The sequence below is a fragment of the Schistocerca gregaria genome, chromosome 1 (assembly GCF_023897955.1).
Source record: "Schistocerca gregaria isolate iqSchGreg1 chromosome 1, iqSchGreg1.2, whole genome shotgun sequence".
Lineage (NCBI taxonomy): Eukaryota > Metazoa > Arthropoda > Insecta > Orthoptera > Acrididae > Schistocerca > Schistocerca gregaria.
In genome coordinates, this window is record NC_064920.1 from 548,634,985 (window position 1) to 548,779,163 (window position 144,179).

The window sequence follows — 144,179 nt, forward strand, 5'->3', positions numbered from 1 at the left end:
GAAATCAGCGAAAGGAATCATGCGTGAGTTCCAAAGTCCTACCAGCTGCCCAGTAAGTGAAGTGACTGTGAACAGGGAGTTAAAAAGAATGGGGTGCAATGGTCGAGCGACTCCCCAAAATGCACACCTTTCTGTCTAGCGACGCTTCATGGGGTAGAGAGCGGTGCCATTGGACCGCTGGTGACTGGAAACGAGTGATTTAGAGTCATGGATAACGCTATACAGTGTGGTAATTCAGTGGAAGGGTTTGGGTTTCACAAACGCCTGGAAGATGTTAACTGCCGGCATTACTAGAGCCACCAGCTAAGTACAGAGGAGGTGGGGTTCGGTATGAAGATGTTGTCTGTGGGCACGGTATGGTTCCCATATTGCGCTTAAGAAAACGCTAAATGTGGAAAAATAGGAACACATTTTAAAGCATTGTGCACTGCATACAATAGATGAACAGTTAGGAGACAGTGGCTGTTTGTATCAGCATGATAATTCAACCTGTTGTGAAGCAGCATCTGTGAACAATAATATTCTTGAAATGAACTGGCCGGTCCAGAGTCCCAGTCTGAATCCAGTGGAATACCTTTAGGATGAGTCAGAACGCCGACATCGCTCCAGACCCAGCCTCCAACATCACCATCTTCTCCGGTTTCGGCTCGTGAGGAAGAACGAAAGTGTTCCCTGCAGAGATCAAGCTATAATAAAGACGGAGTGTGGTCACATCTCATATTAATGCCCGCATTAAGCGTGTGAATAGTTTTGACGAGATAGTGTAAACTACACTATGTGATAAAAGTATCCGGACACTCCAAAAAACATACGTTTTTCATATTAGGTGCATTGTGCTGCCACCTACTGCCAGGTACACCATATCAGCGACCTTAGTAATCATTAGTCATCGTGAGAGAGCTGAATGGGGCGCTCCGCGGAACTCACGAAGTTCGAACATGGTCAGTTGATTGGGTGTCTCTTGTGTCATACGTCTGTACGCGAGATTTCGACACTCCTAAACACCCCAGGGTCCACTGTTTCCGATGTGGTAGTGAAGTGGAAACGGAAAGGGGCACGTACAGCAAAAAACGTACAGGCCGACTTCGTCTGTTGACTGACAGAGACCGCCGACAATTGAAGATGGTCGTAATGCGTAATAGGCAGACATCTATCCAGACCAGCACACAGGAATTCCAAACTGCATCAGGATCCACTGCAAGAACTATGAAAGTTAGGCGGGAGGTGAGAAAACTTGGATTTCATGCTAGCGGCTGCTCATAAGCCACACATCACGCCAGTAAATACCAAACGACACCTCGCTTGGTTTAATGAGCGTAAACATTGGACAATCGAACAGTGGAAAACCTTGTGTGGAGTGATGAATACGTTACACAATGTGGCGATCCGATGACAGGGTGTGGGCATGGCGAAAGCCCAGTGACTCCGCCGCTGTATAGCTGCCGAAGAGAACTTCCTTGAAGGGGATGATAATATATTTTAAACAAAGTAAAAACTTTGGTAGATAAAAAATCAGTGTCATTACTTTTCTCATACACTTCGTATACTATTCTTCATGGTGTCGCAGTTTTAATGACGATCATTATAAACTGTCCAGCGTCTGTATTGCCAACAGTAAAATTCGGAGACGTTTGTGTAATGGTGTGGTCGTGTTTTTCATGGAGGGTTCTTGCATCACTTGTTGTTTTGCGTGGCACTATAACAGCACAAGCGTTCATTGATCTTTTAAGCACCATCTTGCTTCCCACTATTGAAGAGCAATTCGGGGATGGCGATTGCATCTTTCACTACGATCGAGCACCTGTTCATAATGCACGGCCTGTGGCGGAGTGGTTGCACGACAATAACATCCCTGTAATGGACTGGCTTCACAGAGACCTGGCCTGAATCCTACAGAACACCTTTGGGATGTTTTGGAACGCCGACTTCGTGCCAGGCCTCACCGACCGACATCGATACCTCTCCTCAGTGAAGCACCCCATGAAGAATGGGCTGCCATTCCTCAAGAAACCCTGCAGCACCTGATTGAACGTATGTCTGCCATAGTGGAAGCTGTCATCAAGGCTAAGGCTGGGCCAACGCCATACTGAATTCCTTCATTATCGATGGAGGGCGCCACGAACTTGTAAGTCATTTTCAGCCAGGGGTCCCGCTACTTTTGATCACATAGTGTATTTCAAAACTAGTGCGAAAAGAACGGTGTCAGTTCTGCTGTATAGTTTAAAATCTTCGGACTGATCTGTACGTTGACAGGCAAATCATAAAATTGTTTGTGCTTTATTCCACCTAAGGTTTACTCATAAAGCTCTATTGTCGTACGAACGACGCCGTGAGGTGCAGTAAGGATCGCTAAATTAGGTGCTATAGCATTCAAACCTTTAGTTACGTGTAGTTTTTAAAAGCAAGTGTCGAAAACTGACTGACATATTTTGCTCAGGCAAGCTACTGGTAATGAAAACAGTTACGAATTAACGAAGCGTGTACTTATGAAATATAAACTGATATCAAAATGTGGAATTGTGCTTACATCTCAGTCTACAACGAAATGCATTTTTACACAGTTGACAGAGATTTATGTTATTTTGCCGGCTCTCTGCTTTGTTATTGCTCGCGTAACAACTAATATATGACATAAAATATGTTGCTATGGAAATAGCCCTGAAATACTTTTTAGGGATGCTGTGCTGTGACTTTCTTTGGATCATTAATTTTCAACAAAACAAAATATATTATGTTCTTATTATTCTGGATCTGGCTTTCTATTACAGAAACATTGTTTCTTTTACTGTAACTAGTTCAACATATCTTCCTTACTTTACAGTTACTGAAAAGGTTACTGAACATTATTTCGTTATCAATACAGTACGCAATGTTTGTTCAACATCAAAATTTTGCAGTGGATTTTTGTTAACAGTAAAACACCATAAGTACCACGACTAACACGAAAACATGAGACTATTATCAGAGAAAAATATGTTTTTACTGTAACGTTTGCCAGACCAGAACTACGCACAGCAAGATTTCTTTTCTGTTATGAAGGTAAATTATCTTTTTTCACTGGTAATAATATATCATCCGCAGCCCGCGTCCACCTGTAAAACACATCATAAAATCTGCTGCTCTACCCTGCAATTCCGAAAGCTGAAAGAAATAATTTTAGTTCACTATTACCTGTCCGCTTCTTTGCTGTGTGATTGGTTTTGGCACAGCTCTGCACCACGAATAATATTTAAATAGCTGAAAATGTCTTAGAAGGATGGGTTAATATACCCGGCAAGCTTATTACAAATCATAATGCAAGTTTTCACTAAGTAACTCTATTCAAAACATTTAAACAGATTAAATTATTACACACCTTTGCAAATCAGTACCTAATGGCGTCCTTCTCTCAATCTTGACAAAAGAATGCTACACAAGCATACAATATAGCGTCACAGGCTCTTCCTACTCACGTAACTCCAAGAAGACGACAGAGAAATTAATGCTCGGTCACTACTATTTATACTCGTTGTGACTATTTATACTCTTTGTTTGATATTTAGTAAGTATCGTCTGTGGCGGTTTCAGTACTCGCCGGCACAGATATTATCTTTAAAAAAATCGGTACATAAGTATATACAAGTATAAAACATGGCACATAATGGTTTCTTTTTATTACATGAAGTTCACACAATCGTTGTCTACGCAATTACAATAATCCAGTTCAATTATTCTTTTCTCCTTTTTTTTACCACATATAATGTGTTTTGCTAGGAGGCGTTGCAGTTGCCATTCACTGTTATAGACACGTGTACTGCAAATGTGACGGTATATTTTTCCCAGCATGTAACTGAATATTACGTTTCCCGCACTTCTGAATATTACATGTCGTCCGTTTTGACATCTGAGATACATGTCTAAGATGACAGTCAGAGGATTTCGAGAAGAACGTTGCAATTTCTTGCTAATTTTCTGCAGGACACATACAGTAAAGATACAAACTACACGAAGTATTTTGTAACATTAAATTTTCTGTCACCATTTACAGGAACAAAAGAAAAAGAAAGATTGTAAAATAATTAATTTACGTGATGGAAAGAGTCAACACTGTAGCCAGGACCTAGATAATCTGGCCGCCTTCTAATAAAGTTTTGCTGTGTTGCACAGATGTGATAGTACTCTGGTTGAGACACCGATACAGAAAATGATGCAAGCTTCATAACCAGAAATAAGTAAGTAATTTTCAATCATGACGATGGTAGCTCTGCCTAGCTACAATACGTTGGCCTAAGTAGACGACAGGAAGGTGCAGGCGCGCCGAAGTTGTATGCTGAGCGACCGGAAGTGTACATCCAACTAGACAGGTAGTACAGAGACCATTGGTTTGGCCATGACAGCTTTACTCCAGCACTGTAAAGTATACCTTGGGAGCCGGCACAGCGGTTTGCACTCTGGAACCGCACCCCGGAGGAGGCGGGGAGGGGAGGGGGGGGGGGGGGAGTGGAGACCTTCTTATTCTCATTCAGCTACTCTGATTTAAATTTTTCCACAGTTTCATAAACAGATTACTATGAAATCTGGGACTGTCTCTTTAAAAATGGCACGGCCGATTTCCTTCCCAAAACCTGAGATTACATTTCGCCTGCAGTGACGTCGTAATCGACGGGACTTTAAAATCTGCCCTGCTGTACTTTCCAACAACTACATGCTTCAAAGTCTTGACATCTAGTTAAAACGATTACAAAAGAATCTGTGTTTTCAGGTTCCATGCACGTTTTCCCAAAAACTGATGTCGCCATTAACAATCTCTGCAGCATAAGATTACGTTAATGGTTCCTTGATGACCTCGCCGTGGTAGGGACGCAGAATCCCAGTGCTGAGCTGGAATATCAGTGTCGAACTGAATCAGAAAGAGAGTCAAGTGCAGTAAAACTTCTTATAAGTTTGTTGACTGATTCTACCTATGTATGTGTACAACTGAAAGGAAGATGTGTGATTACACATTCTTAGTTTATAATTTCGTGGAACGCTAATTAATTAAATTTAAGTGGCATCAACTTTTATGTGCAGAACCAAATTGTCTCACAAACAAAACAACGTAATTAACTTGCAACCGCATCACAATGACTGACTGCCCCAGATTCGTATCCTGGGCTGCAAATATGAACAAATTACTGATGGACAAGGTACGCGGCAACTAACGCGACGGAAGTGGTCTGACGTAATAGCTCTTGCTGGGATATAGCAGAATACGGTACAAATACGGAAAATATAATTTTTCCCTTATAAAAATTGGAGAAGTTCATTAATTAACTAGCCAATAAAGTAGTGTTTTCTAAAAACTGAGCCTTAAGCGCTAAAGTACCACAGTAAGACATCCACCCCCGCAGCGGAGGTCGCTAACCTCCACCTATCCGAAGGCGCCAGACTCGGAAGTAGTCTGTTCGAATCCTTGCTGTGGAAGAAATTTGCATCACCAGTATCTGACTGGCACGAGAAGATGAGTTGGTGATAGGCTTAAAGTTCTTGATCATCAAGCTGGTCTGGATTAAATTGCAAACCTTCATTAGATACTATATTAAGTTCAAAATCTCTCTGAAATGTCTTATGATGTGAGGGCCAGTGTCACTGTTGATTGTGATCCTTCGGTAGGATGGTGGTATCAAACTATAAAACTTGGTGATGTTCCAGAAAAGCAGGCTAGGATCGCATAGACAGTAGTTTGGACAGCTGGCGATACATTTCTGAAGTGTTAAGGCCGATGATTGTGCGTCATTCTCGATGTCTCCCTGACGTTATGTTTCGACACGATAACGCAGAACCACATGATGCTAGTGCTGTCCTAGCCTAAATCGTCACAAATGTTGATTGACTGTTGCTCTGGCCAACACGTACTTTTTAAGTCTCTGACCCACTGGAGACATCTGTTTACTGGTTGGCTGACACGCCACCACTCGCCAGCCGCTACGACTAATGAACTTTCGCACAGAGTTGACAGAGCTGAGTATGGGATGGTGCACTCTTTTCCAAAACCATTTCTGACCTCTAACGTAGCTGTAAGAATTTTTTGATACGGATGAACTTCATTGCATCATCTACTACATTAGCGGCCAGTCTCTGCCTCTGCCCATTTTCAAATGGCCTCAATATTTAATACCAGCAGTCACTGCATTTTACTATCTACCACTTCTGTTACATTACTTACCGTTGCGTCGGTGAAATGCGTGTCGTTACATATACAAGGTGGTCCATTGATATTGACCGGCCAAATGCCTCACGAAATAAGCATCAAACGTAAAAATTACAAAGAACGAAACTCGTCTAGCTTGAAGGGGGAAACCAGATAGCTCTATGGTTGGCCCGCTACATAGTGCTGCCGTAGGTCAAATAGATATCAATTGCGTTTTTTTTTTAATAGGAATCCTCATTTTTATTACATATTCGTGTAGTACGTAAAGAAATATGAATGTTTTAGTTGGACTACTTTTTTCGCTTTTTCATAGATGGCGCTGTAATAGTCACAAACGTATAAGTACGTGGTATCACGTAACATTCCGCCAGTGCGGACGCTGTTTGCTTCGTGATACATTACCCGTGTTAAACTGGACCGTTTACCAATTGCGGAAAAGACCAATATCGTGCTGATGTATGGCTATTGTGATCAAAATGCCCAACGGGAGTGTGCTGTGTTTGCTGCTCGGTGTCCTGGACGACATCGTCCAAGTGTCCGGACCGTTCGCCTGATAGTTACGTTATTTAAGGAAACAGGAAGTGCCGGCCGCGGTGGCCGTGCGGTTCTAGGCGCTGCAGTCCGGAACCGCGGGACTGCTACGGTTTGCAGGTTCGAATCCTGCCTCGGGCATGGACGTGTGTGATGTCCTTAGGTTAGTTAGGTTTAGGTAGTTCTAAGTTCCAGGGGAGTGATGACAAATCGTTCAAATGGCTCTGAGCACTATGCGACTTAACTTCTAAGGTCATCAGTCGCCTAGAACTTAGAACTAATTAAACCTTGCGACCGGAGCGGTCGCTCAGTTCCAGACTGTAGCGCATAGAACCACACGGTCACTCCGGCCGGCTGGACTGATGACCTAAGATGTTAAGTCCCATAGTACTCAGAGCCATCTGAACCATTTTGAAACAGGAAGTGTTCAGCCACATGTGAAACGTCAACCACGACCTGCAACAAATGATGGGGTAATGAAATTTCGGGAGTACATTTGTCTAGGTAACATATTTAAGTGATTAACATTGGGAGATCACAGGTTAATATAAGCGCGAGTTAAACAATTGCAAATGTGACGTACTGTTACTTTAGTAGCCGGTGTAACCGCGAGAATGTTGAATGGAAACATGTAAACGTGTATGCATTGTGTTGTACACAAACCGGAGCGCCGTTCACGGAATGGAGTCACATGCCTACATGGACGCTTAATCCTGTTGGTGATTGACGTTGGAGTTATCGTCCAATGATATTCCATAAGCGCTCAATTGAAGATAGTTGTGGTGATAGAGCAGGCCAAGGCAACATATCGGCACTCTGTAGAGCAAGTTGGGTTACAACAACTGTGTGTGGGCGAGCGTTATCCTGGTGAAAAGCACCTCACTTGCTGTTAATGAATGGAAGCTCAACAGATCGAATACCAGACGGACGTATAATTATGCCGTCAGGGTGCGTGGAATAACCACGAGAGAGTTCCTGCTGTCGTACGAAATCGCACCCTGGTCATAACTCTAGGTGTAGGTCCAGTGTGTCTAGCGTGCAGAACTGGTTGGTTGCAGGCCCTCAACTGGCCTTCTTCTAACCAACACACGGCCATCACTGGTACTGAGGCAGAACCAGTTTTCATCAGAAAACACAACAGACCACCTCCCTGATCTCCAATAAGTTCTCGCTTGACACCACTGAAATTGCAAATGGCGGTGGTTTGGGGTCAGTGGAATGCAAGCCACAGACTGTCTGACTCAGAGCTGTCGTGAGTTAACCGGTTTGTAACAGTTCGCTGTGTCACTGTGGTGCCAACTATTGCTCACAATACTGCTACAGATGCAGTGCGATGCGCCACAGCCAGATGCTCTGGAAGTGCACATGAAGAAACCAAAGTCACCCTCGTCTACCAGGTTCGACTCGATGTCCAGCCAGGTTAGGGTCACTGTTGATGCCAGAAGTGGCGGCTGTGCGTATTAAAATTCACACCCTGCATACCCTCAAACACCGATAGATATGACCATATAGTCTCCCTGCTATACTATAATCGCACGATTAGAAAAATGTTGTTATTTGCTATCCTTCCTGGCGTTGCAATTTCATTGGCCAGCAATGTGTTTGTGCTGCACGTCATAACCGCTGCCGTGGGGCCCCCTTGGTGTCTCTTGGACTAATACAACAAGTTTAGGCGTTTGTCAGGAAAATGTGAATGTCGTTACCAGGAAGACCTACTCAATTATGGCGCTGACCTTCAGTATCAAAACTGTGTTAGCCTGGTTATGATATCAACATCGCGGTTGCAACCTAATGTACATGAGAAATATGAATGTTGTAATCGGACTGTTCCATAGAGCCCTCCGACGTCATGTTCTCGACGATCTACAAAGCGTAGCTGACCCATTTTCTTGACAATCTTCTATTTCCTTTATAAAAAAGGTCTCCAACGCGGCGTTCAGTCTACAATGTCAAGGCCATTATAGTGGGCATTAATAAGGTTTGTGTCACCCCTTCGTCTTTGTGAAGACTCTAACTCTCCTTGGAACACTTCTAGTGAGGTTTCTGAATGAGGTTTCTGAACGTCTGTGGAGAAATAGCACCCCATTCTTCCTCAAGAGAATACTTCTGGAACTCAAATAGGAATCCCTGGACGAAATGCGACGTTCTTTTCGACAAACGCTATTGAGAAGATGTAGAGAATCGGCATTTGAAGGTGACTACCGTACGATTCTATTGCCGCCGACATATACTGCGAATAACAACCAGGAAGATAAAATTCGAGAAGTTAGGGCTCATACTGAGGCATATAGGCAGTCGTTTTTCACTCGCTCCGTTTGCGAGTGGAAAAGAAAAGGAAATAATGGCTTTACCGTACAGGGGACCCAACGACACGCACTGTACAGTGGATGGTGGAGTATCAGTGTAGACGTAGAAGAGCCGAAACCAGAGAAGGTAGTGATAGAAGGTGAGATCTGGATGAAGTCGACGTTCCAACTCATCCCAAAGGTGTTCGACTAGGTGCAGGTCCGTTCTCTGGGCTGCAGAGACCATTCACGAATCCTGTAGCCCATAAACAATTGCCTCAGAAATGCGCCTTTATGGCAGGGTGCATTGTCATGCTAATACAGACAATCATCGTCTCCGATAGTATCTACACTGTAGGCAGTAAATAATGCTGTAAAATGGGTTCATTTCCTTCCACATTTAACGTCTTCTTGGTCGCGATAAGAGAACCACACTTTAACCACGAAAAACACCTCCATGCTGCAACACCATCTCCCATTCCGTACTTTACTATTGGCAATGAACATGATGTCAAGTAACGTTCTCCAGGCATGCGCCAAATTCAGAGCTTTCGCTGGATTGCCACAGGTTATAGCGTGATTCATCAGTCCACATCTCTCGCTTCCTCTCATCCGCTGTCCAGTGGCGTCGCATTTTACGTCACGCCATGCCTCGCTTGCTATTGACTACACAAATGTGTGGTTTATGAGTAGCTGCTGGACAATTGTACCACACACTTTTTAACTTCCTGCACGCGGTCATTGTGGTAGCTTTGGAACTGCAAGCGATTCCTTCTGCTGACTGCATGTGATTTTTGAGGGCCATCCTCCGTAGTGCTGGACGGTCCCTGTCCTCCAGTACATTAAGCCTGCTTAGTCTTGGTTTAGCTGCTAGTGTTCATCCGCCTTTCCACGTCACAGTCACGCCACCAAAATTCGACTTGGGCTGCATTACAAAAGTAGTAACGTCCCTGATGGCATTGTTTATTTAGGTGTCACGTCATGACCCACGTCTGAAGTGACTGAGCTCTCCCGTCGGCCCCATTCTCCTGTTATCCTTCTCTGCTGACGACACAATACCCGCCGCCTCCTTTTTATGACGGCGAGTCCGCCTCACGTGACATTTAGTGGTCAGTTGCGCATTACATTTGGTTGTCAGGTTACTTTTGACCAGATAGTATAAATACGTATGAGCTAGAAAGTACACGGAACGCCTAAGTGCTTAACGAAAGTGATTGGCCACTGCCTTAAGGGGGTAGGACGTCAAACGGGCCGACTTGTTACAGGAGATGCACCACAGGATATTTTAATTTCCACTGTGTATACTTTTACAAACACATTCATAAAACTTTGTCAGGATGAGCAAGAAGGATTCAGGATCTATTAAAAACTGTGGTAAAAATTGAGATAATTAACTGTAAAATTTGAGATTTTTCTAAATATGAAGTTCAAAATGTAACAGCTCATTCATTTTTTCATAAATTAAATAGATTCTAGAGTTTCATACACCTGTAAGTATGGTTTGTATCCTGTGCAAAATTCATAGAAGAATCTCTCTTACTTATGAAGAAAAGTGTACCTACAGCAACAAATGCAGCCAATAGTAAGTGAAAAAAATGATGAAATTTCACATGTAAAAAAAATTATTTTGTTATGTTTTTGAACTTCCACTGTCATGAGTGTGAATCCTGAATCCTTCCTGGTCATGTTGACAAAGTTTTATGAATTTATTTGTATAGACAATGGAAATTAAAATGCCCTATGGAGCCTCTCCTGCTCCCAGTCAGCCCGTTTGACGTCCTACCCCTCTCAAAACACCCCGGTCTATAAACTGCAGGATGTTTCAAAAAGATTCACCTGACTTCGCAAGACTGTCTTTTGCTCGAATGAAGACGGAAACTTGTGAACATTTTGACTTGCGCATATGATACGAAGTTTCCGTTTTCAAAATAACTGCCCGATTTCTCAAGTATCTACCTTTCAAATACACGCACATACAACCTTAGGGTACTTTCTATAATTACGCCTAGGATCAAAAACTTTAATTACCTTTGCGACTATTTCTGGAGTTGCTGCATAGCATCGCAGTTCGCTCATAGTTGTTCGAAGAGAACGCAAGTAGATACAGTCTTTCACAAAATCACGTACAATGAGGTCAGGCGACCGCAGAAGTCAATGGCGGGATGCGGGATCCGTACGCCCCCATTGGGCCCCCCACTCACAGGTCTTGAAAACGCACGTGGACGAGGAACAGGTGACGTCACAGCGTGGAAATCTACTTTCCACTAAACTGTGATGCGTCAAATAAAGATTCTGGCATGTCAGATTTTTGCCTCTTTTAGAGGAACGTCACCAACAAAGACTCGGGCATGTCAGATTTTTACTTCTTCGGGAGGAACGTAGCCAATAAGATCGACATCGTTTTTACATTACAAGTATACTGAAGAAACGCCATATTGTGTTCAGTAAAGATTCGTATTTGGTGGGTTTCTTTAGCTCAGAGAACGCCGTATGAAGATAAGTAGTTTGAAAGCATCAACAAAATTTTACTTACGATTTGGTATAATAAAAGACAGGAAACTACATATCGATAATTAAAGGCTTTCTGTATTTTCTGTTTTTAATGTGTTGTGTGAAACGAAAGTACATCGTTTTAACACTCGTTGAAACGCGAGCACACAACACACACTGGAAGTTTTTACTATTATGAAACTTTGTGTAAAATACCTATCTCTTGATCTGACTGACTGCTTCAAGTGTCTTACCGGCAAATATCTTTTCCAATTATGGTCAGCTTCGAAATGTCTCCTCTTCCATTCAGATGAAATTATTAAATGAGTCTCGATCTTGAAATCTATGTGATGCAGTACGTTATATCAGAGTGGTGATAGTTAATGCAACATCAAGAATATGGATATTAAGCATTAGACTCTATACTGACATTAGACTCTATACTTTAACTATATTCAATTTAAAATCGAAAGTGGGATGAACATTCAATTGAGTTAATAAATAACTTCTGCTAGTATGTATCTCAGATCGTTGTTCAGCATCGCGAAGTGTTCCTTTGCCAGCAATCCGCTGTTAAAGCCAACGACAAGCGCAAAATCTTCGCGATTTTCTCCGCCCTTCTTCGGTTGTCGCTGATTAAATTAACGGAGCTGTTGTATGTGCTTGAATTCTCATAAAGAAACTGTATGGTTTACGCGTGAAATGCAGCCGGAAATTGCCGCTGGAGAACGCTGAGGTCGCAAATGAAGATGAGGAGCACGGAGCACGTTCATAGGGTGCAGCAACTACGATGGACACCAGCATGGCGTGCTTCGCGGTGACAAACACGTCCCATGTGAGGACGGCTTTACGTCCAATCCATCCTTGTGGCGGCTCGGTAGTTTCGGGGTCAGCGTAACTGGATGCCGGGTTCAATTCCCGGCTGGGTCGGGGATTTTGTCCGTTCGGGGACTGGGTGTTAGGTTGCCTTCGTCAGCGACATGCCAGTCGCCTAAATGGCGTCAAGTAAAACACATGCACACGGCGGAGTAGCCACCACACGAGAGAGGGAAATATTGCTCAGAAATGCTTTTTTCTCTCATGCCGAGGCCAGTACGATTGTGCTCTGTCCTTTTTATAACGAAAATTTCGGTATGTTCTCGCAATTGTGAAGAAGCGGGGTACAACAGGCAATAAACGAACGAGCAAGTCAGCTGCTCCAGGGAACACCCACAGTTCCTACGACCTGCCGACTTCCAACTGTCACGTGGCAAACTTTTAATTCAGATGCCTAAGTTAAAAATTACCTCAGGCTGCTATCTTCATTCACATAGAAGATATAATTTTGTGAAATCAGATTACTCTTTCTAGAACACCCTGTACTTGAAACTTTCTGGCAGATTAAAACTATGTGCAAGACTGGCACTCGGACCTGGGACCTTTGCCTTGTACTTGCCAGAAATGTGTCACATGGATGCGTGCAAGAGAGTGTAAACAGCAGTGCTTTTGGTTGTGTAAATGAGGCAGATCGAAGAAGAACAGAACGGCGAAGGGTAAAATGGTTCAAATGGCTCTGAGCACCATGGGACTTCACTTCTGAAGTCATCAGTCCCCTAGAACTTAGAACTACTTAAACCTAACTAACCTAAGGACATCACACACATCCGTGCCCGAGGCAGGATTCGAACCTGCGACCGTAGTGTTCTCATGGTTCCAGACTGTAGCGCCTGGAACCGCTCGGCCGCCCTGGCCGGCGGCGAAGAGTTAAACCCCGAGGCTTACGAATAACGTTGACAAAACATTTTTCACCACTGCTGAATTTTGCTACAGAAATAAACAGTTAGCTACAAACTTTAAATTGCCTGTATGTAATCAGATAAATATAGTATATTTATTCAAGAAGCTTTCGATTTTGTTCAGTTGACACTTTACTCATAATGCGATATGATGTAGAGAACACGTTATAAATAAAAACATTCCTCTCGCAAATTTACTGAGGTAAAATACAAGTTAAGTATCTTCATCGAACGGACTTACCACGGTTAGCAATTGGAATTTGGGTTAGGGCATTTCTTTATTTAGTTAGTTAGTTATCCATTCATCTTTTGGTGGCTGTTTAGATCAGTGCTGGATACATAAGTACACATTTACAATTACAACAACAAAAAATCTAGCACGTATATTATTTTAATGAAAACACAGGAAAAACAAAAGAGTTTACTTTTCGTTGACACACTACGAGTATATAGGGCTCATTTCCCAGGATACTGCTTCAGTAATGCAAATTCTTTCTCTTTCTTTTGGATAAGTCTCAAAATGTTCCTTTACTCTGTACAAATTGTTGTTAAGTACTTTCTTAGTTTTGTTTTGAAAAACGGTAGTGCTTTTATATTTTCTAAACCGTTTGTTTTCCCCTTTACTCATCTTGTAGATAAGAATGGCTATTGCTCGCCACACTGGACTTTTATTTTTATCTGCTCGAGAGCTGCACTGGAAAAACGATCGCAAATAAAACAATAAGATTACCGTACTGAAACGATTAAATGTTAGCGTACGTTTCACAGAAGGAAACATTTAATACTTATCCGGAACATCGGTCTATGCCAAATTATTTGTATATAGACTATCTTGAATTACATTTTTTCTATAGACGGCGTTACTGTCTTTATGATTCATGATACATTATGGCAGTTTAAAACATCATGTGTTAAGGCTACTTTCCCTTTAAAAATATGTCGCATTATTTACAGTATTTAGCGATTACATTTCTGAAAGCACGGGACGAACTAAGATACTTTTACAGCGTAAAATAAATGAGAAAGTGTAACATGTGACTATTTTCGACTATTTCATTATGCAGGAACCTAACAGTATAGCTTACATTATTACGAGTGAAACCAACATTGATCGTTCTGATTGTCTCTGCTTGCTATAGTTGCTTCACTGTTTTCCGAAAACGTATGACGATTTCCCCGTTTGTGGTTAGGCAGCAACTTAATACGCCAACTTAAATTACTGCTAATTAAACGAACAACAACCGTATTTGTCTGAATAACCACTTAACAGTCGTCGATGCAACTACCTGTCACGAGTATATTGCTGAAAGCGCAGACATAACACAGATTTGTTTATAGCGGGAATCTGGCCATCTTCATTTCCAATGATTCATTGTGACGGTTATCAACATGTACACGTTTCGCAAACAACTACCGACACTATAACTGCACTTTAACCGTGATTTTATTGTTTAAAAAAAAGGAGCGCAGAACTAAACAAAATACAATACGGCTGCGCTGACTCTGTGTCAGAGCAATGCTTTCAACGCAGAAACTCTCTGCTCTCCGAAGCAGGGTAGATATCTCTCTATATTTGGCACCACTTCATAGCGTAAAAACTTATATCGCAAAGAATCCAGATTCCGGGCTGTCTCCCTCAATTTTGCAGGTACCTGGGATGCAGGAAGTTCGTCAGATCAACTACCGTTTCTCTCTCCAAACAAACATTAATCACATAGATTTTGGAGAAGGTTATGCCTCATGCAAACATAATTTTCTTCTTTTTCATCGTTACGTGATGAGAGTATTGAAAGCAAACAAGAACGAAAAGTGAGCTATAACCTCAAAGTGACTTAACCGTTTATTCAAGACAACCGTGCAATTGCATTGGTCAGATGATGGTAAATTATTCACCGATGCGCCGAAAATAATTGATCGACCATATGAGGTTAACACCTTATTTTGTCCTGATTCGTAAGTAGACAGTCATACTCCCTCTCCCAAAACATCGCAGAAGCCGTGACCATCATGCGAGCTATGAGGCCGAGCGAGATGGCACTGTGGTTAGCACACTAGACTCGCATTCGAGAGGGCGACGATTCAAATCCGCGTTCGGTCATCTTGATTTAGGTTTCCCGTGATTTCCCTAAATCACTCCAGATAAATGCTGGGATGGTTCCTTTGAAAGGGCACGGCTGACTTTCTTCCCCATCCCTCGCTAACTCTATGGGACCGATGACCTTGCTGTTTGGTCCCCTCCCCCAAATCACCCAACCAACCAAGCTTTGAGTCAATCTGAGTGGACTGAGCAAGAGATTGATCATATCTTAGGCTTTACGTACGGTGACAGCATTCAACATCCCATCAGTACTGTGCTGTAAACATTCTATGGATTTCATCGCATCAGTATCTCCAATAAAAATGTGAATTCACGCAAACGAAGTTGACACTCGGCTCGGTTGCTGATGGGAGCGACCGTAAAGGCATTTCTCATTTACAGTCGCTCCCATCAGCCACCGCGCCTAGTGTCAACTTTGTATGCGCGTTTAATACGTAGTCTACCTGGCAAAGGACGTAACAAACAACTGGCACTTGTTTATTCCTGATTTCAACGCATACGAGCACATCCCCGAACTTAAAGCGAGTGCATGTAGCACACGGTAAGAAAGGGGGAAAGAGACAAAATGGCAGAGCGAAAATCAAGATTGAGCTTTCACATCAGCTGCCATGAATTCTATCAAAGAAAGTCTCTCTAATAGTAAAGCTAGATCAAACACAGAAAGCTATCCAGACGTCACTGTGTGTAAGAATTTAAACTGCATTTCACTACTACAGCGTCTCAGATATGATTTAATGTAACAGACTGTTTTCAAACTGAGCTGATTGGCGAGAAACACAGATATCAACTTATTTCTTCTCCTGTATCTGGCAAAGATTTCTGTAAAGTGAAAAAAATTCACTTGAATTGCCGAGAAAATATCGAAATCGTCCGCCATTCTGTACTTGCGAGTAGTATCGACTATCGATGTTACTCTGCTCGACGCTTCTATCGATTGCGTGATAAACTTCAGAGCCGGAGTCCAGACATTGGCTGCGTCAGTAAGATTCGGCAGCGGTCGGAGATGTGTGGCAGATGACAGTGTGTTTGCAAAGTTGTGTGTGTGGTATTTTGTGCAACATCGTATGATATCTTACTGACCTGTGCTGCTTCACTTGTTCACAATGGCTCCGACGATGAGTAAATTCGTATCGAAGAATGCCGCAGTAGGAATTGCTTCTGCCTCAGTCATCATTTGGTTAATCCGAACAAGGAATAAAAATCTAAGAGCGCAAAGGTAATATTGTTGTATCCCAGCAGCATCACATGTCATAAAATATTGATATTACAATTTCTATCACTGCAGCTGTTACTACATGCTTTACTGCTTTTATTTCACAATAGTACATCGTCTCAGACAAGACAATGTTATACATTGCGGTGATGTCTCGGGCGAACTATTTAGAGAGCGCATTACGGCATCTCGTGTTGCATCTGTAGCGCCGTGATATTTATTACGTATCGCAGTGGACAAGCGTAGAGGACGCGAAATGCTTAGTTTCTGAAGTACGTCAGCGGCTCAGCAATGACAGCCGCGAAACACAAAAAGTAGCAGTGTAGAGAGTTTTTCCAGGATGCGCCAGTTTACATTTTACACATATCGTTCATTATTTACTGAGTAGTTCAGTTGAAATTTATTACTGTTTTGCCATTTCTGCTTAGTGCGCGAGTACATGGGTACCACTGTTATGTGAAGACACGCCAAGTACTAGTTCCGAAGACGCCTTTCTCATTTTCCGACAGTATTTTTTTTTTTTATAATTGCTCATTACATTATTCTAGATTACTATGTCACAACGTAAATCGGTAAATTAGTAAGGTCATTCAATTGAAAGATTTGTAAAGAATCTCTAAGGTGACTTATTCTTGTGCATGTAGGCCAGATTGGGGGGAAACCTTTTTTCCCTTTGCATTGTACTGACACATTATCATCGTTCATAGTGTCTTTTAGATTGGCTGATTTTGGTATGACACGCTTCACTATTGTCAGGAAGGTTAGGTGACATGTTTTCTTTGTCCATGGAAAAAAATGGCATTTATTTATGCCGCTGTTAATCAGTGATCGACCGTACACTGCAAGATAATTAATGCAATTTTCAAAAGCTCAGGTGCCTTGCTATGCATCACTTGGCTGTCAGGAAATTTATGTGAATAGTATGTAATGTGTCACTGTTTTTTTTTTTTTTCCATATTGCAATTTCAACTATTCACCATGCACGACTGGAAAGACTGACTGAGGATTATTATATAAACAAGAACAATGATACAATAAAGACGAGGATACCGTAATAGCTTCAATAAGACATTATGCTGCTATTGTGTATTGACACTGAATCATGTCTCAGGTAGATTCGAATTTTCAATCAATGACAAATATCTTCTTTTAGCCAACAGTGGTAATGGGAAGTTCCCAGGAACATGAAAATGGCATGTTTTTTATGGAAAAATGTAAACTGTAGTTATTTTGTATACACAAGCATACATGAGACATTTTTTGTTTGTCATGACTGAAGAGTTGCAGCCAATGACTTGTGGACTCCAATAAAAATCTTTCCATGCTGCTTTTTCATTTCTTTCTGCATTTTGTATTTATTTTTTGTTTGATCCAATAAAAATTTTGTCAGTATATTGTGTCTACATGCAATATACTACAAATTGGGGGTAACACAATTAATTTATAATTACAGGAGTCCATCGTGGTATCTTCCTTTAAACTAATTTCATATTTAGACACGCAACTTCGACATGACCTCACATTAACAAATATTATGGTGTTCTTAATACTGTGATGTGGGCCTTGAATTTCGACTGTGTAGTGCTTTTATGATTAGTGTCCTGCAATTGCCATCTCTTTCCCCCTTATTTTCTGCAATATCTATTTCCTAGTTGTTTTTTTTTTTTTCTGTTGTCACCAGTTAGTCTCCCTTCACTGTGCAAGAGATACCTAAGTTCACTAGCAAAGAATATAACTGTTCAAATCTTCATTGATCGCACACAGAGGTTCTAGACAAACAATGACATCATGTGCATCAGTAGTTATTTGCAGTGTATATTCCTGCTTCCCCCCCTCTCTCTTTAGACCAACTAAGGACCATCTTTTTCATTCATTCTTCTCCAAAACTCTATTATTTTCTCAGAATGAGATCATTTTGCCTCAATTGACCATATCACTCAGTTGTTCTCCTGTTTGTTTTATCTTCCTAAAAACTCTGTCTGGACCTCTGGACTGTTTATTTCCTTTCAGCTTCCCTGGATGAGGTATTTGTGAATAATATACAAATACAAGTCTCACTCCCAAACAATGTACTGTCCACCCTATATAGCTCATAAAAATAAAACTGCAACAGCAAGAAGGTTAAGTATACACAACACAGAGCTGAATCTTTCTATATAATCCAACAGAAATGTGAAAGAGGTAGTGCGAATTGATGGCTTCAACAGACAGTTTGAGAATTTCTTTAGCATCTTCAGTGATTACTTTAAAACTGCTTTTCTTCTCAAAGCACAAGTAATAAGAAGCACAACTCCAAAATCTAACAGATACCTAACTATTATCAAAATCTCAAGTGCAAGGAAATATATTGCTCAAATACAGAGAAACAATAATATATCCTCTCCCCTGAACAGTTACATTCAGATTTACAGAAGGGTGATATGCCAGACCAAAAAAAGGGTTCTATGGTAATTTCCTGAGAGTCGTCAAATAAAAGCCAAGCAGTATCGGAAGTAATGAAGGAAGCAAATAAAGTATCCCCTATAATGGAAAATATGACACTCAATAATGAGAACAAGACTGTTATTGGGCCTCAACATAATGAAAATCTGTTCAGTTGTTACTATGCAGATATCACAAACAATATTCAAACAATGGTAAATCTAGGATGGAATGTAACAATACCAGAGAAGGAAAATTGCTACTCCCATACAGCGGAGATGCTGAGTCACGATAGGCACAACAGAAAGATCACACAATTGTAACTTTTGGCCATTGAGGCCTTTGTCAGCAGTACACACACACACACACACACACACACACACACACACACACACACACAAATTCAACTTGCACACATATGCCTGCAGTCCCAGAGAACTGAAACCACAAGTGTGCAAGTTGCATTTGCGTGAGTGTTTGTGTATGTGTGTCTACTGCTGACAAAGGCCTTAATGGCAGATAGCTACAATTGTGCGAATCTTTTTGTTGTGCCTATCACGACTCAGCATCTCTGCTATCTTTTTTTCCTCTTCAATCTGTATCTGCAGAACAATTTGGGATGAAATCATCCATGTTGAATCAACATTTTAAGAAAATGTCATCAGAAATTGGTGGTACTCAGATAACATCATTTACTCACCAAGTGACAGCAGGGGAAAACACACAAGCACACAAAAGGATTTAATTTTTATAGGCTTTTGGAGCCTTTGACTCATTCTTCTGGGAGAAGAGTTGAGGGAGATGGAAGAGGAGTAAATAAAAAGGACTGGAGAAATTTAGGGAAAGGGATGCAGTTCAGAAAAGTCCCTCAGAACCCCAGGTCCGGGAGACTTATTGGATGGGATGAGAAGGAAAGACTCATGTTTGTGTGTGTTCCCCTTCTGCCACTTAGTGCACAAATTTTTCTGTCTATCTCATTATATCAATAATTGATGATTTGCATTGTTGTAGATAACATCATTTGTAAGGCAGAGTGTTACAAACATTCCAATGCCACTTCCAGATATAGTCAATTCATCTTTTCTGACACGCTTTTCTGAACTGTCTGAAAAATCTGTAAAATGGACCCTGTTCATGAGAAAGGAGACAAATCAAGGAGAGAGAACTACATACCAAATGCTTCATTGTCAGAATTTTGAAAATCATAGAAAAAGTAATGTTTAATGGGTTAATGAAATTTTTAGACAAAACTAAATTCTCAGTGATACTTAGCATGCATTCAGGAGAGATAAGTCAACATCTAGTGCCACATATGGTTTTATGCTGAATACCCTAGAAATAGCAGACAAAACAAAATACCACTGTAATTTTTTAAAACTCAAGTAACGCCATTGACATTCTGAAGTGCAACACAATTGAAGCTCCAAGTATATGGCATTACAGGCAGTACTAAAATGGTTCACATCATACTTCACAAAATGGAAACACAAAAAAAAAATGTAAACTAAAGGAAAATACTAAGACAACGTTTCTCGGATGCAGAAATTATATATATGAGAGAGAGAGAGAGAGAGAGAGACAAGGGGGGGGGGGGGGGGTGTTATGTTCAAGAGTCCATTCTTAAACCAATCCTCATATATAACGTAGGCAGACAGTAAAAGCATTCTTACTATACTAAATGGGTGGTTGGAGGAGGATAAGCTACTAAAATTCATCAAGAAAATATCATTCCTAAATTTGTGTTTAGAAGTTGATGTATGCAACACTAATGTGACATTAAATGCCAACAAAATGTCATCTCTGAAAACAAAGTTTCAGTGTGTATGGTTTCAAAATGACAACAAATGTTATGTGCGTGTAAGCAAAGAAGCTGAATAAAATATGTTATAGTCTATATTTACTATCTGTTAAAGCAAATTTTGCATCTGTACCAACTGTCTACTGTGCCCAATTCCGCAGCATCATACTGTACAGTATTATTTTCTGGGCTAATATTCCATGCAGTTTCCTTTCCTTAATTCAGAACAGAAGTGTAAAAGCAATGCACCATGCTTGACAAACAGATTCTTGCATACCCATTTTTCAGAAGTATTCAATCTTCCTATTTTACTGTATGTATAGGTTAAAAGTTAGTAAATATGTTAGAAAGAATTAAAAAGACCAAAATAAAAACTTCAGTATCCATGAGGGTGATACAAGGTACAAGGGAGAGTTTCATGTCAGTCAGTGAGGACATCAGCTTTCAAAACTTCCAGTAAATATAGTGTTATACAAATTTACAAGAGCATCAATATAAATTAAAATTCATATAATAATTCTCACTTTGTTGTAAAACTTTAAGAGCATTTTTACTGGAGCATTAGTTCTGTTCGGTAGCAGACTTCATAGGACATGTGACATAGTCTTGATACAAGGCATCCAGCAGCCTTTTTTAAGACAAGTTACCTCCATTGGTCATTTAGTCTGTCTACAAATGATGTTTGTAGATCAGACTTCTCAGTTGTTTTCTTCAGAAGTTCGTCTTTTTTCTTTTAAAAAAAAGGGGGGGGAGAGAGAACATTATCAGCAAAAGTCAAAGAATTAATTGCTTCTTTCAGTCTACCCAGATTTATACAGTTATTAAAAATTTGTTTTTCTTTCTCTAGTGACCAGCTGAATGACAAAGGGGCAGACTGTCTCCTTGCCTGACTCCCAATATAATTTGGAAGGGACTAGAAGTTGTTCCAAGAAATTTAAGTTTAGATATTGTGTTTCTAAGAATTTGTGTAGTTATTTCAGTAGTTTTCCTCTACTGCAATTTCCTTCAGTGTTGTGAGGAGGGAGTTTGTCCATTGAATCATATGCCTTTCTGAAAAACAACAATTATAAGTGCATATATCTAATTATTTGTTAAAGGTTCAGAACTTGCTCTGGACAGGATCTGTTACTCCTGAATCCATTTAGTATTTTAATATATAGACATCACTGTGTTGCTTAACGTGCATGCTGTTTTAATGTTGGAGCAGTTATTTTGATGAGAACATTTCATTCATGGCTAAAAAAGTTCTTGTAGAATGTAAATACTGTAGGATTAAAGGATACCACTCGCCAAAAAGCAGAAGTATTGAGTTGTGAAAAGGCACACACAAGAAAAGGAAAGCTTGCTAGCTTTCAGACTTTTCCTGTGTCTGCCAGTGTCTTGATGCTTGTAATTATCAGTGAGTGGTCTCCTTTAATCTTAAAGTACTTGCATTCATGAGTAAAGATTTTTGAGTGTTCAAGGACTTTGAGAGATATTTATCATGTGTATAGATCAGTGTGTGCTGTAAAAATGAATGAAAAGAGAACCAAACAATAAATATCATTAGAATAAAATATTCAAAATATTGAAAATCATGTAAGTCAAAACCAGTTTAATGACTCAAATATTTTGTGCTAGTCTTTGACTGCAATTAAAACTTTTAGGTAAAAGAAATACAGTTGGTGCCGTTCCCCACAAGTAACTTGACAGATACGAATAAGCACTTGGTACTTTATGTGTAAATGATGCGGGGTTGTTTTTAGCCTACCATCTGTGCTAGTGTGGTTTTCAGGATTCTGGCAATTTATTTACTTATTGCTTATTTAGCCTAAAAAAAGGTATATTATGTGTCATTTGCATGTTATGAATTGTGCCTGAATATTTTGCCTTACACACATGTGAAGGAGATTGTATTTATCTTCGCTTATTTGTCACGCACGCTTTCTTGCAATCTTACACCTGTTCTGCTTTTTAAAATTAATCATGATCAAGACAGGAGAATTTTAGTTTAGTTGGAATAATGTTTGTTTACTGCTGTTTGATTGTGACCACAGTTACTCTTTAATGCATCTTACACTTTACTTGCAATCCTGAATAAGTATTTGATCAGCTCTTCAATTTTCAGAACTAGCATTATTTTCCTACAAATGCCAGACTACAAATCCAGATATGTGGGTTTCAGTATTCAGCTGGTCACAGGTTATGTCACTTGCCACCTTGGGCAATTATTTTTGTACATGAAAAATGTGAAGTTGAATTTTTTGAGTCCTTAGTAAACTGCTTGGGGATAACCCCATCAGAGGTTGAGGGTAGGCAAGGGCATACCACTCTCAGTAGGACCATGCCTTGTAAAGCAGTTGACATGTACAGACCAACCATTGGGTCGTGGACAGCTTCTGCTTTCCTTCAGTAACTGAAAACGAAGATCAAGGTGTTGATCAGTAGTTTGCCGTTTTATTAGGCCACTACTCCAATAAGTAGCTTACCAGACTGACTATATTCTTTTTTCAAAAGATAAAAATTTATTGACCACATGATGTATTTGACATTAGGACTCATTTTTGAATTTACGTAATACTCTCTCTTGAAATAGTATAGGTCTACTGCAGTGTTATCTTGTCATGCTGTTTTGTGATGAACTTTCATAATTTTATGTGAAACTACTCTTTTGTGTTTCACAAGTTGAAGACTTCACAAACTATTTAGAAAATTTACTTCAGCAAAGTTATAGTTACGTGGTCTTGTCCCTCCTCCGCTTCAATATTCTATTTTTAATTTTCAACACATGTGCTCAATCTTAACATTGCATTTCTCAAACCAAAACAAACTTTTTTTAAAGTAGTATTGTTCAGTTTTAGTGACGAATTAGATTATACAAATTTGAACTTGCTCTGAAAATTGGGTTCACGTGTAGCATGGTGTTATCTCCCTTCAGGAAACATGGTACTGCAAAGAGCTGTAAATAGAAATAATAATATTGTACCCTTTAGGATGATGGAGATTCCAGATACCTCACTTTAAAGAACTGTACTGTGTTTAGTGTACCATTAAGCAAAGCCTTGCCTTCTTTTTGTTTCAGAAACACGCAGCAAGCTCAAATTCAATACTTTGTCGGAGAGGTGAGTAAAAGCTTTGTGAGTTTACATGTTTTTTGATGATAATATTATTGTCATTTTTGTGATAGTGATTTAAAGGAAGAAACTAATCTTGGTGTTGGAGATAACCAAAACAATATCCCCTCTAAGGACACAACAACTGATCATCAAGAAGTCTTGTTTGACAAGGCAAACCTACAATAAATGGTTGTATAATGTTGTTTGTTCTCTTGTCACTTGCCCCCTCTGGAACTTCTAAATCAGTTTGTTATTACTGAAAGACACTCAAGTCTGTTACATCCACCATTCAGATTAAATAAAATGGGACTACACTACACATGGCCTTCACCTGAATAGGGTGGGGAAAAATAAGTTAGCTTCTCTATTAACAGAAACTGTAAGGGGGTCCACAGTAACACAAGGGGTGATCCCTGTAGTTAATGCATCCAGGCAGACAGGTTTTTTAGGTTAAAGTCAGTCCAGACAGATGACAATCAAGATAAATGGAATAAAAGAAATTTCATGTACTGTAAATAGGGGTAAAGATAAGGACAGTATCAACTTACTTCATCACAATATCAGGAGAATAAAAAATGAAGTAGATGAGCTATTATTGTGTTTAGATGATCTTAAAAATAAGAGTGAGATTGATATATTCTATCTGTCTGAACACCATGTAACTGTGGGCATGGATAGTGTCAGTATGTGGGTATAATTTATTATCTTACAGTTGTAGATCTAGGATGGATAAAAGAGGAGTTTCCATTTCATAAAACAAGGGTATAAATGCAAAACTGTAGAAGGAAGCAAATTTTGTGTTGATCAGCACTTTGAGGTTTGTGCGTGTGAACTTCAGATAGATAATGTAGTATGGATAGTAGCAACAGTGTACAGGTCCCTATTAGGAAACTGGGAGCTGTTCATAAAAAGTTTGACTCCCCATTATGCTATCTGTCAGACAAAAAGAAGTTATCTGTGATGATTTCAATGTAAACTTTCTAAGTAATTCTGATAGGAAAAGTGAACTAGAAATTTTATTAAAAACATATAACTTAGAGCCAGTGATCAGTTTTCCTACACATATAGCTCAAGACAATAGCGCACTAATAGATAATGTATTTGTACAGAAAGAGGATGTAAAACAAACACTTGCTTTCCCTGTGGTAAATGGATTGTCGGACCATGATGAACAACTGATTAACTTACAAAACCTAACAGTGTACAGTTTGGAAACCATTAAATAGAAGTGTGAGGTCGCTCAACTCGGTACCTATAGAGCACTTCAGAGGAAGCTTAAGAAATGTTAATTTGGGAGACGTATACAATGAGCCAAATGCTAATGGTAAATGCAACATATTACTTTAAAAATTTATATCCCTTTTTGAACATTGTTTCCCAAAGAAAATTACTAAATGTAACACCACACACTTTTCAAAGAAACGTTGGATTACTACAGGTATTAAAGTGTCTTCAGAAATCAATAAATATAGTATATGCATTTTGTGCCATTTAAGGGAGTGGGTAAATAATAGAAATATTTATCTTTAACTCTGTATTTTTTATGCACTTGACACGTTCCACATTGAAACTGCTACCGTATCATGCAATAGATCAATGGAACACGCAACCATCTATCTATCTCTGTCTGTCACACTAATACTTTCTTCAACCATTCCATGACCCCTCTTCCTATTAATAGTGACAGACACAGATGAAGTGTTTCTTGTAACAATCTTATGATTGTCTTTCCATTAATTAGCAACTGATGTCATCATTAGGTTGAAGTATGATAGCTTGTTCTTTGTAAACTTGCAACTGTGGAGTCTGTGAGTTGACAACTGTGTGACTGTAATTTCTTAATGACCAATAGGTTTAGCTATTGTGGCTAGTACTTGGTAGTCATGACTGTCATTTTGATGACACTGTGATTCACTACAAAAACTGAACCAGAAACGTTTCTGTTTGAAAAGGAAAGTTGCCTTTGTTTCTTATGCTTAGTTATCTGTGTGTTTGGTCATAGTAGTTAGTTTGCAGTATTTAGTGTGATTATTTATAAAACATATAATAAAATAAGATTTCAAACAATGGAAAATCCAGGATGGTACATAACAATATTATGAGAAGGAAAGTAGCTTCTCACCATATAGTTGAGATGCTGAGTCGCAGATAGGCACAACAAAAAGACTCGTAATTAAAGCTTTCAGCCTAGCATTCCGCTAGGTGAGTAGCTACTTTTCTTCTCATAATATTGAGAAATTAAGATTTGTGTTATATTCCCAAGAATTTGTAGAAAGTAGTTCATAAAGTAATTAAAAGGAGTTAAATGACATGGTTGATAATGAACGTAGTTTTCCCCCAAATATCTTCATTTTCATAATGTCTTAAATTTGTCATTTAAAATTGATGTTTTATCCCAGGTAATTCGGCTGTTTCTTGTTGTGATGAAATAATAAAACCACATTAGTTATTGGCAGTTTCCAAATTAATCTGTAATTCCAAGCTGAGTAGAAGATAATTTTTCCTATATTATTATTCTAACAATATGGTTCAGAGCAGCACAAAGATAGGGAGCTCTCAGTCTTCCATTGTGCAGGTACATGCTTTCCAATAAAGTTAGGAGGTTGGGCCTGATCAGATGTAAAACATTGGTCATAAACAGAACATTCCTGCTGTACAGTTCATGTTCATTGAGAACAAATTAGAGAAGGAAATATCTGATAAAATAATTTTATGTGCATCATTTGACTTTGTTACAGAAAAATCCTTCAGAAGCCTCCAGAATAGTGCTCTTTTTTTGTTATGTGTAAACAGAATGTTCTAAATGTTAAGAAGTAGATTATTTGAGAGTCAATTCCAAAATGTTAGGATTTATATTTGTGTACACACCATGCCAAAGGTGTCTTGCTAAAACATTGTACGCAATTATGATACTAAACGATTGGAAGGAGCCAATATCATTGGTCTGTTAACCAAAGGTGCAAAATTTTTGACAACATTCAATCAAATATCCAGGCATCTAAAGCACTGCAATCCAGTACTTGCCATCATTATTGAGGGACTTCAGGAAGAAAAGTACTGCATCCTATATCCTTCTGATTGGTATTCAACTAGATTTCAAGAAATTAAAGTGCCCAACATTAATCCAGTCTAGTTCCATTTTATTTATTTAACATCATATGTGAGATTTTTCATCTACTGGCTTTGGCAAATTGTGGTCACTGCTACAGGAAAGGTGTTCTATAATTTTATTATGGAATCTCTGTTAATACTTCAGTTCAGATTAATCATTTCATCTACTGTTCTGTTCTTGTGACATACTTACTATATCATGTCTTGTTTATTTTTTATGTTTATTTAATGTCCTCTGTGTCTCACATTGCTTTATCCTACTGACAGATGCAATTCCAATATGTGCAGTGACACTTTTTGGTGTAGTATCTGCAAGACATCATACAGTACTCTGTCCCTGATTATGCCATGTATGATTCAACGTTCTTGCTCTGTCAATTAACCATGCATTACACATCCCATGATAATATGCTTTGGCTATTCAAGATGTCCACAGTCACATACATCACGATTTTGCTTCTTAATCTCTCTTTGATACACTACATATTGTTCATGACCAGGTACAAAATGGGCAGTCCCCAAAATGCATGGATATCCCCTACCTCCAACCCCCCCCCCCTTGCCTTGCCAGCATTTCCACATTGTTAGGAAATATTTCATTAATACGTGCATCTGTGTCGCATGCCTTTCACACTTCATTCCACTGTCTGGTTATCTTACTTCTAATTTTCTATTGACTTAAATCACACCCACAGTACTAGTCAGTCTCTCTCTCTCTCTCTCTCTCTCTCTCTCTCTCTCTCATATATATATATTACTTCCCACCAACACCAACCTATCCAAACTCCAGAGATGGGAACTTGCGCATCAGTATATCCTCTCTTCTCGATATCCGCCAGGCCTCAATCTACGCTAATTTCGAGTTGCCGCCACTCATACCTCACCTGTCTTTCAACAACTTCTTTGCCTCTGTACTTCTGCCTCGACTGACATCTCTGCCCAAACTCTTTGCCTTTACAAATGTCTGCTTGTGTGTGTGTGTGTGTGTGTGTGTGTGTGTGTGTGTGTGTGTGTGTGTGTGTGTGTGTGTACACCTGCCCTTTTTTCCCCCTAAGGTAAGTCTTTCCGCTCCCGGGATTGGAATGACTCCTTACCCTCTCTCTTAAAACCCACATCCTTTCATCTTTCCCTCTCCTTCCCTCTTTCCTGACGAAGCGACCGCCGGTTGCGAAAGCTCAAATTTTGTGTGTATGTTTGTGTGTCTATCGACCTGCCAGCACTTTTGTTTGATAAGTCAAATCATCTTTGTTTTTAGATATATTTTTCCCACGTGGAATGTTTCCATATATATATATATATATGAGACAGATTTTTGCTCCCTGTGCAAGTCCCCCCTGTGGGTCCGGGGGTTAGAATAGGCCAGAGGTATTCCTGCATGTTGTGTGAGGTGACTAAAAGGAGTTTCACGTGTTTTGGCCTTTATGTGATGGACCCCTGTAGGGTTTGACCTCACTTCTTCAACATTTTCTTTAAGAGCGAGCAAGATGGGGAAGGGTGCCTTACAAGGTGCATCGTGTCCATCGTGCATTGAGATCTTTAGCCCACTTTCTTGTCGTCACATTGCAACCCTGCCCATTCTCCATCTCTTGGGGAAGGATACTTTCGTGGGTGCATTTTCCACCATGCACTATGCAGTGTTGATTTCTGCGTCGACGATGACCACGGACTTCTTTGCACCTGATATCCAGCACGGTAGCCAGTCCGTTGTGGTGGGGCTGCCATGTACCCTGTTGGTTGTAGCCCCCTGACCACACAGGGATCGCTCTACTGTTGCCTGCGCTGTTAACTCCCCACTTATGCCAAGGGGTAGATGCCCATCCCCTTGGGGCATCGGGACTCCCGACAATGCCCATCCTGCCAGGTGGCCTTTGCTGCAGATGGGTGGCACCCATACGGAGGGCCCCTGCTCGGAGTGGGTGGCATCACGACGGATGACACGTGATGAAGCGTAGGCCATCATCTCTTGCTGGTGATGAAACACCAGCAGTCTCTAAGCGATCACAAGCTCAATTCAACGCACAGAAGTATTACCCCAAATCTTTTCCCTCCCGGGCCACACCACAGGAGAAACGTCAGTCTAAGGATAGCAGTGGATCTTATTTGCCTTGGCACCTTGTATGTTTAAGAGCTGATGGGGAATCTTTCATGACGATGAAGCCTCGGTTTTTTGTTGAGCATTTAGAGGACAAGTTCGGGGAGGTGGAGGGCTTGTCCAAAATGAGATCTGGGGCAGTCTTGATCAAAACAGCAACCTCTGGCCGGTCACTGGAGTTACTCACTTGTGACAAGCTGGGGGATGTTTCTGTAACCATCACACCCCAGCGTATCATATTTCACAGAGACCTTCTTTTACAGTCCTACGATGAGCTGCACACCAATTAGAGTGGCGAGGTGTAAATTTCGTCCAGCATGTCCACCGGGGTCCAAAGGATAATCGGGTTGCCACTGGTGCCTTCATCTTGGCCTTTGAGGATGATACATTGCCCAAGAAGGTCAAGTTGATGGTCTACCATTGTAATGTAAAGCCCTATATCCCTGTCCCGATGCAGTGCTTTTAGTGCTGATAGTTCAGCCAGATGTCTTCACGGTGTTCCTCCAGTGTCGCAAGCCTAGATTGCGGATGCCCATCACATCCCAATTCTCCTTGTAGCCCGCCTCCCATCTGCGTCAACTGCGGAGAGCACCATTTGCCTTGCTCGCCTGACTCTAGGATTCTCCAGAAAGAAAGGAAAATCATGGAGTACAAGACTCTGGACAGACTGGCCTTCACTGAGGCTAAGAGAAAATTTGAACGCCTGCAACCTGTGCGTACAACATCGTCTTACACTGCCGCTATGACAGTTCTGGCATCATCAGCTCCACCAAGCCAGGTCACCTCTCAGAGCTGGAAGTCTACACCTGCCCCCTTGATGATGGGGGGTATTTTCCTCCCTGTTGCTGCTGCACCACCTGCTTTGGGAGAAAACACCCCCCACCCAAACATCAGGGACGTCTCTCCCCCACTTCTAAGCTGGATAAGTGTAAGTCTTCTTTGGCTTCTCTCACTAGGAAGGGGTCCCTTGGGTCACTCCCTTCCCAGGTTTCTTCTAGTGGGAAAGACGAAACCCGCCAGTGGCTGAAGAGCCCAAAAGCAGCTGGTTGTAGGGCCTCACACTCACCGTCAGTCCCAGAGACCGAACAAGTGAAGTCCTCCCAGCCAGGGAAACTGAAGGAGCAGCGAGAGAAATACAAAAAGGAAACCCCTACGACCAAGGAAATTGCGGTGGGACCCACACCACCGCCACCTACAAGCTCTGCGGCTGAGGATAGGGTGGAGATTTTGGCATCCGCTGAGGACCTAGATCTCACCAGACCCTCAAACACAATGGATATAGACTGCTCAGGTGAACGGTGGCAGCAGGTGACTCTGAGGTGTAAACTGCCTCATTGAATGTTCCATGCCTTCCCAGCATCACAATGTCATCCTCCATTGGAATTGCGGCGTTTTCTTACCACTGCGTAGCTGAGCTACGGAAACTGTAAAGTTTTACACCTGCAATCTGCATTGTCCTCCAGGAAAACTGGTTCCCAGCTATGCAGACCCCTGCCCTCCGCGACTATAAGGGATATTACAGGAACCGTAGCGACTATAATCAAGAGTCAGGTGGAGTTTGCGTTTATGTCCTAAACTCGGTCTGTAGTGAAGCTGTGCCCCTTCAAACCCCTCTTGAAGCTGTTTCTGTCAGAATAAGGATGACGCAGGAAATAACTGTCTGCAATGTATATTTTCCTGCAAATGGTGCAGTACCCCTGAATGTATTAGCTGCACTGATTGATCAACTCTCTAAATATTTCTTACTCCTGGGTGATTTTAATGCCCATAACCCCTTGTGGGGTAGTACCATGCTTACTGGCTGAGGCAGAGATGTCGAAACTTTACTTTCACAATTTGACCTCTGCCTCTTAAATACTGGAGCCACCATACATTTCAGTGTGGCTCGTGGTAGTTACTCAGCCATTTATTTATCAATTCACAGCCCAGGACTTCTCCCATCTATCCACTGGAGAGCACATGACAACCTGTGCGGTAGTGACTACTTCCCCATCTTCCTGTCACTGACCCAGCATCAGGTGCACTGACACCTGCCCTGAAGGGCTTTGAACAAGGTGGACAGGGGAACTTTCACCTCTGCTGTTAGTGCTGAATCTCCCCCACACGGTAACATTGATGTGATGGTTGAAACAGGTGACTAGCACAACTGTTTATGTGGCAGAAAATGCGATTCCTTGCTCTTTAGGGTGCCCAAGGTGTAAGGCAGTCCCTTGGTGGTCGCCGGAAGTTTCTGAAGCAATTAAGGAGTGTCGGTGAGCTCTACAGCAGCATAAGCGGCACCCTTCCCTTGAGCTTCTCATAGCCTTTAAATGACTCCATGCTCATGTTCGCTACCTTACCAAACAACAGAAGGAGGAGTGTCGGGAGAGATACGTCTCCACCATGGCTTCCCAAGTCTGGGCAAAGATCAAACGTCTTTTTGGGTACCAGGCCCCAACAGCTGTCCCCGGTGTTACCATAAGTGACGAGTTATGTACCAACGCAAACGCGATTGCTGATCACTTTGTTTGAGCCTCTGCATCGGAGAATTACCCCCCAGCCTTTCGCCCACTCAAATGGCAGCTGGAAGGGAATGTCCTCCCATTCACCACATGCTGCAGTAAATCCTATAACACCCCATTTGCAGAGTGGGAGCTCCCCAGTGTCCTTCCACATTGCCTCAACACAGCTCCTGGGCCTGATTGCATCCACAACCAGATGATAAACATCTCTCATCTGACTACAAGTGACATCATCTCATTATCTTCAACTGGATCTGGTGCAATGGCGTCTTTCCATTGCAGTGGCGGGAGAGCATCATCATTCCGGTGCTCGAACCCGGTAAAAACCCACTTGATGTGGATAGCTATCGACCCATCAGCCTCACCAACGTTCTTTGTAAGCTGCTGGAACGTATGGTATGTCGGCGATTGGGTTGGGTCCTGAAGTCACGTGGCTTGCTGGCTCCATGTCAGGGTGGCTTCCGCCAGGGTCGCACTGATAATCTTGTGTCCATCGAGTCTGACATCTGAACAACTTTTTCCAGACGCAACACCTGATTGCCCTCTTTTTTGTCCAAGTTGGTGACTCCCATAGTTCCATCCATATCCAGGAGAATGGAGTCCCGCAGGGCTCTGTAGTGAGTGTGAGTCTATTTTTAGTGCCCATTAACGGTCTAGCAGCAGCTGTCGTCGTCTGTCTCACCTTCTCTGTATGCAGACGACTTCTGCCTTTTGTACTGCTGCTCCAGTACTGTTGTTGCTGAGCGGCACCTGCAGGGAGCTGTCCACAAGGTGCAGTCATGGGCTCCAGTTTTCAGCTGGAAAGTAGTGTGTCGTGCACTTCTGCATCGTACGTTCACCCGGAACTCACACTTTACCTTAATGATGATCCACTCACTGCAGTGGAGACATATCAATTCCTAGGAATGGTTTTCGACACTCGATTGACTTGACTCCCTCATCTTCTTCAGCTTAAGCAAAAGTGCTGGCAGCACCTCAGTGCCCTCTGTTGCCTGAGCAACACCAATTGGGGTGCAGATTACTCTACGCTGATGTAGCTCTTCAGAGCCCTTGTCCAATCCTGAATTGACTATGGGAGTGTGGTTTATGGTTCGGCAGTGCCTTCAGCATTGCTGTTACTTGACCCTGTGCACCACTGTGGGGTTAGATTAGCGACAGGAGCTTTTAGGACGAGTGCGGTGACCAAGCTGGTGTCCCTCCACTGCAGATCAGATGTGCACAACTGCTCGCCAGTTACTCAGCACACATTCATAGTTCCCCTGAGCATCTGAATTACCGTCTTCTTTTCCCATCCGCGGCAGTCCATCTCCTGCCCAGATCGGGGCTGACTATTGCGATTCGCATGCGCTCCGTTCCCTCCGAAGTGGAGTCCTTCCCTTTACCTCCTCTACTTGCGGCCTGTTCACGTTTGCCTCCATGGTGTACACCTTGCCCACAGCTTCGTCTGGACCTTTTGCATGGCCCTAAGGACTCCATTAACCCCGCCACTCTCCGCTGTCACTTCCCCTCGATACTTGACATGTTCCAGGGCTCTGAAGTGGTTTACACCGACGGCTCAATGGCTGATGGTCACATAGGCTTCGCATATGTTCATGGAGGATATATTGAACAGCACTCTTTGCCAGTTGGCTCCAGTGTTTTCACTGCAGAGCTGGCGGCCCTATCTCGTGCTCTTGAGTACATCTGCTTATGCCCTGGCAAGTCATTTCTCCTATGTACTGACTCATTGAGCAGCCTACAAGCTATCGACCAGTGCTATCCTCGCCACCCTCTGGTAGCGTCCATTCAGGAGTCCATCTCTGCCCTGGAACAGTCCCGCCATTCCGTGGTGTTTGTGTGGACTCCAGCACACGTTGGAATCCCTGGCAACGAACTTACCAACAGGCTGGCCAAACAGGTGACGCGGAAACCACTTCTGGAGATAGGCATCTCCGAAGCTGACCTGCGTTCTGTCTTACACCGCAGGGCTTTCCAGCTTTGGGAGATGGAATGGCATAACAGCATGCACAACAAACTGTGTGTCATTAAGGAGACTGAGTGTGTGGAAGTCTTCCATGCGGGCCTCTCGCAGGGAATCGGTTGTCCTCTGCCAGCTCCGCATTGGCCATACGTGGCTAACGCATGGTTACCTACTCTGTCGTGAGGACCCACTTCAGTGTTGCTGTGGCTCCCAAATGACAGTTGTCCACCTCTTGCTGGACTACCCACTTTTAGCCGCTCTGCGGCAGGCTTTTAACTTTCCCAGCATGCTACCTTCGGTGTTGCGTGACAATGCCTCCACAGCAGATTTAGTTTTACGTTTTATCCGTGAGAGTGGGTTTTATACTTCTATCTAGGTTTTAGCGCATATCCTTTGTCTCTCTGTCTCTTCCACCCTAGTGCTTTTAGGGTGGAGGTTTTAATGTATTGCAGAGTGGCTGGCTTCCCCTTTTTATTCTCGTGGTTGGCCAGCCACTGTAATCTGCTTTCATGTTTTACTCTCATCTGTTTCTAGTGCCTCTGTTATTTTCTTTTCCTCATTTGTTTGTTTTAGTGTTCGTTGCCTTCCCTTCATTGTTGTGGCTTTTCCTTTCTTTCTGTTTTGTGTTAAATGTTTTGTCCGTTTTATTCTCACACTTGTGGAATTGTTTTATTAGGAACAAGCGACCGATGACCTCATAGTTTGATCCCTTCTCCCGCCTTTAAACCAACCAACCCTGTGCAAGTTATTATGTGTGGGGTTATATTCAAGGGGAGTAGGCAGTCGAAGACTTGAAAGAATAAGCCACACACAAGTTTTTTTAATCCTTTCCTTGACATCTTGGCCAGAAGTTGGTAGACATCAGCCTCGCCAACATTCTTTGTAAGCTGGTGGAACGTATGGTAGCTCGGTGGTTGGGTTGGGTCGGGTCCTGGAGTCACGTGCCTTGCTGGACTGCCCACTTTTAGTCAGCAGATATTGCACTCTGTTCCATTTGGTGGATTTCTGGCTCCAGTAGTAAGGTATTCATCAAGTGGGCACAGTGTGCTCTTGGATTATTATCATAAAAGACATAGCCAATGGCAAAATTGTTAACTGTAGGCCTGGACAATCACAATACTATACTGTCCTCACATGAACCTTGTTAGTTGCTTGAACCTTGGTCTGCGTGCCTTAGATGAATCCGGGACCTCTTCCACACCCTTGTACAATGGATGTTGAATTTCAGATAGATCCTGCACTTGTTTGTGAAGAGAAATGGACACCATAGAATCAAATTCTGTTCCAGCTTTTTCCTAGGCCATCTTCTTCATATATTGTGGTACGCTGAAAGGATTGTACCATTGTTTGTAGTGGACAGTTGGATTGAAATTCATTGTGTGACTGCTGTTGTGCCTAAAGTTATAGTGTCAACTGAACCTACCAATGTCAGATTTCAGCTTCTTTCTGTAATATAATGATGATGTGACATGTTGCACCTTGTGTGTTCAAACAGAAAGATAGTGCCACACTGACAATATTTCTTTTGCAGCTACATTGGTTTTCGGAATGTAGGTTGTGGTCACTAACTGATCAGTAGTGTAGCACAAGGTCTAGGGTAGACCGGAAAGTGGAAGTTCAGTTATGAGTAAGCAAAACCAATCAGTATGAATACAAAACCTTAGATTGGGTGACATACTCATTTGTAGTGTTGGCAGATGTCTACGTTAGGTGGAAAGGTTGTGAGTTTACGAAGTGGTATTGAACTTTTCAGTTAATCCATGTCTTCTACCCAACCCGATCTCAGGTCTTTTAACTTGGAATAGCACATTGCACACAATCATTGCTACCTTCTCAATGTTGTTTTAAAGCTGATTTTGAGTTATAAAACTAAATAAGATTCAAAAGTTTCTTTGTTTGGGGCTTCTCTACTTTTTAACATCTCAATTGCTACTCTCACAACCTTCTCAATACTTCAACTTAGTCCTCCACATTGTTTTAATCCAAATTATACTGGGTGATCAAAAAGTCAGTATAAATTTGGAAACTTAATAAACCACGGAATAATGTGGATAGAGTGTCTCGCATCCGTTGGCCGTCGTAATTTAATATATTACTATTATTATGTTGATTGTTGCCAACTTACTTGGAGGGCCTTAATAAAAATGATATTTCATTTTATTTTGATTTACAATTAAATGCTTTTGTGAAGTTCTCCCCCTTTTTTTTAACCATATTAACCTTCAGTATAAATTATTTTTTACATTAATGAATGTTAGACTCACTGAATCTTAAAGCATGAACATTTAAGTTGAACAGTGGAATAATATATTAAAAACAAAGATTCCAAGACTTACCAAGCAGGAAAGCGCCGGTAGACAGGCACAATAAAATAACCACACAAACACACACACAAAATTTCAAGCTTTCGCATCCAATGGTTGCTTCTTCAGGAAAGAGGGAAGGAGAGGGAAAGACGAAAGGATGTGGGTTTTGAGGGAGAGGGTAAGGCGTCATTCCAATCCTGGGAGCGGAAAGACTCATCTTAAGGGGAAAAAAGGACAGGTATACACTCGCTCGCGCCCCCCCCCCCCCCCCACGCGCAAACACACACACACACACACACACACACACACACACACACACACACACACACACACACACACACACATCCGCTTTGTGCGCGTGTGCGTGCGACTGTATACCTGTCTTTTTTTCCCCTTAAGGTGAGTCTTTCCGCTCCCAGGATTGGAATGACGCCTTACCCTCTCCCTCTCCCTTAAAACCCACATCCTTTCGTCTTTCCTTCTCCTTCCCTCTTTCCTGAAGAAGCAACCATTGGATTTAAAAGCTTGAAATTTTGTGTGTGTGTTTGTGTGTTATTTTATTGTGCCTGTCTACTGGCACTTTCCCGCTTGGTAAGTCTTGGATTCTTTGTTTTTAATATATTTTTCCCATGTGGAAGTTTCTTTCTATTTTATTTACATCATTAATTTGAACCGAACAATGGAATAAACTTTTCATATTAATTTCCTCGTCTAGTCAGTTCACTTTAAAGCAAAAACTCTGTAGTTATTAATTACAATTGTGACCCACACAAGCACGAGAGTATTACTTCTTACCTCCGTTAACCATTGCATTGTAGTCGGAGTCCTGGCTCTGGCTATCAGCTGTTGTACTGAAAATAAGAATCTTAAAGCTACGTATTTTCTGCAGCATCGGACAGCTGTGGAGAAAAATCTATATTATGTTAATAGCGGGTGAGTTTTTCGCTTCCACCAATTTTTTATAATTTAATATAGCCACGTAATGCCGTCGTTGGCTGCATCGGCTGCTGCGATTGTTGAACTGTAAATTACTCGAATGCAGGTTAATTCAAAGGAAGGTGGACATGAAATCGGGATCACCTCTTACAAATTAAAAGTGAAAAATAATATTAAATGAATATATTATTTGCTTAATTAGTACAAATATGCTTACATTTGCCAGCACTCACAAGATGTCCGTCTGCACACAACCAAGACAAAAGAAGAAGTGAAGACAACTAAAAAATTAACAAAAGAGCGTATCTTGTCACCTCTTTAGATCATTTTGTTATATTTCTTTGCCCTCGTAACTTGCACAGAGAAATTATTGTAATACGGGTACATGAGAAAAAGTATGTTATTCATTTTTTAATTTCTCTTCTTTATAAATACTGTTTTTTAAGTCTTTTCATATTATTTCACTGGGGACGCTATAAGAGGTAAAATTTGACACACATGCTTGGAATGACCTGGGCTTTTATTAGGGGAAAAAAAAAACAAAGTTAACAAAATGTCCAAAGATGGTGCTGGACAGCAAAACTGCTACTGCTACTGTGACGGGTGAGAGGTACACCAATATGTTACAGAATTGCATCATCCCCAGCCTGGCTAATAAACATCTGCTGGAACGTACGATGTTTATACAGGATGGCGCTCCACCCCATATTTCTAGACGTGTGAAACATCTCTTGCTCGTGTCGTTTGGTGATGATTGTGTGCTCAGTCGCCACTTTTGTCATGCTTGGCCTCCCAGGTCCCCAGACCTCAGTCCGTGCGATTATTGACTTTGGGGTTACCTGAAGGCGCAAGTGTATCGTGATCGACTGACATCTCTAGGAATGCTGAAAGACAACATCCGACGCCAATGCCTCACCATAACTCCGGACATGCTTTACAGTGCTGTTCACAACATTATTCCTTTACTACAGCTATTGTTGCGGAATGATGGTGGACATATTGAGCATTTCATGTAAAGAACGTCAGCTTTGCTTTGTCTTACTTTGTTATGCTAATTATTGCTATTCTGATCAAATGCAGCGCCATCTGTCGGACATTTTTTGAACTTTTATATTTTTTTGGTTCTAATAAAATCCCATGTCATTCCAAACATTTGTGTCAATTTGTACTTCTCTATCTACATTATTCCGTAATTTATTCTGTTTTCAAATTGATACTGACTTTTTGATCACCCGGTATATGCATCGACCGAAAAGTAAATGTTGAATGGCCAAAAAAAGAAGAAAAATAATCTGGAAAATGAACAAAACACTTGAATTACATATTGATAAGAGTACAAAGAATTGCAATGAATTTAATGTGGAATGCTCGAAACATGGACTACATATTTACAACTTGGTGCATGAACATTATCTACTACACTGTAAAGAGAAGAAAAACAACATTCCAAGTATAGTGAGTCTCACATATCATCTTATTCCTATAAACACTCCAAAATGAAACAAGCCCTTCAACTATATTGCTGCTAATTAATTTTATGATGTTTAACAAATCCTTATTTATAAATTTGATCTGAAGAAAAATACTAACATAATGCTTTTATTTGCAGAAGTCCAAAAACACTGTCAAAGCCCACGTCAATGCCGCTTTTTTTCGCCAGCTTCGTGAGATTTTAGGAATAGTTGTACCAGGTGTATTTAGCACAGAATTTGGTTTCCTACTGCTTGTAGCTGCCTCATTAATTGCAAGAACATATTGTGACTTATGGATGATACAGAATGGAACCTTCATTGAAAGGTATGTTTAACTTAACATAATGACTGTAGATTTTGTTGTTAACTGTTTTATAAAAGTCACATAAAGGTTACCTGGTAACAACACATTGTTGATGGTAATGATTGAAGTATTCACCATAAATATACAGTAAGAAATACATTGTTTTAATGTATCATTTCCCCTTCCTCTTCTGAATATTACGTTCAGAGTGCATTCGCGCTTGTGCGTTATATCATTGGGTAAGACTCACCAAGCGGGAAAGCGCTGGTAGATAGGCACAATGAATAAAACACACACACACACACACACACACACACACACACACACACAATTTCGAGCTCTCCCAACCGGCGGCCGCTTCGTCAAGAAAGAGGGAAGGAAAAGGAAATATGAAAGGATGTGGGCTTCAAGGGAGAGGGCAAGGAGCCACTCCAATCCTGGGAGCGGAAAGACCCACCTTAGGGGGGAAAAAAGGATAGGCATATACTCGCGTGCGCGCACACACACACACACACACACACACACACACACACACACACACACACACACACACACATATCCATCCATACATACACAGACACAAGCAGACCAGATGTTTCACACGTCTAGAAATATATTTTTCCCATGTGGAAGTTTCTTTCTATTTTATTTATATCATTGAGTGAGTTCCACAAGAAAAACATTGCATCCATCAGTTGTTTTTTGTAATATTATCAGAAATAAGTATTTCTCATGTGACACTTTTTTTTCTCATTTTCCAGCGCTATTATTAACATGGATAAGAAGAAATTCATTCAGAGGCTCTTAAAATATGTTGCAGCCATACCTCTGGTAAGTAGCATTAGAGCTGCTGCTGTTTATTTTTGGTACAGAGTGCATGTATTATTGTGAGGGACTGGAAAGGGGGGGGGGGGGCGCAAGAGAGAGCGAGACAAAGAATTATTTAGAAGATCCTTAGTTTCAGTTGTCAATCTAGTGAAAATTTCAAATGAAACTGTCAGGCATTTAAGCAGAGAACTTGTTGCCTAGTAAAAGCATAAAATTACAGCATGTAATTAGATTAAATGGGAAATTAGGTAAGAATTACATGCAGACCAGGAACTTGTTTTTTAACAAAATAGCAAAAATTCACAGGACAAATAGTAGGGATGAATACTTCTCACTGTTGCTGTTGGATGGAGAGTGCTGCTAGTCATGCTGACTTTGAGTATTTCATAATATGCCAATACAAGAAATTTCGAGAACCTTGTAGAAATGGTATTTATTGAATAATAAATATTAATTGGTGACCCACGGCACATTAGACAATGGCTGCTATTCCCAATTGCATTGCTCTGTCCCCTGGAAAACAGCGGGCCTCTGTTTCAGAAGTCTCATTTGATTGACTGCAGCATCATAGATCTACATTCACAGGAGAATAAAAAGCAACACCAAGGACAGGGCAGCATAAACGAAAGTTGTTAGTTGTTTCTATATCTGAAAGATGATATCTATTTAAAATTCATGCCAGCTGCAGACGATTGCTGCTAGTAGAGCTCATTGGAGGGCAGGGTGGAGGTCTGTTTTGTTTCCTAGTGATAGCTGGTTCAGCCTCAGTGCCGGTGATGGTTGTGTGTTGTTAGGAGGGCACCAGTTGAGACCCTGCAACCACTCGGTCTGCATACTAGACACGTTGTTGTACCTACACTTGCAATTGTGGTCTGGTATGCGATTTTGTTTGACAACAGAAGAACTCTCCTGATTATCCCATGTCAGTCTGATGATTCAACCATTTGTGCTGCTATCCATAATCATTATTCCACGTGGTGTTTTCCAACTGGATAACGCTAACCCAGATACAGCTGTTGTGACGCAGCATGCTCTACAGTGTGTCGACATGTTGCCTTGGCCTGCTGAGTCATAATATCTGTCTCCAATCTAGCACATATGGGACAATGGAAACTACAGCTGTAATTTTTCCTGAGGGCATGCAGCTTTACTGTATGGTTAAATGATGATGGCATCCTCTTGGATAAAATATTCCGGAGGTAAAATAGTCCCCCATTCGGATCTCCGGGTGGGGACTACTCAGGGGGACGTCTTCATCAGGAGAAAGAAAACTGGCGTTCTACGGCTCGGAGCTTGGAATGTCAGATCCCTTAATCGGGCAGGTAGGTTAGAAATTTTAAAAAGGGAAATGGATAGGTTAAAGATGGATATAGTGGGAATTAGTGAAATTTGGTGGCAGGAGGAACAAGACTTTTGGTCAGGTGAATACAGGGTTATAAATACAAGATCAAATAGGGTTAATGCAGGAGTAGGTTTAATAATGAATAAAGCAATAGGAATGCGGGTAAGCTACTACAAACAGCGCAATGATCGCATTGTTGTGGCCAGGATAGACACAAAGCCCATGCTTACTACAGTAGTACAAGTTTATATGCCAACTAGCTCTGCAGATAATGAAGAAATTGATGAAATGTGTGATGAGATAAAAGAAGTTATTCAGGTAGTCAAGGGAGACAAAAATTTAAGTCATGGGTGACTGGAATTTGAGAGTAGGAAAAGGGAGAGAAGGAATCATAGTGGGTGAATATGGATTGGGGGAGAGAAATGAAAGAGGAAGCCGTCTGGTAGAAGTTTGCACAACGCATAACTTAATTATAGCTAACACTAGGTTAAAGAATCATAAAAGAAGGTTGTATATATGGAAGAATCCTGGAGATACTAGAAGGTATCAGATAGATTATATAATGGTAAGGCAGAGATTTAGGAACCAGGTTTTAAATTGTAAGACATTTCCATGACTCTGACCACAATCTATTGGTTATGAACTGTAGATTAAAACTTAAGAAACCGCAAAAAGGTGGGAATTTAAGGAGATGGGACCGGTATAAACTAACTAAACCAGAGGTTGAAGAGAGTTTCAGGGAGAGCATAAGGGAACAATTGACAGGAATGGGGGAAAGAAGTACAGTAGAAGAAGAATGGGTAGCTCTGAGGGATGAAGTAGTGACGGTAGCAGAGGATCAAGTAGGTAAAAAGACGAGGGCTAGTAGAAATCCTTGGGTAACAGAAGAAATATTGAATTTAATTGACGAAAGGAGAAAATATAAAAACGCAGTAAATGAAGCAGGCAAAAGGGAATACATACGTCTCAAAAATGAGATCGAGAGGAAGTGCAAAATGGCTGAGCAGGCATGGCTAGAGGACAAATGTAAGGATGTAGAGGCTTATCTCACTAGGGGTAAGATAGATACTGCCTACAGGAAAATTAAAGAGACTTTTGGAGAAAAGAGAATATCAAGAGCTCAGATGGAAACCCAATTCTAAGCAAAGAAGGGAAAGCAGAAATTTGAAGGAATATATAGAGGGTCTATACAAGGGCGATGTACTTGAGGACAATATTATGGAAATGGAAGAGGATGTAGATGAAGATGAAATGGGAGATACGATACTGCGTGAAGAGTTTGACAGCGCACTGAAAGACCTGAGTCGAAACAAGGCCCCGGGAGTAGATAACATTCCATTGTAACTACTGACAGCCTTGGGAGAACCAGTCCTGACAAAACTCTACCATCTGGTGAGCAAGATGTATGAGACAGGCGAAATACCCTAAGACTTCAAGAAGAATATAATAATTCCAATCCCAAAAAAAGCAGGTGGTGACAGATGTGAAAATTACCGAACTATCAGTTCAATAAGTCACAGCGGCAAAATACTAATGCATATTCTTCACAGACGAATGGAAAAACTGGTAGAAGCCGACCTCAGCGAAGATCAGTTCGGATTCCGCAGAAATGTTGGAACACGTGAGGCAATACTGACCTTACGACTTATCTTAGAAAACCTACATTTCTAGCATTTGTAGACTTAGAGAAAGCTTTTGACAATGTTGACTGGAATACTCTCTTTCAAATTCTGAAGGTGGCAGGGGTAAAATATAGGGAGCGAAAGGCTATTTACAACTTGTACAGAAAGCAGATGGCAGTTAGAAGAGTCGAGGGAGCATGAAAGGGAAGCAGCGGTTGGGAAGGGAGTGAGACAGGGTTGTAGGCTCTCCCCGATGTTATTCAATCTGTGTATTGAGCAAGCATTAAAGGAAACAAAAGAAAAATTCGGAGTCCATGGAGAGGAAATAAAAACTTTGAGGTTCGCCGATGACATTGTAATTCTGTCAGAGACAGCAAAGGACTTGGAAGAGCATTTGAACGGAATGCACAGTGTCTTGAAAGGAGGATATAAGATGAACATCAACAAAAGCAAAATGAGGATAATGGAATGTAATCTGATTAAGTTGGGTATGCTGAGGGAATTAGATTAGGAAATGAGACGCTTAAAGTAGTAAAGGACTTTTGCTGTTTGGGAAGCAAAATAACTGATGATGGTCGAAGTAGAAAGGACATGGCAAGGAAAGCGTTTCTGAAGAAGAGAAATTTGTTAACATAAAGTATAGATATAAGTGTCAGGAACTCATTTCTCAAAGTATTTGTATGGCGTGTAGCCATGTATGGAAGTGAAACATGGACGATAAATAGTTTGGACAAGAAGAGACTAGAAGCTTTTGAAATGTGGTGCTACAGAAGAATGCTGAAGATTAGATGGGTAGATCACATAACTAATGAGGAGGTATTGAATAGAAATGGGGAGAAGAGGAGTTTTTGGCACAACTTGACAAGAAGAAGGGACGGGTTGGTAGGGCATGTTCTGAGGCATCAAGGGATCACAAATTTAGCATTGGAGGGCAGCGTGGAGGGTAAAAATCGTAAAGGGAGACAAAGAGATAAATACACTAAGCAGATTCTCCACAGCCAGCATTAACTGTTCCTGTATTGACATATGAGGTGCAACAGGCATGAAACTCCATCCCACAAACTGACATCTTGCATCTGTAGAACACATAGCATGCACATCTGCATCTTGCATTCAACATTCCGGTAGTTACACTGGGTTATTAACATACCAGCATTTCACATTTGCAATGGCTTCTCACACTTAAATTAACCTGTGTTCCTGCAGTGTTACATTTAAATATGTTACCTAGACAAATGTATTGCCAAAATTTCATTACTGTGCACTAATTATTTTTTGGTGTTGTTGGTGGTGCCTATAATCCTCGACTTTGTGTATGACATCTGACAAGCAATAAAGGGTAAGATAGGGCCCAAAATAGTGCTTTAGTAACTTTTCCAGTTAACCACACTTATTACCTCACAGTTGTAAAAGTCCATACCAAGTCTTCATTGGCCAGAGCTTAGTGTTGCAATACTCTGTCCTTCTCTTGGACGTCTAAGGACTGCATGCGAGCCTGCTGTTGTCTCTCATCTTTGTTCCTCGAGATGAGCTGTTTTACATAATTATCCTGAGTGTCATCCAGTTAAAATGGGAATAGTGTATAAATTGTAGTTTCATCCCCACAATTTTGTAGTAGAAAAAAATTGTGAAACCTGTAGTCTCTTGCTTTGTATTGCAGTTGCATTATGCAACATGAGCATATCTACAAATATCTTATTAAAGCATCCTATGAGGCTATTTGTGTGCAGAGCTCATATGGAAGTTATCATCCTGTGGGTGACATTGCAGTGTGTATTACCTCTACTTCTAATTTTGAGTGGAAAACTTTACCATAGTCACAGATCATCAGTGGGTTGGTCTGTGCTTCAAAACTATGTCTTCTGCAAAGGACCTTGCAAGTTCTGGAGCTTCAGCTGTCACCACAGCTTCGGTGCCAACATAGCAGGTGAGGTAGTCAGTGCAGACTGTTATCCACTGATTACCAGTTGTAGACTTTGGAAACCTCCTCAAGAGCTAGACACCAGTCTGGTTCAATGGTGCTGCTCCAGGAGGAATTCGTGTTTGGTGCTTTGGAGTTAATTGGGTCACTTTCTTCAGTCACTAAAATTCCTGACAATGGATCACACAGTGTCTATGGTCTGACAGGAAACTAGTCTGCTTCCAAGGCTGCAGTCCTCATACCTCAGCCTGCTAGTTTTACATTCCCTCTGATGATCTCTGTGTAGCTGTTTGTCAGCAGGTGGGTGTCACTTTGGCATCACCACTAGCCCTCCCTTCATGAGAACAAACGAGAGTTATTGAGCCTCTCTCAGCTGTTTGGATGACCTCCTCTCAGCCCTGTCGCCGTGAGGAGAATATTTTAGCCAGGTTGCGTATGAGGAGAATATTTTAGCTAGGTTGCGTATCGGGCACTGTTTTTTAGCCATTGCCATTTAAGTGCTGCTCACCCACCACTTTGTGCTCATTGCGCTTCAAAAATGGAATGAAGTGCAGCACTGCATTAGATATGTTGAAAGTGGCTTTTCTTGAATCCACTACAAGTAAAAGAGTTTACGAGTGGTACAAACATTTCAAAGAGGGTTGAGAAGACGTTTAAGGCGACCACTGCCCTGGATACCATAGCATATTAATTACTGATGACAATGTGGAAGTAGTAAAGAAAATGGTGCTGGAAAATCACCAAATCACTAAAAAAGAGGTTGTTGATGATATCAGTATATCTTTTGCCTCATACCAAGCAATATTTTTGGATGTTTTGGGCATGATACATGTAGCACCAAAGGATGTCACTTAGACATGTCTCAGGAATTGCTGAGTAAAGTCGACAATGATCCAGAAATAACAGGTGTTGAAATGTTGGTCTACAGGTATGACATCAAAACCAAGGCCCAGCTGTCCAAATGGAAACTGCCTGTATAGCCAAACCCAAAGAAAATTTGACATGTTTGATCACATACAAAGATTTTTCTCGCTGTTTTCTTAGATTAGAATGGGATAGTGCATCATGAGTTCCTGCCGTTTGGTCGTAAGGTCAATAAAGAGTAGTACTGGGAAGTTCTGTGCTATTTGTGTGATGCAGTTAATTGTAATTTCTGTAAAGTAAACTTAGAACAGTGCGTAGTTTCAGTACCTATTATTGTGAGGATATATAAGGGCCCAGTTTCTGGACACAAGACAGTCAGTCCACGGCAGTGTTTCAGATGAGGAACCTCTGTAGGTTATAACGACGATAACACATCAACTTAACAGTGAAATAGGTGTGACACCAATCTGTGCATCCGTGAGCTACATCATTTATAGTAGTCCGTGTTTGACTTCCACACCCCATTTTTAAGCCAGTACGTCGACACCAAGGACAATCGACACAGAAATAAAAGAAGGCAAATGCCGTCACACCCTTAGTACCAATAGTCGTTTCAATTGCTGTTTCACTCACAAATAGAGTGAGGGTGTAGTTACTTCCTATACAACTCCAAAGAAGCTCTAATTTCTCTTATCTTGTCTATGCAGTCCACAAACAACTTGTATGTTGGTGGTGGTAGAATAGTTTTGCAGCCATCTGCAAATGCCAGTTCTGTAAATTTTCTCAGTAGAATTTCACAAAAAGAATGTCGTTTCCCTCCAGGGATTTCTGTTTGTATTCATGACACTTCTTCGGAACACTTGCCTTTGATCAGATCTATCAGTAAAAAAATTAAGCAGCACACCTCTGAATTAGTTCGATGTCTTTCACCTGCCGGGGATCCCAAGCACTCGAGCAGTGCTCAAGAATGGGCCGCACTGGCATTCTGTACACTGTCTCCTTTACAGGAAGTATTTCGCAGAAGTGTAACTCGCCTTTAAACAGAAGTTCCCCAGTAAAAAGATTAGTCATCCCTGCACAGCACAGTACCAATCACTGCATCAGGAAAGGGATTCCCTTTGGTTTTCTTACATAGGCAAGAACCATCAAGGCAATGTAGTCAGACTTCAAAAAAGAGTTGATGAGCTGATTCATAAATTAAAAAAGCAATTGTGGCCTGCACAAAATCGGGGAGGTTCACAAAAGTGCTATATGAAGAATTTCCCATATGTGATATAAGGAAAATTTCTTTACATTTTACATATGCGAGGAGGACAGACTAATCAGAGACTTTAAGATAAAATATTTGTAGATGAAACAAAAGCATGCACCTTCAGGTCTAAAAATTCTCTCACCCAAATGTGTTCCACTTTGCCTTCCCTGTGATGATTATTTTTACAGGTAGTTAAAATTTTGATGAAAAAAGAAAATAAAAATTCCTAGAGACTAATAAAGAAATAACTTTGATGGCAGATTCCATGAAAAACATTCTTTAATTCTGATTCAATTTTTGCACCTGTTTTCACAGGAATGATCAAATACCCATAGTGCGTATCAAACTTGATCAAATAAACAGCAGTCTTTTAGGATTTAAAAAAAAAACTGTTTTCCGGTACCACTTCTGAAAAACCTGTGTGTTGCAAGGCACTAGATTTCATTAAATGTGCATAATGCTCTACGAATTTGTGTTTCAGTTACTTCTACAACAAATACATCCGGAATTCTGTTCTAGCATGGCAATTGATGTTAATGATACAAAACAAGATGTTTCTTCAATTTGAAGAAAGTGGACTGTAATGATTGATTTATCTTTGAATGAGTTTGCATGGCATACACTATTTAGTGATATTCTATGTGATAAAATTTAAAAAAATAAAAGTACACAGGCTGGATTGGAACTTGTCCTGTCGGAATACTGGTGTCAACCTTACCCACTGCACTACACTCGCTTGGTTAAGATATTATTAACATTATGGGTATATGAGATATGAATAAAACTTTCTCGGAAACAGGGTGCTACACATGAAACTCTGCTAGCCAGGCACACAGGGCAGGTCCCTCTACAACAGTGGTTCCCAACCTTTCTTAGACACTGCTGTCTGTTGGACCCTTCCCCCCACCCCCAACACAAACACAACACACACACACACACACACACACACACACACACACACACACACACACACACTCTGTCACCAATCTTAGCAACTAAATAAATTGCAGAATGAAGGACTTTTCTTGGAACAGTTTTATTTTTAAAGCGATAAAAGATGAATCCCCCCACATGAACCGTGGACCTTGCCATTAGGGGGGAGGCTTGCGTACCTCAGCGATACAGAGAGCCGTATTTTAGGTGCAACCACAGCAGAAGAGTATCTTTTGACAGGCCAGACAAACATGTGTGTTCCTGAAGAGGGACAGCAGCCTTTACAGTAGTTGCAGGGGCAATAGTCTGGGTGATTGACTGATCTGGTATTGCAACATCAACCAAAAAGTCCTTGCTGTGCTGGTACTGCAAATGGCCAAAAGCAAGGTGAAATTACAGCTGTAATTTTTCCCAAGGGAGTGCAGCTCTACTGTATGTTGATGATATTCTCTTAGGTAAAATATTCTGGTGATAAAATAATCCCCCATTTGGATCTCCGTGCAGGGCCTACTCAGGAGGATGTCATTACAAGGAGAACCAAAACTGGCATTCTACAAATTGGAGCATGGAAAGTCAGATCCCTTAATCAGGCATGTATGTTAGAAAATTTAAAAAGTTAGATGTAGTGGGAATTAGTGGAGTTCGGTTTCAGGAGGAACTGGACTTCTGGTCAAGTGAATACAGGTTTATAAACAAATAGAGGTAATGCAGGAGTAGGGTTAATAATGAATAAAAAAAATAGGAATGGGGATAAGCTAATTTGGACAACATAGTGAATGCATTATTCTAGCCAAGGTAGACATGAGGCCCACACCCACCACAGTAGTAAAACTTTATATGCCAATTAGCTCCCTAGCTCTGCAGATGAGGTGGATATTGGGAAAATGTATAATGAGATAAAAGAAATTATTTGGGTAGTTAAGGGAGACAAATATTTAAGTCATGGGGACTGGAATACAACAGTAGAAAAATGTAGGGAAGGAAAAGTAGTAGGTTAATATGGATTTAGGGAAAGGAATGAAAGAGAAAGCCACCTGGTAGAATTTTGCACAGAGCATAACTTAATCATAGCTAACACTTGGTTTAAGAATCGCGAAAGAAGGTTGTATATGTGGAAGAAACCTGGACACAGCGGAAGGTTTCAGGTTGATTGTATGTTGGTAAGACATAGATTTTGGAACCAGGTTTTGAATTGTAAGACATTTCCAGGGGCAGATGTGGACTCTGACCACAATTAATTGGTTATGAATTGCAGATTCAAACTGAATACACTGCAAAAAGGCAGTTTCTTAAGGAGAAGTGTGACCTGGATGAACTAAAAGAACCAGAGGTTGTAGAGAGGTTCAGAGGGAGCATTAGGGAACAATAGACCTTTGGGGAAAAGAGAACCACCTGCATGAATATCAAGAGCTCAGATAGAAAACCAGTTCTAAGCAAAGAAGGGAAAGCAGAAAGGTGGAAGGAGTATATGAGGGGGTCTATGCAAGGGCAGGGTAATTGAGGGCAATACAGTATTGTGGAAATGGAAGAGGACGTAGATGAAGATGAAATGGGAGATATGGTGCTGTGTGAAGCATTTGACAGAGCACTGAAAGATCTAAGTTGAAATAAGGCCCAGGAAGTAGACAACATTCCACTGGAACTACTGATAGCCTTGGGAGAGCCATCACTGACAAAACTCTGCCATCTGGTGAGCGAGATGTATGAGACAGGCGAAATACCCTCAGACTTCAAGAAGAATATAACAACGCCAATGCCAAAGAAAGCATGTGTCGATATGTGTGAAAATTACCGAACTAGCAGTTTAATAAGTCACAGCTGCAAAATATTGACACACATTCTTTACAGACGAATGGAAAAACTGATAGAAGCCAGCCTCAGGGAAGATCAGTTTGGATTCCGTGGAAATGTTCAAACATGTGAGGCAATACTGACCCTACAACTTATCTTAGAAGAAAGATTAAGGAAAAGCAAACCTACATTCCTAGCATTTGTAGACTTAGAGAAAGCTTTTGACAATGTTGACTGGAATACTCTCTTTCAAATTCTGAAGGTGGCAGGGGCCAAATATAGGGAGCGAAAGGCTATTTACAATTTGTACAGAAACCAGATGGCAATGAGGAGTTGAGAGGCATGAAAGGGAAGCAGTGGTTGGGAAGGGAGTGAGACAGGGTTGTAACCTATCCCTGATGTTATTCAATCTATATATTGAGCAAGCAGTAAAGGAAACAAAAGAAAAATTTGGAGTAGGAATTAAAGCCCAGCGAGAAGAAATAAAATCTTTGTTTGTCAATGATACTGTAATTCTGTTAGAGACAGAGCAGTTGATTGGAATGGACAGTGTCTGGAAAAGAGGACATAAGATGAACATAAAGAGCAAAATGAGGCTAATGGAGTGTAGTCGATCTAAGTCAGGTGGTGCTGAGGGAATTGTATTGGAAATGAGGTATTTAAAGTAGTAGAAGAGTTTTGCTATTGGGGCAGCGAAATAACTGTAGATGGTCAAAGTAGAGTATGTAAAATGTAGATTGGCAATGGGAAGAAAAGCATTTCTGAAGAAGAGAAATCTATTAACATCGGGTATAGATTTAAGTCTTCTGAAAGTATTTGTGTGGAGTGTTGCCATATATGTAAGTGAAACATGGATAATAAACAGTTTAGACTAAAACAGACTAGAAACTTTTGAAATGTGGTGCTACAGAAGAATGCTGAAGATTAGATGGGTAGATCATGTGACTAATGAAGAGGTAGTGAATAGCATTGGGGAGAACAGAAATTTGTGGTATAACCTACTCGAAGAAGTGGTCAGTCAGTTGGACATATTCTGAGCCAATTTAGTACTGGAGGGAAGCGTGGAAGATAAAAATCGTAAAGGGAAATGAAGAGATGAATACAGTAAGCATATTCAGAAGGATGTAGGATGCAGTAGTTACTAAGAAGAAGAAGAAGAAGAAGAAGAAGAAGAAGAAGAGTGGTATTTAGTGTGTGTGTGTGTGTGTTGTGTACTTTTATCATTATTAATTATGGGACAAAGCGCAACGTGTGTGTGTGTGTGTGTGTGTGTGTGTGTGTGTGTGTGTGTTGTGGGAGGACTTCCACCGTATTAATGCTACTAACTGAAAAAAAGTAATTCTTGATAACTTATATAATCAGTATTAGAATCTTACAAAATTGTGATAATAGTAATGATCGTTTGAAAATATTTTAGTTTTGAGACTGAAACAGAATCAAATTGTTTAAGGTTTTACCAATCAGAAAATTTCATTTTACCCCTCAGAAGCTAATTACCCTCAGGTTAGGCACCACTGCTCTACAATATAACTGTCTCTTCTAAACTCATACTGATTTGTGGACAGAACGAAGAAAAATATGTTATATTCGAACTTAGACTTTGCTCAAGAATTCTACAGAAAAATAGTGTTCAGAGTATTTGTATGTAACTTTTCAGATCTATTCTTTTACCTGTCTTATATAGAGGAGTGAAGAACACTTTTTTCCAGTCAATTAGCACTTTGTGCTAGGCAAGTGCTTCATGAAAAATATTAGCTAAGTAAGGCACCAATGCCTGTTAAACCAAAGTTGGAGCCCACCCAAACCTGGTGACTTGTTTTCAACTCATTCAGTTGCTTCTGCACCACAGGGATGCCTATTACTATGTTCTCCATACAGGAATCTGTGCAATAATCAAACGATTACATGTTGTACGATCCTCCTTCATCCATGATTTCCTGAACACAACATTTAAAACTTCGATTTTCCTTTTGCTTCCTTCTGTTGCCAGACCAGACTGACCGATGAGTGACTAGATAGAAGCCATTGATCCTCTTAATGATTTTACATAGAATGAGAATTCTCTAAGGTTCTCAGGAAGATCATTTGCTAAGGTAACAGTAACTTCAGAAACTTAGTTATGAAAGCTTCTGCATTTTGCTGTTAAAATCTGTCAGTTAAAGTGGCTTAGCTTTGCACTAGATATAATATCACTCCCACTGTGTTTCAACTGGTGAGCATTTATAAAAGTACCTAAAATTATCACCTGGCCTAAAAAACCTCCAGATGCACTCCAAAGGTAGTCTGCTATGAGAATAGCTGCTTGCTGTGTGTAGTGCACCTCTAATTAAGAGGAGTCGTACAATTCTCCAGGCTATAACATAGTGAATATCACCAAAGAAACGACAGACTTTCTGGTTGAGACCCTCAACTTGATTCCAAACAAAACAACCATAATCAATTCTGGGTACAATGCTGCAAATTGTGAGCTCTGCTCTGCCAGCTGCCTTCACAACTTCCACCAGCCAGCCATATGAACTGGCAGCAACCGTGTCAACTGCTAATGTGACTGTGAAGTGGAAATACAAAGGAGCAACCACAGGTCAACCAACACCAGGTAGGCTTCATGGATAGGGTCTACACTCCGCACAGCATGGAGAGGGGTTGTAGAAAAGCACATGAAATAAACAGAAGGAATCATTCTTGACTTCCAAAGTACTACCAGCAGTCTAGCTAGCATGACATCTGGGCATAGGGAGTTCAAAGAATGGGATAAAATGGTCAAGCAGTTCTTTGTTTCTGTAGTTGGTGGCAAGCAACACTTGGTGTGGTGCAGAGGGACCACCACTGGACAGTGGATGACTGGGAATGAGTGAATTGGAGTGACCAATTACATTATTCCCTGTATCAGTCAGGTGGAAGGGTTTGGGTTTGGTGAATGCCTGGAGAGTATTACCTGCCATCGTTTGTAGTGCCAACATTGAGGAAGGGAGGATGTGGTGTTATGGTATGAGGATGCTTTTCTTGGTTAGGATGTGCTTTCCTTATTGTGCATAAGAGAAAGGTAAATGCAAAAGGATATAAACACATGTTACTACATTATGTACTGTGCACCATAGAGGAATAGTTCAGAGATGATTGAGTGTATCGGCATCTTGCCACAGATCAGCATCTGTGAGGCACGGGTTTATTTACAATAATATTCTTGAAATTTAATGGCCTGCTTGGAGTCTCAACTCAATGGAATACCTTTGGAACTAATTAGAATGTCGATTTCTCTCCAGACCCTGGCATCTGACCACCTCTGATTTTGACTCTTGAGAAAGAACGGGAATTCAGCAGAGTTTAAGCCATCATAAATGTAAGGAATGAACACACCCCTTACTGAAGTCCACAAATAGGTGTTTGGATACTTTTGATGAGATTGTGAAATATATATATTGAAGTGAAGAACAATATATATATTGAAGTGAAGAACAATATATATATTGAAGTGAAGAACAACTCCAGAATTTCCTCTCCAACCTCAACTCCTTTGGTTCCATCAGATTCACCTGGTCCTACTCCAAATCCCATGCCACTTTCCTTGACATTGACCTCCATCTGTCCAATGGCCAGCTTCACACATCCGCCCACATCAAACCCACCAACAAGCAACGGTGCCTCCATTATGACAGTTGCCACCCATTCCATATCAAACTGTCCCTTCCCTACAGCCTAGGCCTTCATGGCAAACGAATCTGCTCCAGTCCTGAATCCCTGAACCATTACACCAACAACCTGAAAACACCTTTCGCATCCTGCAACTACCCTCCCGACCTGGTACAGAAGCAAATAACCAGAGCCACTTCCTCATCCCCTCAAACCCATAACCTCTCACAGAAGAACCCCAAAAGTGCCCCACTTGTGACAGGATACTTCCCGGGACTGGATCAGACTCTGAATGTGGCTCTCCAGCAGGGATACGACTTCCTAAAATCCTGCCCTGAAATGAGATCCATCCTTCATGAAATCCTCCCCACTCCACCAATTTCCGCCATCCACCTAACCTTCGTAACCTCTTGGTTCATCCCTATGAAATCCCCAAACCACCTTCCATACCCTCTGGCTCCTACCCTTGTAACTGCCCCCGGTGTAAAACCTGTCCTGTGCACCCTCCCACCACCACATACTCCAGTCCTGTAACTCAGAAAGTGTACACGATCAAAGGCAGAGCCACGTGTGAAAGTACCCACGTGATTTACCAACTGACCTGCCTACACTGTGACGCTTTCTATGTGGGAATGACCAGCAACAAACTGTCCATTCGCATGAATGGACACAGGCAGACAGTGTTTGTTGGTAATGAGGATCACCCTGTGGCTAAACATGCCTTGGTGCACGGCCAGCACATCTTGGCACAGTGTTACACCGTCTGGGTTATCTGGATACTTCCCACCAACACCAACCTATCCGAACTCCGGAGATGGGAACTTGCCCTTCAATATATCCTCTCTTCTTGTTATCCACCAGGCCTCAATCTCAACTAATTTCAAGTTGCCCCACTCACACCTCACCTGTCATTCAACATCATCTTTGCCTCTACACTTCCACCTCGACTGACATCTCTGCCCAAACTCTTTGCCTTTAAATATGTCTGCTTGTGTCTGTATATGTATGGATGGATATGTGTGTGCGTGTGTGCGCGCATGCGCGAGTATATACCTATCCTTTTTTCCCCCTAAGGTAAGTCTTTCCGCTCTCGGGATTGGAATGACTCCTTACCCTCTCCCTTAAAACCCACATCCTTTCATCTTTCCTTTTCCTTCCCTCTTTGCTGACGAAGCAACCGCTGGTTGCGAAAGCTCGTAATTTTTTGTGTGTGTTATTTTAGTGTGCCTGTCTACCGGTGCTTTCCCACTTGGTAAGTCTTGGAATCCTTGTTATATATATATATATATATATATATATATATATATATATATATATATATATATATATATATATATATATATATATATATATAATTTTAATAACATAGTTTCATATCATTGTGTACTTGTCTCATGAAAAACTGCCTTTCTTTATTTTATTTATTTTTAGTTGTTTATTTCATGTTCCAATGGTCCATGCTGTAAATATCTCACAGGAGATGGAATGTGTCAGTCTCAGAAGTTTGTGGAGAATACATTATATAGTGTTTTGTAAGAATTACTTAACTGTTTCATATTAAGGTGTCTATAACTTCAGTTCTATTATAAAAAACTAAAATATTTACCTATGTTTACAATAATAAATAAATGTATGGTCTGTTTTCATTTTTGTATATGCAGTAAACAGCTACGTAAAATATGAGGACTTAATCTTTTGCAGTGTAAATAATTTAGGAGTAAAGGAAACCATTCATTGAATAGCTGAAGTATTGAGAAAAGAAACTTGCTAGCTTTTGGAATCAGTCCTTTCACGAGGTAGTACACACATGCTCATGTGCGTGCACTTGCACGTGCTCGCACCCACGTTTATCTGTTCCTCTACATGGTGTCTTCTGGCAGAGAGTCTGTTGGTTAATGAAGACTGAGACCAGGTGGATTACGGGAGCAAAGGATGTGTTGCAAGGATGACTCACATCTCCATAGTTCAGAAAAGCTGGTGGGGGAGGGAAGGATCCATATGGTCCAGATTGTGAAACAACCTTTGAACTCAAGCATGTTGTGATAAGCTGCATGATGTGCCTGCCACAGTTTGACAGTCGCCAATTAGTCTGGTGGACAGTAGGTTGCTAGTCATAGGAATAGAAAAAGCTTTGCAGTGGGATTGTTATATGACATGGCTGCTTTCAGAAGTTGCCCTGTCTCTGATGGGGCAGGATAAGCCTGTGACTGGATTTGGGTAGGAAGTGCTGGGTGGTTGCATCAGGCAGGTCTTCCACAGGGATGAGTCAGGGGTTGTGAGTGGCATAGGGGTGGAGTAGGATGTTTTATAGGGTGAGCGAGTACACGATGCAATAGCACTTTAGGAGAGAAATATCTTGGGCAGAATGTCCCTCATTTCAAGGCTTGATGATAAATAGTCAAAGCCCTGATGAAGGATGTGGTTCACTTATGAGAGGGGCACTCCTTGGAAGCCGATTCCGGGGAGTGCTGTGGGGGATTAAGGGTGTCGTTCTGCAGCTAGGTTGGAAGGGGGGGGGGGGGGGGGGGATGGGGTTAGTGCCTGTCTGTGAAGGCCCTTGTGAGACCTTTGGAATACTAGGCATTAGAGATCCTGTCTCTGCACATATGCATTCCACAGGTGGCCAGGCCATATGGGAGGATTTTTTTGTGTGGAAGGGATGACAACTGTTGAAACAGAGGTATTGTTGATGATTAGTGGGTTTCACATGGACAGAGGTGTGGATGAAGATGTCAGGGAGGTAGAGGTCAATGTCCAGGAAGGCAGCACATCGGGTTGAGGAGCACAAAGTGAAGCAGATGGGAGAGAAGGTGTTGAAGTTGTGGAGGACAGGACTGTCTCTCAGTCCCGAGTGCAGATCATGATATCATTTATGAACATGAACCAGGTAAGGGGTAAGGGGTTAGGAGTTTTGGGTTCTACGAAGGGGCACAGGCCTGTTTTTTCTGTGTGTTCTTAGCCTGAGAAAAGATTAATTCCAGAAGATAGCAAGATTTTTTTCTCTTTTGTGTTTGCTTGTCAGCTTCTCAGCACTTCTGCTGTTTGGTGAGTGGTCTCCATTACTCCTAAATTATTTACATGCTATCAGAAGCTCCCTATTAGTATTAATCTTTCAGGTGTATTTGTTGTTCCAATTCACTTTGTGTATTCCTTCTTCAAAGTGTGTGTGTGTGTGTGTGTGTGTGTGTGTGTGTGTGTGTGTGTGTGTTCTTTAGTTCCCATCCAACCTGTATTCTTTTGTCAAGTTAAATGTTACATGTTTATATTTTCAATCACATCTTAAAGGGCCAGAACATTTAAGCAAGTTCTAATAAATGTTTCTTTTTCAGATATCTGTTGTCAACAACATTCTTAAGGTATGTGTACTGGCTTCAGTGCCTATGAAATTTTTTATATGAAATAGGATACAAAAAGTTCTGTAATAAGTTTTAATTACTGCAATACATGCAGCCACTCATCCTCAGGTGAACTGAAACAATAACTGTTTATTAACCATTTGTGAAAAACTTGAAGATTCTTTAACAGTGAGGTTTTCATTCAATTTTTTTTTGTAATTGACTGTTCGATAATGTGCTGATATACTTTGTAAATGTAAAATCTTTCTTGATTAAAATGTATTCCATTGCAGTATGGAATTGGAGAGCTGAAGCTGCGTTTAAGAACACAGCTAACACATCACCTGTATGATCAGTACCTCAGGTATGTTTGTTATCTCTATACTGTTAGACAATTTCAGTGTCATATTCTATTCAGTATTACATCAGTATGTGGTGCAGACAGAAAAGTCGCCATTTTTATGTAGAGTATTCACAACTAAGGTCATGTATTTGTAGATATCTGCCAGTGTTAATTGACTTTTTTTTTCTGCACCACCATTTGTGAAAAGGGCACACTCAGAAAGAATGTCCTGGATTGCTTGAAACTTGGCGACTTTGTGGATAAGCAGTAAGTGACTCAGATCATAGAGTGATGGCATGCACGTAACACTGGCAACACCTTAACTTGTTTGACTATAAAGATCAGTGTTATGTCAAGTTCAACTAGTGAAAAGCCAAGATATCCATTAAAATGTAAGAACATGTGCCAGTATTCCTCTTCAGTGAGTAATGGTGCTCTGTCAGTGTATGAGTGAGTTCAAACCAAACAGAATGATTGGTTGGAAGAAGTAAGTTTTCATACTATGAGATTTCTGCTCATACAGGGCATGTAAGTGCGTTTGCTGCAACAGTGGATCACAACAGAGGCGCAACAATGATAATCAGATTCTGGACTGCACATTGTAATCAACAGATGACTTCTACTTCAACTTTCTGTTTTGTCTGCATTGCTTTGATCAACACTACAGACTCAACAATGTTTTGATAGCTATAGGACTGCAATGGGTGTGATCCAGTCTATTTAGCAAGGTTTACTGATGGCCTGCATGTTGTTATATCAGAGATAGAAATGAGCATATTAATGCCGCTCTTGACTGCTGAATGACAGAATGGAATGTTTTTGTGTCTCTTCAATTTCAAACTGACATAGTGTGATGTCCATGTATTGTCCTATTTTTAATTCTACATCAGTTGATATATTATTCAGTTAAGGTTTTTGTGAATATGCAAGCCAAGTAATTACTTCTTAGTGTCAGATAACTTTAATTAGTTTTTTTATGCATCTATTCCCACCATCCTATTTTCTCATTCTGACTCAACATGTATCATTCATACCACATGGAATAATTTAGTCGTGGTTGGCGCTCCCAAGGGAGTCAATAATTCCACTCCAGGGGCACTGCGTCAACTTAGATGTTTCAGAGCACTGTCAAATTCTTCTCACTGTGCAATGTGTCTCAGTTCATCTTTGTTTACTTCCTCTTTATCCTACTATGATATTATGTTAAAGTTCATTTCTCTTGTGTAGCCTTCCTGTATATTCCTTCCACCTTACAGACTTTGCTTAGCGCTGGCTCCCTATTGGAGCATTTGATATTCATACAGTTGCTTATCTTCTCTCCAGAGGTCTCTTAAATTTTATTTAGGCATTTATCTCTCCTCTAGCTATCCATGCTTCTACAGCCTTTCATTCATCTTTGACATTCCTGCTTGGTCATTTTGCACTTTCTGTCACTCATTTTTTAAACACATATATTATCTTTTCCCTGCTTCATTTGTTGCATTTTTTATATTTTCTCTTTTCATAAACTAAATTCCATAATTTCTGTGCCACCTAAGGATTTCTACTACACATTGTATTTTTACCTATTTGGACCTCTGTTGGCTTCATTATTTTATCTAACAAAGCTACCCATTCCTCTTTTATTGTATTTTATCCCTGTTTCAGTTTATTAGTGCTTAACGCTACCTCTGAAACTCAGAAGAACCTCTGAATTTCTATCTCCTTACTAATTCCTGCATTACCCTTATTTTTATATTAAATCCCTGTACTTTCCTGACCTGAAGTTGTGTTCTTCCTGTAATTGCACTTCACTATTCCCCAAAATATTTCACTTCAACCTAGCCATTTACCTTTTTAAATTTTCTAACCTACCTACTCTATTAAAGAATCTAACATTCCACACTCAGATCCCTAGGATGCATGCAGTTTTCATGGGTGACAACATCCCCCCACATAGCCACTGTCCAGAGATCTGAAATTTGGACTATTTTATCTCAACAATATATTACCAGAGAGTATCCTTTTATCATTAAACCATACAGTAAAGCTACATACCCTCAGCAATATAATAGTTGTAGTCTTGCTTTGCTTTGAGTCCACAGTACCAGATAATAAGGCGTTGTTGACTAATGGTGCAAGGCCAGATCAGTTGATCATCAGACAGTTGCCCCTGCAACTACTGAAAAGGCTACTGCCCTTTTTTAGAAACCATGGGTTAGTCTGACCTCACTGACCAATCTGTTGTAGTTACGCATACAGTACAACTGTCTGTATTGTTGAGACACAAAAGCCATGCCACCTCAGTGGGGTCCATAGTTTGTGGGGAAAGGGGAGGGGGGGGGGGGCTCTGTTGAAAAAACACAAGGATACAGTAATTCTTGTAAAGCAGAATTTGAACCACCAACTGCAACATTGCTTGTTTACATTTTAGCCTGTTGAGTAACCCACTGCTACATGAAGACATTATACTGATCTCACTAACATCAAGGTATTTCTTGCTGGTGTTCCATTTTTGCGACCAGTTCACCACATAAAGTAGCTTAGAACTGAGTGCCAGGAAGTGAACTTTTTTCAGTAACAAAATTTTGAGTGTTCTTTACTCTTTTAGGCAGTCTTTTGCAATCTGTAATGCAATTGGCTTCTATGTAACATTACAAGCAGCTTGAATTTCAATTCCTGCCCTATTTTCAGCTATCATGCACACCTAATTTCTGATGTAAAGTTAATTTTAGTCTGTGTTGCAATTTTCATAAACATGGAAGTGTGATTATTGCTGTGATAACCTACTTTTTATGTGGGTGATTGTCATAATACATTTCTTTTCTTTACCTTAAGTCCTATCTACATTGGTCTATTGTAATTACTATTGCAAGCATAGCTCTGCTTAAAATCTTCAAAGTATAGCTACTGCAGTACATTTTTTTACCTCAGTTTTAATCGTTTTGCCAATTGCTCTTGTTCCACATTTTTCTTTCTTTGTCCCTTTTTTCCCATACTCTTCCTGCAACCCCTCCTTCCCCCCCCCCCCCCCCCCTCCATCTATCCAGAAAAAAAGAAAAGAAATTACTTAGCATGTATATTTGATGTTGATGATGCCTCACATATATTAACAACACTGGTGAGAATTTGCTGCAAACACCTACCTGTTTCTATTATGTTACGGTCATAACGACGAGGAACTTCATTGAAATGGAAACATTAATTGTTAACCTGTACTTTGCATGTGACTTGAGGGAAAGAGGGTAAACGTAGCTTCGGATTTGGAGTTACTGGTTTGTTCCTCGAGTGGCAGTTGTTCTATCAGCGTAATTTGAAACATTATTTGGTAGAAAAGGAAGGAAGAAAGAAAATTACTAATGATCCAGAGTTTGTAGAGAATATAGGTCATCAGCCTCTTGAAGTGTAAAAGATACCCAAAAGGAAAATAGATTAAGTTCTCTACTCAACCTGACAGTGAACTAAAAAACAGAACTGAAAAACACACTTTTAGCTCTAAATTTCCTCTTATCTGCATTTATATAACATTTTGGTTGTGTGTCATGTAATTATTCAAACAGTTTCTTTATTTTTGTTTTCTTCATACAGGGGCTTTACATATTACAAAATGAGTAATCTGGATAATCGTATTGCAAATGCAGATCAGCTCCTAACAACAGATGTGGATAAGTTCTGTGATACATTTACAGACTTGTATTCAAATACATGCAAACCCATGCTGGACATATTTATATATGTATATCGTCTGACAGTGTCATTGGGGCCACAGGTATGTGACATTCACATTTTTGAATCTCTCTCTCTCTCTCTCTCTCTCTCTCTCTCTCTCTCTCTCTCTCTCTCTCTCTCTCTCTCTCCCTCCCCTCCCCTCCCCTCCCCACCCTACTATCCTCACACCCCCATCTGGTCCCTAGATAATTATTAAGTAGCTAAAAACTCTTTGTCACTCAGTGCCATTCCAGCCTTCACCAGCTCTTTCATATCCTCTTCATTTTGTCAGTATGAGAAATATTTTGAAGATTCTCCAGTTCACAAAGAGCACTATTCCAATGCCCAACCAAATTGTATAATGCCTTTTGCCCTTACTGTGTCCCTGGTCACAATTACCTGTCACTTAGTTTCTTAGTCACATGCACCTACTATCCGCATATGCGCTACCTTCTACCCCTTTACTGTAACATACACCTCTTACTTCACTTCTTTTTTGTTCAAAGTTTTTTTATGAATAAAATTTGCTAGAGTGATGTGCTTCTTTCAGAAATTTTGACAGTTTTCTCCCTTCCCTCCTGAGTGTTGATAAAATTATAATTAGAGCACATACATGTATTGTTGTACAACTTGATAATCAATATTGGTCTAACATTAGGGTTTAAAGTAGTCATAAAAAAATCATTTAGATTTAAAGTTAAGATGTCACCTTAATTCATCTACATCTAAATACACATTCTACAAGCCACCATATAATCAATATCCAAATACATATTCTGCAAGCCACCATATAGTGCTTAGTAGAGGTTACACTGTACCAATACTAATCGTTTACTTTCCTGTATCACTTGCAAATACAGCAAGGGAAAAAGAACTGTCTATATGCCACCAAATAGGCCCTAATTTCTTTTATCTTCATGGTCCATCGTTCTGCGGTCGGCTTCAAACGCCCATTTTCCACATTCTCTCAATAGCATTCCTTAGAAAAGACATCACCTTACACCAAAGATTTCCATTTAAACTCCTGAAGCATGTCTGCAATACATGAATATTTTTCAAACCTACTGGTAACAAATAGGGCAGCCTGCCTCTGAATTGCTTTGATGTCTTCCTTTAATCAGACCTGGTGGGGGGATACCAGGCACTCAAGCAGTACTCAAGAATGGGTCACATTAGTATATTGTATGCGGTCTCCTTTAAGGTAAACTAGACTTTTATAAAATTCTTCCAATAAACTGAAGTCGATCATTCGCCTTCCCTACTGCAACCCTTACATGCTTGTTCCATTTCATATCATTACGTAGTGTTACGTCTAGATACTTAATCTTTGTGACTGTGCCAATCACGCTACCAATGTCGATTTGAACATTATAGGTTTGTTTTTCCTAATCATATGCATCTGTCTGCATTTAGAGCTAGCTACCATTCATCACACCAACTAGAAATTTTGTCTAAGTCATCATGTATCCTCCTTCAGTCAGTCACTGATTACACCTTCCTGTACACCATGTGACCGTACAAGCTGTGAGGTTGAGATTAGAGCGGCAATTTCCCGCCGCAGAGCACGTGGCTGGCAGTTGCTAGGGGGCTGTGGCGAGCAGCTAGCATTTACGCGACCTTGGAAAAACACAAGTACTTGTCAGAGGCGCATATGGCCAAGTCAGCATGCTTGGCGCTATTTGTACACCAGAGAAAAGTTGATTAAAAAAAACTAAGTGACACAGAGGTGCGAGTTGGCACACGTGGACAGAAAAAATATGTACATCTAAATTATCTAGACGTGCCACAAAAATATATAATAGTGGACAGTGTCTTGAAAGGAGGATATAAGATGAACATTAACAAAAGCAAAACGAGGATAATGGAATGTAGTCCAATTAAATCGGGTGATGCTGAGGGAATTAGATTAGGAAATGAGACACTTAAAGTAGTAAAGGAGTTTTGCTATTTGGGGAGCAAAATAACTGATGATGGTCGAAGTAGAGAGGATATAAAATGTAGACTGGCAATGGCAAGGAAAGCGTTTCTGAAGAAGAGAAATTTGTTAACATCGAATATAGATTTAAGTGTCAGGAAGTTATTTCTGAAAATATTTGTTTGGAGTGTAGCCATGTATGGAAGTGAAACATGGACGATAACTAGTTTGGACAAGAAGAGAATAGAAGCTTTCGAAATGTGGTGCTACAGAAGAATACTGAAGATAAGGTGGATAGATCACGTAACTAATGAGGAGGTATTGAATAGGATTGGGGAGAAGAGAAGTTTGTGGCACAACTTGACTAGAAGAAGGGATCGGTTGGTAGGACATGTTTTGAGGCATCAAGGGATCACAAATTTAGCATTGGAGGGCAGTGTGGAGGGTAAAAATCGTAGAGGGAGACCGAGAGATGAGTACACTAAGCAGATTCAGAAGGATGTAGGTTGCAGTAGGTACTGGGAGATGAAGAAGCTTGCACAGGATAGAGTAGCATGGAGAGCTGCATCAAACCAGTCTCAGGACTGAAGACCACAACAACAACAACAACAACAACAGTTTGAAAGTTATTGTTGTCTTAAAAATTGTAAATTTATGAAAGTTCAAAAGCTAATATCTCGACAATACTTTGGCCAATAAATATAAACAATGTGTCTACGGATGCAGCTATAAGAGCTGCATCGAGCAATCGTTGCCGATTTAGCATAATCTGTACCATTTTTTAATGAGAGGGCAGAATATGGGATTCGACTTAGAGAAACCCTGTTTTTGGTAATAAATAAATTTAAAGAGACGAAACTAGCAGCAGCATTATAAAGTTTAAAGAGGTAGCTAAGTTATTATGTATTTTTATTTATGTTAAGTATAAAAAATCCAAGGAAAAGCAATAACACGTCACAAAAATATTATTTGTGAAAAAAAAGTGGCATATACAGAAAATTGGACCTTAAATTGTTATTGCGTGGAAATTTTCCATATTTTTCAGAGTATCATGTTTGCTTTTGTGTTTAGTTTTAGAATATTTGTAATTCTTTTTGTCAAACATTGTTTTGAGTTAGACAGTCAATTTAAGTGTGAATACGGGGGGCCATCCTTGATGACAGGGGAGTTGGTTCCGAGTGACGCTAAGAGCCGGATGTCCCGTTCATCTGGGGGTAGCAGTGTGTTGGTAGCCACGTTCGGGGACAAGTATGTATGTAGCGATGTTCGAAAGCAATAAAGTGGAGTGCAATATAGTGGATTAGGTCAGCAGATAAGTGTATTTTGTGAACTGTGAACAGACTGTTGAGTGTCGTGATCGCGACAAATGAATTTTATAGTGAACTGTTGTAGCACCAGTTATTAACATCCGCCCTTACGTAAAAATCCCTCAGACTACCTTTTAAGTTTTTACTTAATATATTGAAGAAAAATAAACTACCTTTTCAAATTATAAATCAACATGGGTGACTCAATATTTTAAATTTCACCGGAATACCTGCCTGCATTGTGTTATATTTTATTTCAGCTTTAAAACTGAGTTTGACAGGTGTGAGCTGGCCCCATGTGACAAAAAACGTTGACAAACATTGAGACCAGCCACATCTCTGGCCACTCAATTAAGCTGAGTGTAACAAAATATGTATTTTCATGCCATAGCATGTGGGGGCTCGAGCCAAACTATTCAAACTTCAATGTGTAGTGCCCAGTAACCACAGCATCATCAGCAAACAGCTACAGTTTTTGCTCCACATTCTGCCAGATGTATAAAAAAAATAGCAACAGTCCTATCAAACTTCCCTAGGGCACTCTTGGCAATACTCTTATTTCCAATTAACACTTGCCATCGAGGACAGAGTGCTGGGTTCCATAATTTAAGAAGTTTCTGAGCCTGGGAATGTATTCCGTATGTTTGTACCTTCATTAAGTTTTTAGTGGGGCACCATGTCAAATGCTTTTCAGACATCAAGTAATATGGATTCTTCCTGTTGCCTTTATCAATGGTTCACAGGATATCCTGTGAGAAACAGGCATCAGAGTTTTGCATCAGTGATACTTTTTAGAACAATGCTTATTTGTGGACAGGAACTTTTACATCTCAAGGAAATGTGTTATATTCGAACTGAGAATATGTTCAAGAATTCTATAGCAAGCCGATATTAAGGATATTGGTGTGTAAGTATCTGGGTCCATTCTTTTACCCTTCTCATGTACGGAAATCATGAGCACTTTTTTGTAAGCTCTTGGGACTTCGCGTCAATGCCATAGACTACTCTTTCTTAAACCCAATTGGGATTCCATGTTAGCCTGCCAATTCAATCGTTTTCCACTCTCAGTTGCTTCTCTATTCCATGGGTGCATATTACAATGTCATCCATACTGGAGTCTGTGACTGTATGTTAATATGATTTTTCCACATGAAAAATTTCTTAAATGTGAAATTTAAACCTTTGGCTTACCTTTTTCTATCTTCTGCTGCCACACCAAACTGGTCAAAGACTGACTGGATAGAAGCCTTAGACCTGCTTAGTCAATTTATGTAGGACCAGAATTTCCTCGGCTTCTCACCAAGATCTTTCGTTAAGGTATGATGGTGGTAGATGCTGTATGTTTCAGGCATTGATCTTTTTACAGACGGACGTATGTCTACTAACTTCAGCTCATCGTCATTTGCAAGTTCTGTTTTGACAGTCTTTGCCTCCTTAGCATTTTTCAGATTTCATTGTTAAGCTATGATGGATCTTTTCCATCTTTAATCCACATACCTGGCACTTAATTCTCCAGAGCACAATGTACAATCCATGTAAACTTTGACCATAATTCCTCACTGACCATCATACTGGAACTAAATGATGCTCATCCATTGTCTAAATGGGATTCTGGCAACTGCTTATCTGCTCTTTCTGGCAAATATAATCTCCTAGCCTTCTTGACTGATTAATTAAGTTTAGTAACAATACTCGCTATGGTATCATTGTCACTAATCCCAGTCTGTATCCTACATCTACATCTTTTCGCTGGCTCTCTATTTGCTTTGTTTTTTATTACTCGCGTAACAACTAATATATGAGATAAAATATGTTGCTACGAAAAGAGCCCCGAAATACCTTTTAGTGATGCTGTACTGTGACTTTCTTTGGATTATTAATTTTCAACAAAACAAATTATATTATGTTCTTATTATTCTCGATCTGGCTTTCTATTAAAGGATCATTTTTTCGTTACTGTTACTTGCCATAAAGTTCAACATATCTTCCTTACTTTACAGTTATTGAAAAGGTTAATGAAAATTATTTTGTTATCAATACTGATGTTTCAGTACGCAATGATCGTTCAACATCAAAATTTTACAGTGGATTTTTGTTAACAGTAAGACACCAATAAGTACCATGACTAACACGAGAACATCAGACTATTATCATAGAAAAAGATGTTTTTACTATAACGTTTGCCAGACCAGAACTACATACAGCAAGATTTCTTTTATGTTACGAAGGTAAATTATCTTTTTGCATTGTTAATAATATGTTATCAGCAGCCCACATCAACCTGTAAAACACATCGAAATCTGCTGCCCTGCTCTGCAATTCCGAAAGCTGAAAGAAATAATTGTAGTTCACTATTACCTGTCCGCTTCTTTGCTGTGTGATTGGTTTCATTTAATGCAGTTTGAATGCACCGCGGCAGCGGCTCATTCGTTCGTAGCACAGTTCTGCACCATGAATAATATTTAAATAGCTCAAAATGTCTTAAAGTGATGGGATAAAATACCAGGCAAGCTTATTACAAATCATAATGCAAGTTTTCACTCAGTAACTCTATTCAAAACATTTAAACAGATTAAATTATTACACACCTTTTAACATTTCAGCTCCTCAACACCAAATTAAAACGTTGCATTAGGAGGTGTCTGCTTCGTGCAAAAGGTCTTGAGTTCGTATTGACGACAAGTAATTCTTCATTACAGACGTTTATTTACAAACAGAACTGACAGACTTCAGACTCCACAACTGACTCCACAACCGCACTGCACATCCGAACTGGCCACTGACAACTCCTAGGTGTATTAATATCTTTCTAAACAATAAGAGTCTTTGACAATGTTTTGTTTACAATACGATAGCAATTCACAACTTAAAACTAAATTAGACATTACAGAATTTTAGTACAGATTAAAGTAAGTAAAAGGATCAGTACATATAAATTCTTACAAGCATAATTTCCAAATAGATTTTATAACATTTTTCTACCAGCTTCTGGATAACCTTCACCAGATTTGTACCGATGTTTCCAGAAATATCTTGACATTTCATTCTGGATATTTCTTGAGTGATTTAGAACAACTATTTATATGTAAAATGATTTAAATCGTGTTTCAAAACATAAACAAATCTTTTTAGCAATATTTATTGATACAAATCATCTTTCGAAATTAGGTTATGAAACAGTTTTCACAAGTTTTCGTATTTTTGCGATCATAATATAGAATTTCTCCATAGAAAGTTCCAGAAGTGTGCATTAAACATTCATTTACAGACTTTCTCTTTAGCTGGTGAGTTTTTAAAAGTATCTTGTCCATATTATACGAAATAATTTAGCTCAAAACTGATAATTTATACAATTAATCAGAGCTACAGCAAACAGTGAGTCTTTCTTTTACAAAATGAAATATAATTACAAAATTGAATGAAAATAGGTTACTAACACTAATATATATTTACATTAATTCTATTTTTGTTCTTTCTGTGCAAAATGTCCTAATATTGACACAGTACAATATTTAAACATCACCAAAGTTTCCCTTTACATTTTGCATATCTGTATCGACATCCCCTAAAAGTCTACAGTATCGAATACTTCAATATGTCCCAATAGGTCCTGTAATGTTACAACCTTTACAAATCAATGTCTAATGGCGTCCTTCTCTCAATCTTGACAAAAGAATGCTACGCAAGAGTACAATATAACGTCACAGGCTCTTCCTACTCATGTAACTCCAAGAAGATGACAGAGAAATTAATGTTCGGTCATTACTATTTATACTAGTCACATATTCTCATCTTTGTTTGATATTTAGTAAGTATCGTCTGTGGCGGTCTCAGTACTCGCCGACACAGATATTAAAAAAAAAAATCAGTACATAATTCTATACAAAAACAAAACATGACACACAATGCTTTCTCTTTATTACATAAGGTTCGCAGAATCATTGTCACACAATTACAGTCATTCAGTTCAATTATTCTTTTCTCCTTTTCTTTTTTACCACATATAATATGTCTTTTGCTAAGAGACGTTACAGTCCACATTTATACTCTGCAAGCCACCCAATGGTGTGTGGCAGAGGGCACTTTACGTGCCACTGTCATTACCTCCCTTTGCTGTTCCAGTCGCGTATGGTTCGCGGGAAGAATGATTGCCGGAAAGCTTCCATGCGCGCTCGAATCTCTCTAATTTTACATTCGTGATCTCCTCGGGAGATACAAGTAGGGGGAAGCAATATATTCGATATCTCATCCAGAAATGCACCCTCTCGAAACCTGGACAGCAAGCTACACCGCGATGCAGAGCGCCTCTGTTGCAGAGTCTGCCACTTGAGTTTGCTAAACATCTCCGTAATGCTATTATGCTTGTCAAATAACCCTGTGATGAAACATGCCTCTCTTCTTTGGATCTTCTCTATCTCCTCCGTTAACCCGACCTGGTACGGATCCCACACTGATGAGCAATACTCAAGTATAGGTCGAACGAGTGTTTTGTACGCCACCTTCTTTGTTGATGGACTACATTTTCTAAGGACTCTCCCAATTAATCTCAACCTGGTATCCGCCTTACCAACAATTAATTTTATATGATCATTCCACTTCAAATCGTTCCGTACGCATACTCCCAGATATTTTACAGAAGTAACTGTTACCAGTGTTTGTTCCACTATCATATAATCATACAATAAAGGATCCTTCTTTTTATGTATTCGCAATACATTACATTTGTCTACGTTAAGGGTCAGTTGCCACTCCCTACACCAAGTGCCTATCCGCTGCAGATCTTCCTACATTTTGCTACAATTTTCTAATGCTGCAACTTCTCTGTATACTACAGCATCATCCGCGAAAAGCCGCATGGAACTTCTGACACTATCTACTATCCTGATGCCATAGATAAGGTCAAGCCTATTTACAGCTATAGGATCTAAAATATTTCCATTGTATGTGGGATGTCAAACCAGCTCCTGAAGACAGTCTGCAGGAAATGTGTTCAAAAGTACTTCACAACACTGTCTGCCTGTAACCCCTGCAATGAATCCTTAGACATCACAATCAATACCCTGTAGGTTAAAGTTGCCTCCAACTAGTATTGCATGATCTAAATATTTCCACGCTACTGACTGTTGACTTTCTTTGGATGACTCTAGAACTGTGATAATGGAATGGGGTGGCCAGTAAAACATGTAACAGTTTAACTTTGTTTTACCTACAGGAGACCTGTTATAAGTGACCAGATAACCTCATTATCGCGCTCTAATTCGGCCTCAGTACAAAATATTTTTGTCAACTGCAATGAACAGGTCCCCTCTCGTGGAGTTTAATCTCTCATATGTTCTATTAATTGCTAAATATCTTAGAGCTTTCTACTTCGGCTTTAAGGCAACTAAAATTTTCATGGTGAATGTGGTCTGATTTCACTACCTGCCTGTCATCTGGTGACTGTTCATGCTGCCTAGCCTAAAAAATGCCAATGTGCATTACAGTCCCATTAAAGAAAGTACTAGATACTGCACTAATGATACTTCAGTAATTTTCACAGTACAGTTAACACTGAAAGAAACAATACATAAGACTAAAACATTTTAGTGACATTTCACTTGCTTATGGGTGAAGCTGTACTAGATATTGTGCTCCACTGTCACTGATACTTCACTGTTTTTTGCCATATGAAAGATAATAAAATAAATATTGAATTATTGTGGCATTATATTAATAGTTTTATGTTACATGTACATATGTTGTTAATCCAGATTTTAGTAAGAGCCACATCCCCCACTCTCTCTGCCTGTGCCTATATAATGGGTTAGCATTGAGTGGTTTTAAATGTATGTAGTCTCAAGAATTATTTACTCTGGGCACAGTATATGTTCCAGTGAATGTATGTGTTAAGCTAAAACAGTGTGCTATACCAGCCTTCTAATCAGGATCACTGGCTTTCATCAGCAATGTGCTACAAATTTAATTATCCCAGTAAGACTCAAATAGCAAATCAAAATATTGACTTGTCACAGGTTATGTTAGGTTGTACACTCCTTTTCTTTCAGGCATTGAATTCATTATCAACAATCCTGAGACTGTTAAGTCAAATTCTATTCTTTTGTGAGGCTTTTTCATATTGAATGAATCATAATGTACAGTTCATGAAAGGCAGGGGTGTGAAGTTATGTCCTAGTCCATCATACAGTTTCAACTCTCACATACACATATGCTGTATAATTTAATCACTGATTCTGTCTGACAAAATCCTACCCTTCATCAACCCGCATATGGTAGGAATGGAAGGTATTTCCAATTTTTAATGAAAAACTGCTCCACTTGCTGTTGAAAACAGAGTTTACTACCAGTTCAGACCTTTAGGTCAATTTCAAGTGGTTCTGAATACTTCTAGAAACGTGATATGTAATAGAAAGAAACTTCCACATGGGAAAAATATATTAAAAACAAAGATTCCAAGACTCACCAAGCGGGAAAGCGCCGGTAGACAGGCACAATAAAATCTCACACACACACACACACACACACACACACACACACACACACACACACACACACAGCTAGAAATTTTGTGTGTGATTTTATTGTGCCTGTCTACCGGTGCTTTCCCGCTTGGTAAGTCTTGGAATCTTTGTTTTTAATATATTTTCCCCATGTGGAAGTTTCTTTCTTATATAAAGGCCAAACCTGGTAGGGAACCCAGTAAAATTCACAACAGCAACTGAACTTGATTTTAGGTTTCCCTTTGGTGAAAGTGGGACCCTTTGTAGAAGTTAGAAACTATATTTAATTGGGGGTGGGGGAAGATGAAGTGGATAAACAATTAATAGGAAAAGGCTGTCAAGTTGTTACAAGAAGCTGTTGTCACTAATCAGTGGAATCTGAGAAGACAAAGATGACAAGAAATTGATTTGTTGAAAAGTTCAACATTAGGAGTAGTTTAACACCAGAACACTTGGACAGAATTGTGTAGCACACTTTACGTATACTAGTTTTAGCACCTACAAATGTGAAAGAAAAGCAGATACACAATACCTACCAGCTGAGGTACGATTATTCTTGAGTGTGTCATGGAAGGTTTGTGATGTTGCATTGTTGTGAAATGTTCAATCTCAGGTCATATATATATAACAACGAAAATAATCATTATTGATAATATAATGTAAATAGACTGATAAAACAATCTACTCACCAAGTGGCGCCAAGGGAACACACACACACACACACACACACACACACACACACACACACACACACACAAAACAAAAAGGATTTAGCTTCTTCAAGCTTTCGGAGCCCCAGTGGCTCCTTCTTCTGGCAGAAGAGTTGAAGGAGAAGGACTGGAGAGGTTTAGAGAAAGGGGTACCATTTAGAAAAGTCACTCAGGACTCCGGGTCAGGGAAGACATACCAGAGATGGGATGAGAAGGAAAAACTGACTGATGGGGACTGCACCAGATGAGATTTGAAAACCTGAGAGCTTAAAGGTGGAAGATAGGGTAATATGCAAGACAGAGATTACTACTAAAGCATCGCACATGAGTTAATAAGAGTGAAATGCCAAGTGCATTGTATGTAACAGAGGTGGGAGGGGAGTTGGCGAAAAATAGATGAGTCAGAAAATGAAAGGTGTAGAAAACTGAAATTAAGTGAACAAAGGAGTAGTTGCTGTTAATATATGCTGAGACAGAAGGAATTAATGTAAATTAAGGTCAGGTGGATGGTGAGAACCAAGGATATGTTGTATTGCTATTTCCCACCTGCGGAGTTCTGAGAAACTGGTGTCTGGGAGGAAATGACACACGTCATATACCAGCTGTTACAAAAGCACCGCTCAGCCTTTTACATTGGCATGACTGCCACCCAGTTGTCAGTCGTCAGTCAGGGCGAATGGGCATAGGCAGAGGGTGTATACAGGTAACACACAATATCCTGTTGCAGAGCATGCTATACAACATGATCATCATGAACTTGGTGCTGTTTCACCACATATGCCATCTGGATTCTTTCTCCATGATGAATTTCTCATTTACATGTCTAGATTATTTAGCAGTAGAAATTATATCTTTAAAAAGACATTTCATGTTGACCTCTAAAGAATGCAAAAATTACAAAGTAATAACAGTGAGGGGGATTGAAAGTATGTTCGAATGAATAAAATGTTTGTAAATGAGCATTAGATTGGTTAACTTCAGTAACAACTTACACATCAGTCCCCTAAAATGATTCAGCAGCCTTAAGACTACAGCATTTGTGAAAAATCCTTTGATGCTCCTACATTTATTATTTAACTATTGTTTCATGTGCAATAAATGCTCTGTTTGCTCTTAGGAGCCTTGCAATGACACTTTGTCAGTGTACTATTCAATATGTTAAATAATATTGCAAATAATAGCAAGAGCATTGGAGACAATGTTTCAGAATATCATAAGCATATTGTAATTGTACGTATGTCTCTGCTTTTCCAGACTCCAGTGATGCTAATTGCTTACCTAGTTGTATCGGGCTTCATTCTCACGCACCTTAGGCGACCAATGGGCCGCATGACAGTTACGGAACAGAAGCTTGAAGGTGAATTCAGATATATCAACTCAAGACTAATTACAAATTCTGAAGAAGTAGCTTTCTATCAAGGCAATAGTCGTGAGAAGCTTACTTTATTGGCATCATTCCAAAAATTGGTAAGTTAATGTGTCAGTAATTGACTCTTTATTTTGTCTTTTGATTCTAATTACAATGGAAGTCTACATTTTTGAGTGCTGTAGCTTCACTTCATGATATCAGTGGTTGTTGTTTTCCTTGACTATATACTGCACAACTTTTTTATGTTGATTGCAAATAAAGTGAACAAATTGGAAGAAACAAACCAAGTTGGATTGATTTTTTGTTAAAATTTGATGAAATGGTTTTTAATATGTTAACAGCAAAATGGATGATTGTTCATTTCAGGTTAATCATATGAGGAAGTTCTTGGAGTTCAGAGTGCTGATGGGAACCATTGACAATCTTGTCGCAAAATGTACGTGATTCTTTTTATAGTTTATGTTTTAAACCTTTGTAACATAAGCTTACAATCATAGCTGAAACAATTTCACTTTTATGATTGGCTTAAAAAAGTACTGATACAATTTCTGAGTGAAAGTGGCTGTAGTGTAGCTAAACAAAGTTCAGCGTTAACGAAGAATGTGGCAGGGAGGTAAGAGAACAAGTGAAGGATCAGGTAACATATGAGTGGGAAGAGAGACCCAAAAATGTGTGTATTACAGTAATCTTAGGAAAATGAGAGTAAAGTCAATATTATGCTGTCAGTGTTTGGGTCAGTTCGAAAGTAGTAAAGAGAAGTATTTAAGCTACCAATAGTCAGGTGACAGTACGTTGAAAAGTAAAATCAACAGATAAAATGTTATGGAAGTAGGGCACAATTGAAGACATGAGTAAATTGTGTCTTAAGAAGTGTGATCATTAACAGAAAATATGATACCCTGTTGACGGTTAGACTGTATATGTTCATTTTGGGAGCTTTGTCTATGTCACAAGCAACTGTAAAATATAATTCTTGTTACACCAGCTATGAGTACAACCATTAATGTAGTAATATCTTTAATCTTTTTTTTTCTTAACTGTAGTATTTTGTACCCTTACAAAATAGTAGTAGTGCTGGACACCATTTAACTCAAGGTAATTTCACACTTTGAATTCTGCTTTCACTGTCATCTAGTTGCTGACATTTGGAGTGAAAAAAAATATTCTTAATGTTGTATTGGTATAATTTTTGTGTGAGAATGGGTATTTTCCTTTTAGTATCCAATATTTTAGGTTTTTTCAGAAGTTTGGATTTTTCAGCAATTCAGTGTATAGCTCTAAGAGTTGAGCAGTCTTAGACACTTCTTGTCAGTCTTCTTAAATACATTGGATGTCCTCTTTCTTGAAGCTTCTCATCCAAGTACTATGAACAAAATGCACTTCAGATATATTTCTATGTATTATTATTGAAGAAACAAAACCACGTAACTGACTTTCCATTATTTTTTCAGTTGACATTGAGTGCACCCACTGCTGCCATGAAAATAATGGATTGTCAATTCTTTCCAATTAAAATCGAGCAGATAGAATACTGCGTAATTCTAACAAGATTAAAAAGTGTAAACTCTGCATAATTACAGAAGAATAAAATGTCACATAACTAATGTTAGAAGCACCATGGATGATGCTATTGTCTATAGGGAGGCTGCAATGCCAGAAGCCTGTAGAAAAATGCAGGAAGACTTGCAGAGGATCAGTATTGGTGTAGTTGTTGAAACTTGGCCATCAGTGTTTGAAACAAATCTCCACTTTTGTATGCTGCTTCAGTAAAGATTTATTTCTCGGTGAAAATATCATCTTAATTTTCATCATCTAAAGCTTTGGCTCAAGAACTGTTTATCAACAAGAAGAGAGACATAAGTAGCAAAAAACAGTGTGCTATGGCTGCATTCATTTTCGCATTTACATTCCAAATAGACGCAGTCAGTTATGTGATAATCCTCTTTTGGCAACATTAATTTCCTTTTATGGTGCAAAGTCTGTCAGCTGCTTTCTCCATGTTCATTATGTACTTATTTTTATTTTAATTAATGCATGTTGTTACATTGTTACACGTTTGAATGACGTAAATTATTTCTGTTGTAATTCACAAGGTCTATAATCAAATATTCATATTTTTAAAACATATAGTGCATGGATTTGCATTTTTTTATGTTTGCAGCCTGCTGTCAGCACCTGTAAATTATTCAAACTGGATATTTACCATAATTTACAAATCTTTTGTAGATTTACACTATTGTTCTATACATCCCAATATTTATTATTTGTCCAGTTATCATAAAGTTGTAATAGGATAATGTACTTATGAAAAGAGTAATTCGGGGAACAGTATGGCTCTCATGTTTCTGAAAACTGGTAAACACTGTGAAGATTTCTTATCAATTGAATAAAAGGTAATGATAAGGGTGTTTCACATGTCAGTCTTGTAACACCAGCGGCGTGACAAATGAAGTACCCTTTAAATTATTTTGTATTTTGTATTCAAGTCCTTCTATGGACACCTAGATGGCTCATTCAACATGGATGCAGCCAATTTTTTAACCCCACTGAGCTAGTGCTTACTCTCCCAGGAGATTGGTATCAACGGAATATCTAACATTAACTTTCAATCTGACATGTTCTGTTGGATTTTGTAATATTGTTTATTGATTTATGTCATGAATATACTTGTCTAAAATCTTTTCGTCAAGAACAGATGGTACTGTCTTTACTGTTTTTATTTGATACTACTTTATGATTTTTGTGTTAAAATGGTTATTGAGGTGGATAGCCTTTTGTCTGTATCATCTTAAGCAATTTCTGCAATTGTAAAAGAAAAGTTTTATGTTTTTATCAATGTTTTTGAAAATGTATTACATATTTTTATATGCTGGTGAGCCAAAACTATATGACCACCAACTTAATAGCTTGTCTGTCTGTCTGTCTGTCTGTCTGTCTGTCTTTGGAATGAAATAAAGCACTGATTCTACATATCAGCGATCCGACTGTTCGTTGTTAGCTGGAAGTGCATGGCATTAGATGTCTATGCAAACTTCTTGTAATTCATTCAAATTATGGGCCGCAATTTGTGTACGTGGTGATGGTGCCCAATAGCGACCCAGGTGTGTTCCATAGGATTTAATTCTTCATTTGTGTGGCCATAGTGTCCTTAGTTGCTTTATAATTCATGAGGGTGTTTTTGATCTGCCGTTGCAACTACAAAAATACATGTTTTTTTTTCTCCAGATGCATTTTGCTTTATTGAGGTAAAGCATCATCAGTGGTGGTGATTTTTCGGCTCCATAGGATTTACATTGGAAAAATTCGGTCACCACATCAACAACATTAGTTCACTATAATGCCCCTCAAACCACAGCAGCATGGTTGTGGCTCCAAAACAAAGACAACTATACTGCTGAAAGATGACATTGCCATCGGAGAAGACATATAGCATGAAGGGATGCAGGTGGTGATAAGCACAGGAGAATGTCTCCAACAGCATAATATTGCTTCCACCAGCCTGTGTCCATGGTGTGCTTCGTGTTTTGAGCCACCATTCACCTCGATGACTGTTTGTGGAGACAAGTATCAGCAGTGTGTAGTAAAAATGCGCTTCATCCAAAGAGTGGATACATTTCTACTGATTGACGGTCAAATCCTGATTGTCCTATGCCCACTGAAATTGCAATTGATGATGATGTTGTTGGGTCAACATGTGAACATGTAGGGGTCATCTGCTGCAGAGCCCCGTGTCCAATGATGTATGATGAACAGTGTGCTCCAAAACACTTCTGTGTCCACCGGAATTCTGCTCTTTCAGCAGAGGTACTAAAGATCACCATCTATCCAACTTTACAGAGCAGAAGGCCTCCGTACCCAACTTTCTGTGAAGAGTCATGTAAATTAAAACATTTAGCACCTAATGGTAGTTTCACTGTCCTACCTCTTTCCATAGATGCTCACAACAGGAGCACATGAACATTCAACCAGCTTCACTGTTTTAGAGATATTTGTTCACAGGCTCTGCATTATAATAATCTGCCCTTTGTCAGTAACTTATCTCCATGGATTTCCTCATTACAGCACTGTCTTCGCTAGGGTGATCCCTCATCCATGTCTACTCTGCTTACATACTTTTGTTACCACATCACATACCCACAACACCATCAGGCAGCATCCAATATCATTGGTCATAATACTTTGGCTATCAGTGTACCTGTCATTAGATACAAATATGTTACCTCATAACTATTCAGAAAATACCTCTGTGAATACAGGGCAAAGTTTTATAAGTGTCCCATTTCAGATATACAGTAGACTTGTCACTATGTACTAGCTTTGTACCCACACAGTACGTCTTCATATGTTCCTGAAAATAATGTGATATTTCATCTTCTACTCAAATCTGTGTGTTCTTGTTAAATAGCTTACTAAAATTCTCATTTTTCTGATGCTTTACCTCTAATAGAAGTAAGGTACAATCATGAAACTTACTACAGTTGGTGGAGTAGTTAGATACACTGAGTAATATGGCTCTTGGAGATAGTTGTGCACCACCATAACCACGTTTTTCCTTAAAGTGCATGTCTGCAGCATAGTCTCTGGAATTACAGTAGATGTAGACCAATTCAAAAATTGATGTAGGAGCTAAAAGAGATCATCTTATTAAAACAAAAGATTATGATGTTAAATTAAAGTCAAGCTTAATTACATATTCCTTTGAAACAAATGAACTTGAGCGACAGAGCAGGTATGCTGCAAACGGGCATTAAGCAAGCTATTGTACCGTGTAACCCAGATCACTCCACAAGCCATTAATAATTCTCTAGTGATGTTAAATAGCTCTATCTTCTGTCCAATTCTAGAGCAACTGATCTGCCACTCAAGCTACTGTTAAACATGGATAATGCTATATGAAACTCCATCACTTCTACCAAACCAAACCGCTAACTGTTCTTATCACATGACAGATCACCACCATGCTCCCATGCTAATTGCCACACTGGCAATCGCTACCATATTTTACTGACTGTAAGGCACACTTTTTTCTGTGAAAAAATGGCTCCAAGATCCAGGTGCATCTTATACTTGAAATTAATATAAAAATGTCCAGTGTTTGATTTAAAATTCCCACTAGTCATAAAAATGGCCATATGTTTAATGCCACAGGAAATCTATCTCCATCTGGCAACACTGGATCCATCTAGCAACAGCAATGCATTGATGTGACGAACATCAGTTGTGAGGATTCACAAGCTTGCCAACACTGTCTTCCTCCTGCCCCACCATTACAAACACAAAATACTGTCTAGCCTATGACGCTTCAGTACAGTATGTAGTGCCAGTGAACTTGAATTGAAAGTAACTTGTCAACAGTACAATATTTTTCGTAGTAGCTACTTTCGTAATGGAAAAAATAAAAAGTATTCATATGATGTGAGCTGTAAATTGAAAGTAATAGCAAATGCATAACAACATGGAAACAGAGCAGCTTAGTGGCGTTTCTGTCTTCTGCCGACAGAAAAAAACTATTTGCAACTGGTGGACTCGTAAAGATGAACTGGAAAGAATGAAGAAGACTAAATGTGCAATGAATGCAAAATGATCAGAACTAGATGATGATGTATTGAAATGGATTCAAGGTCACCATCAAAATGGCATTGGAATCAATACAAAAATGATGTAATTACATGCTTGTAAGCTAGCACTCAATGGAACCTGAGACTTTAAGGATGGAGTTGTTTAGTGCTACAGGTTTATGAAGCATCATGGACTTAGCATGCAAACCAAAACCAAAATATCTCAGATGAAGAAGAGATATTATCTTTCTGTTGCTTTATTATTCAAAATTGAAAGAAAACCAGTGTGGAACTGAGCCAAATGGCGAATATGGACAGAGCTCCTCTGACATTTGATCTGGTGAGTAACAGAACTGTTTCCATGAAAGATGCTAAAATTGTAACTATAAAAACAAGTGGACATGGAAAAAATGCGCTACACTGTTATCCTTTCATGTTGTGCTGATGGCACTAACCTTAATCCAACTATCGTTTTCAATAGCAAAACAATACCAAAACCTTCTGAAGTACAACCAGGTGGTGTTCACATACATGACGGGGTTGGCTGGACTAGGCTGGAACAAAATTATGGATTAACAGAGTGTGGGAGAGAAGGAAAGGTGCTCTATTGAAGAAGAGTTCTCTTCTTATGGTAGGTCAATTTAGTGGTCATTTGAGCTTGCTAGTATTCCAGGACTTATTTCACAATTGCAACCTCCTGATGTCTCAATAAATAAACGATTTAAAGTGTGTATGGGAGAGGAATGGAACAAATGGATGGTGGGTGAAACTCGACATGAATTCACGCCAAAGGAGCTTTAAAATGACCTACCATCAAACAAGTGTGCCAGTGAATAACACAATCTTGGTCTAGAGTGAGAGAAGACATTATTGTTAAATATTTCAAGAAGTGTGGCATAAGTAATGCTCTTGATGGCAGGGAAGACCATCTTATATATGAAGAGGACAACAATCATCATTAGGAATTTTAAACATCAGTTCAGTTTTATAAACTAGATTTTGTAAAATTTGGTTTTCAATCTACTAAAAATTCTTATTTTTTAAGAAAATTACTTTAAAATTAAGATGTCTTTTATAGTCTGTAAAAGAGAATACCTGCATACCTGGCTTCCTGTTCTTCTGTAGACTTGTTATCCTGGCCTCTGATGCCACAAATCAACCTCAGAAAGTCTCTCACAAGTACAATGTAAATTATTGAAATTATTCAGAACTCATTACTATAATATATGCCATCACATGTGTGCAAATGAAACAAGAAAAGGAAGCTAAAGTCGTAGATTCTGTGTTGATTTGTGCCCCAGACATACGCTATTAAATATTGTTCTTAGACTGGATAATTTATGGTACTATGGGATGTATGTAAATAACAAAATGCTTCAAAAATGTTGGGTTTTGGTTAGAAAGGAACTTATCTCCTCTTTCTTGTTATGTATTCAAATGTAACATCAGCTAATGAATAACGTTTTCTGTCACAATCTGATTAATGTTAATGAAGATATAAATTTTATAAGTGCCAGCACACTTTATATGGCCTATCTTCTAAAACAGTTGTTCCAAAGTACAGGTATTGTTATTAGTAATTCTTTCATTTTGTGCCCCGTGTTAGTACTTGCCTACTATTTATTTTATGCGCCACCTTTAGTTACATAGTCTCTCAGTATGAATGTTCTCCATCATCATCAGCCAGCTCGGAACAGAAGCCACTTCCTGCCTCCAGAATACTGCTCTCCAAAGTTTTCTTTTCCCAGAGGTAAATCCTGTTTTCTGCAAGTGGTATCTGCCTTTGGCCAGCAGCTGTCTACTGGGCCCTCATGCCAGTTTCCCAGCTAACTAGAATTTATCATCTGTGTACAGAAACAGCCCATGTGGAAATCTATCAGCTTATAACTTTTTTTTTTCCACAATCCACATACCAAATCTGCATAACCTATGTTGTTATTGTGCAGAGATCCATTGCATGTACTGTTCATTCTGTTTCAGACTGTGCCACAGTAGTTGGCTTTTTTGCAGTGAGCCTGCCATTTTTGGACCGTAATCATCCAGAGCTCGCTATCTGTGGAGAGCAAGAAAGATTTAGAGTGAGTAATACACAGTACTGCTGCTGGCCCATTTAAGTGTGTAATTATTACTTTTCAGGGAGATGGGTGGTTACTTCCATACTCACTAGCCATTATACATGCCCCTGTAGGAGGCATGCAGTATTGTAAAGTGAGCTGAGTAAGTCAGAATAAATAATTGGAAAATCCAGGCTAGAATATAATTATGAATATGATGACAGATCACTACTAGTCACATCGAAGATGCTGTGAGCAGCAGCCAGCCATGAAAGTACCATGGAGGAGGGACAGGGGGTGGATACTAGAAGTAGAGGTAAAGTGTCCATGCTGGTGTAGTAAAATAAGAGGATGGCAGAGAGATAACTGGAATCTACACTCCAGAAAAGTAGTACATTTTTTTAGGTTGAAAGTGCTTTCTCAAAGAATTCAGTGAGCTTTTTCTGGAAGCAGTAGACAGCCACAGTGTTATGTTCTCAAGACAGTCTGAAACAACATAACTGAGATGCTCTGTTTCTCCTTTGTAGGTCACAACAAATTGATGAACAGTGACTTCCTGACTTGTCCAGTGATAGCCTTTTCCCTCATTCTGCATCAAAAATGAGTAGTTCTCTGAAAAATCACAGTACACAGCAAACTGTGAATCTTGTAGGCTTTCTCTAATGTGTTTCATAAATAAATTTTGTTATTTTGCAATAAAGTCATGATGGACCAAATAAATTGATGAAATCTTTCACTGATTTTTGCGATGTTCCTAATTTGCACCTGTCCACTGTTGGAAAGAGACATTGTCCATCAGCTTTTCTTTGAATGCCTTCTGAAGTATGGTGTTGATTTCCTTATTCCCGGGTGTAAATTACTGTCTCCCAAAAGCCAATATATTGATATTGGATTGCGCAGAACCTTCGCAAGACAATGTTTATATGTCTATATTTCTGAACTTTGTTACAGAGTTCAGCCCAGCATTTTCAATCATAAATTTCAAATTTTGGTGAATGGCACATACACACACTGTGTGTGTACCACAGGGGCCTGCTGGAATACAGTTTTTAGGCCACACATTCGTAAATATGGGATAAAAAACTTTTTAAATTACAAAGAACAAGTCTCTTTGAAGCATTAATTTTCTGACCTCCACTGTCCTTCGTTGAAACACAATCCTTTATTCCAGGCATGGCTTATGTTGTTGCTCTCATAAAATGACCGAATGATGTGGACAATTTATACTCGCAGACTTTTCCCTGGTCTTTGATCTGGATTTTTCCAAAATGCCTCTGCTCTGTAATAGCTGCTTTGCTTGCTGAACCATGTAGTTTGGGGCATTGAATTCCTACGTTATCTTCCCTACACTATGTGATTCAGGCAGGAATGTTAAAATCATGATTTTTGTTTCTTTCTGCTGCTTAAATGTATGAAGTTGGTCTTCAGATTGTTTAAAACTGTATTTTCTGATACTTTAGTATCACTTTCAGAAGACTCTGTGTTGACACAAAAATTCCTGTTCATAAAGGAATAGATTCTTTTTCTCTTTCCTGCAGAATATCTCCTAGATGCTATATTTTTTGTGTTTACAGGAGGATCTCCTAACTCTTGAAGACAAGTGTTAAGGGACTGCCAAATCTGTGCCTGAGAAGTAGAAATGGGATCTTGATTGGAGTCTGACCCCATTTTGTTGTCGGCATCTATTTCAGCCTCCTGCTCTTTCCAAAGTATATAAAGTTTTTTCCTACAGCTGTCACAAATTTTTGTAGTTTTTGGCATTCTAGGAAAAAGTGCACATATCCATTCTGAAAGAGTTCTCAGTCTTTTTGTTTGCCAACTATGGTTCACTCTTCCTAAAGGATTGAAGCAATGTAAAATTACATGTCACTTTTCGCCAGCTTGTTATCATGATTTCTTAAACCAGCAACACCTGGAATTGGAGAAAAAATTAAATCACTGCAGTGGACATTGGATTTTATGTTCCCTGATTTTACATTTTTCTGATTCTACGAGAGGACAACGGTTCAATCCCACGTCTGGCCATCCTGATTTAGGTTTTCCATGATTTCCCTAAATCTCTCCAGGCAAATGCCAGGATGGTTCCTTTGAAAGGGCACAGCCGACTTCCTTCCCTAATCCGATGAGACCGGTGACTTCGCTGTCTGGTCTCCTCCCCCAAACAACCCAACCCCATGTTTCTACACCATAATTTCATAGCTCCTGTGAAAAATCCATAAGATTCATGCAAAAAATTCCCTTAATTTGTTTCTTCCTAGCAAGGCTTACCTTGATTCTACATTCTTGAGATTGTTCTCACTGTGGGTGGTGATGCAGTTAACTTAGGCTGTTGTGGAGAGGGGAGATGTGAAAGAGGAAATGCCAATGTAATCCACAATCAGTGTTGCCAACACAACTTGCAACATTTATCTTCACCACACAATTATGATACAATAACTGCTAGGTTATTTGCTTTGGCAGTAATCGAAAAAGAGGACAGTCAACACAACATATTCCAAACAAAGCCAATATGTGACGAAACTAGGGGACCGGCCATGCTTTAAGTTTACTTCCTCAAACATGGTGATTTTGGGCACTGCAGTGATGTCAAGTAGTATGATCTATTGGCTTTTTCCTGCTGCTTTGCAATGAATTGCCACTAACTTTCACCTCCACGTCCCATTTATTTTAAGCATGAGGTTGTGTTTGCTGCATTCAGAGACTCTTATTTGGTGTTGAATGTTTACCTAGGAAAATACATGAGGAACAGCCTCAATGTTGAAAGCTCACACAGTATTATCAAGTAGAAACTTTTTCATTGCGACCAGTGGAAAAGTATTGTAACTGCAGTTGTCAATAAGATCAGTAGCCTATAGCATTGATACAATCACTGTACAAGTTTGTTGAGGTTTTTGTGTAAAGTTATAAAATAACAATAGTTTTTACAAAAATGTGTACTGTGTTGGTTGATTCGGACATTGCTGAGATTGTGTAAAAGCAAGAAAAGTGCTCAAGTGTGGTGTAATTATGACCTAGAACTTTTAGATAGAGCTGTTTGTGAGGTTAATTGAGGCAAATTATCGTATATAGAAAAGTGAGCGATTTCTATGGTATAACTAGATCGACACATATTTGTTTCTATCATGTTTACGTGTGCCATTCTGCCGATCCTCTTTCTGCTGTGGATGACCTACTCCTAGATCTAGCTGATTAAAAATTTTTGGGTGTTTGTCATACAATGCATGTCTCTCTTTGTGTGCTGTCATTTGCAAAAAAGCTTGTTTCAGTATCTTGAACTATTTATGAAATATGATGATTTTGATGATCACATGATTCCCGATCCACACCATGCATTACTGTCTGTCAGAAATAAAAACCAGGACCTTGAGAATGAAGTAAGGTATCATTCTGATATCAATTTTAAATAAATTTTGATATCTTGTCTAGATCTTATTTGCTGCATTGTATTAGCTAAAATCTATCACACACACTTTATGCAGGGTGATTTTTACCTCTGCAAAATAATTTTCATTTTTAAACACCATGTTGCATACCAAATGAAAGCCCGTCTAAAGAGCTTTAAAATGGTGCATTTTGCAGATCTGTATCTTATCTGGTCCTTGAGAAAATGGCAATTTACTACTCCGGGTTGTAGCCAATTTTTCACGAACATTTGAATATTCAAGTCTTAATTAATTTTTAAGTAAATACCAAACAATTTACAGTTTTCATTCACAACTATGCAGGGACACTTTCATGGAAATCTAAGAGGTTAAGGTAAATTTTCATTCAAAATAGTGCTGATTTGACATAGAATGATCCTGAAGTAGATCCTGAGCATCTAATTGGTTTTTCAGCTAGGGATCCAAATATTTAACAAGATTGTATCTGTATAATAAATATGTGTTTTAAGGAGAACAGCGTGGAAACTGTAAAGTTTTATTCTGACTAGATAATTTTTCTCAACAGCTGTACTACACTTATGGGCGGATGCTTGTAAAACTTGCTGAGGCTATTGGACGTCTGGTTCTGGCTGGCAGAGAAATGACAAGGTTAGCAGGCTTCACAGCAAGAGTTACAGAAATCATGGGTGTACTTAAAGACCTGAACCAAGGACATTATGAGCGTACAATGGTCTCAGACTCTCGCAAGACTCCAGAAAGGGATGACAATGGTCTCATTAGTAAGTTCATAGACATTATTTGAAACTGTAGTGTAAGCACTAGGTTCAAGAAATGTATGAATTGCATTGCAAGTTAATTGATAACACACACACACACACATCCCTAAGGTGTGTGTGTGTGTGTGTGTGTGTGTGTGTGTGTGTGTGTGTGTGTGTAAGTAATGCTATTTACTGCAGGGACAACAGGAACTCTGCACAGGTGTGGTGCTCTCACTCACACGTCACACGTGAGTCTTTCTTAATTGACAGCACACTTCCCCTATTACCTTGTATCACTTTTAGTGAATACGCCATGTTAGATGGCAGTGCAGTCGTACAAGGAAAATAGAATGACTTTGCATGCAGCTTGGTTTTGTGTTAGGCTATATTAGGAAATTTGAAAATTTGAAGCTCTGTACAGCACATAATAAAAGAGCGGTATTTGACTGTTACTGTTATGAGAGGATACACCTACAAAAATTAAGAAAAATTAAGCTAGTTTTGCAACTATGTTACACCAGCAATATTGTGTACACCTCATTGTTCCCTGTAAAATTCGTACTTTATTCAGGCTTTGATGTAGAAACTGAGGCAAAAACAACTAGTGTACAGCACATTGTTAGGGATGGAATAAGTGATTATAACTAAGTTTTAAAGAAATAAATTTTAGTATCTGGAACTATTCTACAAACATTGCAGTGGCTACATTTCTGGACAGCATTGGTGACACAGTACAAAATATCATCATTATGTTGTTATTGTTGGTTCACTGAAGTTATAACAAAGTTTGTGCCAGACTGTCAGCACAAGGACAAACACACAATTCTGTAAATTTTTATCAGTTTGGTTGCCATGCAATCATGACTTACTTAGTTTCATAATTGAAAAAAGCATTTTGCACACACATATAAGGCTGTAAACATTGAAATGACTTTTGCAACCACATTATAGAGACAGGGAAACTCTTCCATAAGGAAACCTTATAGAACTCCTACACAGGTTAAACATGAAGGAATTGGTCTTCCAAATGGGATAAGTTCCATAACCAAATACAAAAGGGTGCTTTCAACTACAGCAGCACACACATTCAAAAACAGGTAAAAATGAATGTGAAGGTGCCAGTGTCCTAAAAACAGTTCAGAAAACTGTTCTTCTTTATTTCTTCCAACACCACAATGAATTCTCCAAATTTCACTCTAGAGCTTAGAGAAATGGTTGGTGGTGTTTGTCAGAAGTTATCCTCCCCCACAGTGCATTTTCTTTTTAAGTGCTTTCACTTTTCCCATCAAAACACAAATAGTTGCTTCTCATATTGCAGCATTGTACTAAGAGTGTGTTAAAGTGTGCAGTCATGTCCACTAAACACACATTATCTTCATTCCATTCTTAATCTGATATTATTGGTTCCTACTTTCCTTTTTCCTTTGGAAACTGAACAACAGTGGGGCTTAAATTGAAAAATCATTCCCATCATGCCCCTCAAATTAACCAACATATTTCACAGTAACTGAGAACATCTCCATACTCTTCATTTAATTCCATTAAAAACTGTAGAAACAGAAGATGTTAGAGTCCATGTGATGTGAGAAAATTCATTATTCGCACTACCAATTTCATCATGTGCTCCTGCTTGCAAATTTAGCAGAAAGTGCATTCTGTGAGTTATTTGAATGTGTGTACAAAATTCCATTTTCTCTTTGATAAACTCACTATTGCTGAACAGTTTGGTCTGGCAATTTGGAACACTATGTTGCGTCTTACTTTCAAAGACAGGCCACTACAGTTGGTTGCTGGCTAAGAAGAGGAAACAGTACAATGGAGTACAGTGGATTTCTACAAGTAAATACACACGAGTTGCAAAATAGTCACAGCAGAAAACCACAGTGACCCAGGAAGGCATTTATATATTTATTCCAGTTATTAATAAAACAATTTATACCAGGTTATTAATTTCGGTCAGTAATGACCATCTTCAGATCTGAGTACACATAATTTTCTGATCACACTGACTGTACTACATTTAAATATGTTGGCTCAGTATGATTAGAAATCTGTTGGTGCTTAGGTCTGCAGATCATCATTACTAACTGAAATTAATAACATAGTATAAATTTGTTTTGTCTGCAATTGAAGTAAATATACAAATATATACAAATGCAAACAGCACAAACTAAATAAATTGTATAGGGTACTCATATTGGAATCAGCTCACTGGACAGCACTGCATCTTTTCAGGTTCACCAGCTTCCCTGCTCTTCCATCAACACATAAATGTGTAACTTCTCTGTGCATGGTGTTGTAGTGCCATTCTATAGCAAATTTACTGTGCCTGGTGATTATGTGATGGCTTAAAGGTCTTGACAGTTCTCTTCAAAAAAGAACTGTGATTCCCACAGTTTTTAAAAGCTTGTGATGATGGGTTACTAGATTGCCTTTTTTGAGTGTATGTTCCATAGCAACAGTCACTGTACTGTTGAAATTCCTTTAGGCCACAAGGAAGTAGCAAAGGTTAAACGGCACAACTATGATGACCCAAAGATGGTTGGGCTGGCTGAAAAATGCCATACCAAATGCCGAATGAAACAGTGTGAGATAGAACTTTTAAACGAAATGTCATTCCACGTTGAGTAGTTCTTAGAAGAATGAAGTAATGCATTGGAGGACCTAACAAAGCAGAGACAGTTAGTAGTGTCAAGACAGGCTGAGCTTCCAACAGCACGTGTGAAGTTCACATACCATGGTAAACCCCTTTTTTATGGGTATCTCTTTTATCAGTTTACCACACTGATATTCATTGATGCATTTCGATCTTTCAGAGGATCGCAGGCATTACAGTCGTTACAGAATGAAGGCTTTCACAACTGGATGATACAGCTGCGGGTAAACCTTTGGGGATGTGAGGTCATGGTCAAGGACACTCCTCCATTCCTGACGTTTCAGCCAGGACTGCGCTTCACATCTTCAGAGGTGCTCCTCCACTTGGTCTTGCCAGGTCGGCAAGACCCAGCGGAGGAGTGCCTCTGAAGATATCCAGCACAGTCCTGGTTGAAACGTCAGGAACGAAAGAGTTTCTTGGACCACGACCTCACATCCCAAAAGGTTTACCAGCAGCTATTAGTCATTAGTCATGAGAGAGTTAAACCAGCTGTGTAATTTATGTATAAATTTCTTCAAAACTGTTCTATGAGAGTGTCCACTTTTTTGTCTTCAGTTACTTTAACCAGCAGTTGTAATTAATAGTCTTACTCTACTGGCTTAATCAATTTACTACTGATGTTATGCTAACAGAATATTGAGATTTTGACCATCCAAATTCAGTGCATCATTGTTGAAGAGGATATAACATGATGGTGTCATTTTATAGTATCATATTGACACTACACACAAATTAGCAGCCACCTAAGATCATTCATGGATTTCATTGTCCCTTCCCTCCCCCCCCCCCCCCCCCTCCCCCAGGGAAATGCTAAATGCTATAAAATCTAGGAATGATTACAATCAGTTGGTACATTGTGTAGCAACATGTGACACAGCAACTATCAATGAATGTAAAAAATACAAGTACATAGGTAAGGAAACCTAATGTCAGTCGAGCATAGCATCCGCAGTAAATCAGTTGCGAAAGTACAAAAAATTTAATGTATTAGAATCACAGATCAGAATGACTGAACATAATGTCATTTACTTTGTTCAGCAAAGTGTGGGCACTCTGCAATTTTCCAGTTTACAAAAATTGATTTTCCAGTTTATAAAAATTGATTTTTGCGGTAATACAGGGTAGTCCATCTGAAGTTGCGGATGAGATTCTCAAAAACTATACATTGGGTAAAAATAGTGGGTAAGACAAGTTCATAAGTTCAAAGAGGGACATCAAATGATACTACATGTGACCCGTAGCCCCCACTCCCATGGGTGGGGCGGGGGGCAATATCTAAATCTTAAATGGAAACCCCCATTTTTTATTTCAGATTCGGATTCTCCAGAAAAAGTAATCAAGTTTTTTTTTCTGAAACATTTTTTAAACCATTGACAGATGGCGCTGAAATCGAGAAGAATTAAAATTGGGGAAGTACTCCGATTTATTTAAAATGATCGGAGAAGCACGCATCAAATTGATACAAAATTATGCCAAATTAAGCTTTTTTATATATTTTTTATTATAAAATGTATCCTACCCACCACAGTTTTTGATGGAGGGAGGCGGAATGGTATTAAAATCTCGTTACGGAACTCTTCACAATTGCATTATTCAAAAGACTGTGGCGCTACCATGACCAAACTGCTAACTATGGCTCAGTATAAAGGTCGGTGTCATGTGATCAGATGTCACTTCACTTTCAGATTGTGAACTGTAAACATCAACTGATGAAAATAAATTATTCTTTAGTGAAACAAGCCTCACCATCCTCCTCCAGAGATTGTTGCTATGATGTTAATATTAGGTGAATGCCATATCAATTACCCTGCAACTGCGCATTTGTATGCAGATCATTTCCCAAACAGAAGACATCCAAGCGAAAACATTATTTGAAATTGCACTTGATGAGCTCGAAATGGATACATGCACCATCCACCATGTCATCGTAAATACAATGAAAATGATGCTCGTACCGTTACCATTCTCGCCTGTGTTCAACTGTATCCCGAAATTAGTAGTTGTGCGATTCGGACACAAACTGGAATACTGAAATCAGCTGTTTTGAGGATTTTGAAGGCACACAAATCTCATGTGTATTGTATCACACTGACACAGGCATTAATGCTGAAAGATATGCGAATATGCATGCATTTCGGGCAATTGGCCTTGAAAATGATAAGAGGTGACAATGATTTTTATATATGTAATGAAGCCACATTCAAAAACAATGGCGAATTAAATGGCCATGATTGTCATTATTGGTCCCCTGTCAATCCACACTGGCACAGACCCATTGACACTCAACACAAATGGTCGTTAATGGTCTGGTGTGGAATATTAAACAGTTTCTTCATATGACCGTATATTTTAACCCAAATGGTACTGGAAATCTTATTTACAACTTCCCCACGATGATTTATTGAGCTAATAGAAGATGTTGATTTAGAAACTAGGTAACGAATGTGGTTCCACCAGGACAGAGCAGCTACCCATGATGCTACAAATATGCAGAACGTTTTAAATTTACAGTACCCTGGTCGGTGGATAGGACACGGCAGACCAATTCAGTGGTCTCAAAGTTCACCAGACCTAACATATCCTGATTGTTTTACTTGTGGGGTTATTTAAAAAATATTTGTGAAAGACAGCCCACAACCTGAAACGATATGGAGCAACGCATTCGAAGAGCATGCACAGCCATACCACGTGATGTGCTGCTTGAAACTGTGGACAGCTTTCGCAGATCATTGACTTTATGCATTGAAGCAAATGGGGATAATTTTGAACAATTTCTTCAAGGCTAATTTCATTGATTAAGCACCCCAAAATGTGAGAGGCAAGGGGACTCTCACTGATTAAGCACCCCCATGGGAACATCATTCTACTACGTCCATGTCATTGTCCTGGGTAATACTAAAAGTAGTGCACAGTACATTTTGTACAAAAAGAGCTTAATTTGGGGTAGAGAAAGAATTGGTGCACATTTTTTATTGATTTGATGCATCTTTCTCAGATAATTACAAATAAATGAGTTCTTCCCCAATTTTACTTTTTTCTTCATTTCAGCGCCATATGTCAATGGTTCAAAAAATGTTTCAGACAAAACTTGATTACTTTTTCTGGAGAATCCGAATCTGAAATAAAAATGAGGGTTTCCATTTAAGATTTAGAAGTTGCCCCCACCCCACCCAAGGGGGTGGGGGCTACGGGTCACGTGTAGTATCATTTGATGTCCCTCTTTAAGCTTACGAACTTGTCTTGCCCGCTATTTTTACCCGATGTATAGTTTTAGAGATAATCTCATCTGCAACTTCAGATGGACCACCCTGTATATACTGCAAAAATCAATTTTTATAAACTGGAGAAGGGGGCGGAGGCTGGAGGTCACATGTATCATTTGATGTCCCCCTTTGAGCTTACGTACTTGTCTTACATGATGCATACAATATAAAACTGTCATGCACATGACCAAAGACAGCGGAAAAGTTATAAAAAGATCCCACAAAAGCATGAACAAACTGCATTACTCTTACGTAATTGCATTGTGCATGCAAGCTAGCTGTGAAAATTAGATCAGTGTAGCAAAACTTTGGTGAAGGGCAAATGATTTCAAATTCGCCAAGTCTCGTTGGATGCAGATACGATCCATGCTTACCACTAATGTTTTACGAGAGCACAAGACAGCTGCAGTAGCGGGTGAGAATTCTAGCTGTAGCATCAGAGTTCTGCTTTAAGTTGTAGACATCCTGCTCCGCTCCTCTAAGGCCAAGCACACTGCCTCAAGATCCGCAGAGAGGTGTCTTCTACAATGTTCCTGAAGCAAGTGTGTTTTTTACCCTCCTCTACATATGTTCACTGGTTTTGCCAATGTTTGGTTCTCAATACCCAATTGCAGCAGTCCTTGCCACTTCAGACCAATGATAATTTAATAAACGTGATAAAGAATTCCCTACTCTTATTGATTTTGCTATAGTTGAAAATGGTGTATAATGCAGCCTTGGTGCACAGGAGGAGGCAGAAATCTCTCCCACTATATAACAGTGTTCAGTTTACCCACTATTTTTACCCGATATATAGTTTTAGAGATAATCTCATCTGAAACTTCAGATGGATCACCCTGTATATTAACCTCAGTGTTGTGAAAGTCTAAATTCTGTTGTAACTTTGAGACTGTTAGCAGTGTTTTGCCATCAAAAGAAGTCATTTAAATCTGAAAAACATGTTCATAATTTTACTGAAAAGCAATAGGTCTCAAATAAGAGAATACACTGAAATAATTAAAAATTTAAAATTCCTTTATTTTAGTTGAACAGAACTCACAACAAACTTTTTGCCTTGCCAAGAAAACTTCATTCATTTCATATGATTGTCTAACTGATGTTAATTAGCAATTAGTAAACATGGCATTACATCATAGACATGTGATTGCTCATAAGTGCATCTTCATAAATGTATGATTGCTCATTGTGTGAGAGTATGATCCCATTGTTCAGAATGAAGGAGTAGGACAGAGCTTCACAGCAAGACCTGTGCCTTCCACAAGTAAGGCATAGGCCTCCAAGTAGTGAACACTGTACCCCTCTCCCAATATCACAGAGATATGTGTAAATAAGGAAGTCAGATCTGAGTGAAATGCCTGGAGAAATCTAGAAAGTCTATGTATTCCGTCACACTGCTGACCAATTACTTCAAGCTGCAGGTCAATGCATATTGGGCACTGGAAGCTTTTTCATTTCCTCATTTTGTTGCACTATGGATTGAGAGTTACTTCCCAAAATGATTGGTGCTCCATCATTAAACATGTTACATGCAGCTACGTACCAGTGATATCCACACTTTCAAAGAGTGTTAATGATTATGCAGCAAACACATTACAAATATTTTGCAATGTGACTCTGAACATCATCTGCCATATCCTGTATGGGACACCAGAGTGACATGTTTTATGATGATATAGATGTTCAGTTGCTACTACTAAGCATTCTTTTATTAAATTTCCACCCATGAAAGGGTGCAAGGACTTTGCCAAAAGTGTACAGTTTTCTTGCTCATCTGAGTGACACAATCATATTTTACTCCGTCTTTGTCTTCCCCTTTAGAGAGCTTTCTTTTCAGTTTTAAAAGTTCTTGTTCATGCTCAAGGCCTTCACATTTTCCATTTTCATATTCTTCATTGCGGTAAGATATAATATAAACTGAACCTCCTGAAGGTACTCATTGCCTTATGATAAACCAAATATTTTGCAAACCCATCTTTTTGTGTAACAAGATAAGATTCCTGGCACATCAAAATTGACCCTCTCGAGTTTGAGTTAGCACTTCTCTCATGTTGTCACAATTACATAATATGTGCGCATTCCCTTCACTTCCCACCACACAAAAACTATTCTGCTTGTGAGCAAGAACCTAAGTATGTGCAAGTGCTCTCACTCAAAATCGGTGAGTTGTGAAACCCTGGAGTAATGGGGTGTAATGTTTTGCGGGCACGTGACCAATACTTATCAAATTTTACTGGCGATAAAAGCATGCCATGTCTGGTTTTTTATCTTAATATTTGGGATTTTCACTCTTTTCTATCCGTTTTACAGTACAAGGAAAACCATGAAAGTGTTTATAAAAGATAGGCTTTCATATACTGAGCAAGAGGAATATAATAGACTGTGGGTGACTAACTTGCAACACCAATGTAGTATTGAAGAATTAAGATTGTGTATATGGCTCATATGTACTACCTATTATTTGTCAGAATAGAGATGATTAGTTGTGAAGTCACTGTTTTCTTTTATCTGTGTTATCTTGATATGTGTCGGCTTCCATTTACATTTGTTCTATTAGATCTAAAGCTTGCATGAAGATTGCTTGCTAAGGTAGATGTTTCACACACATGAACAATTTGCTTCATAAGTCTCAAATATAAGCAGGAATTTGATGTGTTTTGTCATATGCAGTGTATTCTAAACATTTGATGTACTTGAGTAATAATAACTTTTCTATATTCCAGAGAATGTAATGAAGCCTAAGATGCCACTTATACCAGGATCAGGAAGAATAATTTTCCAGGACAATATTATAAGATTTGATAGAGTGCCTTTAGTTACACCCAATGGAGACATGCTTGTTGAAGAGTTAACTTTTGAAGTACGATCAGGCATGAATGTTTTAGTGTGTGGTCCAAATGGCTGTGGCAAGAGCTCACTATTTAGGGTACTTGGTGAGGTAAGTGCTTTTCTCATTAACATTGTTCACACATGAAGGAAGCAGGGATGACAGCAGATTATTTCATTCGACATAAAAAGAAATTGCCTTCTATGGAGACTTGGTAGAATGTTACACAAGGGAAAGCTTCAGTGAAACACCAGACACACATGATAGATTTCTGAGAATTTAAGAAGTGACAGAAAAAATGGCTTGTAAGCTAGATTTAAGAGAGAACAGATAAAGTAGAATACGCTTGCATAGAAAAATGCAAGTGAGATAGCACAAACCATGAAGAAACACTACAAGAGAAGTACCAAACTATAAACAAAAGACGGAAAAGGAAATTAAAAACCTGACTGGATGTGAAGATAGTAGGAGAAAAAAACTAGTGAGTGTGGAGATTATTTAAGAGAGCTCACTTAAAAAGAAAGAGAGATTATCCAAAAATGTTGTTAACCCATTAACATTTTTTTTTTACAAATTATGCTCTCAAAAAATGATGTTTTATTAATTTCAATTTCCCATATAGACATGTAAATATAGCTGTTAAAGCTTAAACAATGAGCTACAAATTTTTGAAGGTTAATAAAATTGAGTATCCTCGAGTGCTGGACTTCAACTAAAGTATCCTGAAACTTAAGTTATTTTTAGTTTCTGTGTAGGTATTAAATCACACCATGTATTTCACAGTTCCCTGTGAACAGAAATCTTGGAGGAGTTGGTTGGAGCACAGTGGATATATTTATCTGATACCACTTACGAGCATCTGACAAATTGTCATCACTTTCAGTCAATGAAGTAACAATTCTTCACTTTCTGAGCCACTAAATTCAATCTCAAACTGGGAATCCATTTTTGGAACTATGGCCTAAAGAACAATACAGGCCAGAGGCAGAAAGTGTGTGTTTTGTTAAGTACTGAAAACCCCAGAGACTAAATGTGACAGTAAATGGCAACGCCATCAACCAAAACATGACTGCCAGTCTGCAAATGTAGGAGCAGATGCTCTTTAGTGGCTGATCACTTACTGCGGCTCTGAAACAGGGTTTTATTTTTTCCATGCTCTGTTTCTAAGTTGCCCTAATGTATTCAGGATTTTAAATTTCTGTCAAACTAATAAAAAAAAGAACTCAGAACTTTATGTGAAGAAGTTAATTTATCAACAGAAAAATATGCCTGGGACTATCATGATCTTATTTTTGGATGTTTTCACTCTTCCTTTTCCAGAAATTCTTCATTCTCTCGGAATATTCTGTCTTCTGTCCATCTGTCCACTTTTTACTGGATTGTTACGTTGTTCTTTGCTCGAACTTCACATTCATGATTTTACTCTGGTATTCATTGTGGTCTTGGAGATTTTCTATGTTGTTCTGTTGCGTGTCCCTCTGGGCCTCCTTTAGTCGCTTCGTGCTACATTTATTCTTCGTTATGATGTTGAGTAGTTTCTTTTCTGTTCTGGTGTTCTCTATCCTATAGTTATGTATACAGGGTGTTACAAAAAGGTATGGCCAGACTTTCAGGAAACATTATGTGGACATGTGTCTGGAAACGCTTACTTTCCATGTTAGACCTCATTTTATTACTTCTCTTCAAATCACGTTAATCATGGAATGGAAACACACAGCAACAGAATGTACCAGCATGACATCAAACACTTTGTTACAGGAAATGTTCAAAATTTCCTCCGTTAGCGAGGATACGTGCATCCACTCTCCGTCACATGGAATCACTGATGCAGCCCTGGAGAATGGCGTATTGTATCATAGCCGTCCACAAGACGAGCACAAAGAGTCTCTACATTTGGTACCGGGGTTGCGTAGACAAGAGCTTTCAAATGCCCCCATAAATGAAAGTCAAGAGGGTTGAGGTCAGGAGAGCCGCTACCAATCCATCGGTCACCGAATCTATTGTTGAGAAGCGTACGAACACTTAGACTGAAATGTGCAGGAGCTTCATCATGCATGAACCTCATGTTGTGTCAAACTTGCAAAGGCACATGTTCTAGCAGCACAGGTAGAGTATCCCATATTAATTATGATAACGTGCTCCATTGAGCATAAGTGGAAGAACATGGGGCCCAATCAAGACATCACCAACAAAGCCTGCCCAAACATTCAAAGAAAATCTGTGTTGATGACGTGATTGCACAATTGCACGAGGATTCTTGTCAGCCCACACATGTTGATTGTGAAAATTTACAATTTGATCACATTGGAATGAAGCCTCATCCGTAAAGAGAACATTTGCACTGAAATGAAGATTGACACATTGTTGGATGAACCATTCGCAGAACTGTACCTGTGGAGACCAATTAGCTGCTGATAGTGCGTGCACACACTGTACATGGTACGGAAACAACTGGTTCTCCCGTAGCACTATCCATACAGTGATGTGGTCAACGTTACCTTGTACAGTGTTCATTCTGTCTGCTTGCCGGGGGGTCTCGTCCGAGATGTGGAGGAGGCCCTACCGACGGCGATAGAAGGCACTGGGTGCACCCGACTGCAAATTGTTGCTCATGTCGGCACCAATGACTCCTGCCATCTGGGTTCAGAGGTCATCCTCAGTTCGTACAGGCGGTTGGCGGAATTGGTGAAGGCGGAAAGCCTCGCTCGCGGGGTGGACACTGAGCTAACTATTTGTAGTATCGTTCCCAGAACCGATCGCGGTCCTCTGGTTTGGAGCCGAGTGGAAGGCTTAAACCAGAGGCTCAGACGATTCTGCGGAGAGCTGGGGTGCAAATTTCTCGACCTCAATTATCGGGTGGAGAAATCTAGGGTCCCGCTGAATAGGTCAGGCGTGCACTACACGCCGGAAGCGGCTACAAGGGTAGCGGAGTACATGTGGAGTGCACATGGGGGTTTTTTAGGTTAGATAATTCCCTCCCTAGGCCCGACAAGACGCCTCCTGAGACGCGGCAAGGTAGGAGTAGGAGTAGGCAAAATGCAACAGGAAATAACAATATTAACGTGCTAATAGTAAACTGCAGGAGCATCTATAGAAAGGTCCCAGAACTGCTCTCATTAATAAATGGTCACAACACCCATATAGTACTAGGGACAGAAAGTTGGCTGAAACCAGATGTAAACAGTAATGAAATCCTAAACTCAGATTGGAATGTATACCGCAGAGACAGGCTGGACAGTGAGGGGGGAGGCGTGTTCATAGCGATAAGAAGTGCAATAGTATCGAAGGAAATTGACAGAGATCTGAACTATGAAATGATTTGGGTGAAGGTCACGGTTAAAGCAGGCTCAGACATGGTAATTGGATGTCTCTATAGGCTCCCGGGCTCAGCAGCTGTTGTGGCTGAGCACCTGAAGAATAATTTGGAAAATATTTCGTGTAGATTTCCCCACCATGTTATAGTTCTGGGTGGAGATTTTAATTTGCCGAATATAGACTGGGAGACTCAAACGTTCATAACGGGTGGCAGGGACAAAGAATCCAGTGAAATTTTTTTAAGTGCTTTATCTGAAAACTACCTTGAGCAGTTAAACAGAGAACCGACTCGTGGCGATAACATATTAGACCTTCTGGTGACAAACAGACCCGAACTACTTGAATCAGTTAATGCAGAACAGGGAATCAGCGATCATAAAGCGGTTACTGCATTGATGATTTCAGCCGTAAATAGAGATATTAAAAAAGGTAGGAAGATTTTTCTGTTTAGCAAAAGTGACAAAAAGCAGATTTCAGAGTACTTGATGGCCCAAGACAAAAGTTTTGTCTCAAGTACAGATAGTGTTGAGGATCAGTGGATAAAGTTCAAAACCATTGTACAATATGCATTAGATGAGTATGTGCCAAGATCGTAAGAGATGGAAAAGAGCCACCGTGGTACAACAACCGAGTTAGAAAACTGCTGCGGAAGCAAAGGGAACTTTACAGCAAACATAAACATAGCCAAAGCCTTGCAGACAAACAAAAATTACGCGAAGCAAAATGTAGTGTGAGGAGGGCTATGCGAGAGGCATTCAATGAATTCGAAAGTAAAGTTCTGTGCACTGACTTGGCAAAAAATCCTAAGAAATTTTGGTCCTATGTCAAAGCGGTAGGTTGATCAAAACAAACTGTCCAGACACTCTGTGACCAAAATGGTGCTGAAACAGAGGATGACAGACTAAAGGCCGAAATACTAAATATCTTTTTTCAAAGCTGTTTCACAGACGAAGACTGCACTGTAGTTCCTTCTCTAGATTGTCACACAGATGACAGAATGGTAGATATCGAAATAGATGACAGAACGATAGAGAAACAATTAAAATCGCTCAAAAGAGTAAAGGCCACTGGACCTGATGGGATACCAGTTCGATTTTACACAGAGTACGCGAAGGAACTTGCCCCCTTCTTGCAGCGGTGTACCATAGGTCTCTAGAAGAGCGAAGCATTCCAAAGGATTGGAAAAGGGCACAGGTCATTCCCGTTTTCAAGAAGGGACGTCGAACAGATGTGCAGAACTATAGACCTATATCTCTAACGCCGATCAGTTGTAGAATTTTGGAACACGTATTATGTTCGAGTATAGTGACTTTTCTGTAGACTAGAAATATACTCTGTAGGAATCAGCATGAGTTTCGAAAAAGACGGTCGTGTGAAACCCAGCTCGCGCTATTCGTCCACGAGACTGAGGGCCATAGACAGGGGTTCACAGGTAGATGCCGTGTTTCTTGACTTCCGCAAGGCATTTGACACGGTTCCCCACAGTCGTTTAATGAACAAAGTAAGAGCATACGGACTATCAGACCAATTGTGTGATTGGATTGAGGAGTTCCTAGATAACAGAACGCAGCATGTCAGTCTCAATGGAAAGAAGTCTTCCGAAGTAAGAGTGATTTCAGGTGTGCCGCAGGGGAGTGTAATAGGACTGTTGCTATTCACAATATATATAAATGACCTGGTGGATGACATCGGAAGTTCACTGAGGCTTTTTGCAAATGATGCTGTGGTGTATCGAGAGGTTGCAACAATGAAAAATTGTACTGAAATGCAGGAGGATCTGCAGCGAATTGACACATGGTGCAGGGAATGGCAATTGAATCTCAATGTAGACAAGTGTAATGTGCTGCGAATACATAGAAAGATAGATCCCTTATCATTTAGCTACAAAATAGCAGGTCAGCAACTGGAAGCAGTTAATTCCATAAATTATCTAGGAGTACGCATTAGGAGTGATTTAAAATGGATTGATCATATAAAGTTGATCGTTGGTAAAGCAGATGCCAGACTGAGATTCATTGGAAGAATCCTAAGGAAATACAATCCGAAAACAAAGGAAGTAGGTTACAGTACGCTTGTTCGCCCACTGCTTTAATACTGCTCAACAGTGTGAGATCCGTACCAGATAGGGTTGATAGAAGAGATAGAGAAGATCCAACGGAGAGCAGCGCGCTTCGTTACAGTATCATTTAGTAATCGCGAAAGCGTTACGGAGATGATAGATAAACTCCAGTGGAAGACTCTGCAGGAGAGACGCTCAGTAGCTCGGTATGGGCTTTTGTTAAAGTTTCGAGAACATACTTTCACCGAAGAGTCAAGCAGTATATTGCTCCCTCCTACGTATATCTCGCGAAGCGACCATGAGGATAAAATCAGAGAGATTAGAGCCCACACAGAAGCATACCGACAATCCTTTCCACGAACAATAAGAGACTGGAATAGAAGGGAGAACCGATAGAGGTACTTAGGGAACCCTCCGCCACACACCGTCAGGTGGCTTGTGGAGTATGGATGTAGATGTAGATGTACAGCAGCAACTTCTCTGACACTGACATTAGGGTTATCGTCAACTGCACGAAGAATTGCCTAGTCCATTGCGGGTGTCCTCATCGTTCTAGGTCTTCCCCAGCCATGAGTCATAGGCTGGAATGTTCCGTGCTCCCTAAGATGCCAATCAATTGCTTCGAATGTCTTCCTGTTGGGACACCTTCCTTCTGGAAATACGTCTCAATACAAACGTACTGCGCCACAGCTATTGCCACGTGCTAATCCATACATCAAATGGGCATGTGCCAACTCCGCATTTTAAAACATTGCACTGACTGCAAAACCACATTCGTGATCAACACTAACCTGTTGATGCTAGGTACTGATGTGCTTGATGCTAGTACTGTAGAGCAATGAGTCGCATGTCAACACAAGCATCGAAGTCAACATTACCTTTCTTCAATTGGGCCAACTGGCGGTGAATCGAGGAAGTACAGTCCATACTGACGAAACTAAAATGAGCTCTAACATGGAAATTAACCGTTTCCGGACACATGTCCACATAATATCTTTTCTTTATTTGTGTGTGAGGAATGTTTCCTGAAAGTTTGGCGTTACTTTTTGTAATACCCTGTATAGATCTTTGCTTGAAGTTTCCTGATTTCTTCAATTATTGTTAGGCTTTTGATAGAGTTCATTCTGAGGTATCTTAATCCAAATACAGTTTTTGTTGACTGCTTCGTAAACGTTCCTAAGAATTTTTCATTCCTGTTTCTCTAATTTTGTAGTGACACCAATCACAATTGTTTCAGCTGTGTACATTGCTTCTGAAAGAATCACAGTTTTGTAGTGTGTCAGTTTTGCATCTGTTGAAATGCATTTTTTGTTATAGTAGGGCCATGTTACTTTATATGCCTTTTACAGCTTGCTGATCCATTGTTCATTGGCAATTCTGTTTAATCCTGGTGACTGTTTAGTTTCACCAAGATATTTAAAGTGGCTGACTTGTGTGATGTTACTTGTTTCGTGATTAACGGGGACTTGTTTTCTGGCTGTCTTGCTATATACTAGGTTTTTTTTTTTTTTCATATGAAATATGCAGTCCACTTTTCTGTAAAATTTCATGTATTTTTTCAACTGTGTGAATCACTTCTGTCCTGTTTGTGATAATCGCAATATCATCCGCAAAGGCAAGGCATTTTACCCTAGAATGATATTGAAAAGAATCTGGGATAGTCCGTCTCAATGCTGTACTCCCGTTTTAATTTCAAAGGGTTCCGATATCTCGCCCCCTGAATTTCACTTTGGAAGATGTTCTTGAAATTGTGTGTGTTACACGACTTTCCAGGTATTTCGGTAGATCCCAAATTCTTTCATGGTTTCAAAGAGAGTTTTGTGCTCTTGAGTCATAAGCTTCCCTATAATTGATTAATGTAATTACTGTATGCCTGCATTTTCTCATTTGTAGCATTGCCTTTAGGCTCCAGATCTGTTCCGCACATGATTGCCCTTTTCAGAATCCGGCCTGGTAATCACCAAGTAGTGGAATTGCCTAGGGTTCTATTGTGTTTAGAAGTCCTTTGGAGAGGAATTTGCATGCCACTGGGAGCAGGTAGATTCCTCTTTAGTCGTTCTCGCTCTTGTCACCCTTTTTATGTAATGCGTGGATCAGAGCATATTTCCAGTCTACTGGTATTTCCTCAATCTCCCTTATATCTGAGATTAGGTGATGAAGTTTCTGTGTCAGTGTAGAATCACTCAGTTTGCAGAATTCTGCGACACACACACACACACACACACACACACACACACACACACACACAGGTAGGTTCCTCTCATCCTGGGGTCCAAGGGATACAACCTCCTTTCTAACTTTCTTCAGTGTATCCCTCTTGCCACTCTAAGAAATAAACTAATACTTTCGAAAGGTGTGATAATTTCTAGTACTTTTGTGTATCTGATGGCAGTACTAACAATTATTCTACCCGAAGGTGGCCAGCCTTTTGCTGTGTTAATTTGATAGCTGTCCGACTCACCCCCAGGCCTCCTACCTCTCCCCATTCACTGGGTACACATCCAAATGGATCCCATAAAAAGGGGACTTTCAGGATAGTGCCTCCAAAAAAGACTAAACTGGTTTTGTTTCAATCCTTGTTCACTCTGAGCTAGTGCTCATGACATCATCACTGGCATTGTGTTAAACAATAAACCTTAAGTTTCTTCTTCCATGGTAGTGTTAATTTGGCAGTGTGCAGGATGATCCCACATTCTATCAGTTAGATTTATTGAGTGGCCAGTCTGTATATATCTTCCTTCCTGTTCCCTTTAATCATACTGTCCAGGATTTTCAACAGACATTTTAAAATATTGTTGTTTCTACAATCCAAACTCAAGCAAAAAGTTAAATTCTGCATAAAGAAGTAGGGGAAACTAACAAATACTTCATACCCAAACTTGGTTTTATATGAAATATTCATTACCATTGTAACTGCACTGTGGTCTCAAACCTAATAGTTTCCGTGCTATTACTAGCAGATTGGGGCTGCTAATATTTCAGCACATTGGACAACATAAAATCATGAAATTAAAAATTCCACTTCAGCAAACAATACGAATGAAATAAAGTAACAACAAAAATTGTCATACTATATCACCAAAATGTTAAATGCATTATCTGTTAGTTATTCAGCTTGTGATAAACAGTAACTGTAATCTACTGCTAGAGTCCTTGTCAAATCTACTGCAAGAGTCCTTGTCAAATCTACTGCAAGAGTCCTTGTCAAATCTACTGCAAGAGTCCTTGTCAGAGCATACCAGGATCAATGAGCAAGGAGATGATAGTGACAGCTAGAATGACAGAGGCATAACTGAACTGGCAGGAGATGTTTAACTGCACTGAGCTTTCTTTGCAAGTTGAAATTAATGTAATTGTGTCCGCTCAAAGTAGTAGAAGCACTATAAAATAATTCTAATGTTTTCAGACTTTGGAGTCTTTCACTAACTCTTAATGGATCACTGAAGCGTAGGGGAGACTGAAGCTCCAGAAGAAAATGTTTACCTCTCACACAAGATTCCATAGACGTTAGCTAACACTTCCCAAAACAGTTTTTAAAATACATACCCTTTGAATCATTCATAGCAATGATAGAGTAGTTGGCAATTGTGTTGGTGAATTAACCTGCAGTACTAATTTTGCATGTGAAGAGCTATGTAGAAAAAAATTGTCTGCAGTAAGTTCACTAGCATAGAAAATAAAACTGTTAATGTCATAGTAGTAGATACAAATAATGACAAATGACAGATTCATCAGATAGAGAGCACTTATTCAGCTGACACACATTTTTCCCTTAACACTGTCCTATCTGTTTCTATAAATAATAGCAGTGTGTGTATAAAATAATCTGCGTAGCATTGGAATATATGTAAAAGGTTTTATTTGATTACACATTGTTAGTTGTTACATGCAATTTCTGTTGGTCAGCAATCTTGTATTATGAATGCAACAGAACTAGTACAGTCACAATATGTATTTATTTAATTTTTTTCAGTGAAGCGACTGCATGTGAAAAAATTTAATTACAAAATTGAGACAGAATTGCTAGCAAGTACTTATTTATCATCAATATGTGAAGCATGTAGTATTGTCGATACACGCCCATAGAAGCACGCAGTACTATGCTAGCTTCTGCAAATATTGGTTCCTTCTTCACTGATGAGAAAGGGATTGGTGAAAAAGGGAGGGCAGGTCACTCAGTACCTTGGATCACAGGGACTCACCTGTTGCTCTAGTATCACTTGAAGTTTGGGCAACTAGTATGATTTGTATGCTGAACCATGACATTGTCAACCTTACAAGGAACTCAGTGGGTAAACACAAGATATGTGGGATCTTGCCCTTCAGCAATACACATGCTTGCTTACTGTTCGTCAGAGCAAATGATTTTGTGAGGAGTCTGGAATAGCTCTTCCAAAGTCACCTTAAACCACAGCTCTGGCCACACTTAGTTTCTGTTTTTGTTTGTGATGATAAGAAAATTATCTGTTGGCATTGTTTGAATGCGCTTGAAGGGTGCTCCAACAAGAAGAAGTGAAGCTTGTGTTTTTGGGGAATTAGGGATTTGCTTTACCCTTTCTTTTTTTCATTCTTTCCTTTTCCTCCTTTACTCTTTTTGCAAAATTTCAAAGTGACCATCATATTGTAAATTTAGATCTTATGTGTATTGTTTGTGATAATGATATTGTATTGTTTTTTCTAAAATATTTGGCAGCTTTGGCCACTCTTTGGAGGAACACTGACAAAGCCACCACGTGGAAAGCTCTTCTACATACCTCAGCGGCCATACATGACACTGGGAACTCTAAGAGATCAAGTGATATACCCACACACACAAGAGGAGATGCGGCGGAGAGGTAAAACAGATGCTGACCTAGAACGCCATCTGGAACGTGTCCAGCTTTCATATCTGCTCACTCGTGAGGGTGGGTGGGATGCTATTGCTGACTGGATTGATGTGCTCTCGGGAGGAGAGAAGCAGAGAATTGCGGTAATTATGTTAATTTTTCCTTATTTATTACAGTAATTAAAGTTCTAGGTCCAAGTGTAAATAAAGACGCTATAACTGCCAGTGCGTACACACTCACTCTCTCTCTCTCTCTCTCTCTCTCTCTCTCTCTCTCTCTCTCTCTCTCTCTCTCTCTCTCTCTCTCTCTCTTCCCCCCCCCCCCCCCTCCCTCCCCCCCCTCCCTCCCTTCATAAGCATGTTTCTGTATAATCCTCAAAACTGAGTAGTACAAATTGTATTCCATTTCTTAAGAACTGCACTGATGGAAAAAAATTGTAACACCAAAAAATAATTAAGGAAGATAAATGAAACTTTGGGAATACATTTGCCTAGGTAACATATGTAAGTGATTAACATTGCAAGATCAAAGGTTAATGTAAGCATGGTATATGCCATTGCAAATGTAAAATGCTAGTACATTAATAAACTGTGTAACTGCTAGAATGTTGAATGCAAGCATGCAAACGTGCATGCATTGGGTCTTATATGTTCTGGGGGTCAGTTTGTGGGATGGAGTTCCATGCCAGTTTCACTTTGCTGGTTGTCAATGACACTGGACTTGGTCATCAGATGTGCTCAATTGGAGACAGATGTGATGATTTGAGCAGACCAAGGCAACATGTTGACACACTATAGAACCTGTTTGGTTCAGTGGCAGTATGTGAGCAAGCAATAGGCTGTTGGAAAATACCCCTTGGAATGCCATTCATGAATGGCAGCACCATAGGTCAAATCACCAGACTAATGTACAAATCTGTATTCAAGATGTGTGAGATAAACACGAGAGTGCCCTTGCTGCCATACAAAACCACATCTCAGATCATAAGTCCAGATTTAGGTCCAGTGTGTCTAGCATGCAGACAGTTCGGTTGCAGACCCTCAACTGGCCTCCTCCTAACCAACAAATGACCATCACTGGCATCAAGTTAGAGCCAACTGTCATCAGAAAAAACAACAGACCTCCACCATGCCCTCCAATGAGCTATTGCTTCACGCTACTGAAGACACAAATGGTGATAGTTTGGGGTCATGAATTCACACTACAGGGTGTCTGACACAGGGCTGTCCTTTAAGTAACTGATTTGTAACAGTTTGTTGTGTTACTGTATTGCCTACTATTGCCCAAATTGTTGATGCAGATGTAGTATGATGCGCCAGAGCCCCATGTCGAACACAGTGGTATTCCTTCTGGGTAGTGCCACATGGCCATCCAGAGACTGGTATTCTTGCAACCGTACATTCTCATGACCACCAATGCCAGCAGTCACGCAGAAGGAACATCCATCTTTTCATAGCACTATTACACGACCTCGTTCAAACTTGGCACTGTGTTGATAATGGTGTATTTGCCACCTTAAAGGCATTCTTGACCAACTCCAACTCGACGTATCCAAAAAAAGGTAACTAATGCTCATAAACGTTACAGTGTGCATGTAAAGCAAATCTGATTTGCATCCTCATAGTGGTACTACTAGGGCCACTCTTATGCAGCTGGTGCAAAATTTGAATATACATCACCTTTCAGATGTAAAAACACTTGTTTTTCTTGCACAACTCCTCCTTGGTGCTGCAATAGATGCCCCTGCCCCTGCCCGCTTCCAGTTTATATTCATCAGCTGCATAAAGTGTCTATGTGCATCAATAGTGCATATGAACTGAAGGATGTTCATAATTACCCTTTTGTCAGGAAAAAAAGGCATATTGGAAAGTGATCACTTGATGCAGAATTAAACAGTGGAAACTCCCAGTGGGAATCTTAACGATGTAGGAACAGATAGATTGCTGCTTACCATAAAGATGACATATTAAGGACAGGCACAGTTTAAAGGCACTTACACATAAGCTTACAGCCACAGCCTTTGTCAGAAAAAGTGGAACACACACACCATTCAGTCACATGAGGAAGCACACCTTGCACAAACATGACTGCCAACTCCGGCCACTTGGGCCAGAGCTGCCGGAGTTGGCAGTTGTGTGTGTGAGGTGTGATTCCTTGTGGAAATGAATGGTATGTCTTTCTCTTTTTATGATGAAGCATTTGGCTAAGTGCCTTTTAATTTTCCTGCTTGCAACTTAGAATCGTCCTTATGGTAAGTAGCAATCTGTATCCTGCTAAAATAGTGTCATGCAAAGACTTAAGTTGTAATCCACCCAATCGAAGGCTCTGCAAGGTCACAGAATATACCAACAGGAATTATTTTTCTTGCTTAGCTCTGCTAGCACTATATGGAGAGTCCTTTACACAACAAAAAACTGAGAGCAAGTGACAAGATTTAATCATTTAAATTAAGTCATTATTCTGTCGTCAGCCATTTTCTTCAAAAGATTGGAGGCATTGGTGTTAATGTTGTGTGTCATTGGGAGACCTAGTGGCAGAAAGTGATTTGTAACAAACTGCAGTCAGTCACATCAACAACATACCCAAAACAAAGTTCTCTCCAGTCAAAGATTTGGTGAAGTAACTGTCACCCACTGTCCGAATAGGTCACTGTGTATTGACATGAGTTAAATCACCAGAGGCCTCTTCTATATGCAATGCTGACAGCTACATCTGCATATACATACATACATACATACATACACTCCTGGAAATTGAAATAAGAACACTGTGAATTCATTGTCCCAGGAAGGGGAAACTTTATTGACACATTCCTGGGGTCAGATACATCACATGATCACACTGACAGAAGCACAGGCACATAGACACAGGCAACAGAGCATGCACAATGTCGGCACTAGTATAGTGTATATCCACCTTTCGCAGCCACTCACTCCACTCACTCACTCACTTCATTTAGATTTTTGTTCAGTATTTTAGCAGCTGTTTTTGAAGAATGCCGATATGAATAAACAGCAAACTAATTGCGTTAATTAATTTTTTTTAATATTTTTTTTTAAGCAACTGGTGTGCTAATTCTTCACATCGAAAAACTTGTTGTTCCATTCACGCCAACCACCTCCCCTTGCCCCTCCCCCAACCCCCCACCCCCGGTGCAATCAGACTTATTCTTTGTGCCACCTATACTTGGTTCACACAGTTAAAGAGAGAGACTGGACACGATGAAAGCTCAAAAAGTAGTAAGGCATCTTCTCACAGTGAAAGTAGAATTATGTTCTACTACACTTGCAAAAGAACTACTTCAAATATTCACCAGAAAAAGGTAAGATAAAAATATCAGCACTTTATATTACCATTTCAATATTGATGTATCAGGAAAAAATAGCTCAATATATATTGAAATTTTGTGGGGAAAAATGTCGATATTTTATCAACAGCCCTATTTCACATGCAGTTTGTTTGTATGTATTACAGTTTGGGCTCCATGAAATTTTGCCGTTGTCACAGCCATGTATCATTATAGCACAACTTTAATAACATAAATTTCTACAAGATGTAGTGATTCTGACATTATGCAGCTTTGCATTTTTATAGCAGTTGGGTTTTCTTAAATTTTTCAGCGGGAGAAATTCTGCTATGCCTCCGGTTACTGCTTTAAGCCAAAAAATCACACGGTTCACAGTGGCTCCAAGCTTATTTTTTTTTTTGGAAGCAAGTGCATGTAATAAATTTAAGCATTTGTGGGATAAACTCCGGTGAGAAGAGCAATGTAGTATCCCTGTGCATGGAGAGAGCTGCCATTTACAAAATGACACTTTGCCAGGCTGTGTAGAAGAGTTGCATTTTCATTTTATTCACAGACATAACAATACAGTTCCTTGTGAAAATATTATCTCTGTAAGAAGGGAGGGAGCTGTGAATCATAAGTGCATGACTACACCAAAGAATATTATGTAGGAGTCTTTGTCAGAAGTTTCTTGTTTTCTGTAATGAGGGATGGCTTGGAACTTTGCTTATCTAAGTGAAATGTAAAAAAAAAATTTTATATGATCATAGACAATTTAGCTAATGAATAAACTGGCAAGAGTGCAAATATTCCAGACGTTGTAACAATGAAATTTTTTTTACTGTGTTGGTAGGTTGGTAAGCAACAATGAGGCCAGCTTGTTTCTAGGATATGTAAATGGAAAAAACTTCTGCTATTCAGATGGAAATCCTTAATGGCTATATAAGAGGTCATTGCAGTCAGTAATTGGTGACATGCTTGCCTTATCATCTGGAATTACTGAGAGTTATTGAAAGCATTCTGCAAAGCTCTCATCACAAATAAAGAATATTGTGCTCAGATATTACAAAATTCCCTAGTAGCACAATTAGGTAATACATTTTTCAGCAAGGCACACCGTATGTCTCAGTCTTCCATAACTATGCTCATGGTTGATTCAAATCCAAGATCAAACTGCAACAGTCTTGCTCTATCACAAGTTGTTAAGAATTGAACATATGAGTAAGTCAATCAGATTTGTGTTAATCCTGAAATATGTGATGTCCAGCTGTATCAAAGATGTCAAAAGTTCATTTTTGCTGTTTGGAACAGGCAAGTGGTATGAATTTCTCCAAATAATTGCATACTCAGTTCCCTGTCCCTTAAGCATGCATCACAAAAATGCAAATTGTTTACTTCAATATTTATTTGCCTTCATTCTCACAGTTAAAGTTGTATATGTAGCAACATTTCACTTTTACATCCTGAGAAGAAGAAGAAGAAAATTTTTGCATTTTCCATTCACTATTGCCAGATTTTTAGTTTGTGATCTATTTGTTTATATTCTTTCCCCGTATGTTTTACCAACCTTTTTGCACACTTAATTTCCTTGTGAAGGTATTTTCTTTCTTTTTATGTTCTGGATCTTAATTCTGTTTGCTTGACAATAATTTACTATTCCCCTTTGTATGCATCTTTGTCTAATCCAGACTTAAATTTCCCTGGTTGTGCACCATGCATAGATGCCCTTTTTTTTTTCAGACACTGTATTTTGGTTAATAAAGTATATTATTTTTAAGGCATGTGATGGAATTTGTTATTTAATATTTCACCAAATGTTTTTTTTTTTTACTGTAATGTTGGACAAATGCTGACTGATAATCATAAAGCAAAACAAAACAGGCATAATTTTCAAAAAAACTAAAAACTGCATTAAACTTTTTCTCAAACTATGATTTTCTGTGAACTGTGTATTTACGTTCTTCATTGACAGCTTTCATTGTGTTAGCATTTCCTGTAACTCTAGAAAATAAAACTATGGTATCAAAAGCTGCAAATCTTTTGAAGTAATTTGTGTTATTTGTCCACACTCCTGTTATTTGTACTAATCACAGGTATTTCAACAGTACTGAATTTCTTACTTGGTAAATTGTGAAACTGAGTGATGTATATATTTTACTGATTCATGTTTCACAGTTTTTGTATTGTTATTTCAGATGGCTCGTCTTTTCTATCATGCTCCCCAATTTGCCATACTGGATGAGTGCACATCAGCTGTCAGTGTGGATGTTGAAGGATCCATGTACCGGTATTGCAGAGAAACTGGCATCACACTGTTTACTGTTAGCCACAGGAAATCACTGTGGCAGCACCATGAGGTATATTTACTGATCATATCAGTCTATCAGAGTTTTGGTGTAGATAGATGACAGTGACTATTTAAAACAAAATCTCTCACGTAACTGATAAAAGAACCATAAACACTATACAAGGCAAGTCTGGAAAGTTAGTACCATTTCACTCCACCCCTTGCCCCCTCCACTCCAAAGCATCAGTGTTGCAGTTCCATGCATTCACTCATCTCTCTAGTTCATTGTCTTACCACTGATACCATTACAGCTGGTTGTTGTGTTTACATTTCTTAGGGACCGTTCAAAATGTTTGAAGATGATCTCTGAGCCTGTTGACTGTGAAGTACATTCTGTAATACAGTTTTTTTAAAAAAAAGATTGTTGAGCCAGCTGAAATTCATTGTCAACTTGTAAAGATTTTTGGTGAAAATGTGATGACTGATGGAATGATGAGAAAGGGGGTGATCAATTCAATGATGGACAAACCAATGTTCATGATGAAGCACAGTGTGGGCTGCCTTCTGTTCCCCATGATTTTTTGGCTGAGAAACTGGATGAGAAGATTCATGAAAACAAGCAGTTGACAATAAGAATGCATTATGATGAGTTTCCACAAATTTCAAAAACTGTTTTGCATGAGATTATCACAAATCACTTAAATTTTCGTAAATTGTTTCCCTGTTACATTCCAAAAATTCTTAAAGTGTCCACAAAACAGTGTCTTCACAGTGCTTTTACAATTCTTACCCAATACAGTGATGAGGGAGATGAATCCTTAAACAGAATTTTGACTGGCCATGTCTCTCCAGAATCAAAACAGTTGGCGTGGAGGCACTCCCCAGAAAAAACAAAAATTCTTGACAATGTTATCAGCAAAAAAGTTGTGTATTGTGTTCTGTGACAGACAGGGCATTCTGCTTGTTGAATTCCTTCCCAAAGATGAAAACATCAATGTTGTATGATACTATGAAATGTTAAGAAAATTTTGGCACATGATTCAAACAAAAGCACGGAATACTCAATCAAGGCATTGTGTTGCTTCATAACAACATATCTCCATTCTGCTGATGTCACTCAAAACCTTAAACAGTTCGGTTGGGAGCAGTTTCATCACCCACCATACAGTCCCAATCTTGCACCTCGTGACTACCACTTGTTCTTGAACTTGGACTGTTATTTTGGAGGAAGGCATGTTTGACAGTCATGACGACGACGACAACAACAAAAAAAAAAAAAAAAAAAAAAACACCAGTGTTGAGCAGTGGCTTACCTGGCGGGCGAGCAGGGCTGGTCAGCAACGGCGACCTAAACACATGGTGTCAAGAGGGCGTTGGGGGCCTTGCTTGTGGGTGTGTCTCTGGCCTCCCTCGTGATAGGCACACTTGATCCAGCACCTTCTAATCGATCTTCTGGCTTCTTGTTTGCCAACTGGTGTGTTGGTGACAGCTTACACCAGATACATTGGTGCAACGCAGTGCCAAATGTTGAAATCACTTTTTCTCCCGTCAGTTGTTAAGCACCAAGTGTAAGCATTTTCACAGATTATATCTTGTTAGTTCACAATGAAGCCAACTAAAAATTCCTTATAAACTATTTCTTGTCCTGAGGAAGGCAATCAACTTCTTACACTAGCACATGTAGTGATGTTTTGAGTTTATCATCATTTTTCTATGACTTATTTGCCTTGCACTGCTTTGTAATTTAAAAATACCGTAGATATGTGCATGGCTCATGTGTATAATTGAATTTAATACCAATCTGTGCATGGACCTATGTGGTGAAATTTGTAACAAGGCTCTGATTAAGATGCTTCCTTCTTTTTACAAAAATTTGTTGGCTTAAAATCCCTATACAAGCTAATTTTTATTTTTATTATTTTTTTGTCATTTGTTTTAAAAGGTGCAAGCAAATTCTAGGATGGTTCCTCATCTATGTCATGATTAAGTCTTTCCCTCGTTCTAGTGCATTGATAATTGCACTGTGACTCTAATAACTTTGAGGTAATTATTTAACTTTGATTAAAGAAAAAGTCATATTTAACTGCACATCTGTTTTTTTTTTTTTTTTTCACATTGAGCGCGCGCACACACACACACACACACTCTGACCCTTTGTTTTATGATTTATGGGTTTGTGAGATCTTCATATCTCAAAATGCTGGCTATGAGTGACCAAGAGGGCATTAGGCTTATCACCCAAGTTCAGTTCCTAGCTTGTGGCAGAGGCTGGTGAATGTCCATTTTCCATTCAGATATCTTCTCTTTGTGCTACATAAAGCATGCAGGGTTCTTTCTGGTCTCCACCTCTGATCTAGCCACCACAAGAACATCTGTTCTGCAACCTTCGGCGGACAACATGGCCATTGGGATCCATGTGAGGAAGAGTCTTCAGTTATTAGAGGTGGAGGACATTAAGGTCCAAAGTGAGGGGTGGAGTAGGGGATCTCCATGGGTACTAAAGAGGCTGAAGTTACTTTTTGTACAAAAGAGTTGTACACCATATTATATTTGTAAATTTAAATGTTTTGAGATTTAAAATCGCGTTCTGGATTTATTTGTCTGAACAAAGATGTGTATTCTATCACCCGCTCCATCCTGTTACCTGACTTTGCCCTTAGAGTAAGATTCCCAGAGCAGTTACCAATTATGTGGAGTTTTTTTGCTATCCTGAGGGTACTGGAGCAAGATTCCAAATGTCTTGTTCTTGCTATTAGTCAGAGGCACGAAGCCAGTAGAATAGTATAAGAAGTGCAGCGTGCTCTCCTTCACTTGCAAAGGCAGGAAAGTTTTCTGCTGGGTTCTGGGCCACTGATGCGCTGCCAGGAAGACTTGCTCCCTTCCACCTTCTGATCATTGTTCAGTCCTCCTGCAGGCTGTCACCAAGTAAGACTGTGTGTTGATGGGAGGCTCAATCACTGGAAGTGAGGAGTAGTAAGCTGCTATTTGTGAAACCTTCAGTGTGACCATGTGCTGCCTGCTTCTGATCATGACTAACTGAAGTAGAGCTCCTTACATGGTTGGTACATTGCCCAGTGACACACAGCTTTCTCCTCTGTCACGAAGAGCTACCAATGTGGAACATGGGTGTCTGCACAATGTATTTTAACTGTGTGTGTTTTATATGATGGCTTGAGAATAGACTGTGGTCTTCCATGCGACTTGCCCTGTATTTTAACTTGTCAGAAGAGTGTGGTTTGTGTTTTAAGGTTTTGTATGTCATCCGGTCTCATTCCCAAAATGTGTTGCAGAGTGGCTTGGTCAGCCATTAGGCCATTATTTTTAAGTAGTCACCTAGCCGCAGTAATCTGTCCCCTTTTTAACGCTGTCTGAATTGTTATTTTATCCTTCTTTTCTAGTTACTTTGTTGTGTTTTATCAAAATTATATGGATAATCTTGAATGAATCCTTGTTTGTTGTTACAGCTGGGTTTTAAAAATGTTTTTTGTAATGGATTTTCATCACACTTGTCAATTTATTTCATTCAAGGACACTGATATCATCATTTAATGCTCTAAAACAACAACAGTAATAAAAATTACCAGCTTTCCTTATTCAGATTTCACTTATGTGTCTAATGTAAATGGAATAAAATTGTTGTTCATTTGCCATTTTAATTTTTCAGTATTACTTACACATGGATGGCAGAGGATCATTTGAATTTAAGCCAATTGAAGAGGATACACAAGAATTTGGGTCATGAAAGGATGCACCAAACTGGTGATGAAACATTTTGACCTGGTTTGGATGTGTAACTTTGGATACAAAGAGTGCCAATAGGAACTATGCAAAGGAAAAACTCTGTTACAGAAATTACTTAATTGTGTCTACTTCACTTTCATCTGTTGGAGAACTGAACCTGATAAAAATTATTTAAAAAAAATATCTGTGTGACTGTTGGCTTCTATATCAGTCTTCATTCAACAGTATGTTGGATAGTTGTTTTGCCTGGAAGAACTGGCATAGTTGTGAATCCCTTTAATGATAGAATCGTTGTGCTATAAATTCATTGTTAATGAGGAAACTAATAAGTATTATGGAGTGAAAGGTTTCGTTCGGCTGACTGATAACACTAAAACAAAGATAGTACAACATATTTACAATATAAAACAAATGTTTCTAAACTTTTAGAAAGTACAAGAAAAAATTCTTGAGGAACAAGAATTGAGCTCTTTACATATGTTGTTGGGACAGTATACTTTTGAACATGGGCATGCAGATGGACAGAAAGGTGTCAACAGGATCAGCTCTTCTCATTTGTAATTGTAGCCATCTTTCTTGCCATAATTTTTTTGAACGGAGAAGAAAAGACAAAAGGATACTTTAAGAGTGAAAATGTGTTTTTAGTGCTCAGTTCAGTTTTAATACACATTATATAACTGAAGCTGTCCTCTTTCTGATTTCCTGTTCTATTTGTAACATTGCTACAGTATTTTCCTGTTGTGCTAATTGAACTTGAAGCATATTCTCCTTGGCAGAAGGATGGTGATAGGGGAATGTCAAGGTTTAGTAAATAGAAGAGAACAGAAGCTGTATGAGTTTACCTTTGAAACAGTTAATGATTGGTAAAATAAGTTTTATTAACTATCACAATTGAGAAACATTACATACTGTGTTACATTCATTTCTCAAGGTTTATTTTGTAATATATACATTGGCTCTTATTTTATTGTATTGTATAAAATCTTGCATCTGTTTAAAAATTAAACAGACTTTGCATCTCAGTCAATTGTCTTCAAAAGATTATACGAATTTCAGTGGGCTATCAACCAAACTCAGTTGTTATCTAAAGAGAGAATGGAGATTTTGTTAAAGTAAGAGTATTTGCACCATGGATTCGGAGCATTTTCTTGCCACAAGGAATCAATTTGTTGTTAGATATATTGCACAGTGTAAACTTTTTTAATTGGTTTGCAGTTGCTACGCTTTATAATTTGGACTTCCATTCTGTTTTTATTTTTTTATTAAAAAATTGGCTAGAGATTGTATAGCTACCCAGCTCACAATGCAGGCTAGGTGTGCCAATTTGCTCATTAGTTATACTGACAGACCATCTTACTTTACTTTCATCCTCATTGTGTAACATCATTTGCCTGTTTTAAATGAACAGTGAAAGGATGCATTGTATGTTTTAGGACAAACAACACTAGATAATTTAGTGCAGTCTGAAGGGCATGTGCTTTTAAAACTTAAAAGTATTCTTGGCACAACTTCAGTTTTTATTCAGTTACAAAGTTGGAACTTACTTTTATTTTTATCACAGTTGCTGCCTGGAGAGAAACTATGACACAGGTCTTACCATGACTACCTGACATTGTTGATTTAAAAAATAAAACAAAAAAGAAACACCACTTACACTGACCAGTATCATTTTTAGTGAAATGGGCAGCATATATTTTATAAGAGCAAGTTTGATCATTGGCAGAAATCTTATTTTTATGTGGCTTGTAATGTTGTGATGTCATCTAATTTTAATGACAGATTTTATCCAGAACGGTACTTATTAATGCAGATGTCATTGATATATTTGCTGTTAGTATGATTATGTACACTGAAATCTGATTTTTTTTTCATCAGAGAAATACTGCATAGTGATAACCATCATCAGATTGTGTGCCTTGTTTGATTTTTTTCCCCCTGTCGTTCAGATGACTGGGGTATTTCTGATATGTCTTTAGTGCTTTTTATACAGCAGAACAAAGTTTAATGTGATGTATTTGATGCTGTGATCCTTAATGTTTTAGTCAAACAGTTGTTGTGTATTTTCTCATTGATAAGTGAACTATGTAAATTACCATGATTCTGTTGACGTTTATTATTTTTGTTAATTTTATGCAATATCTTTGTACAGATATATTTTATTTATAAAAATTGTTTTGTTTCCAACATTTGATTAATTTTATGGAAATCAGCATCATGTAATATATAAATTGCAAATTGTGATACATCAAATTGATGTTGAAAATATCATTTCACTGCACTGTTGTCTCCTGAAGACAGCATAATTTTTTCATAGTATTCCATTTTATACAAAGAGAATATTATATGTGTGGCTGTGTTTATATGTATGCTACAAATAAAAAAATATTTTATTTTTATGTAAGTGTGATTGCCAGTTTCTAAATCGATAATTTGCGTCCTGCTCTGTACATTTGACATAAATCAAAGATGCCAAAAAGACTTCAAATTTTATTATAATTTTGATACAGTATTTGCATGGCTGGTGGTTAACAAAACTTACGTAATCAACAATACTACCACAAGCAAGCAGAAGGTGGGTAATTATATTCTTTTGGGATAATTTTATGTTGGAAAACTTCTGTTTGGAAGTTAGATAATACGGTCATTTAGTACCTATGTGAAGAGACATCTCTACTGATGAAATATTGGAGCAATTGTACATCAGACTGGCAGTTAGGGAAAGAAAGAAAGCAAATGGAATAGACAATACAAAGGATAAACATTTTTCCACATGCCTGTCTGCTACTTGCTAATAAATGAGTAGTGATCTGCCCTACTATACATTTAAAGTCTTGAATGTCCTAGTATTGTAGTGATACTCACTCTGTAGGCCTGAAGTCAGATTAGGTTTCGAAAGGTTTGTGGGATCAGTTTACAATGATCATAGGGTATTTTTCCAGCGCTTCATGTGACTGTCATCAGCTGCTTGTATCACTTGGGCCTTAAACTGGCTCTGCCTAAGAGGCCACACAGGTTGGTTTCGACTACTGCTGTTTGGAGAACTTGTACCAGGTCATCATGTGACCCTTGGCAATTGATGTGAGCCATAACATTGAAGTGATGTGTTTGCTTGTGTTCCCGATTTCATGAACACTCTGGCCATTATTGTATTACAACTAACCTGCTAAATCAGGTTTCCTTAATCCCACAGAAAATGTCTGGGAGATTTGGATTAGTGGGTGAAACATAGAACAAACAACCCCACAATTTGGTAGCTGTGTGGGATCTAATTAGATGAGTGACTTCGGCTGGACAAGGCATGTCTGAAGGAGCTTCTCAATTCTCTTCTTTGCCAAAGAAAGGCCATTATCACCGCTATAGACGGTGCTGTACAGCTTTAGTGGGATGCCTCCTGGAAGTGACTAATTTTTTTTGCCTAGTTTCATTCTTTGCTGTCTACTGAATTTATATATTTACAGTCCATATTGATGTTTGTGTTCTTTTATATCTCATAAGTGAAACATGGCTATTTACCTTCATTAAGTACAATTCAGTGAGTGTAAGGGAACCGACCAGAGTACATCCCACTATCCAATCCAGAAATTAACATTGGAAAGCTGTTCTTGAATAAACAGTAACCATCTTGAGGTATAGCTTTGTGGAGAACATGCAAGGATGCGTTCCTCACCAAACCACACTAGACACAGATGCATTGTGTGTCGCATGCATGCTGATTGACTGGTAAATGATCGTATTGTTGGCATCTGATCAGCTTGTGAACTGGCAGGTGTTGACCCCCAGGATCAGAGGATTTGGAAATACTCAGCCCTAGGCTTAAACTGCTGTGAATAAATCTGTTGTAGCTTGGCTCTGGTCACTTTTGTTTTCAAAGTTTTGGGCTCTGTCAGGTTATTGTACTATAGTTAGGATTGTCAGAGGTCTTACTACCATTTCTGGCCATGCTGAAAAATATAGGAAACATTCAACTAAGGGAACCCAGGCTTCAAGGTACTGTTACTTCTGCACCCACACCATTCTACATCAAGTTTGGTTAAATAGACACTAACATGGACTCCAGAAGCTCAACTACTCTTATTTATTTAGGAAGTTTCAGGACCTTAGGATCACAAGATACTTTGTGGTGTCAAAATAAAAAGTAAATTATATCGAACATGATATAGTAGGAATACTAGAAGTGCAGAAAAAAAAGAGCAAATAGAATTTTAATCAGGTCTGTTAAACAGGTAGAGGGTTGAATGCAAATTCGAATGTAGACTTTACTGTATGAGTAAATAAGAAAATGAAACAATACTGCATATATTAGAGAGATCTCAGACAAATGCCAAAACTTGTTGTAAAACAAAAAAAAAAGTGGTGGTCATTCAAGTCTGCACACCAACACACATTCTGAAGAGGAGGTTGAAGAGCTGTACAAAGTGTACAGAGTCTGAAAAATGAAAGAACAATATGATAATGGAAGATTTGCACAGAAAAGAACAAAGAATATTTCAGTCAAATGGTGTGTAAGCCAGTATGAGAACAAAAATGAGATATTAATAGAATCTGCTGAGAATAACATAGCCTTTCAGGGGGGGAAAAAAAAAACAGATAAAAAATGGACTTTACAACAATGCATTTAATTTACCCTTGCAATGTAGAACTTGGAGAATCACTCAGGAGAGACGTGTTGATACATGAGTGTGACTGATGCATTGCCACATATTCAGCTGCACCACTGAGACATATTTTACATCTGAATACTTCTGTCAAGACGCTACTTCCACGACAAATTACCAGAAGCATCTAGTCCCATCACTGCTGTGATTTCCAGTGTGTTTCCTGGAACTTCTTTTTAAGATCGATTAGTCCAAAAGACAGAACTGCAGAATAAATCTAGTTACATTTGAAATAGCTACTAGCAAAATAAAATATTACAGCTTTGAGAAAGTCATGGATCTTAAAGTATTTTTATTTAGTATCATTCCTCAAGAAGCCTTGTAACTAAAAAGGCTGATGTTCTTACCCATGCAGGTGGAATGTCAGCAGATGATGTGCTTACCAGAACATCACTAATATCAGATACATCTTGACAGAGAGAAGCTAGTATCATACTTCCATAGAATCAGTAAAAGGAGAGTGGCTGTATATACAAAAAAAAAAAAATAAATGTAGACACGTCACAGGTCCTTCAGGTTAATGAATATTGTGTTGAACAACTGTTTTAAGCAGTGCCACAACAGATGGTCAGGACAGATAATAGAACTTACAGTTTCTAGGCCATCAGAAGGAAATATCTTAATAAAGTAGATGTGGACTGTTTTGATAAGCACATAATGCAACAGATACTGATGATAGTGTTTTTTAGATCCTACTACATTTAGTGATTCAGATGTTGTAGCAGTAGTCAGCAGTTCAGCAATGAAATACAGTGACCAGTTAGATGCAGAGCATAGAAGAAAAGTGCTGTGTCACAGATCATAAACAGGGCGCTTGTCTGCATGCTAACTTTATTTCTGCTGCTCGATTTCCACTCCAATGTGTTGGGAGCTGCATCGGGGCACTTGTGTGCATGTTGGCTTGATACCTGCTGCTGCCGAACAACACACATTTAGATGGATGACTGGTTTAATACTGACAATCTTGTATGCAAGTCAGATGATGAATAATGTGTTACAAGCTCATCATTCATGATGGGTAGTAAGCCTGGATGCTGCAGGTGAGTAGCGAATAGAAATCAATAGTCATTCAATTGCGGTGAACCAGTGTGACTTGTACTCTGCAATACGGATCACTATGAAGAGATTATTTATGGCGGACATATCTTAAGTAGAAACAGTATCAAAATGACCTCCTCATTTTGAGAAAACTGGGGAAACATGTTTGGGTTTTGGTTTAATCCTCAATGAAATGTTGACTAATATGTTAGAAAAAATTTAAAAACATGTTTTATTGAAATCTTTTTATTATTTTAGTTGTCTCCATATCCAGAGAGTAGCACGTTTTCATTGTCCTAGGCCTCATTGCCACTTTTTCATCTGAGTACACATTAACTGATAGGTAGAACGGATGATGAACTGGTGAACAAATTTAAGACCGTTTTGTTATATCTTACATGTTTTTGTATGGTATTGGTTTTGCTGCCCTAGCCTGTGCAGACATGTAATTTTGAAGGCTTGACAGAAATGTCTGCAGATCTGCTTCATAAGGTTTGAAGTCAATTACTTTGTACTCTTCTGTATAGTCATCACTGTAATGCTTAAGGATTGAGCCCTTGAAGAATTTCATTTTTGGTGTTTATGATATCTTTGCACCATCTCTAAAAACAGTTTGGTAATCTTTGTCATGATTTGATAGGCTTTCAGAATCCAGGAACTTGCCAGTCACGTCTTGAAACATGAAAGATTTACACTTCTGACAGTCACGCATGAGGTCCATACCTGAGGTGTAAAGATGTCTGTCCACTTGTTTTACACCTGATTTAATTTTAATATAAAAGGCTATGAACACTCCAAACTATAAATTACAATTGTAATAATATTTTGCACTTGGATATCTTAAGCTTTCACACTAAATCAGAGCCGTATCTTAGAGGCATAACTATTCGAGTACGGTTTCTCATTTGGATCAGTGTGACAGAGTGTATTATTCAAGGAAGATCAATTCCAAGGTGGGAGATTGAGATATTCTTACAGAAGACAGTGGTTTTTGCATGTGGATCAATGTGGCTACAAAATTTATATTTTCTCCCATTCAGCCATGCAAAAAGCTCCGATAAATAAAAATCACTTAGATCAGTATTGTTCTACAGTTCCCATGTGCTCTTTGGTTTTGCTGTAAAATATTTATTGGAACACAAAGATAGCGGAACTATGCCTGTTCTGCAAATTTGAAGTTATAGCAGTAATTTAAAATGTACCATGCAAAGTATTGTCAAGTTGATGCACACAACTGAAGATCTGTATCACTAGTCAGCAGCTTAGTTTTGGCAAACGTACTAAAGCTTTTCTGAGACAGAGTAACAACAACATGTATCCCATCCCTTCAACCTATCAAGAACTTGTTCAATCCATGTAACACAGTATCTCAACAGTGAAAAGTGACCAAGCTGTGTGACCCTCCATGCAAATTTAGTGTGAATTTTACAGGCATTGTATATCAGTCTATTTATTTGGTCTTTGAACTGCTGCACAAGAATCCACAATGCTAGAGGATAAATGTGCATATCTTAATTTTCGGTTTCCGAGCAGGACATATGTGTGGGTTATTTAGATTACATTTGGCTGTGGATGTTCTCATGTCATAAATGTTAAACAAACAGTATAGGAATGATGTACCCCTCTGGAATCTATAAAATGGTCTGTCAGACTGAATCGACATTTTATTTGATGTACAGAGTAGTAGTTTCATCTTCTAAAAGTTGGCAAACATCATGGTTGGAACTCTATAATCACACTGTTATCCCCACAAATTCATCGGGAGAGGGAGAGTTTGCACTTGTGTAGGTGCAACTTTTCATCATTTTCGGTACTACACATGACTCTTTCAAAAAAAATATTTTCGTTTGTAACTGAGACTGTGAGGTGAGGCCTGTTGGTACAACATTTATTGTAGCATGCAGAAGATCACACCTGGAGAGTGAGTGTACACATATTTAGATCTAGTATTGATACTTCAGTGAGACCTCCATATGCATTAAAGGAAAATGTGTCAGTGCCAGCAGGAACATTCTCTTCTTGTGTAGCACAGCATCAATGCTGTAATGTATACCAGCACATAAAATTCGGCTGGCTGTGGTCAGCTACCAGTTTTTGATAGATTTTGGTACAGTAGTGGTGCTAGCCATTCAGCATTTCTGTTTGTAGGCCTCAATCAACAGCACACCAAAGCGCATGATCCACAAGCATTTACAGAGTGCTTCTGCTTTCACCCTGTTAGGTTTCTGACAGCGCTCTAGAGTTATTGTGTTCATATTCTTTCCTTTACATGGAGGTAGCAACATGTGCCATGCTCTAATGATAGCTCCAGTCACCAACGATCAGCTGGTGCTGCACTCTGTTGGTCATGGCAGTTCAATTTTTCATCTGGAAGTGTTATGTACAAATATGGAGTAGTCCGTTACTCTCATAAAAAATATACTTTCCCTACACATAAGTGTCTACCATCAGGAGTATAAATGTGCATTTCTTGGCTTTTCAATTTACATCCAGAACGAGTAAGTATGTTGCGAAGGTACGAGATTTTCCAGATATTTTGTAGTCATAGTTTGAAATAAATAATTGCAATGAGTGGAAGTGAAGTCTCTTACTAAATTTGAATATAAATGAAGAAGTGTTTTGGTAGAATTACAGGCATTCGAAGTAAGAGGATTTATTAGGGGACAAGTCCTGTTTTGTGTATTTTATTATTTGCATCAGGTGTTGTTCCAATAGAGTTGAAGATGTGCTTGGAGTCTTCACAGGTAAAGTCTTCAGTGCCAACCACTCTATCAGGAAATACCAATGACCAGAAGTTAATATCAATAATGTGTACACATATGTATTGAAAAAATACTTGTTATTCATTACCTACAAGGGCTACTGTAACAAGATACTTATCTTACACATGTCTTCAAAGGTTCAATGGAAGCCTTAAAAGATCAGAGTTGAAAACTGCTGGTTCATAGTAAAAAATTAAGTTATACTACTGATAACAAGTATATTTAACAAGTCAGGGGCTCACAGTCTACTCTGTGCTTAAGATGACAATGAAGTAATTTAAAATATAAATGAACCCTTGCATGTGTGATGCTTCCCACTAGTGCCCCAGCATTCCTCTTACATTCCCTACTGAGTAGACTTGATTGGGGTGACTGGCGCTTCCCAGTGGAAGTATTCCTCTCTCACTCCCTACTGAGTAGACTTGAGTGGAGCAACTCTGATGTTTCTGATGGTAACTATCCTGACACATCCTATATTGAGTAGACTTGGTTGGAGCAACTATCGGGTGCTTCTCAATAGTAACTGTCCTGACACATTCCCTATTGAGTAAACTTGGCTGGAGCAACTCTCTGGCACTTCTCAATTCCAGTGTTCCCTATGCTCTGTGGTAAGGTATTTGTTTAAATCCCTTCTGATGTGGAGGGATCGAAACAGGCAAAACGATATGCAGCGATCTCTGGGTGAACAGTAGCCTGGGAAAACTTGTTGCAGGATTAGACCTGCGCAAACATTCTTCACCTCAGATGTCATAGTGCCTTTATTCCAGAACTAGAATTTTGATGTCATAGAACCCATCCCAGTAATTCATCTCTGGGCCAGTATGCAACAATTCCAAACTATTATAAACAGCACAGCAGGTTTGAGTGGATGTCATAGAACCAGCACCAGTATTCCAACTCTGTGCCAGTATACTCCAGTCACTAAATAGTGTTTCAGGTCAGCTATCTTGCTTCTGACATCATAGTTAGGCTAATGCTCATATTCCAAGTACTGAAGTCATAGAGCCTGTCCCAGTATTCCAATTCAGCCAGCATGACACTGTACCATTTTAAATTTCATGCCAATTTGTACTTAGGACAACTGTTCTATTCCTATATGAAACACACTAAGAGAATTGGACTGTTTTTTTTGTATTTCCCACTAATATTTTGAATTTCCACCAGTCAATACAAAGGACAATCCACCTTTGTCAGATGGGGATGAGTAAAACCCATTATGTCATTGATGATGGGGGGGGGGGGGGGGGGGGGGGAGGTATCTTTTGTTGTCTGTGAACTGACCTCCAATACCTACTATAGGAGAGGGAGTGTTCATTGAAGTCAACAAAAATATTGTGTCTATTGAGGTCAAAATTGTGTGTGACTGAAGTTATCTGGACATGAGTAACAGGCCTAAATGAACTCAAGTTAATTATTGGATGTTTTTACCAGCCACCTGATTCTTCCATAACAGTTGTAAAATCATTCAAGGAAAGTCTACACTCAGTAGCATGGAAACGCCCAGATCGTGCAGCATTAGTTGGAGGCAACTTCAATCTACCCAGTATAGACCAGAACTTTTGTGGATTCACTGCAGGTTTAACAGACAGACAGCGTGGTGAAGTCCTTCTGAACACATTGTTTGAAAATTGCCATGAACAACTAATTAGACAACCCATAAACAATGGAAATATCTTCGATGTTTTAGCTACAAACAGGCCTGACCTCATCGACAGTGTCAGTGTGGAGACGGGTACTGATCATCATTTCATAGCAATGATGGTTACTGATGTTAATAAATTTGTCAAGAAGGCTGGATGAGTATTTTCACTAGATAAAACAGATAAGCAGTTGTTAGTATCTCACTTAGACAATGAACTGACATCATTTAGCTCCAATATAATAGACGTAGAGGAATTATGAGCAAAGTTGAATGTAAATTGTGCTCTGGAGACCTATGCACCAAGTAAGTGAAGGATGGAGAGGTTTAATAACCAAATTTGCCAAATGTTGAGGAAACATAGATTGTTCCACTCTCACTTCAAAATAGAATGCACAAATGTTGACAGGCAAAAGTTAGTATAAATTCGTGCCTCCATAAGATCAAGGGTACTTATGTAAAATCATTAAGCGGATTGAAGACTTATATCCCATCACTCGTCAATCAGTCTGGGGTGGCAATAGAGGACAGCAATCATGCAAGAGCAGCATACAGACATAAGTTTGACTGTCATACAGATTCCCACATGGAGGACATACAAATATGCATCCATGATGTAGAGAAGCAGCTTTCAGTGCTGAGGGGGGAAGGGGAGGGGGGGAAAGTCATCAGGTCTAGATGGAATCCCAATTCAGTTTCACAGACAGTACTCTGTGGCATTGGCCCCTTGCTTAGCTTGCCTGTAATGCAAATCTCTAGCCCAGTCAAAGTCCCATGCAACTGGAAAAATGTGCAGGTGATTCTTAAACATAAGAAAGGCAAAAGAATAGACCCACAAAAGTACAGACCAATATCCGTAACATCTCTGTGCCTGCAGAATTCTTGAACACATTCTGAATTCGAATATAATAAATTTCTTGTGGTAGTAAAGCTTCTATCCACAAATAAACACAGATTAACAATGCAGCACTCATGTGAAACTGTTTGCCCATTTTTCATGTGATATCCTACGAACCATGGATTGAGGGTAGCAGACAGAATGTTTGACATAGTGCTCCATTGCAGACTGTTGGCGAAAGTCCAAACATATGGTTTAGGTTCCCAGATAAGTGACAGGCTTGAAGACTTCTTAAATAATAGTACCCAGTACATTGTTCAGGACAAGTGTTCATCAAAGGCATGTGCATCATCAGGAGTGCCCCAGGCAAGTGTGATAGGACAGTAGTAGGGTAAGGCCAATACATCTGCATTTTATATCAAATTAATAATGCAGATTAATTAATTGATCAGTTAATTATCCCCTTTCCTAGATGATGTCATGGGTTTTCCCCAGCCGGCAGGTGTCCCCTTCCCCCACCAGTCCTCTGGGAAACCCACTACCCCTCTGGGAAATCACTGCCCCACCCCTCCCCCTCCTTTACTCTGTTGTTCAGGTCTGGCACACTTTTCCCCTCCCCCTCTTGGTGTTCTGTCATTGAACACGAGCTGTTTCTGGTCAGGCCACATAAGGCCCCCCCCCCCCCTATCAAACTGAGTGACTAATCAATTAAATCAAGAACGTCTTGTGTGAGACTGTTTTCCTTGCATCCTATTGGTAAATACTGGCCCTTCTGGAAATATTGATTAATTGATTGATTGACTCAACTGGCCATTTGGTGGGAAACTGTATGGAATGTTGTTTAAACAATTTCAGGTAGACAAAGTGATGTGTGGAATATTGTTTATTTATTAATTTAAACAATCTGTGGGATAAAAGGCAGTGTGTGAAATATTGTTTGAACAATTTGTGGACACGAGGCATTATGTGGAATATTTAAACAATTTGTGATGCTTTTTTCTGGTTGCACAAGGAATACCATCATGAAACACTCATGGATCACTTAAACATATCCTGGCTTCTGGAGCCATATACTGGGCTTGTGCAACAAACCACCAGCCAGCAACCACCACAGACCAGAATCCCTTGAACAGCATAAGCCAGATTCACTTCCTATCTTGCGCCATTGCTGGGTCCACATGTGCCACGGGTCACAGCTGGAATGTACTGCACTAATCCATAAACAGAGCAGTGGATATCTGGGAAATCCCCTGGCATTACGTTGCTGGACACTGGCACATGCTAGAAATCCCTTCAAGGCAACTTACTGGAATTCAATCCAGAAATACTGCTGAAGTCAATACATTGACTGGTTAATACATTTCTGGTCACATGATCATGACAGCTCCAGATCTACATTATTTCTGAACTGGGGCAAAAACTTAAAAGTGGTCTCGAGGTTTGAAATAGGACGTCAAAAATTCTTCAAAAAGAAAAACAATTTTTCAAATGTATGTTCGTTTCGCAGTTCACATCTTTCTGAAGAGATTTATATATAAAACATGAATGTTCGAGGAAATGTAAGACATGCTACTTGGTGTTAAGTGTGCCAAAGCGCAGTGGCACACCTCTTCACACACCATTCTCCTATTGTATGTCACTGTATTTCACTTTGTGGAATTCAAACCTATCTTCAGGACAGTGGAAATTAAAATGAATTCAAACATCTTTAGAACAGTGGAAATTAAAATGTTCTATGGTGCTCTCCTGCTCCCTGTCAGCCGTTTTGACATGCTACCCCCATAAAAAAAACTCACAATTAATACTGGGTGGGAGTATTTGCGACCAGGAGAATAAGGACTCTGCAGAAAATATGCACTGTTTATTCTCTATTAACTAATAACTTTCTCTTCTGTATAACATAAAATTAAATATAGGAAACATAAAACAAGTAAAGGCAAGACACAAACAAGACAGTACACATTTCTTCTGTCCTTAGGCCTCATCATTTTTTCCCCTCTAATCTTGCTTCAGCTTTACACAGTGAGCTTACTTTTATAATGACTATTACCACATCAAAGTTTGTCAAATGTTTTGCTGCATGAAAAATTGAAATGTCATAGTCTAATACTGAAAAAGTTGTTAATACGAATAGTACCCAGACTGGTGCGATTTTTCTTGATTTCTTTATGTTTATTCTGTCACTGCTAGATAAAACGAAATAGGTCTTTCTAATATTGCAGCAATTGTAACACATCCCAAATAAGCGAGACTGTTTTGCCACAAATGGTCATTTTTATGCACCTCATTTACATAAATAGCACGAATGAATACAATTCGTGCAGTACCAGTATCAAATGCTTATTAGGACTACTACAAGCGAAATGTTTCATGTTGGGAAATAGTTTCACATTTCATTCAAACTCCAGTTTACCAAGTATGAGATCAAAAAGTAGTGCTACAAAATTTTTATATAAACTTGAATTCATCATATTCTTCCATATAATTTGTGTGATGTCCTTGTATTGTCTACTTCCTCATTCTAACAATGAATCTTGTCGTTACTTATTCTATAACTACTCATGCCATTGGCAAAACTTATTCTCCAGTTAACTTCGCTAACCCTGCGAGAACCACCAGTTCAGTTACCCTATGTTTATTCTCTGTTTAGGCACCATTACATGTTCATACAATGTGTTTTCCACATTACTCCAAGAACAGAACTTAAGCGTCTGCTAACTGGGGACTGTACAACTGGAAGATTATGGCCAAAATTTTCTGTCAAAATTTCACTTTCCCGGATACACTGAGAATATAATATGAAATCTTTTGTGTCTGTTATTCCTGGTCGTCATTTATTTCCACCGTGGGTTGAATGTTGTTTCGGTCGAGGTCTGTATTCGGTCTTCTTCAGATCAAGATACTACCATCATTGTGCACGATATTAAATTTGCTTTCATCACAACACTATACAGTATCCCAGACGTCTGCTGTGTTGGATACACGCTGTTTCGCCAATTCCATCCACCAGTTCCTGTTCTTTTTGCTGATGTAGGGCTTTCGTCTTTGGACCCTGGCCCTGTAGGCCGAACGATTGAGAATGGTACGAACTGCCCGAGTGATGTCCTTTCGGAAGTGGTCATGTACATATGCGGATAGTGCCGACACTGTCGTTTTCGGGACTTCTTGACGATTCTTAGTAGCATTCTGGTCTCTCTTGTTGTAAGCTTCTCTGGACGACCATGTCACTTGCTGTTTATTACTACATGTCTGTCCTTATAATCGCTTAATGATAGATTGCACAGTGGCTCGGCTTCGTCCTATGATGTTCGCAATTTCGGCATACGATCTGTGTTGAAGGTATTGGGTGACAACGATGTTTCGTTCCTCAATGGTCGTTTCCTTCCCCTTGCGGTCCATTCTGCTATTCTACGGTACTCACGTCCGACGTGCAGTTGCTTGACGGCCGCCACACGACTACACAAGTGTAACATGCACTCCGGGGTTGCGTCAGCCGTTTGTTTGGTTTAAAGTAGTCCGCTGTATGAATACATTTTGCCCTGTCTTAGACCGTGCGGAGTGTAACATATTTTATTTTCCCAGAATAGATTTATGGCATACGGGAAGCTTTCTTTACCAAGAACATGGTTATCTGACGCTACATCATCGTACTTATTCGTATCGGCGCTGTGGGCGATTTACTATCCCAACACACCATCATAGTTTGTCACCACCTACTGTATGAATACTTGTTTCCATGACTGTATACGATAGTAGATACCTTTTTGCAAATATTATTTGCTACACTTCACACATGCAATATCAAATATTTATAAGACATATTGTAAAAAGTTGCGTAGATAGGTAACCACCCACAAGTTAAACATTGGCAAAGCCTCAGAGTTGTGGAGAACATGGCAGACGATTCCCCCTATTATATAGGAGTTCCATGCCTGCTCCCTGCGTCGAGCCTACCTGCGCACTGAGACCTTGCTCGCCGCTCCCTAAGCCGGCAAGTTGGATGCTGCGCGGCCCTGTCCGAGCCACGTCGACGGCGCCATGAAAATGACCAATGTCAACAACATATCCTACTGCCGGAGGAAGAGCGAGAGCGCCACCAGTTGTCGACATAATGCTCTATACGATATTCCCTCTTACATATGCCTGTGACTTTGCTTCCACTTGTCTTAACTTTTATATGCTACTTCCCTTTTTTATGATGCACATGTGCGTCTACAAGTATACTACTACTCTCCAATTCAAACTTAAGTGCCTGGCATAATATTCGTCGAAACATTTTCACACTATTTCTCTACCGTTCCACTATCGAACAGCGTGCGGGAAAGACCAACACCTGAATATTTCCGTGCGAGCTTTGATTTATCTTGTGAGGGCAATCATTTCTCCCTGTGTAAGTGGGCGCCAACAAAACATTTTCGCAATCAGGATACACATCTGGAGGTTGAAATTTAATGAAAAAGATCTCGCCGCAACGAAGATCACCTTTGTTTTAATGACTGCCGCACCAACTCGCATACCATAGCTGTGACACTCTCTCCCCTTTTTCTCGATGATACAAAACGAGCTGCCCTTCTTTGAACTTTCTCGATAACCTTCGCCAATCCTGTATCCCATATGCACAGCAATACTCTAACAGAGGACGGACGAGCACAGTGCAGACAGTCTCTTTAGCGATTAGTTGCATTTGTCAGACTTCCCCACAACGTTGTCAATGTGATCGTCCCAGTTTACGAAAGTGATTGGAAAAGTCTGGTAATAAGGTGAAAAAAAATTGTTTTGTAAACAACTCACGTTCATGCTCCTTTGTGTGATATACGCTTGGTCCAGCGATCCTCCAGCTTTTTCATCCCATCGGAAAAATAGGTTCTGTCAGACTCTGCACAATACTCGTTAACTGCAATTATTACTTCCCCATTTGATGAAAATCTCTTCCCAGCAAGCCAAAGTTTCAAGTTAGGGGACAGGATGTACTCACTTGCCGCTAAGTCCGGGGAACTGGGTGGATGAGGAACCAATTCAGAGCTCCGTTCATGCACTTTCACCATTGTTATCACTGCCGTGTGGTTTGGCGCATTATCCTGGCGAAAGAGCATTTCTTTTGCAAGTCAACCTTACTCTTTTTATAGCCAACGCAACATTCAGATGAGCTAACAATTAAACATAATAAGGTCAACTTATTGTTCTGCTTCTTCCAAGTAATATATGACAATTATTCCTTGGGAATCCCCCCCCCCCCCCCCGCCCAAAAAAAAAGGCCGTCACCTTACCAGCTGACAATGCGGCCTTAGCCCTCTCTTTTGACTCTGGTATGTAATGATGGATCCAAATTTCATCAACAGCCACAAATCGGGGCAAAAACTCTTGTGGATTACGCTTAAACATCGCCAGACATTGTGTTGGAATGTGGTGCGGCTTGCGCTTTTGCGCGACTGTGAGCAATCGGGAACGCGCCTCGCACACAGTTTCGTCATAGCCAGTTCTCCGTCAGGATATTACGCACTAGCTCAGTTGAGATGTCTACAATATCAGAAGTGACACGAATTTTTATTCGGCGGTCTCACAGTACGAATTTTGTTAATTGTTTTCTTCACGATGATTTGAAAGGGACGGCCGAAGCGCGGTTCGTCTTAGATGCTTGTCAGAATACATTTAAATTCATTAATACAAAAGAGAGTATCTTTAATGGTGGTGCAGAGTCAGCGTGAGCTTCATCCAGTTTTGTGCTGCTGTCCAATCCTTCAAATGAAAATGTTTAGTAACAGCATGAGACTCGGTTTTCTCTATTTTCAATCGCCGTCGACACACTTACCAATTCAGTTCAAAAATGGTTCAAATGGCTCTGAGCACTCTGGGACTTAACATACCAGGTCATCAGTCCCCTAAAACTTAGAACTACTTAAACCTAACTAACCTAAGGACAGCACACACATCCATGCCCGAGGCAGGATTCGAACCTGCGACCGTAGCAGTCGCGCGGCTCCAGACTGAAGCGCCTAGAACCGCAAAGGTCACACTGGACGGCACCAATTCAGTCGACTGTCAACAATGAACTGCACGCTGTACTTTGTTGAAATTCTTAACACGATTCTTGAAGGCGCAACAAAAATGTTCCATTCTTTCACGGAAATTTATCAAACATATCAAAATATCCTCGTAAGTTATTCGTAGTTGTAATCTCTAAACTTTTAGTTGAATTGATAGCTTTTAGATTTGCGTGAGTTATCGTGTAACCGCAATTTAACGAATTCCTTTTAGTACTCATGTGCATGACCTCACAATATCATTATTTAGGGGCACAATGGCGACTTATCGCGTCATACAGCTATTTAGTTCGTGCGACGTGGGGCACTAGTACATCACGTTTGATAAACTAGAGAAGACAACATGTCTATCAGAGGGAACTCTCTACACCATAACCACCATTATCCTCGAGGATATGAAGATCAAGAACACGTGCGCACAGTGGAAATTACATTCTCTCACCACTGCGCAGAACCCATAGTTGGTGCAACAGTTCAGTGTAGATCCAGTGGAGGTCTTTGAGCGTCTGATCACCATCAACTACTCATGGTTCCTCCACGACATTCTAGAATAAAAAAGACAGTCTATGCAGTGGAAGCTTAATTGGGACTCTCATACCAAGAAGAAGACACGGCTGGGACTATTCGTGCAGAAACAAATGGAGACTCTGTTCTGGGATCAGGAAGGGATACTGCTGGTGGATTGGCTCCCTCCCATTACGACCCTCAACCGTGATCAGTGCCGCAGTTCACTGCACCAACCCTGCCGATGCATTGTACAGTGTCGGAAAACCAGGCCGTGGAACTGTGCTGCCAATGCCTGGACGCCAACGTGTGAGAACTGGGGTTTTCTGTTTTGCCATATCCTCTGTTTTCGCTGTATACGGCTCCTAGAAACTATTCGCTATTCGACGCAATGAATGGGACCTTGCGGGGTAAGAAGTTCACTACTAATAATGAACTTCATGCACTTGTCCACCACCAGTGGCACTGGGATATACCATAAATACAGAAACTACCAGAACGATGGCAAAAGTGCACAGACATTAGCGGGGAATACCTGTGATATAATTTATATTCGTTTGTTCAGTAAATGGTTCCTACGAATACAAAAAAAACACAGTGCCAATGATTTTTGAACGCCCCAAGTATTTCGTCTAAATCACTTTGCAATCGGTTTCTATATAATGATGGCTTAACCAGACGGTAAATGACAGTATCATTTGTAAACAGTCTAAGACAGCAGCTCAGATAAAACAGTAGAGGGCCTGTAACACTACCTAGCGGAAGTCTTCTGTTTTACTCGACGACTATCCAAAATTTGTCCAATTGGCGCGCGAGATCGTCGAAATCCCGAGATGGTCGGAGGGGCCCTGGTCATATTGCTCCAAACGTTCTCAATTGGCAAGAGATCCGGCGACTTTACTGGTCATGGTACGTTTTGGAAGCACGGTGACAAACAGTAGAAACTCTCACCGTGTGTTGGCATCATGTGATCATCAGGGCAGAATTCGAAGCGGGACACATCACTGAAAACAATTCTACTCCTGTCAATGAGATTTCAGGTCGAAGATGTGTCTGGAAAAGGCTCGGACAGCGGTGGGATAACAACCATACCGTGCCCGCCATACGGCCCAACAACTGGTTGTCATGTTCTGGGGCGTCATTCCTTTTCAGAGCAGGACCCCTTGGTCGTCATCCGCAGCCCCTTAAAGCACACTGGTACGTCGACGATATTCTACGCCCCGTTTTGTTGCCCTGCACGGCAAGCCATTCAGAGCTTACATTTGAGCAAGATAACGGCAGCCCGCACACAGCGAGAGTTTGTGCTGTTTGTCTTATGCCTCCATACTCTACGTTGGCCAGCAAGGTCGCCGGATCTCACTCCAATTGAGAACGTTTGGTGCATTATGGACAAGGCCTACAACCATTTCGGGATTTTGACGATCTAACGCGCCAACTGGACAGAATTTGGTAATCACTGCAAAGCTGAATAACTGCTTACATAAGCGCCAGAGGGGGACCAACGCGTTATTGACTTGCTCAGTTCGTGAATCTCTCTCTCTTGAATAAACCATCAAATTTTTCTGAAGTTGTAATAATTTGTTTGTCTGTATATGTACATCTCGTCTACCGATTCCCGTCTCATTCGCATAATCCTTTGATGGTGCGCCGTTTTCTATTTTTTTTTGTTTTTTGTTTTTTGTTTTGTTTCCTTGTCTTAGAGGGTAATTCTCGCACCACAACAAAGAGAAGTGATATAGATAATAGTGTCAGAGGTGTAGAGAAAAGCTGAAATCGCGAAAATCTAACAACGCTTCAGCACCCGACGGAATCCCTATCCGATTCTATACCTGATTTCAGTCCGAGTTGGCTCCTTTATAACCATAATGTATCACATAACCCTCAAACAAAACAGTGGTTGGAAGAAAGCACATGTCACAACCACCTACAAGAAGCGTATGAGATGTTAACCACAAAATAGCGTCTAGTATTCTTAAGAGGCATTAGTTGTGGAATCTTAGAACACATTATAAGCTCAGGAGCAATGAGGTAACACTTCCATGCCAAACAACATAGATTCCGGAAACATCTACCATATGAAGCTAAACTCTCAAATTTTTCACGTGACATCGTGAAAGCTATGGCTCGAGGCAGTCAGATAGATGCAGTATTTTTCGATTTCCGAAAAGCTTTTGACTCAGTACCACATCTATATTTACTATCAAAAGTACGATCGTATGGATATAGAACGAAATTTGCAACTAGACTGAGAAATTTTTGATAGGGAGGGCGCAAGAAGTTATCGTGGAAGAAGAGTCATCAACATATGCAGAAGTAACTGCGAGTGTGTTGGGATCAATGTTGCTAATGTGACATAATAATAAACTTGCAGACAACATTTTAGTTACCTTAGACTTTTCTCAAGTGATGTGGTTATCTATGATGAAGAACTATCTGAGAAAAAACTGCGCATTCACTTAGATCTTGATAATATTTCAAAGTAGTGAAAAGATTTGCTTTAAATGTTCAGAAATTGGAAATCGTGCACTTAACAAAACGAAAACAAGCCGGTACCCTATGACTAAAATACCACCGAGTCACAGTTGGAATCGGTCAACTCAGAGAAATGCCTCGACGTAAAAATTTGGGGGGGGGGGGGGGGGGGTGTGTGAAATGGAGCGAACAGATAGGCTCAGTGGTAGGGGCAGACAGCGGTTCATTGGTTGGATGCTGCGGACATGCAGTCAGTACACAATGGAGGCTGCGTACAAAACACTCGCGCGACCCGTCCTAGAATATTGTTCAAGTGTGTGGGAGGCTTACAGGTAGGACTAACAGAGGATATTCAACGAAAAAGAGAAAGGCAGCACTAACGGTCGCATGGTCGTTTGATCAGTGTGAGAGTGTTAGGGAATGCTGGTGAAACTGAAATGGCAGACGCTTGAAGGTGGAGGCAAACTATCCCGAGGAAGCCTAGTTACGAAGTTTTCAGAACCGTCTTTAAGTTATGAATGTAGGAATATACCCCCTAAGTATCGGTTCTGTAGCGATCGCGAAGACAAGTTTAGACTGATTACAGCGCCAAGTGAGGCGTTTAAGTGATCATTCTTGCCGCGCTCCATACGTGAATGGAACGTTCTGAAACCTTAGAAATAGTACAATGGGATGTACCGCCTGCCACGCACTTCACAGTGGTTTGCACAGTATACATGCGGATGTAGAATTATTGTTATCAAGAAAGTTGTTTTCATGGTTTTAAGTCCCGTACAGAGGATGTGCACACGTAGCACCAGGACTGGGAGACAATTCATGCCATCTACACACGGTGAACCATAAAACCACCGAAAAGTTCAGGGTTTCTTCAGAGACATTTTCTGGGCATTTTGGTATAAAGACCGGTGGTTTCCGGTAGCGCGTAACGAAATAATAACGTAATTATGACAGAACAGACTTTGTTACTACAATTATCTTTGTGAAAATGTTTCCACAACAGCGAAAAGGCTTGAAAACATAGTAACACGAAATGATCACATTAATCGTGAGCGCCTATGTAGAGATGCAAACCTGCTGTTATAAGGTTGCTGAGCATATCGTCGTTGTGCCGTTTTTCCATTGCATTCAGTGAACAGATAGACGAGATGAACATCGGCCGATTTTTAATCAGTAGACTAATTCTTACGGTTGGGCATCACTGCTAACATACAATTAACACTGCCAGGAAAACTAATCCGAGACTGGATATAAGTTTGAGAACCAAGAGTGAAGTAGGCCTTACTGTTGTCAACGCCAAGTACCGAGAGTGAATGGAACAAGTTTGTTTCTAACCAAGGTAAACAGATCATACCGTCGACATTTTCACTGTTGTGCAGATATTTTCAGTGCAATTCCGGATACAAGGAGTAAGAAATTAAAAGAAATATAATTACTGTGTAACAAGCCATTGGTGGCCACGGATCCCTTATAGCAAAATCCTCGGGAAATATCCGTGGCCAACAATAGATATTTTGTGGTTGGAGTTCTGGTTCGCTCCGAACACATGACAAATGGCGTTTTCGTTAGAATGACAACGCATCTTATGTACATGACATGTGCCATATGCTGATCCATGGGTACATACCGTGTTTTATTTTAAAATATGTGTTGTCTAATGGAGGAAATAAGGTCTTTAATATCCCTGTTGGTAATTCGGTTTTAATGTTTTTCGTTGCATTTTCTGAAGATCTACACACGTTGGAAAAATTCTCCTATCGGAGCACAAAGACTGATTGAAAACCGGGGTAGCAGCTGCTTCATTCTACCTTCCTCAGCGTCTTTACAAACTTTCCCAAAACCTTTGGCATGTAAACATATTCGCGATTTTTCTTAAAACGCTACGCACCTCCAGCTGCCAGAATCTCCCTAACTGCAACTCACTTCCACCCACTAATCCATCACTCTTAAGTCGCTCATACCCATCCAGTCCTAGTTGCCCTTTCTCAGTTATTCATTCAGCTCAACTCATTGTCATTATCTCTTTGTGTCTGTCTGTCATTGTCTCCTCTGTCCCATCTCTCTCTGTCTGGTTGCTAATCTTTCATTCCTTCCTACAGCCGCTGTCTGTTCTCACTGTCATTATCTCTCTCTTGCACAATGTCATTCTCATGTACTATGTGTCTCATTTTCACTAGCTTTGAGAAATTCCTGTCGAAATACATGTTCTCTCTCCCTCTGTCAAGCGGCCACATCCTGCCAGGCCTGCACATGCTGTGCCTGCATTCAGACTGAACCGGAAATAAAATAGCGTTTATCTGGTAAACCCCCAGCTGTGGATGTTTTGGAAATATTCCCACACTCTATCGCATTGATCGTGTGATTAATTAAATGGTTCAAATGGCTCCGAGCACTATAGGACTCAACTGCTGTGGTCATCAGTCTCCTAGAACTTAGAACTACTTAAACCTAACTAACCTAAGGACATCACACACATCCATGCCCGAGGCAGGATTCGAACCTGCGACCGTAGCAGTCGCACGGTTCCGGACTGCGCGCCTAGAACCGCGTGACCACCGCGGCCGGCGATTAATTAAATCGATATCATTAGTGTGGGACACTGTTTCCTTGCTTCATATTGGTGGATACTAGGACTGAAATATTTGGCGGTATTCGGTCATGCAATCACCCCATTTCCATTCCCCACTAGTTTCTTTTTCCCTTGACTCCTATCAGTGGACACTGGTACAGTTAAGGTGGTAAGAGCCTGTGGGACCAAACTGTTGAGGTCATCGGTCCCTAAGCGTATGCACAACTTAATCTAACTTAAATTAACTTACGCTAAGGACAACAAACACCCCTATGCCCGAGGGAGAACTCGAACCTCCAACAGAGGGAGCCGTGTGAACAGTGACAGGGCACCGTTGACTGCACGGCTATCCCGCTGGACCAAAGTTAGGTCATTTGGTAGGAAGAGGCTTTCACTCTGCAGCGGAGAGTGTGCTGATATGAAGGTAGGAGACGAGATACTGGCAGAAGTAAAGCTGCGAGGATGGGGCATGAGACGTGCTTGGGTAGCTCAGATGGTAGAGCACTTGCCCGCGAAAGGCAAAGGTCCCAAATTCGAGTCTTGGTTCGGCACACAGTTTTAATCTGCCAGAAAGTTTCAGTCAGCAAGTGGGTTGAACGGCTGTGTGCGCTCGCAATACCACTATTAGAAATAATAAATTGATCAATAGGGAATTTGATGTTGCGACTGGGCTTTTAAAGCGCTATATGACCCTTTTATTGGTCCTCTCAGCTACAGCAGGACGAAGAATGCGTAAGAGGAGGAGGAGGAGGAGGAAAAGGGTCTACCACGTGATGGGACAGTAACAACAATGAATACCACTGCCAGTTTTCTGCTGCAAGGCACAGTCCATTGGACTCTGTTGAGAAGCAGTAAACACCACACACTTAAATCTCTTCCCATTCCATAGTAGCAGTAGTTATGGCTAGATGTCAGAGATCACTGAAACATTCATGTCCCAATGTCCACATGCAATGCCAAAGGCAAGAGAGTCGTGCAGCACCAGTTGCCACAGTGTGTGCATGTATCAGCAATTGCACGAGAGAGGACCAATCAGCTACGGAGGGCACCTGGCGATGACTGGAGTGATAGGAATTCCGATGTTATCAATACATCGAGTGCCAACACTTGACAGTGATCGATATTGAATCTTCTCAAATATTCACATAAAAGTCAAAGAATAACGCAACACGTGCGATCGCGAAGGCTGCCAACACATACTGAGTATTAGTTGATTATTCAGCTATCCAGAGGGTGCCGTCGCTAGGACCTGCCCCTGCAATTGTGGGCGAGATCCAAATTGCCTGCCGGCCGGAACTTTTCTTTGTACCCGCTACTTGCAAGAGCCCTGCATACCAAACAATGTCGTCCTAGGAAACAAGCCACATATTTATCACTGAAATTACAATTAAATATTACGATTGCAGCACCAGATACACAATTTTTCTCGTTGGACGGTACAGTACAGCACTGTTCTCGAATGCATCCAGTCACCTCCAACGACATAATCCAAAGTTGCAGTGCATTCGCTCTGTTTTCCGTATATCTGTGTGTGTGTGTGTGTCATGGCCATTTAAGTGAGAGAGTATGTGTTTCGACAGGAAGTTCTCAGGTCTCAAATATCAACGGGTTACCGCCATCCGCTGCGTTGTCTGGGGATTCGTATGACAAGCGGCGGAATGTCGCAGAGACGGCTGGTGCACTCTGAGGCCTACAGGGTTGCGGGGTCGGCGTGTGCCGTAATACACGGAGCGGCCGGCCCAGAGGGTGGCTAGCGCTTGGCGATCGACAGATTTTTAACCGTGTCATTATGTCCGGTGAGCTATTCTCGCGGTATTCCTTGTGCGATCAGAATAAAAAAAAAAAAAAACGCCGCAATTGTATAAATATTCCATACTGCCTTGCCACCCTCAAAACGCTTAAATAAACAGTCTATTTCCCGATAAATTCTTTAATTAAATAAACTACATTCTAGACACTGCCTTGAATCCCGTAAACTGTTTAAATAAACAATAGTCTATACATTGTCATGTCCACCAGGAATTGTGTAAACAAAATTCCATATACTGCAATCGATTTCTCGCAAAATTCGTTAAATAAATAAATAATGCATATTCCCTACACACCTTGTTTCCAATAAATTGTTTAAATAAACAATATTCCACAAGTTGTCTAAATTGTTTAAACAACACTCCATACACTGCAGTCGAATCTTCGCCAAGTAGCCAATCAACTGAGGTTTTTCCCTGCCAATATCCAGGTGGGGAAGGAGAAGAGGATGGCTAGGGGGTTTCCCAGAGGGGGAGGGGTTAATTAATTTATCGATTTAATTAATCAGTCAATCAAATAGATAGAGTGGGAGGGGGCTGTTGTTCTAGGAACTCAGGCCTGAAAGTGTGCGTGTATTGGCGACGGGCGTTCCCAGACGGGTGGGGGAGGAGAAGAGGTAGTGGGGGGAGGAGGGGGAGAGACGGGGGGGGGGGCTCTCTTGTAAGGATGGATTATTCTCATGGGGTCGCAAAACACTTAGCAAAACAATAAGTAAAGGGGAAGGGGAGGAGGACGGGGTAATAAATCAATCAACTGACTTTGAAGAATCAGCAGGTGACAACTTTTGAAACCAAGGGAGAGATTACAGGCAAACTGCCGCTACGAACTACCGGTAACAGATTACTGGAAGCTGGGCTGAGACCTTTAGTTGTCATGCGGCGTTTGTTGCTGACACCGTACGACAGACAAAAGAGCCCTGCATGGTGTGCAGATACAGTCAGGAGTGACACTCTGTCGTGTTCAGTGATGAGTCTTGTTTCTGTTCGTGGAGGTCTTATCGACGTCATTGTGTCCGTAGGCGACTTGGTAAAAGGTAAGCAGCGATTTTCCAGACCTATAGCCCTCCTACTTCACCGGTAATGATGTGTGTAGTCATAGGATATGGTAACAGGTCTGTATATGGACAATGCTGAAGCAAGGCACAATTCTTCCCAGTATGTGGCGAGCATATTAAACCCTGTTGTTCTACCATTCATGACCAGGTTACCAAATGGTACATTCCACACTGTAGCGGAATTAGGCGATTATACATATGTGTAGGGGTCTAGAGGATTGCGCGCAGCCGTACAGTGCATTAACACACCCTCACCAACCAATCTGTCTGGAATGCTGAAAATTTGCTTGGTCAGTAGACACACGTCGGGCTGCGCGGCCTTCGGCGCGAATATGTCCCTTTTCTTAGCTCACCATGGAACCTTTCGATACGACCGTAATTAGCCGGTGTTAGGATGTCACACAAAGTGATGAAGGGTGCGCGTAACGTGCGTGTTTTATAATCCGCCTTTGTTAATAAAACTGTTCAAACTTACTTCTCGTGTTCACATATTGCCATACCGTAAGGACCCACCGCCTACAAATCCTGACAAAATATTCGTGTAATCATCATCCGGGGCAACAACACAGACTAACCCCCTTATAGATTGCTTGACTGGACTGCCCTGTCATAGAGTATGTACATGGTGCGCCTGGAAGACGTACACTTTCATGCAATCCTCCAGTCAACAGTCTTCATCAACTGATAAGGCACGTGTTTCAGGTCCGGCAAAAAATTCCTCGAGGTGACATTTGGAGGTTTTTTTGCTTCTGTAGAAAGACAAATACGGTGCGTATTCACGACAGTTAGACTGCAGCTTCATGATGTAACACTTGCCATTTCTGTCAGTGTGGTTAATCATTTCCGATTTTTGTAGGTGAGTGCTAAGGTTTAATGCATGAGCGAGTAATCCTTCACGTAAAATTTCGGAACTGTTAAATAGGTGGTGGCAACGGCCTTGCCACATTGGATCACTGAAGTTAAGCGCTGTTGGGCGTGGCCGGCACTTGGATGGGTGACCATCCAGCCACCATGCGCTGTTGAGATTTTTCGGGGTCCACTCAGCCTCGTGATGCTAATTGAGGAGCTACTCGACCGAATAGTAGCGGTTCCAGTCAAGAACACCATCATAACGATCGGGAGAGCAGTGTGCTGACCCCACGCCCCGCCTATCCGCATCCTCAACTGAGGATAACACGGTTGTCGGATGGTCCCGGTAGGCCACTCGTTGCCGGAAGGCGGAGTGCTTAAATAGGTGGGGTAGTGTTGACGAAAACAAGACGAAGCTGTCAATGTTCCCATGGAAACCTGAGGTGTTTCTTTGTTTTGGGTGTGACTCTTTACCTAAGCTACTGTGAATGGTTTTATCTTTTCGGAGATTTCTGCCAAGGTCGCAAGTAATGTTCTGGACGCATCGTTTTGACTGTTGCTTGTGTTCTTCTTCCAGACCAGAGTTCCGATCTAGAAATGTTTGGACTACTGATTGCTGATAGCCATTATCATTGGCACTGGAGAGGTGACTATTTTATTCCCGCTTCATGCAGGCTGCCATTCCTTATGACGTCGATTTGAGATGAGTAGCAATGCCGAGAATTGGTCCAGGATGGTACATCACAAGAAGACTAGAAGCAATTGCTGTACCAACCAAACGGCAAATTTCACATATAACGGTAATGATGCACACTATCTTATCAAATATATCCGGACATCATCCTATGTACGACGTACACTCCAAAAGAAATGCACAACATTTATTTTTTAAATCCATCTTTTATTCTACATGTTTGAAAGTTTTACAGTGTGTAGATACATCCTTTAGGAACAATATTTTAATTTCTCCACATAATTTCCATCCCTCTCAACTGTCTTACGCCATCTTGGAACCAGCGTCTGTATACCCGCACAGTAAAATTCTGGACCAACCTGTTGGGGCCACTGTATGGCAGCATGCACAAGGGAGTCATCATCTTCAAACCTTGTTCCATGAAAAGAGTCTTTCAGTTTCCCAAAGAGATGATAGTCACATGGAGCCAGGTCAGGACTGTAAGGCAGGTGTTTCAGTGTTGTAGATCCGAGTTTTGTGATCTTTTCCATGTTTTTTTGACTGACATGTGGCAGTGCATTGTCGTGCGACAGCAAAAATCTTGCTTTTACCGATGCGGTCGAACACGACTCAGTCGAGTTTGAAGATCCTTCAGTGTCATCACATGTGCATCAGAATGTATGATGGTTCCACTTGGCATGATGTCCACAAGCAACAGTCCTTCGGCATCGAAAAACACTGTAGCCATAACTTTTCCAGCAGAAGGCGTGGTTTTGAATTTTTTTTTCTTGGGGGAGTTTGCATGATACCACTCCATTGATTGCCTCTTCGTCTCTGGTGAAAAATGATGGAGCCATGTTTCATCACCTGTCACAATTTTTCCAAGAAATTCATCTCCACCATTCTCGTACTGTTCCAAAAGTTCGCTGCATACCGTTTTTCTTGTTTCTTTGTGAGCCACTGTCAACATCCTTGGAACCCATCTGGCACAAACCTTTTTTAACGCCAACACTTCCAGTATTCTGAAAACACTTCCTTCCCCTATCCCAACGTAGCATGATAATTCGTTCACTGTGATGCGTCTGTCAGCAGTCACCAATTCGTTAACTCTCTGCACATTGTTTGGAAAGTGTGCAGTACGAGGCCTGCCGGTGCGAGGAAAATGCTCAATATTGCTGCGATCGACAGCAGCATCTCCATACACCTTTTTCAACCTCTTGTGGAAGTTTCCCACTGGTTTGTTTTCACAGCACAGGAGTACTATGACAGCACGTTGCTTCTGACGAACGTCAAGTGTAACAGCCATATTGAAGAGATGCTGTGACGGCGCCACTCCCGGGAACCGGTTGAACTAAGTTTAAAAACAAGCGAGAAGGATGTATCTACACATTGTAAAACTTTCACACATGCAGAATGAAAACTGTATTTTTACAAAAATAGTGTGTATTTCTTTTGGAGTGACCCTCGTAATTCGGAATTGACCACTAGATGTCATGAGATGCGCATCCGCCAGTATAAAACGATGCGGGAAGTATCGAATTGTCAGTAGATTGATACAAGTCATGGCAGCCGCACGTAAGAACCAGACATAAAAACCGCGCAAGAGGACTGCATGCAAAACATCAAGTGTTGAAACTGGATGTTAAGCTCGCAGCGTCTTCGTCTTGTTGTCAGCAGAGAAGCTGTAACACCAGATGGGTCGGCCAGGACAGCTCAGTGATTTCGAATGTGCACTAATCATTGCATGTCACCTCAGTAACAAAACAATAAGGGACATTTCAGCCCTTCTAAAGCTCCCCAAGTCGACTATTGATGATGTGACTGTGAACTGTGCGAAGAAACGACCGCAATTCAACCAAGACCAGACAGGGATGGTTGAGCATTACGAAGTGTGGGTGTGAAAAATCGCATGAAATCCGCTGAAGGAACCACTAGTGAGTTCGGGAGTCCTACTAGCGGGTCAGCTAGCTCAGTGACTGAGCGAGGATTTAAAAAATGGGGGGAGGGGGGTACAGTGTTCGAGTAGTCGACCATAAACCACACAGTTCTCTAGTCAGTGTTAAGTGACGTCTGAGATGGTACAGTGTTCGAGTAGTCGACCATAAACCACACAGTTCTCTAGTCAGTGTTAAGTGACGTCTGAGATGGTACAGTGTTCGAGTAGTCGACCATAAACCACACAGTTCTCTAGTCAGTGTTAAGCGACGTCTGAGATGGTACCGTGTTCGAGTAGTCGACCATAAACCACACAGTTCTCTAGTCAGTGTTAAGTGACGTCTGAGATGGTACAGTGTTCGAGTAGTCGACCATAAACCACACAGTTCTCTAGTCAGTGTTAAGTGACGTCTGAGATGGTACAGTGTTCGAGTAGTCGACCATAAACCACACAGTTCTCTAGTCAGTGTTAAGCGACGTCTGAGATGGTACCGTGTTCGAGTAGTCGACCATAAACCACACAGTTCTCTAGTCAGTGTTAAGTGACGTCTGAGATGGTACAGTGTTCGAGTAGTCGACCATAAACCACACAGTTCTCTAGTCAGTGTTAAGTGACGTCTGAGATGGTACAGTGTTCGAGTAGTCGACCATAAACCACACAGTTCTCTAGTCAGTGTTAAGTGACGTCTGAGATGGTGCAAAGAGCGGCGCCACTGGCCAGTGGATGACTGGAAACGAGTTATTTGAAGCAATGACTCGCACTGTACATGGTTGCAATCACATAGAAGGATTTGGATTTGGTAAACGCCTGCAGAACGCTACCTGTCATCATATGCAGTACCAAAAATGAAGTGCGGCGGAGGTGGTGTTATGATATGGCGGTGTTTTTTGTGTTCAAGGTGCGCCTGGGTTTAGTAAAATGCTAAATGTCTCTAATCACCGTGCTGTCGATGGGATATTAAACCCGAATCTTCCTTCCTAACTGTAGTGTAGCCCGATGTTTCTGTTCATCGTTGCTGGCTCATAGCTATAACACAGTACCTGTTGCAAATTATCCGGTAACAAAATCGTGGATAGAACGTTCCTTTTAACTACCGTCTAGAAATGGCAAGGAAAGCGTTTCTGAAGAAGAGAAATTTGTTAACATCAAGTATAGATTTAAGTGTCAGGAAATTGTTTCTGAAAGTATTTGCTCGGAGAATAGCCATGTGTGGAAGTGAAACATGGACGATAAATAGTTTAAACAAGAAGAGAATAGAAGCTTTCGAAATGTGGTGCTACAGAAGAATGCTGAAGATTAGATGGGTAGATGTCATAACTAATGAGGAGGTATTGAATAGAATTGGGGAGAAGAGAAGTTTGTGGCACAACTTGACTACAAGAAGGGATAGGTTGGTAGGACATGTTCTGAGGCATCAAGGGATCACCAGTTTAGTATTGGAGGACAGCGTGGAGGGTAAAAATCGTAGTGGGAGACCAAGAGATGAATACACTAAGCAGATTCAGAAGGATGTAGGTTGCAGTACGTACTGGGAGATGAAGAAGCTTGCACAGGATAGAGTAGCATGGAGAGCTGCATCAAACCAGTCTCAGGCCTGAAGACCACAACAACAACAACAGTGTCATAAGTAACAGTGCTCATTGTTGAAACTGAACTACAAATAGTAGTGAATTGTTAATATACAACGGGTGATAGAGATATACGGAACTATTTTACTTGGAAAACACCAATCTACTCATATAGCTACGAAACTACCAGGAGTTAGACACTTGCTATTTCATATAAATGAGGAAGCAACAGATTTGTCATCGTAACTGTATCGTTGCTAATTTAGCACGATACATTTGGCTCCCATGAGACATTGCAGGGCATCTGACTTCATACATCACGATGAAAAGGTTGGCAGTAGCCAACGCTCTTTCTTGTGTGCTCTAGTGAAGGAATACCAGTAAGCTTTACCTGCATTCAAAGGAAGAGGATGTCCATTTAAACGCCTGCAGTAAAAGCATACGGAACCTGCCGGCCGAGGGGTGCATTTTTTCTGCACAACCTGGGTGAACGCGTTGCGGACTGCCCAGTTCCTCGGTCACATGGATGGCACCGGTCGGTCGGCGGCCGCGTCCAGGTAGGCTGACTAGCGCCGAGGAGTTGCTGCAGCTATGGGCAGAACATTGACGACGAGAATGGGCCTTGTTAGGCAGGAAGCCGTTGAGAGGATTGTGGGTTTTTTACGAATTTCTGTGGGACATTTCAGTGGCGCCCAGACTCTGCTACAAAACATATTTGTGAAGGCGTGAGGCTTTTAGCGAGTTTATGGCCGTTCTTTGGAAAGTTCGAAATGGACGCAACAGGGGAGATAACGATCTTTTTATGGAAACCTGTAGTTCCATCCAGGTCATGCTTTTAGAAAAGACATAGTGAAAATGCGTGTGAAAGAGGCCCCGAAGCTGAATCTTTCTTCTTTTTCTCCCAATTCAGTTTTAACGTCGCTGGCTGGTCAAATCTGGGTATGCAGAGCAAAGGGCGGTCTCCCGGCTTTGAATGCCACACTCCAGCTCGTGATTGGCCTGGGCAAGAGTGGGTGTATTCTAAGCACGTAAATGTGCTATTTGAGGAAAGCTGAGAGACAAGAACACTCTCTTGCACTGGCACTTCGCTAGTAAAAAACTGCAGGTCTTCACCTAAACGGTGATAAATGTGTCCTTTGCTAGTGTGCCATTTAGAGCCTGTGCCAGTAACCATCGGAACCATCAGAGGTACTACTTCTAGCATCATGCACACAACGAGTGATGCATGGGCATACTTATTTGTTTTGAGATGGCCATCCAAACATTTGACATATTTCGTCACACATAGTCGTGGCACGGAGTCAGATTGGTTTGGCAGACCAACAAATGGGTCCTCCTGCACACTGGAATCCACCGGCATTTCAGACGCTCATAGCGAAGTACCTGTGTTCCGAATTAGCCGAACACGAGACCATGTACTTGCATTATTTTTCTGTCCATCCCATTAATAACAGATTGCTGTCGTCCATGACTCCAGTCGCCGGATGCTTTGTGGTGTGCTGCCCTGACCAGCAGGAGGGTAAACTATTCGCTGCTACGGCATAGGGCTCCAACATATGCTTCTCAGCACCCTGTTCTTTGGAACCACATTTTTCTTTATGGAATAGTAGATTACAGATGCTTGACTTTAGTATAGTTTTTGGACCATACCACGGATTCACATATATGAAGTCAGGTAAATCGATTAGTGCTCTGGTTAGTGTCATGCGTTGATCCCCAGCTGATCACTTTGTTCACCATAGACCGCATATCACTGAAAGCGTTTGACCAAAAGAAAAAAAATGTTTGTGTGACATTGCTTTAGCCTTTTTTGTATTATGATGTTAAGAATAAATAAATCTATTGTTATTTAGGCCCCAACT

At 40.0% G+C, this 144,179-nt stretch overlaps 1 protein-coding gene across 1 annotated transcript; it reads left to right on the top strand.

The window, feature by feature from the left end:
- The first annotated feature begins 16,284 nt into the window (after window positions 1-16,284).
- Window positions 16,285-114,309, top strand: LOC126355999 (ATP-binding cassette sub-family D member 3). The gene is made up of 15 exons (XM_050006637.1): window positions 16,285-16,564; window positions 23,842-23,881; window positions 38,391-38,578; window positions 39,319-39,388; window positions 56,070-56,096; window positions 56,369-56,439; window positions 59,986-60,166; window positions 71,789-72,001; window positions 72,270-72,339; window positions 79,442-79,539; window positions 83,464-83,677; window positions 92,296-92,510; window positions 102,467-102,742; window positions 108,081-108,242; window positions 111,837-114,309. Exons 1-15 carry the CDS (start codon window positions 16,452-16,454, stop codon window positions 111,912-111,914), a joined length of 2,016 nt encoding a protein of 671 aa, XP_049862594.1. The 5' UTR covers window positions 16,285-16,451; the 3' UTR covers window positions 111,915-114,309.
- The last annotated feature ends 29,870 nt before the right edge of the window (window positions 114,310-144,179 follow it).

Coding starts and splice junctions, on each gene's coding strand:
- LOC126355999 (XM_050006637.1), top strand. CDS start 16,452: ATGGCTCCGACGATGAGTAAATTCGTATCGAAGAATGCCGCAGTAGGA. Junction 23,882..38,390: donor TTCAATACTTTGTCGGAGAG/GTGAGTAAAAGC, acceptor TTTTATTTGCAG/AAGTCCAAAAACACTGTCAA. Junction 92,511..102,466: donor TATTTAGGGTACTTGGTGAG/GTAAGTGCTTTT, acceptor AATATTTGGCAG/CTTTGGCCACTCTTTGGAGG.